Raw genomic sequence first — 144,179 nt, 5'->3', positions numbered from 1 at the left:
CTCCACCCTGGGATGTGGGCAGAGAACTACCTGCTTGGCCTCAGCCTGGGCTGTTTATATAGGCCAGGCCCTGCCCCCTTCCGGTCAGCTGACCAAACTGCGGTTGCCCCGGCAACCGGCACCTGTACCTTTTCCTAGAAGCAGGGCACTTTGACCAAGAGCATCCACCCGGGCCTCACCTGACGACCACAAAGCACCCGCCATTGTCCGAATAACCCCCCGGAAGCATTTTTTCAATTTTGAACTGTGACTCCTAGTGCTCACCTTACCTCTTGTGCTTGTCTGGAGGTACCTGGCAGGGGGGTAGAAGAGAGACAGAGGTGTAGGGAATTGAAACTGTGGTGGCTGGATGTGCTGGCGACTTGAACTTGGTCAGTACGTACGAAGTGCGGCCGCTGTGAGAGAGAACCTCGTATCCACTGAGCTTTCTAGTCAGGCTCACGTACAGTAAAGCATTCTTAGCAGTGTCTTCAGACTGCTTTATACAACATATTTTATTAGGCAAGAAATTCAAAAGGCCCTTATTTGAGAACTTCAAAGCAAAGCGTAATACAACTTAAATGATGGCTATCTGAAATTATTTAACAAAGAAGTGAATAATACCTAACGTACAATAAAGGCTTAATATACACCAGCGTAAGACAACATGTGATACCAAACATAACATTGTGAAATAGGATACAGGGAAGAGTATTAATAATAATTATATACAGTTGAGTTTGGTTATTTGAAAATCTGAGTTGTCTGTAGTAGGCTCAGCGTAACACAGCAGCTGTTGCAAAGATGAGACATTGCTGAACTAGAGACATTAATATTTTGGAGGTCATTGGATGCTGAGGACCCAAGGCAGTCAAATAAATAGGCTAGACAACTGTGCTATAAGCAAGGCATAGTATTCCAGGAAATGGCAAACAAGCTAACGACATATCTTGAGACTAAAACAAATAAGTTTTTAAAAAGTAAATTAATAGTTTTCAAACATCTGAAGAAAATATATAACCTACATACATGTTACTTGCAGGGCTTCTGTCTGCTGCTCTATTTTTTGATATATGTTTTGAAGAATACAAAAGTGTTGGAAAAATGTCAAACGATAGTGTAAGTTTTCATAGTCTGTGCATGCTGCTTACATGTCGTATTATACAGAAATAATTTATAGCTTGCATTCAGTGACAGACACCATTTGAAGGTCACTTATATTTTGGCTTCTATTAAAAAGCACAGGTCACTTAATTTATGTAGCTTAAAGTGAGGCATTTTGTTTTACAGGCTGCCACTTTGCAGAGAGAGTATTTGAAAGCAATTTGCAAATAGCTGATTTCATTCTTCTTTTAGTCAGGAGCAACTCCCCTGAAGTCAAAATATTTACACCACTGTGAAGCCTGTCTCAGTAAGAAGAGATTCAGACCCAGTGTTTCTATCCCTAAACCCAAGGATGCAATGCTTTGTCTACACCTTTCTTCTTGCAGGTAGTTCTTTGTCAGCCCGTTGCTACCCTTACACTGTCTGCCTTCACTTACTGTCCGGAGAAGCCAAGTTCAAAGTACAGACCAAACCTTAGCTCAAAGTGTGCTGTTTTAGCTCTTCTCTATGTTTTAAACAGTAACCTCTCACCAAAAGATGACTTGCTGTGATTTGCTTTATTAATAGAATCAAGAATTCATTGCTTAGCATAGCAAAATTACAGTGTTACCTTTAATGAGGTGGTACTCGGGTAGAATGTAAATGCCTGATTAGAATGACCCCCTTTCACCGATGAGCTTTCTAGTCCCCACTTCTGCTTAAACCATGGTAGGTCTCCTGGCTCTGTTAGATGACTGGTATTAAAGCAATATTTCAGTGTTTCAGGAATACTTTACTAGTTAAAGACTTTTTCCTAGGCTGCTTTAGGGGAAGCAGCATAAACATCAATATAATCCCTCTGAAAAGCAGAAGTGTGTGTAACAGTGACTGCAAGCCACTGTTGTTGTTTCTTTGATGTTGTGATTTCTCTTGGAAATGAACAGTTTTCAGTAGCATTTCTCAAGATGCCTCTTTCAGGTTATACTGATTTTTGGTTGGTGATGGCATAGAAATAAAACAATAGCAACAGGTAAAAGGGAAAGACTGTTACATAAGTCTTTGCAAGATAGCATTTATAGTACATTACTTAGCAAATTCATTTTCTGCAGAGAAGTTAGACTCGCTGAGCTGCTTGACAAAACGCTCTGGCTTTACTTCTGTTATCTCCTTGGAAAGTAGATCACTCTCTGTCTTTCTTTTCTGAGAGCCTAACTTTTAAAGACATCAAGTAAAACCTCTCCTCTCCTTTTGCTCTGTCTTTCCTTTAATCACTGGTTGCAATGTAGAGTTGCCAACTCCTACCCCCAACACACATGTATGTATATCTGCATCCAATATATTCATACCTTTTCTGTCCCCAGAAAAAAGCCAAATGATTACAGCATGCATCGTCCCACACTCATGCCATAACAGCAACATATTATTTCTTTGAATGTCTTTCTCATCTCCAGACTCCGGAAAGCGTAAATGAGGGGGTCAATTATGGAGTTGCACATAATCAGGACAAGATATGTGTTAAAGTGGGAAGTGTAGCATACACAGTATGGGTTTGTTGGGCAAGAAATAATGAGAATGAGATGAAGGAAGAAAGGTGCCCAGCAAACAATGAACACCCCAAGTAGGATGGTGATTGTCACAGCTCCCTTCATGCAAGTACGCTGGTGGGGCACCCCATCTACTGGGAGGGCTGCAATCCGTTTAACGTGCAGGCGTGCAAACAAGAACATGTGAACATAAAGGGAGGCCATGAGAAGAAGCATGGTGAAGAACATGGTGATGAGACAGACAATAACAGTTTTGCTTTCCGAGTAGACAATGAATACGATGCCACAGATGATGCAAGCAATCCAAATGACCACAATGAGGATTAAGGCTTTCCTCACAGTCATAATACTGTGGTAACGGAGAGCATAGAAAATAGTAATGTACCTGTCAATAGCTATAACCAACAAGTTGCAAATGGAGGCTACCAAGGAGATACAGATCATTGAGTCAAAAACATTGTCCATATGCTGGATAAAGCGGTCATCAATGACCAAGTAGCCATTGCTTAGGATTGCAATCATGATAGTTTCCAGGGCATTTGACATGCTCACTAGCATGTCTGCCACTGCCAAGCTGCAGAGGAAAAAGTACATGGGAGAATGTAGATTTCCATTCTTCAGCACTGCGAGGATGACAAGGATGTTTTCCAGCAGGCTGATGATCCCTAAAGTCAAGAAGACTTCTGCTTTAATGAAGACTTGCTCACAGAATCCGTTGCTGCTTCGGTTGTTGAGGAGGATTGAGTCATTGAAGTCCTCAGTGATATTAAGCAGCACAGGCTGAAATGTAAGCGTACAGTGTGTAGCATTCATTATCAACAAGGGGCTTGATTTCACAGGCAGCTCTAGAACTGGTAGAATTCAAGGTTTGAGCTTTTTGTTGGTTTTTGTTTTTTTGAAGTCCTTTAAAAATATATCTGTGCTTATTAGAATGAGACGAGACTTTGCCTTAGTTGCTTAAAAAAATAAATACTTATAAGTCTTCATTAAAAATGACTTTTGGGTCAGACAAGCAGCTTCTGCTTTTCTTTTTTCTTTCAAGTAAAAATGAGCTGCAAATTTTTCAGTCATCCTTCTGCACTTTACTCTGTTTCTAGTTCTCCTATAAATTAAAAGCAAATAGTTTTCTGATCTGTTACCAAGAGCTGGGACCATCGCAGGCTTCCTGGTCGGAAAGCATGTTGCAGCTCAGTGAAATCTCTCTTGCTAGTTCAACCGCACGAAGGGAAAAAAAAAAGAAGGAATTGAGAGATTTATACATTCATGACAGCAAAACAACTCCTACTTGTCTTCTGTGCAGTACAACGGCCATTAGAGAGCAAGCACCTTTTTGACTGACAGCTGCAAACATCAGGTGCAGCAGCCCTTGGTTGAGTGCCTTTTTGTCTCCTACAAAACTGTCTGGTGCCCTCTGCAGATCAGAGAGAGAATCTGTTTGCACTGAAAATTTGAACTGTCCAGAAAACAGATTTTCTGCCTTGTTGGGGAAAGGGGGGGGGGGGGATCACTATTTTAGGGAGGGAAGTTCTGGGGAAAAATAGTTCGATTTTGATCACTTTGACCTATTCTAAATATAAATATTGGGATATAATGTGTTTTGACTTTCCTTCTGGAACGGGAACCTGACCCATGGTCATTTTGCACGTTTCTATGCCATCAAAGGACTGGGCTGGGAGCTCTGCAATGAAGCACAGCATGCCTGTTCTGTGTTATTCCTTGAAAGTGTGCAAAGTAGCTACCCTTAGTGTGGCGTTAGGCATGTGCCAAATGAACATGCCTGAGAGGGTAAGGTCACTGGGGCATTCCCAGTGCTGGTCTCAGGGTATAGCATGTGTGCAAAGCAGGTGAGCTCTGCTTTATTACAGCTCACTCTAGTGCGGTTTTTATTTGACTGCTTAGGCATGCCCTTTGAGCTGAATTTTCCCCAAGTCAGTAAGTGAGAGTAGGGAATGAGAGGAAGGTTAGAGTAACAGCAGCATGACTAAAGATGCTTCTTTTGGGAAGGGGAAGCTCAGGCCAGAATGAAGATGCCACTCTGTGATTGTGGAATACTTTGCAGCAGTGGCAGGGCATCCAGATACCACCCCTGAAGGGACTCCTGACAACTTTAGGGGGGGTCAGGGGAATAGAGGGGTTGGGATAGTACTGCCAGTGCCTAATGCTCCTGGAGGAAGGGCAGCACTTCCTCCAGATCTATCAGACTGCGGCTGCTGGACCTACAGCACTCTGGTGGGACTTTGTAAGGGGCAGTAAGTCAAAGGTGAGATGGATATTTGGTAGTTGGTTGGTAGTGGTCTTCTGACAGCTCTCAGCCCACTGTGTTTTTCACCTTAATCTGCAGCTTCAAGCAAATGCATGGACACAGTCACGTTGGCAGGGGCAGACTACAAGATGCAGCAGATCATGCTGTGACTTCACGTGGCTCAGCTGAAGCAGTGTGTAGTACTGTAGCGATCCAAGGCGAGCAGGCATAGCACTACTCTGCACCCTGGTCAGCTATGGACCTTTTTATGTTTGAGTTGAATTACACTGGGGAATCTCTGAATGAACTGCAAAAGCCAAAACAAGAGGAAATGCTAGTGTCACCCTCCTCTTCCCCCCCCTCCCCAATTTGATTTTAGTACTGAGAGATTCTGAATTTTTTTACTCATCAAATTTTGGTAAATTGGCATGGCACCATGAAAGACTAATTGCCTTTCTAAAGTGTTTTGTAAGGTGTTCAAAACATCTATATGTATGTATGTACCTGTGCATGTGTACATGTGCACACACAAAATTATATATAATCTTTTAAAGGCATGTGACAATGTGGTGTGTAGTAAAAGCCTAATTGCCCTGAGTTTGGAGTGACATGCCTGCCTTAAAGGAGGGGGAAAAAAACGCTTTAAAAATGATGGGCAAGATTTAGAGAAACAGGCAAAAGGAGGCATAAATGACACCTTTCTGCATCAACATGGCAGTCAGCTGCTGTGGGATGCCCCCCAGGGAGTCAGGGCTATGCCTCAATAGATCTCCACTGTGTTGTGCTGAATTTTTGCTAGGACCGGGGCAGTTTTAATTTGCTGTTGCATCTGAGTCGGCATCCTTTTTGCAGAGGTGGCTGAGAAGATGTGTTTAACGAGTAAATCCTGTGTCCGTATTGATTTCCCAGTGATCATTGCACATCGTAGTTCCCTCTGTGGAGAAAAGATTCTGGACATTTTCAATGCTTCAATATCATCTCATGCCAAAAGCCTGTGCCTGAATGATCATTTAGGAGGGATAGCATTATTTTAAGCAAAGTTTTCTGGGTAAAACCACGAGACGACTCCCTACATCTAAAATTAACCTGGGCCTTTATTAAGAAAGTTATTTCCAGAGGTGCTTCACCTACAGGTAGCATTAAGACTTTGCAAATAGATCTCATGATGCCTTCTCTAAACATTCCCTGCTGCAACCTGTTCTTCTTTTCTTCAAGTTCTGTGCAGATTGTGCCATCCTTCTAGTGCAGGGGAGGGCAAAATAAGGCCTGCGGGCTGGATATGACCCATCAAGCACTTCCATTTGGCCAGCGGTGCCCACCAACAAATTGTGCCCTGCCTGGCTCTTCCACCCATGAGGGTGGGAGCAAAGCACCCACATCTACACACGTACCCAATTGCACCTTGCTCCCAACCTCATGGGCAGAAGGGCCTGGCCCAGCCACCATGGAGCTTCTGGGCGGCGCTGCTGCTGCTGCTGGAGCCCCTGGGGACCTGCTGCACTTCTCTGTCTCCTGCTGACTCTGGGCAGCAGGTAGGGAAGTGGCGAGGATGGAGCTGCAGCGGGCTGCAGCATGGAGCTGGGGTGGGCAGCATGTGGGTGTGAAGAAGGGTGGGGGATGAGGGGACCACCTTAGGACCCCCATGGTTTGGTGGTGCTCAGGCTGCTCGTGGCTGGCACAGGCTCCCGGTGGGGTGCAGCTCCAGCCAGTGCTGCACATTGTGGCAAGGGCCGCAGCCTCTGTTGAGCAGTCTGAATCGTTGGTACTCCCTGCCAGACATGCACAGCCCCTGCACTGGCCAGTTACGGGAGGGATGCCTTGCATGCTGGAGCTGGCTGCCTGCCTAGCTGGGGCTGCATGGCACAGGAGGGAAGCCCTAGGTGTCTTCCTCTGGTTGGGGGTGGGGGAAGCAGCTGGCTCCAGCACCTGGGGCTTCCCTCTCGTGCCTGGCAAGTGGCTGCATGTGAGTGGCAGGGAGCACCAGTGATACAGAATGCCCAGTGGAGGCTGTGCCCCTCGTTGTGATGTGCTGGTTGGAGGTGTGCCCCGTTGGGTGCCTGTGCCCTGAGTGCCCATCCTGCTGCTGCTGCACCATGGGAGGAGTACAGGAAGTCCTTAGACCCCCTGCCCCAACCCTCTCACACCCACAAACCCCCACACCCACACCCTGCCCCCACAACCCTCTATATATACACAACCCTCCAACATACCCTATGCCCCCAACCCAAACCTTGCTATACACACATACACCCACACCCCCTGACACCCTACCATACACCCCCTGACACACACAAGACTAGGAATTTATTTTTGAGTTATTATGCAATCATTTCTATATACACTACACAAACACAAATCATGAGAAAAATATTTTTCATAATAAAATTAAAATACGTTATAGTATGTACTTGATTTTTAGTGTATGATTTTTTTTTTTCTGGTTCTAATATGGCAACCCTCCCCATGCCCCATAATTATTTCTGGGGGCAAGGTGAGGGACTTCCAGTGGCAAAGGTCAGGGGTTGGGGTGGACCTTCCAGTCCCAAGTGGTTGCAAGGGGGTGGGACAACTGTTAAGGGGCGGGGCTATGCATGTGGCCCTCGACAGCTTACCAAAGCTTGTTAAGCAGCCTGTGGGCTGTATTTTGCCTGCCCCTGCTATAGCCTAATGAACTGTATCACCCACAAAAATCCTTGCTTCTCATACATATCCTCTCATTTAAAAAAAAAAGATCTTTGATTCTATCTTCTACTTCCTCGTGTCTCTGCTTACAAAGACTTCATTGAGTTTTAAAATGTCACCAGTCATGTTTCTATTCATTGGTGATCTCATATGGACATAAGCAATTAGGAAGGCAGTCCTTTCACATCGTTCTCACTAACTGTGTCTGAATGACTGATTTTGTGGACAGTATTCTAAAATCCCTGAGCACATAATTGTGTATTGTTTTGTAGTTGGTGATCTTGCATATAGGTTTTTCAGTTATTGTGGGACATCTGCTTAGCGTTCCATTTACAAAAACTATTCATCCAAAATGATAGAATTCCTACTCAGTTGGATGCCCAGTTTCACTCAGGACAACAGGTATTTACTTCCATAGGTCTGTAATTTTAGAAACCAAGGCAGTAAGTCCTGGATTTAACTTCCAGAAGGAGGAATTCTTCAGGGCCCAAGTCAGGTGGTTAGCAACTCTTAATCAGTCAATTAAGTTCTGGACTTTCAGCAGCTTTCTAGTTAATATGTTAGAGATTTTAAACCAGCTTCTCTCAGTTACTTCTCTAAACCAATACTGATTTATTTCAAAGTAGCTGGATTGCAAAACCAAACCAAACCAAACCTATTTTATTTTCCTTCTGTAAATTCACAGTTGGTACATGCCCATTTGTGCTTTAATGCACCTTAGCATATTTTAATGTGAATTAAAGCATCACAAAAAAGTATTCTTTAGCTAATGCACATTAAAATAGGCTAATATACCTTCTTCTAGCATCTCACAATGGAGATACTAAATTTAATGCACATTACCTAAAGTGCATTAGTGAACATGTAGTTGCACCCAGTGAGCTGTAAGAATGGGATTTGGGCCCTTTTTGGGAGGGACCACAGTTTTTGGCTGTGTGCCTAGAAACAAACAACCATTTTTCTTTTATGTACTTTTCTGTTTTCCATATTTTGTCTTAGTTCACAAGCACCCATGTCATGAGTTTTGCCTGTCAGCAGCCAGAGGTGCAGGGCCCCAGAGCCCCCCTGCACTGGTCTCCTCAACAGCTGGCATGCTTCGTGGCCGCAGCAGGGGCTACCATCCCTGCAGCTTTCACCCTGCTGCGCCTTAACACACACAGTGTCACCCATGTCACGAGTTTTTCTTGTCCATAGCTTGAGGTGCAGTTTCCCCCAAACCCCTGCATTTATCTCCTTGAAACTTGGCATGCTTTGTGGCCTCAGCAGGGGCCACTCCCCCTGTAGTTTTCAGCCCACTGCGCCTTAACACACACAGGGTAATCTGTCACGAGTTTTGCCTGTCAGCAGCTTGAGGTGCAGTTCCCCTTAAACCCTGCACCAATCTTCTTGAAACTTGGCAGATTTCATGCTCTCAGCAGAGGCTACCATCTCTGCAAATTTCATCCAAATCAGATTCAAAACAACACAGTTATTGATATTTCATTGATTCCCTATTATATCCTATGCAGGATCTCCGAAGCGGCTCTGAAGCTTTTCCGAAGCACTTCACAAGCTCTGAACCACTTCAGAAAGCCCAATGAAGCCAACGCTTTGATCCGGACATGCTGCTTCAGACGCCAAATCGTCTGAAGCTTCTCTGGATCTGAAGCACCGTCCGAAGCCTCGCACAGCCCTACTGAGCACAGCTTCCAAAGCTGAGCTTCCAAAACTGAGCAAGGAAACCAACTCCCAGCCTCCTCCCCTGTTTCCCAATGCCACACTACTTTAAGGGACAAAAGCTGCAGTTTTGACTAGCTGTGAGCTGTGACCTCAGTTTGAGAACATGGTGCCATTAAGTTAGTTCACATTAAGTTAATAGCTGAGTTAACTTCCTAATGTGTCAGACAGTAATAATCAAGCTGCCATTTTTTCAATGAGGGCAGTAAGTGCAAATTGAATTTGTTATACTCCAAAGTGGATTAATGGTGCTATTAACCATGCAATTTAAGCGCTAAAAGGGTACCCAGCTTCTCTGATGTCTCTAATACTTACAAGCCCTGTCTGAAGCAAAGGTGAATAGAAAAATGGATTTGGGGAGGAAAAAAGCTCTCCCTATGTAAAAGGCACTTAGGCTTCATTTTCTAAAGGTGTTTAGGTGTTGTGTCACCCCGTGTGGCAAGGCATGAGTGACTAAGATAGCTAAATTCCAATATTTTTATGGTGACTGAGGCATCTAGCAACTCAGTGGAAGTGAATGGTACTTGGCTTCTAATGATTTCTGGAAATAAGACTTAGGTCTGGTAAGGGCTGCCTACATAGGGAGTGATTCCTGACTTAGCTGTTACTGGCATGAGTGCCTTGTTTTGAACTAGGTAATCCATCAGGATGAAACCGAGGCATTCTTACTTTGGAGTAATAGCATCTGAGCAGAGAGCTGATCAGGAAGAGCTATTCCATGCTAAATCCATGCCCGGTCTTGATGCATATTACCTTTCCTGTTTAGCTGAGTCAGGTAGGTCTTGAAAGGCTAAGTGACACAGCATCTTAAAATCTTGACTTTAGGACTTTTCTCTGCTTCCTGTGGGCTCATCAGGACTGAGCTCAGGCCCTTGAGTTCATCCTAATATTGGTGCATCTTGTTTCTCTCTATACATGTTAAAAGTGGTCAGGGTTCAGGGTGAATCTCGCAGCAAAAGAGAGCATTGCAGCACTTCCAAATATTCTTGGAATGGAGTTGCATTGCTGAAAGGAGCTGAAAGGAGAAATGCTTTCTGTTGCTATGTGGACAAGGCCAGGAGCAGAGAAAATGTACAATACAGCACAGTGGGGACTTAACGGAGTGTGACTATTTCTCCCTAAAGGCATTAAAAGGTGTTAGGTCTATCGCACGGTGTGTAGAACCACCTTCATCCCTGAGAACAGCCTTGATACCCTAGATCTCACTGTGTTGACACGAGCTCGTAAAGTGCCACAAAACATGAGTTCTGCATCTGTGGATCCCAAAGAGCTCCCTTGTCATTTCCATGTTTCTGAATGGGAGTTGGAAACTGGCTTCATGATACGAGGCTTTTGAAGGCAGTTCACATATGGGGAACAACGGAGAAACTCCCATGCTGGAACATATACCACTTGCTTTTGAAATAACATGTCTTTTTGGAGAAGAGTCCATGGTAGTGGTTAAAAATCTAGGGCTAAGGAGACCTCCATCTGTACTGCACTTCTTCAAAGGGCTCTGGAGCCCTACCCTCCTAGACAGTACAGATGAATCTCTGAATCTTACTTTCTGTGTAGGAGTTGGTGGTGCCCGGCATGATACTTTCTCTGCCTTGTCATCGACAGTCACTTTAAATAATTTAGTGAGTAAAATCTTCCTTCTCTTGTCCCTGTCACTATGCCTTCCTCACGATGGTCCATGATTAACTTCAAGTCATAGTCTCCACACTCATCCTTAGAAGGAGCATGTGTGTTTGACATTCAAAGAGTAATGACAGCTCTCTTCTCCATTCTGGATGCCACCTGAGCTCACACACCAAACCCAACCATCTAGTTTAGCAGGGTTGTTTTTTAATCCCCTCGTGCATTGAATTGGGGCTGTTTTAGCATTGACCCTTTTAGTTGCTATGCAACTTCCTTTATTTCTTTTCAGATTCCCATACTACTTTTAACTGAGAGAGCAGTAGGATGCAGATTCTGCGATGTGGTCTGCTGGGACAGGAGCAAAGTGTTGCAATGTAAATGAAGCAGTTCATGAACCTTGCATGAAGCACATGAAAGCAGATCTTTTGTTTGAATGTTCCCACAGCTGTGCACCCTGCCTTATAAATGGGAATGGATTGCCTCCTTCCCCTGCATGGTATCTACATAAGCTCCGCATCTCAAAAGACTGAGTTTAACTGATTTGTCTCAAGTTTGTTTCAGGGTCATTGCAAAAGTTTCTTGGGTTTATACACAGCATGAATTGGCTGGATCCTTGGTTGGTTAAGTCTGTTCCACATGCTCAGGAGGGACAGCCAGCAGTGACTGAATATTGGGAATTCTTTGATTCCAGTTTTTTTCTAAAAGCACCCTCCTGCACACAGTCCTTTCCCAGTAGGATGTTTTTTACAGGATGTCTTCATGCTTGGCGACACCATGGTGCACACAGGTAAGGAAGCAGAGAGCATAATTTAGATTTGTTTTCCTTTGTATGTCATCTCTGAGACTTTAACCCTCTTTCCAAAAGTCAGCTTGAAGAAACAGGTGCATGGGGGTAGCTTTCAATGGGGCTTACCTTTCTTTGGTCTCCCGTCTTAGGTTCTGGACTCTCAGAACTGCTTAACTTTCCTTACTGACCGGGTGCCATCTACATATTCATTAATAGTTACCGTGCATTTAGTTTAGTACTTCCTTAATGAAGTACTAACTGGATGTGCAGTAACTACATTTACTGTGTAGTAGAACTGGCATGGTTTTTTGAGATGGTTACTGTGCAGCAGCCTAATAACATGGTGCAGTAACTTATTAGCACAGTTTTTGACCAGCACACTACTGTGCGTGTTATTAGGCTACTCAGTAGTATGCATCTGGTATAGATGAACCCACTGTGTAGTGTCCCTAGGTACCTAATCCTGTTTCTTTAAATAACCCTTCTGGGTACTTCCAGACAAGTCCTCACGTGCCTCTTGCCACGTCTCAAAGCAGTTTGAGTTGTGGCAAGAGGCACGCTGGGAATAAAAAAAGTTTCCTGCGCTGCATATTTGCAGCTTTGGCTCAACATTTGATGTCTGGATACATAGGAATCAATCCTCCCCCCTTCACCCCCCAGAAAAAAGTGAGTCAGTGTGTAACCAGAGGCTCGGGTCCTCCAAAGAGATTTTCTGGTAGCCGGCCAGAGTGTCTCTATGGCTGCCCCTTGCCTTGATGCTGCAGCATGCTGCCTGCCCATGCAGGGCAAAGAGCGATGCAGGCTGCAGCAACCAGACCTGGGCTCTGTTCTGGTAAGTAGGGAGTGGGCAGGAGGGGGGGAGGGCTGTGAGGGTGCAGAGGAGCATGAAGGGGGGCAGCTCAGGAGGGGTGGGTTCCCCTCCCCGTATGGCCCACATGCCCCCCTGGATAGCCCACAGCAGCAGCTGCTATTGGGGTGCCCAGGGCCCTCCTGACACAGCCCCCCCATGCGGAGCAGGGTAGCGGGGCTCTGCCTTGGTGACCTGGCACATGGCACTGCCTGTGCCAAATTGCACGGGTCCAGCTCAGCTTGGCATGGGGCTGTGTCCCTTTGGGCAGGTCCGGGCTGCTCAGGCTGTCACCCAGAGCTCCGCGGTCCATGTGCAGGGGCAGCATGTTGAACTGGGATGGGTCCTGCATGCATGGGCCCTGTGCGTGGTTGGGCCAGGCCAGGTACATGCATGCAGGACCTGGCCTAGCACAACAGGCGGTCTCCATGAGCAGTGTGGGGCCCCGGATGACAGCCTGAGTGGCCCTGAGGTGCCCGAAGGCATATGGCCCTGCGCCAAGCCAGGCCGGGCTGGTGTGATATGGCACACAGTGCCAGTCAGCTGGGGCTGAGCTGCTCTGCCCTGTGTTGTGTCAGGGGGCTATACCAGGAGGGCCCCAAGTACCCCAATGGTGGCTGCTGCTGCGGGTGAGCTGTGGGCCCTGTGGGGTGGGGGGGCATGAGGACCCTGTGGGAGAGAGCTGTGGGCCTGTGGGGGGCATTCCATGTGCTGCGGGGGACATACCCTGCCTGACCAGTTCCCCCACACCTACCTAAACTCCTCATGCTGCCCCTACATCCTTCCATACCCACCCACACACATCTCCCCACACCCATTCCCACCCCCTCCTGCAAACCCCACATCTTCCCATCATGCACCCAGCTTGCCCAGCTGCCAGACAGGATTTCATAGACATTAGGACTGGAAGGGACCTTGGAAGACCATCAAGTCCAGCCCCCTGTCCCAGGAGCAGGAAGTCAGCTGGGGTCATAGGTCCCAGCAAGATAAACATCCAAATTTCTCTTGAAGGTATTCAAAGTAGGTGCTTGAACCACCTCTGGCAGCAGTCTATTCCAGACTTTGGGGGCTCGGACAGTAAAGAAGTTCTTCTTTCTGTCCTGCCTGAAACGGTCCTGAAGGAGTTTGTGACTGTTTAACCTTGTCATCACTTGGGACACTCTGGTGAACAGATGAGATCCTGATGCACACCACTGATAAACTTATAGGTGACCACCAGATCACCCCTGAGCCTGTGCTTTTCCAGGCTGAAGAGTTCCATGGCTCTCAGCCTCTCATCATACGGTCTGTTCCCCTGACCTCTGATCATGCACGTGGCACTTTTCTGGACTCTCTCAAGCTTCTCCACATCCTTTTTGAATTGTGGGGCCCAAAACTGGACGCAGTACTCCAGCTGCAGCCTCACCAAGGCTGAGTACAATGGGAGAAGGACATCCTGGGATTTGCTTGAGAACCATCTATGGATGCAAGCCAGCGTTTTGGTCACTTTACTAGCTGCAGCATTGCATTGAAAGCTCATGTTCATCTTGTGGTCAATCATGACCCCCAAGTCTTTTTTGTTTGTAGTGCTACCCAGCATAGCACTGCTGAGCCTATAAGCATGCTGCAAGTATTTCTTCCCAAGGTGGAGAACCTTGCATTTTTCAGTGTTAAACACCATCAGGTTCTCATCCGCCCATTTGCTGAGCCTGTCAAGGTCAGCCTGCATCACCTTCCTATCCTCAGGTGTGGATGCTTTACCCCAGAGTTTGGTGTCATTGGTGAATTTGGCTAGTCCGCTTCTGATACCAACATCTACATCATTCATGAAGATGTTGAATAGTGTTGGCCCAAGGACAGAGTCTTGGGGGACTCCACTGGTTACAGGCCACCACGATGATTGACTTCCATCAACCACCACCCTCTGGGTCTGACCACGGAGCCAATTTCCCAGCCAGTGGATCATGGTGAAGTCAAGGCTGGAGTTAGCCAGTTTTGCCAAAAGATGATCATGGGATATGAGATCGAAGGCTTTTTTAAAGTCAAGATATATGACATCAATCTCTTCTCCCTTGTCCAGGTGATAGATCACCTAGTTGTAAAAGGAAATAAGATTGGTCAAGCAAGACCTACCCGCAACAAATCTGTGCTGGCTATCCCTCAGGATGCTGCCTTCGGCCAGTCTGTTAAGAATGGCCTCTTTGATAATCTTTTCTAAGACCTTGCCCAGGTTAGAGGTCAGGCTTACGGGCCTGTAGTTTGCCGGATCCACTTTCCTCCCTTTCTTGAAGACAGGCACCACATTGGCCTTCTTCCAATCTTTGGTCACTTCACCAGAGCACCAGGAGCTCTCGAATATCCGTGCCAGGGGGCTGGGCTATAAGGATGAGACCTGCTGGTAGGAGCTGTGACTGCAGGGGCAGCTGTCCCCATAGCTTGAGAAGTGAAGAGGTCAGGGGAACTCTAACTGTTCTATGATAAGAAAACCAAAAGCAAACATCAAAATATATAGATATTTAGAATTAATTTTATTATTAAGATAGAGACGCTGGTAGGCTTCCAAATTACTTTGAAGATGTAAATATATCAATAAAACATTGCCCAACTGATCTCTCTCTCTATATATATATCTATATCTATATCCAGTGGTCTTTTGTTTTCCTTGTTGAAGAACATGGATTTTGGGGTATTTTAAAGAGTGAATTTGGGCTTTTTTTTTGCAGTTTTTACATAGGGAACACCAAAATTCCTGCTAGTGAGGTAAGTGGCAGGACTCAGGCAGAGGAGCCTGCTCAGGGCTGGCACCCAGGATCCAGCTGGAGCTGGATGACCTCCTGGTCATCTGGGGCCAGGAGGACATGCTTTGATAATTCAAAGCAGGCCACCACACTGCAAACACCTTCCAGGTGATAGCTGCCCAAAGGGCAGGGCAGCGGCACACATGGCAGTAGTGCCGCACAAAGTCTGGCTGTGCAGCCACAGCCCACTGGCAGCTGGCCTAGAGGTGTAGATGCCTCTGCTGTGGCTGTGCAGTCCTCACCTGGGCCTAGCAGGTGCACAGCCTTGGGGCCACGTGCTGTCGCAGGTGGCAGCAGGTCCTAGCCAGGCATCAGCCCCCACTGCCAGACTGCTGCAGTGGGTAATGGGTGCAGGGAGCTCTCAGTTAGGGATGCATCAGCAGTTCAGCTGGCACAAGGGGTAATGTCCCCAGATACCAACTGGAAGTTCCTGAGAGCGAGTAGCCCTGAGCTGCTTCCCAGGGCAGGCTTTTATACTGCTGGGGCCTGCACAGATGGTGGCCCCAGCCTCTAGCTCCCCCTGGCTGCAGATCTGGGAGGAGCTGAGCAGGGTTGTTTTGCCCCACGTGGCACAATTTGCCCCACACTGAAGTGCATGTCCAAGCATGTGTGCTGAGGCAAAAATCCCTGGTTCAAATTTGTGCCACTCCTATTTGAGCTGCTGCAAGCACGTGTGCCTGCACATGTGGACATGACCTCTGGTGCTAAACACCTAAGTTTTGAGCACAACAAGCACCCAAAGGATCCCAAACTCTCTGCCTTTCAGGTTTAAAATAAATTGTGAACAAAATAAATATTGCTTCCAAACTCCCCTTGACTTCAGCGAAAACCAGATTTCATCTTATATACTTACCATGTAGCCACCTGTCTCTTACAAGCTAAAAGAGAGTTTTCTGCTTAGGTGTTTGTTGGCTTTATGAGGAAGAGCTTTTTTTTATCACTGGTGCATCTACACTATTTTTGCAGCTACAGAGTACTTGAAATCAAATTGTTTTCCGTGGCAATAACCTCAACCCATTTTTAAAAAAGCACTTCCCTATTTTTAAGGTTTCTATTTTGTATTTTATTGTTGTTATATTGTTTAGTTCAAAAAAGAGGAAAAGGTCTCATTTACTGCTAAGTGGATGTTATGGCATATTCTGAACATGTTTCCCTTGTGAGTATACTGAATGGAAAAACCTTTTATTAAACATTTGCCATGAGTTTTGCACCATCTATTAATGACTAATATGTGCTTTTATTTTCTCTCTTTTTCTTACTAATATTTCAGCAATAAGGTCGTTTATAGAAGATAGAATTGGAGAATTGAAAGGAGTTTAGGGGATATTAGAGAGATAATTACTTTTATGTAGCCTTGCTTCCTCCCAAACAATTAAAAAGATAGAGGGACCCTCAACTGAACTTTCCTTACCTCATGCTCCATAGAAAAGGTCATATCTTGTAAGAATAAATTTACTGCTAGCAAACCAAAGGAAAGTTATGTTAGACAGGCTTTAAATTCTTGTGATGACTACTGCAGCCATTGCTCTGAGCAAGGACCCTAAGCACATGTTCAGCTTCAACTTCCACTGACTTCATGATGACAATTTTGCTAAATTTGCAGATATCTTGAACATGTCTAGCCCTCCAGAGGAGGTATCCTTTTAGTGGCAGGTAACAGAATACTTCAGTGTTACTGGAAAATTCAGGCTGTGTTCATCAAAGGATTCATTCTGGTTCATGAACCTCAAATGTGTCCAGTCTGAAGCACAAATCATTTAGTGTTTTGCACTGAAATCCTACCAATGTCGTGGTTTGGTTATGAAACCATGGAAATTTGATTCGTACCAAATTTTGCTTTGGGAGTTTAAGACTAACTCATTAAAACTGGGAGCAGGAGTCCCAGAAGGGTCAAAACCAATGAAAATGTTCGGATGCAATCCTGTGAAGTACCATGAAAAACAGACTCTTGACCTACTCAGTCAATTGTCATTCTAGCAGAAATAGAAAGCCGGTTTTGCATGGTTCTAATAGAAATGGAGATTCCCCTACTTGAACAGTTTTAGAGTATTCTTCTCATTTACTGACATCTACCAGCATTATTATACCCATGGAATCCAGAAATCCTTACAATATTGGACATCAAATACTCATTATAAATATTGGAATGATTTCCCTTGTGCTTTTCCAGATAAACCTGGTTTATAACTTGTATAATCCATATCCAGAGCTACTAAAGTATTCCATATTTGGTAATAAATTCAATCAAAGGCAAAAGTGGGTTCAGCTTCCCTTGAAGTCAATGTGAGTTTGCTTTTGTCTGCACCAGGAATGTTTGGAAACTAGTTATACAATCTGGGTGCATCTACATGTACAATGAATGTGACTGAATATATTCTGGCTCAATTTGAGCTGGAGTAGACCAATCCTGATGTCATTGTCTACGCATGCATTTAAGCACAGTGCTGGATACCACTTGTATCTGACAGGACTATCTGGAAGCACAGTAAATTACTCTACTGTGCCCTAACTACCACACACATGTAGATAGCGACACTTTACTGCACAGCAAATTAGTCTGCTGTGCAGTAAAGTGTCTTGTGTAGACACACCCTCTGACTACTAGTTTTTCACCTAATACAGGGGTTGGCAACCCCTGGCATGCGTGCTGAGCAGGCGAGGCCATTTTGCTCAGCACGCCATGGCCAGCCCTAGCTCTGGGTAGCTGTAGCCAGCGATGGAGCCCGGGCTGCTCCCAGCAGGGCTTGCAGCATCCCAGCTGCCTACTGTGAGCAGCCCGGGCTCCCGGCTGGCAGCAGCTACCCAGAGCAGGAGGTAGCTGGAGGCAGCCACAGAGCCTGGACTGGGGGGCACGGGATTTGGGTGGGGGCAAGAGACAGCAGGGCTGGAGGCAGGGGCTTTGGGTGGGGGGCAAGGGGCAGTAGGGCTGGGGGGCACAAGCAGGTCATCCTGCCACGTACCCCCTGCCCTCATTTTGTTTTTCTGGCATGCCAGCACTCTGGCACCTTCTTAAGTAGGCACTGTGGTATTTTTCGGCAGTCCATCCAAAAAAGTTGCCTACCCTGACCTAATATAATCACTGACAGTCCTTTGAAGTACGGCTATACCAGTATATACTTGCTCTGGATTTGGTCTACTAGTTTTAGATGAAAAGAGGTAGTATTGGAAGTAGGAGAACTAGCTACATCTATAAATGCCCAGGACCTGCATAGTAGTTGTTAACAGGCCATGTTTTCCTATGAATGGTCCTGTGATTTTGGCTTATGAATACTTAAAAACAAAAAATACCCAACCTTTAAATATCCAAATGCAATTTCCCTCTCATCCACTTTCAAAAGGAGACAAAGCAGACATAATTGAAAAATACTTTTCCCAGCACCTGCAGGCTGTGTCACATTTAGTCAATTTTAAGACCTGCAGAGTAATAAATATAGATGAATATCAGTCAAGTCTCTTTTGGAGTGGGAGACAAAGCAGATATGATCGATGTAGCTGTATTCTCATGTTTGGTTTCACTGGTGACAAGAACTACCAGCAGACTCTGTCTCCACCTCTCAGTGAAAGATCTATGCAGCGGTATTCTCCTTGACCATTCCCGTCAGCCTATGGAACTGATGCTTTATATCGGTACCTTCTGAATTAAAAATACAATGGGCCAGATCCTGAGGGTTGTTTGACGCTATCTGGCATTTGGTGGTTTTTCTGTGTGGTCAGCTGTGTGACATAGGGAGCGTGCAACCTTCAAAGGCTCTTAGCAGATGACACAGTCCTTGGTTGAATCAGCTGGCCTTGTTGTTTGAAATAATTCACTTTTCCTCTCTTAATGACTTTTGTAAACAGTTTTATACAACTTTGACCTTCGACAGCTTTGAGATTAGTTGCCTATGGCCATTAGAACATGCTCCTTTCATGGCCAATGTTGCCACTAACCCTGGCTCAGTGTTGATGTTGGCTACAAAGGACCAACTCATGGGATCATAATAAATTCTAGTTCATTGGCCGGGATGTGACGTTACCCATAAAATCGTAAATGCAAACTTTGAGTTATGGGTGGTACTGGTCACCTTAGCACATACACGCACACATGCACTCACTCATTCAAACCCATGTAGTATAGTGAGTGGTGGCTGCTGTAGTAATTGTGAGCACTGGTGTCAGTATATCTACCTACCCGAGGCCCTGGAGTCGGTTGTCGATGGTCAGCTTCCTTAGAGGTGATGTCTTCTCCAGAAGGGGGTCACCTGCTTGTCCTTCTGTCTTGGTAGGTCAGGTGCTGGATGAGAGGGTGCCACTGAGGGTCACGCTTCACTGCCTTGTATCCCTTTCTAGCAGACTTGTGTAATCCCCCAGCATCATCTTGGCTACCCAGTCCGGAGGTCGCTGTCCCATGTGGGTCTTGAGTAGTACCTGACAGCTGTTAGTCACGGGGGTCTCTGCCTGCTGGTACCTGAAGTTCTGGGAGTCCACTCTTGACTTACTGCTTTAATGGCTCTATTGTCATGGGTTACAGTAGTCCATAGGGTGAGTACTCAGTTCCAGGAATCAGTTTTTTAGCTTGATTAGTTTAAAATGGGAGTTCCTTTGGCTAGGCTATTGTCTACTGATGATCCTCATTCACTTGCATTCACTCACCAGATTTTATCACTTTCCAATCACAGTTTCAATACTGTTTTAACAATGGTCCAGGGTTTAGCTTCATTCTACAGAGAGTACTTTCCTTAAGAGTTTAAAAGTATAAAATATAAAATACAAAATGCCGTGGTAAAGATGAGACAGATGAAACATGAAAATGCACTGTGAGAAATATATAGAAGTGCAATGTGAGGTAGTGAGGACCAAAGGCTACTGGGGACAGTAAGTGAGTTAGGTTAGTACAGGATATATTTACAGACTTTGCAGTGGATATTTTAGCTCTTTTGTTTTCTTTAGTGACACTGAGCTTAATTGATATGTAGATGTAGTTTCTAGGTTTCTCCTATAGAAAGCCACTTCAGCTTTCTGGCTTGCTCTGAGACTTGCCACACCCATGCAATGAGAGTGCTAGGTCTCTGCCAATACTGAGAAGGAAAAGAAATACATAAAATCAGGGTTTCAGGTAAGAAGGGGCTTCTGTTATATCCTTGTCCAGAAGGGAAAGTACAAAGGGAGCTTTCTGCTACATTGCTATCAAGACACAATACCGTTTCCTCATTCACGTTTCACTTTTCTGCATTCCTAATCTATGCCACTTATTTCTAGCGATATTAATTTATCAGACTGGAAGTCTTGTATTTACTTTAGAAATGAATATTTGCTTGTATGGATAGCAGAGGAGGACCAAAAAGATAGTAATCGGTCTGAGGAGGGGGGCAAAATACATCCAAGAAAGTAATTACTATCATGGAACTTTGTACCTGGTATCTGGATAGAAAACAGAAACAACAAGTACCAGCTTATCTTTGCAATTAAACTATTTCTCATTTGTTTACAGATTTCTCTTTTCAGTACAAGTCCATGAGGTCAGTTGTACAACTCTCTTCATATAGTCTAACTCTGTAATTCACAGCTTCAGTGGGCTACATTTTTTTTCTGTTCCATGCCTGGAAAATAGGCTGACCTTTAGGTTTCTGTTCAGAATGAATATTGTTTTGACAGGAGAAACCGCTGTCATGCAGAGCTTACATCATTCATTTTGCATGGCTTTTGATGGCAAGGACCATTAGATTTCTTTTGAATTCACCAAGGTTGCTTCTATTGACTACTTTCCATCTGAAGCTTTGAATATGTTATATAACCTTGGTATTTTAAACCAGGTTCTGGTACAAAGTGATGCAACTTCCTTGAAATAAATCAAGCTGTACTGTTTTACATAATTTGAAATCCTGGCTTTTCATTTGTTTTCATCCATTTCAGTTATGTTGTTGAATATTTAATAGAAATAATACAACTGTGCCTTAGAGGTTGTATCCCTACATCTTTCTCCAGGTTTTACTCTAAATATGGTGGGGTGAGTCTGAGCTTTACACTAGAACATTAGTTTTTGGATGCCTTTAGGAATAATGTGCAGGACAAAATCCTGCAGCATCAAAGTTGATGGATGTATGCCCATCTTCCCCCCCCTACCCCCCATATACCCAGCAGCCACAGTCACCCAGAGAATTTATAAGGCAGTAGCTTTAATGGGAGACCCTATAAGGCTTTCTCTCCATATCGGACTTCCGTCTCTATAAATAGATACATCTTTTCTCTTTTAGCCTGCACTGATGATTCTGATAGTGTCCACTTGTAACATTGCCAGGCATGTGTGTGCATGTGTATGAGAGAGAGAGATATCAAGGCCAAATTCTGCATCGACTTCTCCATACTAAATTGGATTAGGTAAACCTTGTGGAAGATCATACGGCAGGGCAGTAGCAGAACTGCTCAACTCCCACTACTGTGATCTACAGCATGCCCCTATAATCTGTAACAACTGCTGTTAATATATCTGTGTAGAGTCAGAGACAGTCTGGTGCCCTGAAGAGCTTTTACAGTCCAAGTACATAAAACAAAGGGACGAGAGAGAAAAAAATGATTGCCTGCTCCATTTTACATAAAAGGCATGATGAAATTAAGCAATGTGATCAAAATAACGAAGAATGAGTCTGGAGGGACTTAAAATTTAAGCAAAGATCTAGTAACTCTCGGTCTACTGCCTTAATCACAACTTCTTCTGAAATGTGATCCAGTCTTTACGGTCAGTCTTTGAGTCTGAGCTTCACATCTTCACTAGTGCATGAATCCATGTGAAGTTGGTGAGCGATGCCTATTCCTTTACAAACACTGCATGGTTTTCTCAGATATAGAGAGAAGTATGACTGATTTTGAATTCAGATGGTTTTCCCACCCTGTCCTTTCCCCCCCACCAATGAAATGATATAATGGACCACTGATGAGTACTTCCAGTGACATTTAAGGCTGGATTTTAAGAAAAAGCTTTTAGTGAAAACCAGCCATTGGACAAACAGTCGGTGGTTACACTTTTTAAAGAAAACCCATGACTGAAAATACATGTGAGAGGGTAGCTAAGTGCTTCCTGCATTGTAAAATATAGGATAATGATAAATGGTTCCTGGAGGGCAAATCAGCTACAATACAGCAGTGTGGTTGGTCTCATTCCAACTCTTGTTCTTGCAGACTGTCCTCCCATTTCAGTGCAGATCTGTTCTCAGTCATCTACAGCTGGCAAAAGGCTGGTTTCACATACGTCTCAGCAGAGGAATCCATCAAACAGTGACATTGGTATAGCTGATTTTAAAAAGTCAGGGCAAAGCGCATTTACCATTTTGTGCTTCCTTTCCATGCATGATTACTTTGGTTGCATGCATGAATAAGGTAAAATGGTAGAGTTGACCAGTCAAATCTAGAGAGCCCAATCTTTGGAAAAGTGATACTATTCTATACTTGCAAACTATATTTCCAAAAAAATGCATATATAACTGTGTGCTGAAGATGTAGTGGGATCCAGCTAGGTACACTTTTGGTCTTTTGCTGACACACCTACTTGCGTGTAGTCAACGGAAGCAATAATTTCACGTAAAACTGAGATGCACAATTGTAGGTCTAAACTTTTGAAAATTAAGTCAGAAGTGTCTGACTGAAGCTTACAAAAGGCATGGGAATCATCATGTTGAATTCCAGTGCTTGATGACCAACTTTTAAACAAAAGCTGTGACAGAACTAAAGCATTCTGAAAAATTGATTTTTTTTTAAATGGTTCACTGTGTTAATTAAAAAATAATAATTTTGCATCAATACAATAGATAGGCATACTGGAATATTTGGCAAACCAAAGCACTTTGTTTTGCTTCCAGGCTTTATTGATAAAAGCTAATTCTTTTTTCATAAAAAAGTTACAAAACAGGATGGGCAGGGCAGTGGTGGTGGTGCTCCTTCTTCCCTACACATCCATTAGAGCTTGTAGCTCAGCAATGAGAACGCTGACCTAGAGCGTGGTAGACTCCTGTTTCTAACTGATTCAGATGGCAGATTTTTGAATCTAAATTTCCCAACCCGTAGGGCTAGGTACAGAGAGTCAAAAAGCCTGAGGCTGAATCAATTCAGTCTTTGCAGGTTAGTCTAAACTCCACAGATTAAACTGAAACAGAAGTGAACAGACATTTACCTTTGATTCAGGAAACGCAACCACATGCCTGCAGTGGTTCAGGCCAGAAGCCAGGGGACACCAGAGCATGGCTCTGGCTGTGTGTTCAAATTCCTCTTCCAGCCGCCCCCAGGTCTCTGGGGTTCGCAGTCCAGAATTACAGCAGCAGGACTCTACAGGGTTGCTCATCACTTCCTCATCCTGATTCCAGGTGCCTCTGGGATTTGTAGTCCACAGTTGCAGCCAGCAGTAAGTTTGAGTGGGGGAAGGGTGTTTAACTCCCCTCCCTGGCCCCAGACAGGATTTGCCTGGTGGAGGCAGTCCTCCCCCTGCAGACTGGGCGGCATCCCCAGCCAGGCTGGCCTCCAACCCCCTTGTTCCTTCACTGCTCCAGTTAGGGAGCAGAGGGGCGGGGCCAGCCTTGCTCTCTGGAGCAGACAGCACAGCCCAGTCCAGGGCTGGAAAGCATGTTGGGATGCTGGGGGACTGTGACTTAACTTGAACCAGGAAGGGGTCTGGGACAGAAGTTTCATAAACCAGTTTGACCCAAGTCAGTTAAGTCTGGTACTACATTCAACCAGGTTTATCTTAAACCAGTTCCAACCATTTTGAAACTGCATTTCTGTTCTGTTAGAGGTTTAAACCAGTTTCTGATCACTTGAAGCGGTTTATGTGCAACTTCTATCCCTATCCTAGGGATTTTCCCTAAGCAGCAGGCAGTATTCTGGGGTGGGTTTCAGTTTCTTCTGCTGAATCTGTTTGTACAAAAGACTGACAAATTCATCTGCTCAGGATCTAGAGTGGATATCCCAGAAGAATGCTACTGTAGCCATCAGGACTTAGAGATGGTGTCATGATCAGGACATGATTGAAATCCAGAGGCCCTAAAAACTCTAGTTTGCACTGGGGCTGTCAGAGGCTTCCAGGTTCCAGGCAAGGAAGATGTGGTTAGGATCCATATATTTAGCTTTAATTAAGGTAAAGTAGTCTCTGGTGCCACCTTGTGACATGGGTGTGTATTTCCAGAGGAATCCTTAATGGATTTTTTTTTCTAGTATCTGTGTCCATCAGCAAAAAAGATTTTGTTTCAGGTGCCTGACTCTGGCATTGATTTTGGTTCTCAGCATTCAGCTTGGCCAGACCATCAATGACACATTTTCAAGCCACAAAAATGCAGGTTTATGACTAAAACATGCATTAGGCACCAGAAAAAAATAGTCTAGGTCAGATTTTTCAACTGGTGTCATTCAATGTAGCTTAATTACATTTAAAGATTAAAGTACAGTAAAACTGCGCAGATTCACACCAGCTGAAGATGTGGTCTGGATTTGTGTTTCTCTGGGTGATGCTGGCCCCTGTGTGCTGGGCTTTAGGCTCCAACAGATGAATTCTAGAGGTTAATTTCTAGTAGAAAACTCTTTTTATTTTTAAGAACTTAGTGGAAAAAATGTTTGTCTTTTTGGATCATTTCACAGGTCTTCAAACTTTATTTTGTAGTAAATGACGCTTTCCTCAGATTAGCACAGCAAATTCATTTGTGGTTGAAAATGAGCCTGTCTGCTCAAAGACCTAATTTTGTTTTTTTAATACTTCAATTTTCATATCGGCTATGAAATATAAAAGGCTCTATTTTAGAGGTGATAACTGAATATGGAGACCTTAAAAATCGAAACTTTTATTTGCATGATTTTTCACATGTCTAACTACCCTAAAATATACGTTCATGCATACATGTGTACCATATGCACACCCTATAGCTAAAGCTATATCTCTTGGGATAAAACCTGGGGATGAGTATGAGGAGAACTGCCTTCTATTTCTGACTTGGTCACTAAATTGCTAGATGGTGAGATGGGTCCTACATGCCTCATGCACTGACCTCAGGCTTGCAGAAGGGGTGAGTTTGGGCTCAGGTTTTGTGCATGGCCCATAGGTGTTCAAAAGTTTGTAAGTCTGTATTGCTTTCTCCAATTTTTGCTCAGCCCACACACTGGGAAGAGGCTGGCACCACCCCGGTGCCCTTCTACCTTTAGAAGGGGTTGGACCAGCTGTGACCCAGCTGCACAGGATTGAGACTTTCATCAACACTGTAAAATAGTGAGCTGTTTGAATGGCAATTACTTGAGAGGGCCAGATGATGATTATTATTATTAGGACCGTGTAGGTGGATTCCTTCCTCTACTTGGCAGAGACAATGAGCCATCAGCAAAGGCAGAAGACTGGGAAACGTTTTTTGTTTCTTAAACTTCAATGGCTAAATAGGCATTGCCAGTTCAAGCAAAGGATACCTGATACTATCGAGCTAATTGCTAATTTGCTTTATTTGTGCCAAACTGTCACTGCATTTAACAGAATGTAGAAATGTTCAGAAGAAATGGCAAGACGGATCAGAATATTTGACATTTACTTAAGAACCCCTCCGTACCAAAGCTTCAATACAGTACAGGGACCCAGTGGGAGAGCTTGTATGACGGGAACATACAACATCATGGATGGACACTGGCCTGGTTCCCTGGCAAGATGCTAGTGACCCTGGCTTCCAACAAAATCCAAGTTTCTCAGGTATCTTCTTTTTTTCCAGGTGGCCATCCCCAGGGTTGTGGATCTCAGGATTTCCAGGCTTTCTGCTGCATAGCTGGCATCCCTGGCTGGATCTTGGTCCCAGTTTTGCAGCAGGGAATCTGGAGGTCCTAAAAACTCCAGCTCATTTTGAGGGCTTCCAAGTTGCCCATAACAGAACCAGGAGGCTGGGACCCTCTGAGTCTGCCATGGGTCTGTCAAGGCTTTTGGGTTTTCTTCAGTGTTTTAATTTTCAGGACAAACATGTTATTTCAAGGAAGATTTTTTGTTTTTAATTTGAAAAAAATTCAAAATGTTTAATTTTTTTCCGGTTCTGAAATGGGATGAGAGAAATTTGAGTTTGCGGTTTTTCTGTGGAATGAGACTTGCAAATATCAGTCTGCTTTAGCTAACAGCCAGTGAGGTCCGCTTCCCTTATCCATAGCCTGTACCTAACGATGGGCTAGCCAGCTTGCATTAAAAGCTTCACAGCACTTTAAGGGTTTTGTTTTGTGGAAGGGATTGGAGTTGGGAGCAACATTCAAGTTATAGCATAGGAAGAAAAGCTTATAAAGTGCATTATTAGTGGAATGCTGTGCCGTATAATCATGTAACTGCAACCATCACACTTACCCTCTTTTTCCTTCTGGCGTATCTAAAATCCTAGCTATCATTGAAAAAAATCCACAGTGCCTGCATTTAAAGCCTACTAATGGAAGAGCTTGCATGGCTAGAGGTAGGAAACTGGTACCACTGAGGGGAAGTCTGAAGGTTTGCTTAGACTCCAAGAGATTTTGAAGTGATCTTTAAAGGAATTCTAATTGGACTAGTGGGGCATGAAACAATTATGGGTTTTTGTTATCTAAATGTAACATTTACTGTTTGAAAACAGAGGCGTAAGTACCAAACACTCTCTTTAATTATTTCTTTCTGTTACTTTGCTGTATATACTGTGGCATATACATTTTTATATGGAAAAGTACTGTATTGAATATAAGTGTCCACTAGATGCCACTGTTGACCTGTCATGGCTCCTGGTGGAAACAGTAGTATGGAGTTTGTGTTTTAAATGATTGATCTTACCAGTTTTTTTCCTCTTCCTTTTTTTTTTGCATGCAATGCACAAGGGATCCTTTAGTTTCGCAGAGTTTAATCCGTTGAGCATAAATATTTTTCTTGGCTTAAAACTAGGATCAGAATCAGGTTGTCTGAAATAACTGTATCTTTTTAGAGACATGACTTCCTGTGCCAGATTTGCACGGAAACAGAAATGAAACAGGTGTCAAGTTAAGCGGGTTCCTAGCTTGTAAATCTGATTTCATTTCTGTGTTTCAAATGCTAATGGACACTGTACCAATATGCAGGCAGAAGAGGGCAGAAATATGTATATTTGTGAAATAAAAGGGCAAAATGCCTTCTCCGAATGCATCGCTGCAAAGGTAGAGGATTTCTAAGTGTGTTTATGAGTGTCAGAGTTGTAACATAATAAAGAGCTTGATCTAATTGTGTTCCCCCTTCTGAATGCAGGGCGTTTCAGTAACGATAGCCTTTGACTTTGTGCTGAGCCAAATGTTTTGATCCAAACTGAAGTCTTTGGAGGAATTCAGAATCCTGCCTCGCTTTGTTTATTCGTGACTCAAATGTCTTGACTGCGTGCAGAGGTGCGTGAAGATAAGTAACAACAATAACCTCCCACTCCCGTGGAGACAGAGTTGACGGAGGACAGGCTGGAATTACCTTGTTTATAACGTTCCCGTTTAGTCGAGCCTGTCCTTTGCAAATGCAGGGTTTGAATTCACCTTTCAAAGTGGACCAGAGGCTGCTACCAGCTCATGCTCTAGTCCACTGAATGCTTTATTGGCTCAGAGACACATTTCGTAGGCTGGTGAATACCTCTGGGCACGCACTGCGTACCTCCATTCCCAGTCCAGTGAGATCTTACAAACAGGAGAGCTGCTTGTGTGGCTAAGATGAGAAGTTGCCATAAGTGAGGTCCAGGCGTGAGCCAGCGTATTTCGGTGCCTACAGGTTTGAGTGGGAGGGAGAAGCCCATGTGTTACCAGCTGGTTGTATTAAGGCAAGTGGAATCCAACATGGGTCCAGTGCGCTAGGTTTCACATTTTTTCCCCTTTTATTCCAATAAATGTTTCCCTACTTGCATTCCCATCTCACCCTGGAGACTGATAGCTGCACTAAACATATAATTTTTCTCTTTGTGCGTTGCGGTTCAGTGACAGATCTATACTTTGGTACCTATTGGTCCTTCATTGTCGTACTGCTCTCTCTAACCCATAATATGGTGCTTCTTATCTGCTCTCAGTTAGTTCCTTGATGTACCTATTAGCCAAGGTTGAGGCATGATATTTTCAACACCAATTTATTTCCGTTGTAATGTATCTGCTACCTCTTCCAAGCCTTTTGATCTTCTGCCTACTTTTTCTCTTTGCCCCAGAAAAGTGACCTCTCCACCCTCTTATTATCCGTCTGTTCCTTTCCAGCTCTTCTTTCTTGGTTCACCATCATATTATCTCCCAAAGTCTTTTTCTGCTCATTGATATTCTTGGTACTGTTTCCATCTTACTAGGTTAAAAAAATGCCAATAGTATTGTTAGGAGTTTTGGCTTCTGCTCTCTTCAGGTGCTGCTCTAAAGAGAAAGCAAATATGGGGGGAGAAAGGCACCTTGTTGTAAACAATAAAGTGAGAAATATTTTCAGGAAAAGGTTTTTTTTTTAAAGGCAGGTTTGGCCAAAACGGTTGTATTTGGAAAAAGTGTTTTTTAAGTTTCAATTTTTTTCACTTTGAAACATTATTTCAACTTTTTCAAAACATTTTTTTCCCATGTGAAATGACTTGTCTTTCAAAGTTCCCTTCACTTTTATTATGTAAAAAAAGTTGATGATCCAGTATTACAGTGAAGCTTTTTTTGCTTGCCAAGAATTTCACAATGAAATGATTTCAGGTGGACCGGAAGCAAGTTTTGTTTCCAAATTTTGGGGACTGCCAGTGGAGGGTTGGGGGAAAATCAGTTATTTTCTGGTGACTTCTGTTGGTGAGGAACCGGGGCAGCGTGCAGTTATTAAAGAGCTGATGGGGGCTGAAATTTAAATCCAAGGAAACCTGTGTTTGAAAGCAAATACAGAATGGGAAAAGAAAGTGAAGATTCACAGTCAGTAACTGCTTCTGTCACATAACCCCATGGTAACTGGGGATGGATACAAACCCCTTAAGTGTTAGGAGAGTTTTTCTCCAGAGAATACCCATCCCTCCAGTGCCTTTGTTTTCCTTTTCCAATAAAACCCGCTATGTTGTGGTCTATAAAGCGCTACTGGCACTTAGCTGTTGTATGTATTAACTGAAGCCCTGCGAATAAGGTGCTTATAAAACCTGTAAGGAGGTCAGTCCTGACTTTGCAGACCTTGTATCTAAATGCATATAGAGAAAGGGAACAACAGGCCATTTATATGCAAGCTTGGGTTATTATGAGCAAAATGGCAGAGGTCAGTTCTGAAAGGGGCTTATTTAGGGTCTTGCAGCTAAGGTGAGCATAGGAGGCTTTTCCTCAGTCATTAAAGAACCATCTACAAATTTGGGGGGGAGAGGAAAATAACGTGGTATATTTTGGGTGAAAGGCACCCCTGTACAAACTGACAGTCTAAGTTGTAAGCATAATTTCAGTCCAAATTGAACTGCTTGCATGGTGTTTAAAAAGGACCAAAAGGGTACCCAACTTTTGGATTGGCTCTCTAAAGGTCACTCCTGGTGAACCCTGGAGAAGTATGGCCAGCTTTACAATTGATTGATCCTGTCCAGCTCCATTCCTTCAGTCAGCCAATTCATTCCCAACTCCAATAATGCTTTCACCCTCCAGGGTAGGTTCAGCTTTCACCTCTGTGTGATTCTTTTGCGCTTGGAAGGGCAGAGTATAGGGATGCGCATGTCCCCATGCGTTTGCTATGTAACCCTGGATTCTGGTATGTGTTTGCATCAGTCAATACAGGGGCCGGGAAAAGGTAGCACACAAGCAGTTATTAAAGGAAAGTGTAATTAGCAACTTCACAATAGTTGAAAATGTTTGCTCTAAAAGTAGTAATTGAGCTCTGTTCTGATTAACTGCTTTCTCACATATTTTGCCACCTTACAAAGTGTGTTGTTCTGCAGAAAGTAGAGGGAGAGCATCCAATATGTCTTCAAAACCTTCATAAAATAAACCTGTCGTTTCTCTATTCTGAAATGTTTTGCAATGCTATAATGATGATCGAGAAAAAGATCCATAGGATTCTTTGATTTAATGAGAAAACCCTAGAAGTTCTTCAGGGCCTGGGGAATCCAAAGACATATTGCCCAGTTTAGGGATTTAATTAATGGATAAAAGAGATTTTGTTTTAAATGAAAGGTTTTTTTCAGAACAATTTAAGGGATCCCATAAAAATGGTTAAAAGTATGTCATCCCTGTTTATCACTTTTCAGTATAATGGGCAGCATCCACACTATCACCCTGGGCATAACAGAAGCAGGAGTGAAAAATGTTTGCAGGAATAAATAAACTTTTAATAAATATTTTCTTTGAAAGATCTGTCTGTTAAGGTAGCAGACCCTATTCCATGGAGCAGGCCTATGAAGGGAAGGTCCTATTCATTTATAGGTTCTAATAATCAGAATATTGCTTTAGTAGCACGTATTAGCACTTTTGTAATACCTTTAATTCAGGTATCTCAAAGCACAGGCTTTAAGTCATGGAGAGCTGAGCTAAGTGGCATTATACATGTTTTACGGTTGGGAAGAAGGATGCTTTAGGAGTTGGGACATCTAGATTAAACTCCCCACCCTCCTACAGAGTTCCCATGTGTTTCTAAGTCATTTAAGGCCAGAACCTAATCAACCTTTAAGATGCTTCCATTTGGGCTTCATAGCCCAAAATTTAAGTGTCTCATTAAGAAGAGTGATCCAAACCTACAAGTTAGGTGTTGAGGCATCCTATATAGCAAGCAGGGACACCTCGGTGCCTCCCAAGTTTGATCCAAATCAGTCAGACTCAGAAGAAAGGTGCATACAGGGGCGCCAGGCCCAGCGGTGTGTCTGAATTCCCACTTCCCTTAGAGCTTAGTCTTCTGCCTCTGGTTGCAAGGGAAGCACTTCCACCATGCTGGAATCCAGATCTCTCAGAAGGGCGATGCACACCCGAACTGGACCAACTAAGTGGCAGCAGCAGAGATGAGCCCAGCATAAAGTGCAGCACCCCAACCTCCCACTCATTCTGAACACAGGGGCTGAGGTAGTGGTACCCAACTTTTGTCTAATAGCCTCGTGGTCAGACCGCTTGACCAGGAGTCAGAAGACCTGCATTTTACACCAGCCTCGCCCTGAGTGGTCTCTCCCCGCCTCACTTCCCAAGTGGTATCTTGTCCACCAGACTCTGGGCTTGGCCTCATGCCTCTGAAGTTGGCCCATGGGGCAGCCAAGGAGACACCATTCTCCAGGCTAGAAGGGCAGTGACCAAAAGGGAGTGTGGTTCTGAAGCCAAATGGTTAGAGCTCTTCCTAGGAGGTTGGGGGGAGACCTGGGTTTTGGACCCTGCTGCTGAGTTATTTCAGCTTCTTACACCATGGCAGTCCAATCTAACATGAACAAATAATCCAGGAGACAACAGAGAGAGCAGGGCTCTGCTTTGGGAGGGTAAGCCCTGCTCTGGGAGGGTGAGCCCTGGGCTCCACCCCTGTTGCTAGTACTTTATGCATCTTACATTAGACAAACCTTGATGTGAGATAGGGAGACTGAGGCAGGGAGGATAAATGTCCATGCTTGAATTAGAGAGTAGGCATCCTTGACTCTTAAAACATTTTTTTTTTTTTTACAAACATGAGACTGCTCTTCTGCTAGACAAAGAGCCTAGGTCTATTTTAAAACCTGCTGGCCTATTCAGAGATCTCCTTCAATGCTATCCTCAGGGGACATGAAGGTGCGTTTGCACTTGTCTCCTATCAATGTGCTCACAGCAGAGTTTGAACACACACGTTAGAGGTATGTAAGCGTGCACAGAAACATATAGCCATGAAAATCTAGCCTGGGTGGGAAGAATCATTGTAATTTCCCCGAGAGACTGTAATGCTTGGTGGTGGATATTATTTTAGCAGCTGGACTGCTTTGCATTCAGATAGAATCATTTTTTAGTAATAGATCATAATTTAGCATTCGTGACTCATTGATTTCAGGAAGTAACTAAGAGATACATAGTTCAAGAGAAAGCAAATAAAAAACTTCTACTTCTGCTTTTTTCACAGAGCTGGTGTGGCATAAAGCAGCACAGCACTGTTGTTTCTTTGAGTTCTCAGTGTACAAGGAAATAACACTTAACAAAAGCCAAAGCGAGTGGCTGCAAGATTTCAAGAGAAGGAGAATAGTGCGCAGGTGTGATTTGTGAATAAACTATAGGGTGTAACCTTAGGGGATACTGAGGAAACAAGCAGAAGTTTCACAGCCATGGACAAGAAGAGGACACAAGACACTTTTCCCCAGGTAAAGACAGAAATGGATATTGCTGCTGTTAAAGCTGCATGTGTTGTGCCTAAGTGAAGAGACAGCATTTCAGAAACTGAAAACAGCTTTGTGTTTTCCTAGTAGGGAATTGGCAGTAGGGATGATTAGCCATGTTTGTTGTTATGTGATACCAGCCCTCACTGCTTAATATGATAAAGTTAGGTCTGAAACAGGCTAAAGGGACTCTGCTTCTTTAACCTTAAGAGCCACAATATGTGACTCTACAGATATAAACATAGTTCTTCTATAGGGTAATAATGAAGCTTGAAAATCTTGCCTCTAGAGGATTCTTTGGATTACCATGTGACACGGAAGAGCTTTATTAATACAGAGCCTCTTTGTTATTTGCACAAAAGCAGTTGAGTCCTTTCACTAAAGGGAACAGGATTATGCTAGGTTACAGTGGATCAGAATAAGTCCCACAGCCTTTGCTAGGTATATATTCCCTTTAGCATTATACTTGTGTCAGAAGGTGATTTATAGTTATGAACACTTGCGTGCATGGGTGAATCTAGAGCTGGGCCCAATGGGTGCTGCTGGTCTTCATTGGTGGAGGTGCCCAGAGCCATTCTTCTTTGATTATGAAGGAGGAAAGAGTTGCTGTGCCAGGAGAAAGGGTGGGGTGGGCGACATTTGAAAGGTGTTAGAAGTTGTCGTAATTACTAATGCTTGAACTTGACTTAAATTGCACGTTACATGTGGCGCTATTCAGCACAACAAGCCGGCACTCCAGGCTTCCTTTGGAAAAGCGTTTGATGACAACGGTAGTGAGAAGGCATAAGTCAATTTTAAGAAAGTTTCTATTTCCAGTGTCTGCTGCTTGGATGGGGTCTCTCCATACTGTCTTGGAGGCCAGTTGCAGCTTTTGAATCATTGCTACTATTTCTTGCAGCATGTAATGGAGGAGTCTCAGGAGTATGCAAATACTCTGGTGTTTTATACAAGTCAGGGCTTGCATGTGCACACAGTTCAGCATGTGCACAAAACCCAATTTGTGCATGCTCTGGGGATTTCCACACCTGGGACAAGCTTGAAAAAAGCCTGCATGCCTTTTTGTATGTACTTGGTTGAAAATCTGGCCCTCAGTCTTCCTGAGCCCTGTCTTCTAACTATTTGCTCCTCCTGATCCTAGTGTGAGCTGATAGCATTTCAGTACTGCACAGAATCGCTGTGGGCCTCTTCTGCCTTTCCACTCTACTTTGCATTAATCAGCCACTTTAAAGTACTGTATCCCCAAGGCTTCCCTGTACACTTTTTGTTAGACTTTTAGTTAAAGGCCACCTCTCTTAAATGATTGATCTTTTTATTTTTTGCTGGTCTTTTCTAAGGTTGCTTAAGGAAGGTTTTCATTGTGTATTTATCAAGGGATCACGTCCTTTTAAATAAGGACAAATGAATCCATATCTTCTGATTTGCACATTCATGTGCTTGTAGCTGGCCTCTGGAATAGTCCTTGCCACCAGAAAGAGGCATGTTTTTCCATGTTGATGTCCTCTTGTCCTCTTGAGATTGCTAATGATCCACTCTGTGGTCAGAGAGGGGGCATGCAAAACATCTAACCCCTTTTTGTTCATGGTTACTAATTGTCATGCAGAACAGAGGGGTTCAGGGTATAACAGATTATCTGCTCCCACTGGTACTGTAAGTGTTTTTAGGGCGCTTTGAAACTGTTGGATGAAAGCTGCTGTGCAAGTGTGAAGTACTTGAGGTTCAGGCAGGATAACGAATCTACATGGGAATGGGAAGCACTGTGGCTACGCTTGACCTTCCCTGTTTCTTGTCCAACAAACAGAGAATGTCGACTTTCTTGTGCAGGACAGAATCAATCATAGGAGGGCCGATTTTGTTGCATTTCTGTGCCCCTGCTATGTGAACTGAAGCAGCTCATCAGGTACTGAAAAAGCCACAGGGTGTCCAGAGGGTTAATGGCAGACTTCTTCAGTGAAGCCTCCTAGAATTGAGCCAAGTGGAGACTTTTCAAGAGACTGATAGCATTGAGGAACTGAGCTTTGTCCACAGATTAGGACAATGTCTTGAAATAAGGAACCCAGCAAATACAGCCAAGCTTCTCTTCAAAGGGAAAGGCAACACTGACTGAGTTAGTCTAGGCTTCATCCAATCACCTGAACATATGTTAAAGCCCGCATTGCCTGATTTCCACTCCATTTTTGGCACTTGTTAGTCAGTACATGTCACTTAATGCGTTCTGATAACTCATCCTGAAATCCCAGTTAGACCAGCCCATGGAGCTGACCGGCGTTTAAGAGGTCTGGTCCTTGGCGACCGCGTTCTTTCCCGTTCTGCATCTTTCCTTTTAACAAGATCTGATGAAACAAGTTGAGATTTGTAAACAAACCTCTGAACGGAAATCCTCATAAATTTCTCCAAAATAATGAGATGTCACTTTTTAATAGCCTGGTAATCACTGTTTCATCACAGGACTAATTTGACTATCATGTTAATAAGCAAATATGATAATCCTCTACAGTTCTTACCACTGTGGATTATTTTAATTACTGTAATTAAAAGGCACAGGGCATTATTACTTTAGTAATGAACTGATGCAGCAATGTATCAACCAGTTTCCCTATTATTTTATTTTCAGTCCATTAAGTAGTAAAAATGTAAAGTTACACCTGGGAGCTTGGCAGCTACACGCAGATATTAAACAGTAGGTTTGTTCATACTTCTTAGGCACTGCCTTGAAACTATACAGCAGCCACTAAAGTACACAGGACACTTCTTGTTTCTGCTGTGGTAATTCTTAAGAACTGCAAATGGATACTAGAGGCCCACTGAACAAGGTAACACAGAGATAGAAATGAAGGGTATGTATCATTTCCTTTCAAAAGTGTTTGGCCTTGATTTTAACACTGTTCCCATCAATTTCAATGGGAGTTTTATTTTTGAATTCAGTGCGAGTCGAGTAGCCTTAACTACTCAGCACTTCTGAAAAATCTCACATCAGTATCTGATTTAAAGGCAAACTGAATCCACTTGTTAATCCAGATTGGGCTCAATTAGTCCACTTTTATAAACTCAGCCATACGGAAGAAAGATATTCACTGAACTATGTATATTCTTTCAAGACTTTGTGTTTCTGGGTCTACAGAGGAGGCCGTCACGAAGAAAAGAAAAATGAATCGTGAGGATGTGTGCAGTATGCAAAACTGTAAATCGGTTTCTCATCTGCTTTAATAATAGCTCAAAAGTAAACTGCAAAGCAAAAGTGAAAACTGAGTGAGCTCAGATTTTTCTGCTGGTTGTTCTAGGCATTCATCATAGAAAATGTTGGTAAAGTTGGCTGGGAAGTGGTTTACTCTGAGACACTACCCTGACATCCATGCCTTCCATTTTAGCAAAATGTTGATTTCCAGCACTCAGCTCAGCAGCTGCCACTTGCCCAAGTGCGAGTGACCTTCTGTCATCCCCCAGACTATCAGCCTGAGTTAGGGGCTTGGAGGTATTTTTTAAATCACCAAGATTTGGTGGCTGAGCCTTCTACAAGGTATCATCATTGGTGTTTGAGTGCACCAATTTGTTTCTCTCTCCTAGGGTCTGTTCCTTAACAGGGGGTGACTGCTTGAGGTTTAGGATGGTGGAAATGGCTGAAGAGAGGAGTTATGACAATGCCATTCAAAGAAGAGAGTACATTTTCATTTGAGGAAATAAAAGCATGAACATTTCTCTTCAGTGCTCTGCTGAATATGCTTGTTAACCTAAATTTTCCACATCCAATCACCTGTCTAGATAACTGGCAGTAAATGGATGTGGTTGTCAAACTAGAATGACCATTAATGTGGTGATAATATTTGCTCTCTAGGGGTTAGTTCCCTCAACCTCTTCCCTACCCTTTCTCTTCCTCATCCTCAGACATGGTGGGATGAAACATTTGACTGGGCAGTAGACATAGAGGGCTATAGGTTGTTTAGAAGAGATAGGAAGGGGAAAAAAGGTGTGGGGGTTGCGCTCTATGTTAGGGAACAGTATACCAGTTCTACCTTCCAAATGGGATCAAGAGAAGGCTTAAGTGAGACCCTGTGGGTCAAACTTCAAGGAGGGCAGGGGGAGAGGGATCTGGTGGTAGGGGTTTACTACAGCCCACCACATCAGGAAGAAGAGCTGGATCAGGAGTTTTCCAGGCAGCTTGGGGACGCTGTGCGTGCAAAGGATGTTGTGGTTATGGGTGATATGAAGTACCCTGACATCAACTGGGAGGAGCAGTTGGCCAAGTTTAGCCACTCACGAAGGTTCCTGACGTGCGTACAGGACCTACACCTCGTGCAGGAGGTACTCGTCCCCACTAAGGGAAATGACATATTGGATCTGGTGTTAGCCTCTGGGGACGACCTGGTGGGGGAGGTGCTAGTACAAGGGAGGCTAGGGGACAGTGATCATGAAATGATCCAGTTTACCATTCAGAGAAAGGTGGGGAGGGTAACTAGCACAGCGCAAATGCTTGACTTTAGGAAAGGCAACTTCTATGTGCTCAGGGCAGTAGTCAGGGAGGCACTTGGAGCCCAGGGGGTAGCTAGTATCGGGGTCCAGGAAAGGTGGTCCTTCCTCAAGGAGGCTATCCTTGGGGCGCAGCAGGATGCAATTCCTCTGCATAGGAAGGCGGGAAAAGGGTCCAAGAAAACTTCATGGCTGAGCACAGATATCCAGACTGGCCTGAGGGCAAAGCGTACTGGCGGTGGAAGCAGGGGGCAGGAACCAAAGAGGAGTACACCTCCCTGATCCGAGCTTGTAGGGATTTGGTAAGGGAGACTAAAGCAGCACTGGAGCTTAGATTAGCTTCTGGGATTAAGGATAACAAAAAAGTCCTTCTTCAAGTATATAGGTAGCAAGACGAAGTCTTGGGGTAACATTGGACCCCTACGAGGCAGGGCAGGGCAAGGCAGCTGGTGATGGACGTGCGAGAGAAGGCAGAACTCTTCAACAAGGTCTTTGCCTCCCTGTTCCTGTCCGCTGACAATGGGGTGCTCTCGGGTGACAGTGTAGAGAGGCCCAGGAAGGATGCGAGTCCCTCGACTGTTAGTTCAGACCTAGTTCAGGATTACCTGGAAGGCTTAGATGTGTACAAGTCAGTGGGCCCGGATGACCTTCATTCGCGGGTGCTGAGGGAATTGGCTGGTGTCATTGTGGAGCCATTGGCACGGCTGTTCAAGGACTCCTGGTGCTCGGGCCAGGTCCCTGAGGATTGGAAAAAGGCCAATGTGGTCTTTATTTTCAAGAAGGGGAGGAAGGAAGAGCCTGGCAACTACAGGGCAGTCAGCCTCACTTCTATCCTGGGGAAGGTCTTTGAAAAAATTATCAAGGGCCACATGTGTGAGAGCCCTGCAGGGGAAGTGATGTTGAGGGATAACCAACATGAGTTTGTGCAAGGCCGATCCTGCCTGACTAACCTGGTTTCTTTCTGTGACCAGGTAACAAAAAGCTTAGATGTGAAGGAGGAAGTCAATGTCATCTTCTTGGATTTCCAGAAGGCCTTTGACACAGCGTCCCACCCAATTCTGGTGGGCAAGCTGAGGGACTGCGGCATTGACAAATGCACAGTCACATGGGTGGCAAACTGGCTCCAGGGGTGCACCCAGAGGGTGGTGGTGGAAGGTTTGATGTCAACCTGGGAGGGTATGGGCAGTGGAGTCCCCCAGGGCTTGGTCCTTGGGCCGGCGCTGTTCAACATCTTCATTAGCGACCTGGACGAGGGTGTGGAGAGCACCCTGTTCAAGTTCGCTGATGACACCAAGCTGTGGGGTAAAGTGAATACACCGGCAGGCAGGGACCGCGTCCAGGCAGACCTGCATAGGTTGGAGAAGTGGGCGGATCTGAACAGGATGCGGTTCAACAAGGACAAGTGCAGGGTGCTACACCTGGGGAGAGGGAACCAGCATTATGGCTGCACAGAGGCAGAGAGGGACCTTGGAGTCAGGACTGACCCCAGGATGAATATGGGTTGCCAATGCGACGAAGCAACAGGCAGAGCCGACTGCACCCTGTCATGCATCAACAGGGGCATCACTAACAGGTCCAGAGAGGTCTTGCTCCCCCCCTACGCAGCTGGAGTCCTGTGTCCAGTTCTGGGCGCTGCACTTCCAGAGGGACGTGGGGAACCTGGAGAGGGTCCAGAGGAGGCCGCTCGTACGGTTGAGGACCTCCGTGGCCAGCCCTATGAGGAGAGGCTGAGGGACCTGAATCTCGTCAGTCTCCGCAAGAGGAGACTGAGGGGGGATCTTGTGGCTGCCTACAACCTTATCAGGGGCCAGCAGCAGGGACTCGGGGAAAGTCTGTTCCCCAGGGCCCCCCTTGGAGTCACCAGGAGCAATGGCCACAAGCTGAGGGAGGAGAGGTTTAGGTTAGATATTAGGAAGAACTACTTCACTGTAAGGGTGGCCAGAGCCTGGATTAGGCTTCCCAGAGAGGTGGTGCTCTCACCTTCCCTGGAAATCTTCAAGAGGAGACTGGATAGGCACCTGGCTGGGGTCTTATGACCCCTGCCACCCCCAGTGCTCCCTCCTGCCCATGGCAGGGGGTCGGACTCGATGATCTGTCTAGGTCCCTTCCGACTCACTGATTCTACAATTCTATGATCCTCCCCACTCTCTAAGGTGGGCAGATTTTAAAAGGGTGCAGGTTTAATTGCAGAGGGCAGAGCTGCATGGTTTTGGGGCTCTGTGCATCAAGATACGATTTTTCAAAAGCTTTGGGAGCATCCCCCGCCTTGCCTCATATTGTCCATGCCATTTTTCATGCCATCTTCAGATGGGATCTGGAGCACATGGTGTCTAGGTCAGGAAAATCCTCATCAGATTTCTTATGATGAGCACCTTTTACTACAGAGGGTTTCTTCATGGGTTTTTCACTTTGGTATTTCATCGTAACAGTAATGCTGAGGCTTCACAATAACCAGCCCAGCACGGCGATGAAATAGCAGGTGCTCTCTTGGAGCTGGGAATTTTCAGATAACATCTTTCTTTTCTGGCACCAAAATATTCTTCACTCTGGGCTCTGTTTGTTTAATATCTGGCTATATTATTGGTATTTGTTTAGTATCTGCCAGTCACTTTCTCTTAAAATCTGTACTTGCAAAAAATAGTAATGAAGCCATCCATGCATTGCATTCAGATCTTGGACTTCGTTAAAATGCAAAACAAATATGGAAAGACTCTAATGAGACAAAGAGAAGTCCCCTTCTCCCCCCAGTGCAAATAACAGTGCAAGCAAATATAAAACTAAGTACAAGCACAGACCTACATCAGTAGAGATCTACATATTATAACAACACTGTTGAGCTTCCACAGGGAGTTTGCAGCACAGGTCTGAGGCAGTGTTTATATAGCCAACGACTGAGTCATTGATGTCAAAAAGAATAAAAGTGTTTCATGTCCTGCACCCTGAGGATTCATCCCTTCAGCATGTTTCTGCAATGGGAGGCAGACATGGGCTTGCCCTGTCTGTGTAGGTAGCCAAATCATAATCCACTCCAGCTGATGTCAGGGTAAAGGTGTTTTCCTAGTGCAGGGACCAGTTAAGGGCTGATCTAACAAATGCCTGAGCAATAACTTTGCACATGCAGACTGTCAGTTTCTCAGAGCAGATGGGCCAGATTTGCACGTAGACATTTAAAAAAAAATGCCTGTGCTGATTTGGTGCTGACTATCATGGGACTTAGAGGGTCAAACTGTGTTAGGTAGCTATAAATCCCGCTAAGCATCTTTAGGTACCAAAATACCTTTGCAAATCTTGCCCTGTCTCTTTTGTGAATGTGTTAAGGACCCTGCACCTTTCTATCTCTAATGGAATGAATAACAATAACTTATCCTTGGCCCACCTCTAGCTTCTATTGAAGCCAATGGCAAAGCTTCAGGGACTTCAATGGAAACAGAATATATTTTGATGACTATCAGCCTTCTATGAATAAATGTTGACAGATATTATTCAACCAGTTTTAGAGCTGGACAAATAATGCAAAATATTATTACAGACAAGTAATTTATTTGACGAATAGCAGCATTATTTGACAAATAATATTTGACCGTGTCTATAAATGGCTACAGAAGACAGTATTGCTAGCTAGGAATATCACATCACTCATCTGTACTGATATTTCATGTAAATTAACGTAGCTCAGAAATGAATGTATTTCAAATATCCCTTAGCCATGAAAGTAAAAAATTAATCTCTGGGAGCATCTGCTGCAAAGGGATACGTATGTCAGGCCAGGTTTAGACATAACGTCAAAGAGTGCAACTTAGCTGATAACAGTGGGTTTGAACCCCTGTACAGCAGCTTCTGAATTTAGTGCTATAAATGGTTTCAAAGCAAAGCAAAACAAAGAAACAGCCCCCCAGTTCTCTTGTTCAAGGCATGGCTTGAAACATACAGGTAACGATGTGCATTTCATCCCCAATCACTAACTGCATTGCATCCTGGCATTTCTTTTAAGTTTGCCCTATGTACTTGTTTCGTAGATGGCCCTATGAGCTGTTGCTGGAAGGTGTTAAGTCAAAAGATAACCCTCCTAAGGCTTTACTTCAAAGCCACTTCGGCCTTCTTTGCCAGAAAAAAACAGACCCTTTTATTGTTCCCTTAAGATTCATTTGAAAAAAAAATCACATTTTGAAGTGGATGAAATTGTGACTAGCTGTTGGATATAAAGAATCAGGCTGATATGCTGCAGTGCGTACTTCTTGCCCGTGTTTCTCTTGTAAGGTTGGGATACTTGTATATATACATCTCGTTTCACTTGTAACGGAGAGATGTGATAATGCAGGATACGCTCTAGCTCTGAGGTTGGGTTTTCAGTTGTCATTAGTAGATCTAGACTTGTTATGCATTTTGCCCTTCTGTTTCCCTTTCCCTTTGGCAGAACGATGGCATCATCCCCTGCAGTGAAGGAAGTCGGGCATCGGTATTAATGCTGCCTCAGGCAGTACTAATACCTGCTCAGACTTCCCACATCCGTAGGACGGTATAGAAAACAGCTGTTACCTGCCTCTTTCCTATTTCATTCTGGCCAATGCCCCTCGTCCCTTGAAACACTGATTCCCCGAACATCAGGAAGAAGAACATTCTGCTAGATGCTAGGAGTAGAAAGCAATCTGAAAATAAGCACTTCCCTCTTCTAGAGTCCTACAGCAAATAGAAACATTTGTCCCTTTTTTAGTGTCTCTTCTGGGCGTGTGGAGACGAAACGGGGGCCCTAAATTGAAGTGAAGGGGAGGGTGAGCTGCCAGTGGGCAGAGCGGTCCCTGGACTGCAAGGGGAGCTGGTGTTCCCTTCTGCGACAGTGGTCGCCTCGCTGCCCCAGGTGGCACCCGCCCGCAGACACCTGCGCGTGCGGTCCCGGGGCGCTGCAGCCACCGGGCCCCCGTGCAGCTCATGCATGTGGGCAGGCTCCAAGGGAAAAAAAAAAGATCAGACTCACTGTTTTTCTTGGGCAGAGCTGCTTTCCCGGGCTGTTACCAGACTGCCTGAAGAGCCCCTGAGCTGCCTGGAGCCCGGTGCTTCACTCCACAGCTGTAGGGCAGCAAACTGAAACTTGAAGGAGTTTTAGTTTGCTGCGCCCCAAGTCATTTAAGGCACAGTACGCTGCTGAATTTCCTACAATGGCTGGAATCAATGCACAATATGCTGCCGCTGTGTGTAAACCCTGGTGCAAAAGCATTTATCCCACTTTAAAGTGTTGTGCACACATACCCCGTGTCTACACGTGGCTTACTTTATGTTTGTGTCAAGGGGAAAATGCTCCTCTCAGTCAATGATTGGATAAAATTTCCCGCTGATAAAAATTAACATGCTTGGGATTTAAAATAGGCTGTTTGCATGTGCAGTGGGATTTCTGCAAGATTGGTCCACTGTCACTGAAATTCTCACTCAGGACACTGAAGGATAATGTTTTCAGCTCTGTAAACGTGACAAAATCCTTCACTGGGTATCTTCCTTTTTGAAGTACCTAGTACCAAACCCCACCGCCATAGACTCATAGAAAATGAGGGTTGGAAGGGAGGACCTCGGGAAGTCATCTAGTCCAACTCCCTGCTCCAGGCAGAACCATCCCCAGTTAGATCATCCCAGGCAAAGCTTTGTCTAGCTGGGTCTTAAAAACCTCCAAATTCTACTACTGCTCTGGGTACCCTGTTTCAGTGTTTTACTACCCTCCTAGTGAGAAAATTCTTCCTAACATCTAACCTAAACCTCCCTTGCTGCATCGTGAGACCGTCACTCCTTGTTCTGTCATCTGCCACCACTGAGAACAGTCAGGCTCCACCGTCTTTCAAATCCCCCTTCAGGTAGTTGAAGGCTGCAATTAAATTTCCTCAATATCCTCTTCCCTAGACTAAATAAGCTCAGCTCCCTCAGTCTTTCTTTGTAAGTCATGTTCCTCAGCCACCTAACCATTTTTGTTGCCCTCTGCTGGACTATCTCCAATTTGTCCACATCTTTTCTGTAGTGGGGGGCCCAAAACTGAACATAGCACTACAGATGTGGCCCCACCAGTGCTGAATAGAGGGGAATAATCACTTCCCTTGATCTGCTGGCAACACACCTACCAGTGCAGCCCAGTATGCTTTAGCCTTCTTGGCAACAAGGGCACATTGCAGGCTCATTTTCAGCTTATTGTTCACTGTGAGCCCCAGGTCCTTTTCTGCAGAGCTGCTGCCCAGGCAGGCAGCCCCCAGCCTGTCCTGGTGCATGGGATTGCTCTGTCCTAAGTGCAGGACTCTGCATTTGTCCTTGTTGAACCTCAAGAGATTTCTTGTGGCCCAATCCTCCAATTTGTCTAGGTCATTCTAAATTCTAGCCCTGCCCAGTGTATCTATTACTCTCCCCGGCTTGGTGTCATCTGCAAACTTGCCATCTTCCAGGTTATTGATGAAGACAGTGAACAAAACCGGCCCCAGGACCACCCCCTGGGGCACTCCACTTGATACCGGCTGCCAACTAGACATGGGGCCACTGATTACTACCCCCTGAGCCTGATGCTCCAGCCAGTTTCTTATCCACCTTACAGTCCATTCATCCAACCTTTACTTCTTTAGCTTGCCTGTGAGATGTTGTGGGAGACTATATCAACAGCCTTGATAAAATCAAGGTACACCACATCCACTGGTCTCCCCACATCCACAGATCCAGTCATCTCATCATAGAAAGCAATCAGGTTGGTTAGGCATGACATGCCCCTGGTGAATCCATGCTGACTGCTCCTAATCACCTTGTTTCCCCCCCAAGTGCTTCAAGCTGGATTTCTTGAGGATCTGCTCCAGGGAATGAGGTGAGGCTGACTGGTCTGTAGTTCCCTTGTTCCTCCTTTTCCCTTCCTTAAATTTGGGCACTATATTCTCCACTTATCCGGGACCTCTCCTGAGTGTCCTGAGTTTTCAGTGATGATGGCCAGTGGCTCTGCAATCTCATCAGCCAACTCCCTCAGTGCCCTTGGGTGCATCCCACCCATCCCCATGGACTTGCACACATCCAGTTTTTCTAAATAGTCCCTAACCTATTCTTTTGCCACCATTGGCTGCTCACCACCTTCCCAAGCTGTGCTGCCTGGTGCAGTAGTCTGGGAGCTGACCTTGCCTGTGAAGACTGAGGCAAAAAAGGCATTGAGTACTTCAGCCTTTTCTGCATCCTCTGTCACAAGGTTGCCTCCCCCATTCAGTAAGGGACCCACACTTCCCCTGATCCTCCTTTTGCTACCAACATACTTGTAGAAACCCTTCTTGTTACCATTCATGTCCCTTGCTAGCTGCAACTCCAGTTGCACTTTGGCCTTCCTGACTTCATCCCTGCATGTCCCAGCAATGCTGTTATACTCCTTCCAATTTATTTGTCCAAATTTCCATGTCTTATAAGCTTCCTTTTTGTGAGTTAGTTTATTGAAGATCTCGCTGCTAAACCAAGCTGGTCTTCTGCCATACTTGCTAGTCTTCCGCACGTTGGGATGCACTCTCAGTAAGGCTTTCTTAAAGTATAGCCACCTGTCCTTGGCTCTTCTCTTCCTCTGCCCATGACACACACCCTAGCCATAGACCATCATAGTGTAGTCTGTTTCTGTTGTGTCAAATTACCTGCAATTCTGGATGCTCTTTGAATCGCTGTCCCAATTTTGTTATGATCCAAATACTGGGCAGAGAAGATAGGATTGCACATAGAATGCATAGACAGGTCTTGCACATCCACATGTTTTCATTGCTTTCCTCAATTGAGAGAATAGGGGTTTATTTTCAAATCAGATTTGTACCCATCTAAATCCAAAGCTTTAGTGGATGACATGAATTTCATGTTTATAGGAAATAAGCAGCTTTAACTTGGTGGCAAATGGCATATGTTATTAATGGAATTGTTACACATTTCCATAATGTGTATCTTCTACTATAGAGACACTTTAATTTTTCTTTTCAAAGCAGTTTTGAACCTCATATTAGAATGTTACGTCTGATTGCACTGGTCACATCCCGTTAGAGAACGTATCATGGCCTGACAGTGACATTTCAGCAGATAATTTGACAAAGCTGTTTTGCTTTTAGGAAAACCAAAGCCAAACAAACAAAAACTGAGCATTACAGACACCGTGATGTGCTGAGAGAAAAGCCCCACAGATACAGAACTATAAAGGTCAGGATATGCTACTCGAATCTTGTTTGCAAGTGAAATACCATGCTAACGTGACTGTCAAAAACAGCAACCAGCCAGACAGACTGGTGACAAATAATTTTAATACCTCTCATCAGCTGAAAACCTCTTTTTTTCCTCCTGTGTGTGTTTAAAGCATTTTATATATGTGTAATGAGAAGCAAAGCAGTGGCATTCAAAGCACAATCATGCTATTAAAAATAACAGGATCAAGCATTGGGGTTTTGTGCTCTCTCTGGGGAATGCATTAAGTGGAAGCAGCTTAATTTAGTAACTAATCTCCTGAAATTTATGTCTTGCTAAATTGCTTGCTTCTCCATTGCAAACATTTGTCTTCATACATTATTAAGAAAATTAAGAGAAGTTTCATGTTGTTCTAATGTCTTTGGCAAAGTCGGCACCCGGCTTTAACAAAGACTTCTACTAGTCCATAATGTAGCAGGTGAGAAAAAATATGGAGGAGTTTTGGCTGCACAAAAGATCATGCACTTTTCTGCCCATGTAACTGAAGTGAGAAAATATCAGAACTTTAAAAAATGTTTCCAATTCTCACATGAAGAAATTTTTTTTTGACCAAGTCCTCCCCAAAAATCCCAAACTGCAAAATACTCCAAACTTTCCCTAATATTACATCTCTTCCCAGATTTCATGCAAATGTAACTGGTTTTAATGAAAATCCTTTTGGGAATTTTTTTTAGTCCAGGATAGATTAGTTAGGACCCTTTAGCTAGGTATAGGCATTCAAAAGCCCGAGGCGGAATCAACCCACAGTATGCAGTTTTCTGTAAGCGGCATAGTTGAGATTGGTAGCGAACAGAAGTGCCCTTTAGTGGGGGGCACAAATCTTAGACTGGGTTCTGCCATTTTTAAACCAGCTTATGCATGCCAGACTTCTGTTTTGCTATGGGTATAGGCTGGTGTTGTGTCCCAAACTTCTGTTCTGTTACGGGTGTAGACCGATTTCCAGTCATGTATACTGGTAAAAGTGTAGTGTCTGTACCTGGCCATCCTGATTCAGGAATCTGCCCCCTTCACAGCCAGAACTTGAACCCAAGTGCTTTACATCATGGGAAACAAATTTAAAAGTGTCTGTTCCCCCCACTCAAATGGAATTATTGTGTTCTTTTCAACTCCAGAAAATGCTACATAGTTTGGGTAGAAATTGGGATTTATGTACACCTATTGTGCAGGCATGTAATGTAGTAATATGAACAAAACCAGGTATCTGTAAATATATCCAGATACTTGTGTGCTTACATTAGGATTTGACCAATTGAGGTGAAATCTTTGTCCTACTGTGTTGAATGAGCATAGTGCCCCTGGGACCAGGATTTTACCTTTGGACTATATATCCATGCAAAATTTTTTGCCTCAACAGTTTTGATAACATTAACCAACTCCCTACAGGGAAAGACTTTCCTGTGCCAATGTGATATTGCATTTAAGTGACAGAATTTAGCCTTAAGGAAACTATATATATATATTTAATGTACATATACCTAAAGTCCTGTTTGTTTACATAGAAACTGTTCAGTGGGGAATTATCTTGGTAAGATATAATTGCATACAGTATCTGTGTGTTATAAATATATAACCATTTAAAATTCAAATATAGGATGTGGCGCTCACAGTAAGAAATGTATGTGCCTCAGCAAATATGAATGAATTATCTGACTGCTTTTATTCTTTCCTCAGAGCTCTCTTTATAATTTGGAGGTGGGAGCTATACCATTGTACAACTTTGTATTAGCATGGAAAGCTCTAATTCTTAGAAGCAAAATACTGTTTATTTGTTTTTTGTCCCTGTGTTTTTGCTGGAGATGAGAAATGCAGTGTTTATGCGGATGCAGTAGCTGATGTACAAGTTCTGATATAGTCATGTTAAGTGTGGTTAGTACAGTGCGGCTATGAGTAACACGTAGTCACTAGTCAGTAGATGCTGACCTCTGCATTGACATATTATAACCCAGGCCTGTCGCAGCGGACTGGCATTAGGAAATAAAAATTAGAATGCATCGTACCTAGGAACCAGAGGGAGGGATTTGTATTGCCTGCTACATGCTGCTGAAAGGGTTTACAGGAAAACTGGTGGATGTTGACCTGGCTCTCACAAGCCCAAGAGTGTAACTGCCATTGTGGCTTTTGCTGTTGGCTGTAGGTAGCCCTGGAGAAATGCACATGGGTTCAAATAGCCCCTGACTGGATGCTGCTCTGGTTCCTGGAGCCATGCCAATTTGGGAGGGTGGAAACACGCTCCCCTCAGTGGCTCTGGCTTCTGTGCAGGACTTGCTCATGTAACGAATCTCAAGGGCTAGGTACAGACGTTCAGAAAGCCCAAGGTGGAATCGATCTGAGTTGCATGGTTTTCTGTGAGCTTTTCTGTGAGTTTAGATCGGTAGTGAACAGAACACACGTTTGCCTTTTGGTGGGGGAGCAAATCTTAAACCAGGTTCCACAATTTTTAAACCAGTCTGTGTGCTGAACTTCTGTTCTGGTACAGGTATAGCCCCATTTCCATTCACTTATACCAGTAAAAGTGTAATGTCTGTATCTGGCCAAGCCAACTGTGCTGAAAACTGGAACAAACAAAACCGCTGGAATCCTTGAAGGGACCTTGGCGGGGAACAGAAGGATTTTTCTGGGGCCAATTTTTTGCCTTAAGGACACTGAGAAGTAATCATTCCAAAACAAAATCCTTATCTGAACTATTCAGAAGAGTTTAAGTTCTAAATATCATGTTTATTTGCAATTGCTATGCTCTTTATTTTTCACATTTTGCTCTATGTTGACAATGAGACTTGACCTGATCTTTTTAGGAACTGGACTCTTGGGGTACCTACCTTAGTGCAATACTGATGTGTGGGAGGTGTCAAAGACAACTGGAAAATATTTAAGAAAGAAAAAAAATCATGGTGGATGTTTCCATCTGCATTGGTTTGTGTATTTAAAAAATGCAGCACAGACTACTTGACAGATACCCTTTAAAGCAAAAGGATTTCTGCTGGGAATTCTTTTGTATGGCTTAGTTTGGACCTTAGATGGAGTAGTCAAGGCTAGCTACACAAAAGGCCATGGGTGTCCTACTGTTGAGCATTGTGGTAGCTGGGCCTCATAATAGAACCCAAGGCCTTCAGAGTTAAATGCTTCAGCATGTGATTCCCAAAAGCCACTGCTCTGCACAGGAAGCCACCATAGGTAGACAAAAATGCTAAAGATAGTGTCTTATTTTGTTTCTCTCTGAGGCTTAGGTGGCTTATTCTGGACTTCTGAACCTTCTGCTGGAAGATGCCTTAGCTTAATGGTGGCCAAGCTGCAGCACAGGTACCCTAATTGGTATGGGCAGCCTCTAGACGTGGCATATTGGGAAGGGTACGGGCAGCACAGTGGTAGATAGGGCACAGAACAAAGCAGAACAGCAGAGTACTAGGGGTGGGAGAAGCAGGCCCTATTTGATTTTGATTCAGAGTCGACCCAAATCAGAGACAGCGATTCGAGTCATTGATTCAGATCACTGTCCCTGATTCGATATGGCTGAATCTGAAGATTCGATGCTGATTCAGAGAATCAGTGATTTGGACGTAGACACAGCTTTAAATGTTTTTTCTACATACCTCAAGGTACCACCACGGCTCGTGAATGCTGCGATACTGGGGCTTATGGAGCATCCCACAGGAGTGTGGGGGGCCCTCCACGTGCTCGGTGGCGAACCTGGAAATGGAGCCGAAGTACTTCCAGTTCACTTCCAGGTCTGCTGGGGAGTGCGCTCTCCCCCCGCACACCTCCCTGGCTCAGCGATTGGCCACAGGGCCCCCCCCCCCCAACCCAAGAGGCACCCGTCACTGAACTGGGGAGGCATGGGGGGGGCAGTGCACTTGCCAGCAGACCCACCAGTGGACAGGAAGCGCTCCTGGTCCACTTCTGGGGCTGCTGCTGAGCCCACTGGGGACCTCCCCCGTGCTTCTGTGGGACACTCTATGAGCCCCAGCATCACAGTGTTCACGAGCTGCCTGCTACCTAGAGGTATATAGAAAAAACATTTAAAGATGTCTCTATGTCCAAATCACCGAATGTTTCCGAATCAATTTGGAGGGTTCTGATTTGATTCCGAGAGATTAAAGGGTCCTCTGATTTGATCTGGATTCAGAGATTCGGCCACCGAATCAGGCCGAATCGAATCAGGGACTGAAGCTTTGGGCAGCCCTACAGAACAGGCAAGGAGCACAAGGCAGGGAGCAGACAGCTGAGCAGCAGATCAGGTAAAGGAAAAAGATTGGATTGGCACGTAGGGAGTGTGTGGGACTATGTGCCTGCCACACAGTAGTCCCCACTGCCTCAGCCCTTTCAAAAAGTGCATAAGGGTTCAGGGGTTCCTTTCAAAAGGAGCCCATAATATAAGCAGAGCAAGAGGACTTAGGCACTGAGCACTACGAAGAATGAGGAGCCTCTGGACAGGCCCACCCAATGCACTGTGGACACTTTCTTCCTCAGCATTTGGGACTGGGCACTGTTTAGGATATTAGACTCTATTAACCACTGATCTGCTCTGAAATGACAATTGTCTATTCCTTCTACAAACAGAAGTAAACGCCTGTGAAAATGTTTCAGTAACAATGTAAGCCATTGCAGTTCCAGGCAATTTCCTTTTTTGCCTTCTTTGAGTCTTATCTGACATTAAAACCCCCACAAGATGCATTGAAAAGGAAGGAATTATTTATGTGGAAGCAAACAGAGAGTGTCTTCTTGTTTGTGCAAAACTGAAATCAGTGTATAAGTGCTGTATTGTTAATGTATTTCAACATATTGCTGGGACAGTCGTATCTGGATTGTATTTCTTTTTCCATTCACCCTGCACATTGCTGATTTGCTTTTGCATTGTTTGTATGCGATACTTCATGCCATAGGTAAGACACAGTCAGGCATAAAAATTGATATTCTCACTTCTTGCTGAATTTTCCAAGTTTAAAAAAAAAAAAGATTTCCTCCCAGCAATTTTAGTTCCAAGTACTACCACCCTGTATTCTGAAATTGTACAAATGCCAGTATATTTGATATCTTGTAGGTTCTCACTGGGCTTCAAAGGAAGATTATATTTGCTGGGCAGGTTGTCGATAAAACATAAAATATGAATGAAATTGTAATTTTATGGCAGCTGTTGTAACTGTAACTGTCACAAGCACTGTTCCATGCTCAATAGCTCGGTGAGAAAACACTCCTTAAAAATTCTTTGTTGATTTGTGCTGTAGCTAAGCCAGGAAAAAATCCTGAAAATTATGAACATGGTGAAAAATAAAGAACTGAGCATTGAAGGAGCTTTGGATTTGGCCCAGAAAGAGATGTGTACAGAAATGGAAGGTGCCAAATCATCACTCCAGATGGTAAGATGTCTCCTTTTATTTCTTGTGCTATGATTTCAGATTGAAATACTCTGTCCTGTAAAATTGATGTGATTGGCAGGAGGGTGTGTCTACACTGTAGTCAAGGCTGTGATTGCTACTCCTATAGACATTTACAACTTAGCTTTAACTATCTGCTCTGGGTATCGATAGCAGTATGACTGTGGAGGCAAAGAGCTTAGCTTAGGCTCTCCACCTGAATATCTAACCCATTCCCAGATGGGTTTTGCAACCCAGAATGAACCCCATGTTGCTGGAGCTCTCTTGCCATTAGTACTGGAGCTGGCTAGTCTAAAGCTAACTCATGTGTCTGCAGGAGCTGCAGGTTATACTAGGTCCCTGGTGGTGTGGCATAACAGGAGACATCATGGTGCTGTGGACTCTCAGCATTGAAAGAATCCTCAGAAATGAGATCCATTGATTTCTGCTGCAGCTTTGTAATGTCAGTGATGCACAAAGCAGCCAGGGATCTCTCCTTGCATAGACAGTAGTGTTAGCATGTGTGGGTACACTGTAGTCGAGCTGTAAGAGGCATATCTGGGAGAAAAGTTATCAGGGCTTTCCCCTGGAAGTGGCCCCAAGGAATTGAGGATAGTCTGGTATAAACTGGAGCTGTTAAACACTCCCTTTGGGTCTGATTTGGTTCCTGATCAGCCAGGGATAATCTGAATCTCAAAGTGATTCCCAAAGCACAGAATCTTGTGTTGGGCCTGAGGCTCTAGGCTTGCGTTGGATTTATTTTTGCTTAGATCAGGTGGGTCGGCCCCACCCCGGCAGGTTCCTTGTGAAGCACAAAGTTTATCTGCCATGAAAGCCTTTGTGGTTCACTGTAAAGAAATGAACTCATCAACAGTTTCCTCTTTTGCTCATGTGCAAATGAAATAAGCTGATACCATGTGGCTGAGACAGGGGTGGGAGCTGATGAAGGTGGGTCAGAATGAACCTAAAGCAAAAGCTGCATGCTACCTTCCTGAAAGGACCGGTCTTTGACACACACTCCTTATCCTTCAGTTGATCTGGCTTCCTCCCAGTTGTCATGTTCTTTCAGTGAGCAGGTCCTTACTTCTCCTCTCCTCAGTCTCGCCTTCTCCCTTTCCAGGTCCTTCATTTCTTCCTGGTATCTTCTGTCACCACCTGCCTAATCTCAAGTCCTTATCTGCCACAATTGGTCACCTTCACTGAACTGAGCAGTTTCCAATATTATTTCCTCATCTGCTAGCCCTCTAGGAGGGGAGTCTTAAAACCAGCACCCTGTGCAAACATCTATGGGAACTATTAAAACCTCTTCCAATGTTAATGACACAATCAGAAAATGTTTCATGCCAGAGAAGCTGATAGTGACTTTAAAATATGGGTGTATGTCCTGAGAACTCTTCTAAATGCCTTTTGGGTTTGCTTTTTAATAAGTTTCTACAGTACTTTTTAAGTTCTCTGTTTGCATAAGACTCATCTAGAAGAATTAAAAAAAATCTGCAAAGAGAGTTGAGCTCTGCTTGGCAGAACAGCTTGAAGCAGCTGGGGGTTAAGCTGGGTCACGTGGGACAATATGGATACTATTTTATCAAAGTAAGGAAAAAAAGGAGCTACATTTTCTTTATCAAGTAATGAAACGGAATGAAGTTAGAACTAGCAGTTGGGAGCCTAGCTTTTGATGATCCTTACTTTTTTATTTTATTTTACTATGTTCTTATTCAGGCAAAAGAAATAATTATCTTTAAACTGGGTGCTTGTAGCTATGACATTTATCAGTTTATTTCCTACTTACTGCAGCTTAACATTTCCAGACTATTTTCTGCAGAGGCATCTGCCATTTTGTAAGTCCTTTTGCATAACTCTAAAAAGTAATTTATATTACAAATATATGATTGTGTATACCTGGAAAAAGTGTATGGAAAAAACACACTGAGGGCAGGAGTTTATAGAAGAGATGTAAGGATGACTGAATCAAACATTACAGGCTAAATGAATGACTCTCTTTAATTTTATGACTCTAAAGAGGCTCTGTCAATATGAATTAAAACAAAAGCTAAGTCTGTGTTGCAAAGAAAGTCCCCTAAAGTGAATTATTGTTAATAGAATGGGACACACAGAGATTATCTGTTCTAGAAATAGTGCTTTATCAAGGGTTCCTCCTCTGTGGCCCACTCTATTGTTGTCTGTGCAATAATTATGGGAACTAAATCAAATTTTGACCTATGTGCGTGTGAAAATGCAGCAGCCAGTTTCACAGGCCAGATATTAAATTGTGCTTTGGCATATCAACATCAACTGCAATATCATCTTTTCTCTGTAGTTCTACTGCATCTTGTACCATGGCTTGATGAAACTGTTTTTCTCCCAAGACTGATGCCCTCTTTGTTTGCTACTTAGTCTGGTTAGCAGACTGCCTACACATTTGTATTATTTTAAATGCCGTTAGTACAGTTGCATGGTCTTGGTTCTTACCTTATTGCATGCTCTTTGAATTCTGTCTCTTTCTACTTCTATCTTCCACTTACTCATCTCCTCTCTCATAACATTATTGTTAGCTCCTGTTATTTCAATAGGATTTACAGAGAGGTGGTTAGCCATGTTAGTCTGAAGTTAGGCAGAAGGTAGGACAGTTGGCACCTAAGAAACTAAGTGGTTCATAGGGGCACGAGTTTTGTCGACAAAAACCTACTTTGTCAGATGTAGTGAATGCATTGACAGAAAGAAGGGTTTTATATAGGGGAGAGGGACAAGGACAACAGAATGCCTCTGGTAATCGCTTACAGTCTGAAGACCTTAGACACCTCAATACTGACCTCCAAAACTTTCTGGAAAAATGACAACTGTCTTCAGGTAGCCTTGGGGAGCAAGTGTGTCCTGGCTTACAGACAGCCCCCCAATGTCAAATGATGTCTCTAGCAATAGATTACTTAACTCCAGTTCTCATCAAGTTTCCAGGCCATGCTACAGAGCAAGTTGCTAGCTAGGCCCCCACATCACTGGCCATATCATCATTGGCCCAACAAGATAAAATCATGGAAAAGGGATGGTAAGGACCTCAGGAAGTCATCTAGTTCAACTCTCTGCTCAAAGCAGGACCATCCCCAACTTGATCATTTTAGCCAGGGCTTTTGTCGAGTCAGGCCTTAAAAACCTCCAAGGATGGAGATTCTACCACCACCTTTGTAGGTAATCTGTTCCAATGCTTCACCACCCTCTTAGTAAGAAAGTTATCACCTAATATCAACCTAAAATTCCCTTGCTGCAACTTGAGGTTGCATGAATTATAATATCGAGGTCCTTTCGCATGTTCCTCCACCAACATCATATATGCCATCACCTGCTTACAGTGCCCTTCTGCTGCCTACATTGGCCAGATGGAGGCAATCCCTATGTCAAAGAATAACTAGGCACCAATTCAACATCAATTCCAGAAACACAGAAAAGCCCATGGCAGAGTATTTTAACCTTTCTAGATGTTCCATCACTGACCTCAGAGTAACTGTCCTTAAATAAGAAAACCTTTAGGGCTCAGACAGAAGTGCAGCTCTCAGCTATAATTCAGAATGATCCCCACAGTGCTCTGAGTTACAGCGTTACCCCGGACCAAACAGAAGTTCACTGTTGGTTCCAGGAGGGAGGAAAATCTAGCTGTGGGCTGGGAGCCTGCAGCCAGGTTCCCGTAGCAATGGCCAGTACTTGCTATTTTCAGAATGGGAGCGGGGAAAGGCAGCAGAGGGAGCTAGTTCTTGGTGCTGAAGGGTAGGGGGCGGTGAAATGGAGCCCCTCCCAACCGTATGGGGGGGAGCTGCAATACATCCATCCCACTCTCTGGGGGGGCTGAAAACCCCCCAGACTGAACTCCCTCTGCTCTCTTTCCCCCCTCCCATTCTGAAAACAGTGACAGGCTGGGAGCTCTGTAGACACAAGTTACAGAAGACACTACATTTTGTAACACCTTGATCTGATACCTCATACAATACATGGCCAAGTTTTCATCCAGCTGGCCATTTTTGAAGCTGTTTGCAGCTGTGCACTTGTGTTTGGTCACAGCTATAAACTGCTTTCTGTGGCTAGATCAGGCGAAAATTGTCACTTCCATTTGCACCCTTAAAAGCCAGTTTGAACACAAGATTGGGGAACAACAAATCATTCACAGACCGGAGGGTATTAACTGTGGTTTTAACAGGAACTGTAGGTTATTAACCCATTTCCAGACCAGCTGTTAACTCCAGTATCCCCAAGGTGTTAACTGCCTTGTTCATCTCCTTTGATCTAATCAATGCTGTTACTTTCCCTTGTATACATCCCTTTTATCTGTCAGTCTATTTGTAGTAAGGTGAGGAAGTAGGCTGTTTCCTATGAAAGCTCATGCCTGTCTGAATCCATTAGTCTAAGATGCAACCATGCTCTACCTTTTTGCTTTCAATAAGATTTGTGGATTTTAGTGCTTCTGAAAATGAGGCCACTGCGGTACTGTGCAAAGCCTCAATTATTCTTTCAACACCTTTTGTCGAGGGACTTCACCTATGAATCTCAGTAACTTTCACATGAACAGGAATGAATGTAAGGAAGAGAATGAAAGGATTTGGCTGATACCAGTTATGTTTTCCAGGATTTGCAGGATTCGGTGCCTGGTCTGCAGTTCAACTTTAGTATCTACAAATATAGAAGATACAGGTGGCAGAAACGAATTCTGCAGGTAACTTTTTGAATATAAACTCTTGCCTTTGCAGGGTTATACAAAAATACAGAATGTACAGTAAAGGCATAGGGGGGCTGTAATGCATTCTGCAGTCCAAAATACTGTCTGAATTAAAATTCACTGGAGAGAAATAAAATATAATACCAACTCTCTTTCTTTTCGGCAAAAAGGACTATGGGATTAAAATCTTAGACACCCTCTATTGAGGAATTATAACCTTACAACTATGTAGAATGAACATGAAGATATCAGAAGCCTCTCTCACCTCCAAACTACTGTGACAAAAATATTTGATTTCAGTAGATACTGTTAGGGAACTGTTCTTAGTTGTTAAGTGTTAGCTAAGATTCATACATCATAACTATAATGATGTACTGTCAAAGGAAATTCTAAAAAAGTCATCATCTTATAATTGCCAGGTTGTAAAGCAAGGGAGAGATTTTCAAAATGCCATTTAAGGTCAATAGAACTAGTAGCTCCTAAATCCCTCATGCTTTGTTAAAAATCTTTTCAAATTAATGACTTGAAAAGCATGAGGTAAAGCGTTAGGAATTAGGTTTCTAAAATATGTAATTATTTGCAAATTAAAAATTAGATTTTTTGCTCTCAAAGTCTTTGATGATTTATGAACCGTGTACTATAGTAACATATCATGCCACCCTTTTACATCTCTTCCAAGAACATTGTTGTTTTTCTTCCCTAATTATTGTTCACTTTCTAGCTCATGCCCTCATCTGGTTTAAATTGACATACATCCATTGATTCTAATGCAGTTTGTTCAATTAACATCAGCTGAGAATCTGGCACATTTTGTCTGAAGTTTTAATTTGAAAAAGAGAATGGGCTGGCTGTTCTCAAATCATCCTGCTATGATCCCACTCAGACTTAGTGGCTTATTACATCCAAAGAGAGAAATACCTCTCCGAAGAGGAGGGGGTCAGGCAGGGCCTCCTGCAGCCACTGCCTTGGCCTCTGTTGGCAGGTACATAGTTCTCCTGGGTCCTTGGAGGGGGGTGCCTGCTGGGACCAGTAGGACTGGCACCATGGCCAGTAAGAATGTGGGGTGCTGGTCATTGCTGGCAGAGGCTGGGCTGGAGTAGTAGGGTGCTGGGCATTGCTAGCAGGGGCAGGAGCAGCCCTGGTTGAGGGAGGTGGAGTGGGAAAGGAGGGAGCTGGCATTGGGCATGCAGCTTCTGGGCAGGAAAGGGGCTGACCAGGGATCAGAGTTTCCAAGGTGGCTGCCAGGTGCTGGCAGGTGGCCCTGGCTTCAACATGGCTGCCAATTGCTGGCAGCCATGTGGCTGGAGGGTGGCGCTCCCCTCAGTGGCCACAGGGACACATGACAGGGCTGAAGGGATTTGGAACTAACTTCAGTGCTAAGTGCATTAACTTTAGTCCCAAGTCCCTGCACAGGTAAACACCTGCCAAAAATTGCTTAATGCGCATTACATTTAGTTACACTTATTTGCACATGTAGATGCTGCATGTGTAGATGCGTCTGGTGTAACAAAACTTCCTTGGTCATTTTTTTTTGTTTTGTATAATGAAAGCCAAAATTGCAGCCAGGGAAGGTTTGGGCCTAAGACTCATTTGGGCATGTCTCTTCTCTAGTCCAAATTCACCAAGTCCTGAGCAGTCAAATGTTGTTCCCACATCATCATGCCACAAAGTACTATGTGCTCAGAAGGGATTCACCCGTGGCACAGACATTGGGATGAATCTCTCCTTTAAAGGAATGAGAATATGCTGATACTAGTATAAGTGCCTTTAAATTCTTGGAAGTATGGGTCTTTGCCAGAATATCTATATTTGTGTAAAAAATATCACATTCTTAATTGAAGCAATTGCTTACCAGCTCCACGCCCACATACCCTGCATTTGTATCTAAAACAGCAAACAACACGTTTCTCAAGCAGAAATTGTTAATTTTTTTCAAAATAATATAATTTTAGAATATTTTTTCTAACAGAAATTACTGGCATGGAAGTTACCAGCCTCTCCTTATTTTAACATTAGAACATGGTTGATCTAATCAGTAATTAAAGCTTTAGTAACATGGTCATGCCATTAGCTGCTGTAAAGGAAGTTCTTGCTCTGGTGACAACATGTAGATAGCATGTGGAAAATTTCAAAGGAAATAATGCTTCAAAATGATAAATTGATGCATATTTATCAAAAAGAGATAAGGAAAAAGCAGATATAATGAATATATATTTGTTTGGTAACTAAAATAAATACAATACAGTGGCTAGATGATGGAAATGCTGTTCTTCTTGATTCTAATCATCAGCAAAAGATACATTTTCTCAATTGTTCCTTTATCCAAGAACCAAATGGTCTTGCATGTTAATAGTGGGAAGAAGTCTCTACTCCTTTCAAAGGGAAAAGATGGTATCAAGTGATGAAAATCTTTCTCTTCCAGATTGATTTTAACACAAATACCATTTTTAACATTGAGAAAGGAACACTCAAGAAAAAATTCCCATTTTCACAAGTGAAATCATGTGAAGATGGTGAGGGGAAACACTTCAACATTGCATTTCATGGGCGTCCGGATTATGTACTGGAAACAGTGTCTTTTGAAGATAAAAGAAAAGTAAGTTGTTATATGTTATAACCATTAATATTTATTATCACCTTTTCAGTATTAAGGTAGTGCCAAAAATCCCTCTGCAACCCAGGAATTTGTTATACTCCTGTGTTCTGCAAGTAGAGAAGTAGGCATATATATTAGCACGTATCCCAAACATTACCGTAAGCTTGTGCTGTGGTTTAAACCTTGACTGCTTAGTGCATGGCAGTGCAAGTGAAAGGCAGAATTTTGCTTCAGTTTAGGTATACAGATGTAACCCTTCTCCTGGGCACCAGTTGGCAGCAAGGAGAGCTGGGTTCACATTTCAGGGTACCCCATTCATTATACCAGTGGTTCAAGGCCCCACCCAAGAATCTGGGAACACTAAATTTGCTGGGGCATCCCATATAAACAAAGCCCCCTGCTCACAAGCAGTGTAAACACAAAAACCTAAATTTATAACAGAAAATAAAAAAACTCAAAAGAAAATGCTTAATATAATTGTTAAAATACTATTAACTACAAAGCAAAGTCTGTAGGTGATACCTTCTTGGGGGAAGCTTCACCCATATCCAGGAAGTCTTGGACTTGGGGCCCCCCAATGGGTAGTTCCAGGGGCCTGCATCCCTATATCTGCCCTTCAGCAATGGGCTGGAGTGGGGGGCCCCCACTGGAGAGTCCTCTTGAGCTGTTCCTTCGGTTTGCTGCGTCGCAGGGAGCTGCTTAAGTGTGTGGGTCCTTCTGCATTGCAAGGCGCTCTGTTGCTCCTGGAGAAGTGGTAGAGCACCGACCCCCCCCTTTCTGCATGGTGGTTTTGAGGGGTGAACTCTGGCTTTCATCAACATGCCGCACCCCAAAATTCCTAGTCCCAATCCCAGCTCTGCTGGGCAGAAAACTGAAAAAACTTGAAGGAAAGGTCAGGCCTATTTTGGCTTGGGCCTGAACTACAACTAGCGCCTGGCCACACTGCTCGGTTGGGACATAAACTACAAAAGGGACAAGAGGCGGCCCAGGCCTATCACGCTGGGCCTGGACTGGGCAGCAAAATCCAGCCAGGCCTATGGCAGCAGCCTGGACATGCACCACTCTCAGCTGTACCGCTATGATGAAAAACTATACGCAACAACCGAAAGCACGTACTTTACTGTTACGCAGATATTTAAGGAGGCTCATTTAAAAGAGTAATGCTTCGACTCTGATGAGATTCCCAGATTTCCATGAATAAATTAGTGAACAAACCATTCCCCTTAATTCCACCTGTGTTTCTAATCACACCTCTTCAATCTCCTTTGACTTTGTGGGGTTGTTGTAACTCATATCAAACATTTGTTTTCTGTTTGTTGCATCTTTTAGTCTGTGAAGGAGCCAGCCTTCTCCAGGAGCGGCCATTTTGGTTACAAAGAAGTCACATCATGTTCTTTCAGGGAGAGGTCCCTTTACTAAAATCTTTCACTTGATTAAAAACTAAAGTAAAGTAACCAAGTAAACTAAGTACATCAGTTTTCAACATTTTAAGGCAGGTTTCATTTCAAACTCTCCTCAAGTTTTGAGAGGTTTTTGGATAAAAGATTTTGACTTAAGCCCTTAGCGTAGTGGTTCCCAATCTCTTTTTTTTGCTGCGACCCTAAACTGGCCACCAGCAGGACCTCCCAACCCGGCATTTCAGGTTCTGCTGAGAGTGGAGTGTGGCGGTGGCGGTGGCCCAGGTCTGGGGGAGCTACCATCGTCCCCTTTGTGTGCAGCGGGCCCACCCCACCTGCCCGCTGCTCCTGGGTCGCACACATGAGTGTGTGTGTGTGTGTGTGAGTGTGCGGGCCCTTCATGACCCTACTGAGGACCCCCCACAACCCTGATTTGGGTTGTGCCCCGAGGTAGAGAGCCAATGCCTTAGCGATTAGGCCCAACTGCACAGGGCACATTTCTATTTATGTACCCTCACTAGAAGTAGTAGAGGGCCTTGTTGCTGTTTATCTTAAACCTGCTTTCACAGTGAATTAAGCTAGATGGGAAAAGCACCCTTGTTCTAGAATAAGAGCACCTACATATATTCCTGAATAACAGCTACTGCACTTTAAATTCACACTCTGCTCCAATCTGCATTTACTTTCAAGGATACATAAGCCCTTAGTTTTCTCATATTTCTATTCAGGTGTGTCTGATTGCATTCAGCTGAATAGACCAGAAGCATGGTGTTTGGAATGAAACCAAAGCTAATAGCATTTTACCTGGTTTTTGAATGGAGTTCTAGAAGATTTACAGAAAGCCTGACTATTACTTTCTATAATAGTTTTCATAGCTAATGTACAAAGAGAGCTATGTTTTATAATATGCCTTTTAGGAAGAGATTATCCTGTGCTTATGTCTACATGTTTAGGATGGAGGTGTCAAACATATAGCCCATGAGCCAGATCTGGCCTATGGAGCCTTATGATCTGTCTTGTGGACCATTTGTGTATGCTGGACCCAGTACCTAAGGCTGGTGCAGTGGGGCATGGCAGCAGGGTGCTCATCTGGCCCATGGAGATGGATGAGTTTGACACCCGTGGTTCAGGGATAGAGGCATAAAAGGGAATCTCAACTGAGTGGTATTCATACTTATTTTTCAGCAGTTGATTTCTCTTTGTATGATGTTCTCTCATTTTATATATGGGTGAGTAGAAATGCCCCCTCAGCCACCTGGCCTTTTTTGGAACTGACCTGATGTATAAAAAACACATGATTTGTGGTCACTTACTTTACAGATATTGCAACTTATGGGCAAAATTGTTCAGAGCGGTTCATATGGGAGACCTGAAGAGTCGTGCTTCGGCAGACCCACAGTACTGGATGTGATACATGAAGGACTTCTGGATTTGCAGGAAGATGGTTTGGCATCTGCGAAATGGGTGACGTACGGCATAGCATTTTTCTTCATAGTAGTACCTTGTCTCTCTCAGTTGTGGACTTTTTGTGGGTTCTGATATTTACTTAAAGCAAAGTTCTAGCGTGTAGATCAAATACTGTTTTGGTTCACATTTACATTCAATTTGAGGGGATCGATTTATCCTTAATGGGAGAGCAGATAAAAAAAGTTTTGTTATCAGCATCAAAATAACCCCTGATATAATGGGGCCCTGGCACATGGCTAGAACTCCCGGGTACTCCTACAATATAAATTAATAATAATAATAATTAGAACCAAAATGATTTTTAATGGGTGAGACTGGAGAGTTTCCTCCTTCTTCATCCTATACCATTTTTCCTCTCTCTACCTTCTCAATCACCCTGTTTTTCAACCACTAATGCAATGAGATAAGACTGCTGTCAGAGTTGCTGGAGAAGGCAAGAGTACATCGTAAGTTCACTGTTAGAGGACACTGTTTTCTCAAAGAGGGAAAAAATGGCTGTGCTGCAGCCCTTAATTATTCTTTCTCATTCTAAGATGCTGCTTAGATGACCAACCAGGACCTGAATTGGTCTATTACTTTAGAATTAGGAATAATTAATCTCTTGAACCTAGATTGGCACGACCACATTATTTCACACAAGTTAATAAACAGCCTGTTGCCCGTAATAACGATGGTTATTCCCTGCGGTGGTTATTCCCTGAGTTGTTTTTGAACTAGGGACCTCGCAGTGGAGGGGTTTTTTAGTTTGTCACCAGTTCTCTTATCCACCTAGTGTGTTGTGGAGCTGTGTATTGCTCATATTGTCAAATGATCAGGAGAGGAAAAAAACCCACATATCAAAAGCTAATGAAAATATTTAACATTATAAATAGCTGCACATGGCAGTTAGCTCAAAAGAGCACACAAACTACAGGAAATTATTGTAATTGTTTTTATAATGCTACTACTTTGTTTTGTAAATGGTATCCTCGGGAGTGTCTCTGGATTTGTTATCTTTCTGCATTTAACACGTTTGCTAACAAACAAAAATTGATTTTTATTTATCTTGCAAAGCAAAGTCCTGGTTGTTTTCCACTTGATATTAATCCTCTTTTTTTGGCAAAGTAAATAATGGCAGAGACACCCTGAGATCCGATTAAGCCATAAGTTCCCAGTTCAAAAGAAGGAGAGATCAATATAATTGCCAGCTCCATTAAACAATTCTTATCACTTTGACTGTGCATGTGGGCATAAAGGTAATTTATATTTTATGTTTAATTCTTCCAGAGCAGCTAAGCTTGTTTAAATTCCTCATATAACATTTTAATCAACCAGCCACACCTTGAAGACAGAGGAGAGGAAAAAAAAAGCTCTGATGAAACCAAAGTGTTGAAGTGGGGGGGAGGATGGGATACAGATCAATAACCCTGAAAAGAAATGAAAGCACAGCTAGCTATAAAGACAAAACACCCTGATACATGTAAATGTATAGTGAACCCACAAGGTTGTTATTAAGTTTAGGACCCTCGTTTTGTACAGAATAGCAATATCCTTGAAGGCACAATCAGGTGTGGAGGCCAGGGACAGAAGTTACACATAAACAGGTTTAAGTGATTAGAAACTGTAACACAACAGAAGTTCAGTGCACTTAAACTGCTTTCAACATGACCCAAACTGGTTTAAGATATACCTGGTTGGATGTAGTATCAGACTGAACTGATCTGGGTCAAACTGGTTTATAGAACCTCTGTCCTAGATCCCTTCCCAGTTCAAGTTAACTCTCAGTCCCCCAGCATCCCAGGATGCTTTGCCAGCCCTGGGTTGTGTTGTTTGCTCCAGTGGAACAGGGTTGGCCCTGCCCCCCTGCTCCCTAGGCAGAGCCCTATCATTGCTCCAGCTGGCTGAGAGGGAAGGTGGGGAATCTGACTCTGGACCTCAGCTGGGGCGTGCCTGGCGGGGGCGGAGAAGTTCCTGACAGGCTTTTTCCTGCTCTCCACTTGAGTGGGGGGAATGGCCAGACCCTGGGCCAGGCTGGCACACTAAAATGGAGAGAAGTGATGGAGGTTTAAACTTTCCCCCCACCCCATACTTGAGCAGGAAGCAGGGGAAAAGCTTGTCAGAAGCTGCTCCACCCGTTTCAGGCAGGGGTCCCATGTAGGTAGGAGAGGGGTTTTAAACATTGCCTAAAGCAGTGGTCTCCAAACTTTTTTGATTGCGCACCTCTATCAGTAAAAATGTTTTGAGCACGCACCCCCAATATATGTATATTTATTTATTTATAAATTATATACATGTACTACTCGCGTACCGTATGTGACATGTGACTGTCTGACATACGGACCGAGTGAGGGCGCCAGTGTCAATCCGTATATTAAATATTAATAAAGCTTAATTTCTTTCATATTTTTTTGATTGTCTTGCACAGCCCCTGGGGTGCACGCACCCCACTGGCTTAAAGGAGCTGGCTGTCTACAGGTAAGAGAAAGGGTAGGAGACACAGAAGGGTGAAGACACTTGCACAGAGCCACAATTCAGGTGCTCAGCAGAGTTCTGATTTACAATTCATGTCACCTGATTCCCTTTCCACAAGATATACAGCTTTTAGTTTTAATTACCTGTCTGTCCTCCTCCTGCGTAAAAACTACTTGCCTTCATTCACTCCTGTAGTTTCTCTTGTCCACACCAATGAGGAGATGGTTCCAAGCTTGAGAAAGGGGAAGTGAGGCATGCAATCTAAATGTAGAGCAGGGGAATTTGAATCTCCTATTGCGGTAAAGTCTACAGGTCAAGCATGGAGCCTTATTGTGACAGGTACTCTGTTCACACGCAGTAACTGACTGTCCCTGCCACAAAGAGCTTCCAGTTTAAACCATAAAATATAGCAGGTAGACAGGAAAAATAAGGAAGTTAAAATAGTAATGGGGAAAACATGGGGAGTGGTGGGAGTAACACAGGCAGGTGGATGCATACAATTCTTAGCCACTCGGGCAGATCACTTGGGACTGAATTCTGGTTTTGTTGGTGTCCCGCTGTAACAGGAGGCACAGCGGTCCCTTTCTGTGCTTCAGTTTAGTTATGCACCAGATAGAAATGAAAGGCATCCTGGCTACTTCAGTGTTAAACATAATTCTTGAAAGTTGGTAAGGTATTTTGTGAACCTTGGGCAAAAAGTATCAAAGTGGTGTGAAGACTTATTAGTAAGGGAAAATTTCTTTGGCTGCTGAAAGCAAAATTCTACTCCTAATAACTAGAAGGTGAAGAATGCTCTTATCTCTCCATTCCTTGTCCTTTAGATACCTGGTACAGCTACGTGAAGGAGAATTGAGTTTGTCCTGCATTGGCCACAGTGGAGAAGACAAGAATGTGGCCACTGTAGCAAATACGATTCATTTGTCAGGTGGCAATGTCAGAGTCTATAAAGGGAATGAATGCAGTACCTTTACAGTCCAGACCAAAGAACACAATTATTTGTAAGTATAGCTAACAAATAACAATTTCTGAAAGCAGAGCAATTAAAGTTAAGGTTGAACACCAATGTGTCCAGTTGTCCCAGGAGAAGCAGAATCCAGCAACTGAAAACCCAGGAGATTTTAAACCATTTATATAGCCAGAACTGGTGTGAAATGATTGGGTACATGAACCATATAAACAATTTTCAGAGTTTTGTGAAATAAATTCAATGCCTACATTAAAATACTGCTAGGAAACACTGGCAAGTCATCACTTCAGGGGCCTGGAAAGATGAATCATTCACCGGCTAAGTTAGACATTACGAGGAGTTTCTGACTAGCTCATGCACTGAACCTGAAGGTAATACTTCAGGGACCATTCACTTCCCTCTGGAGGAAAGGAGGAATCATGATAAAATTGCAGCTCAGAGTCAATATATGGCAAAGCTTCAACTGTTTAGACACCTAGCCAATTAACTGTCTGAAAAGGTCAGATGCAGCAGGGCTAGTTTCCTTTGACAAAACTGTCCAACATCATTCTTCTTAACAAAGAGATAGTTGTAGTTACATTAGTTGGCAAGTTAGTTACACCAGTGGTTCCCAACCTTTTCTATACTGCAGACCGGCAAACTCACTCAAAGAATTTTGGTGGAGCACGTATAGAAACAGTGTAATTTGCATATTTATGTTTGATTTGCATATTTAAATTTAGTTTTTATGTGGGGTGGGGTTGTGAGGATCGGATTGGGTTGTGGCACCACAGCCGAGGGGGACCGCAGGATCCTGTAGGGGACGGGGCTGCACAGGCGGTGGCCTGGGGACACCCGCTGGGGCTGCCCAGGAAGAAGGGGCTCTGCTGCCTTCCCTAGGAGCAAGCAGCAGAGCTGCCTCCCTGCCCTTCACCCCAGATTTTTTCCAGCCCACATCCACGCAATCCCAGCCATGGGTGGGTCTGGGGGGTCCTGTCCGGCCTGGTGCAGGCCCCAGTACCTGCTGCATGGGCAGTGCCTCACTGGGTGTGGCCATGGCGGTGGGAGCAGGATGGGGCACAGGGAGCTGGCTGCCTCCCTCCCAGGGCTGCCTTGCCACCCAGGTTTAACCCCACACGTGACTGCCTGCGATGGAAGCCACTCAACGGATGGGAGTCCAACATGGGGCAGGGAGGCAGGAGCCTGCAGCTGAGGGTGGGCAGGGAGCTCAAGAGCCACTATCCAGCAGCCAACCCTTCATGGCCTGGTACTGGGCTGTGGTTGGGAACCTCTCATTTACACTACCTTGTGTTTATATATGTTCTTAAATTTTAGGTTTCGAATACCATTCACTGTCCAAAATAACATGGCAGAGGATGTTAGCAAACTCCAGAATGAATGGGTATCACTCATTGGAAGGTATTGCCAGTTGTGCAAGAATTGTTCACAAGCTGAGGAGGGCTTTGACGAAGGTGGCTTAGAAGATGAATATGAGGAACTTGTGTCTCTGAATGAGCGGACAGAAGAAGCCCTCAGTCTCACTGTGGGTTCTTTAGCAGCTGTGGAGAATAAGTCTTCAGCTCCTCAATCAACTCCCTCAACATCATCATCATCTACTCAACCTCCCACAGTCGGGGCAGGGATCCCACTTCCACCTGCCTTCCCTCTGCCCTTCAGCCACTCCCCGGCACTGAAAAGAACAAAAGCTTTTCATTGGGATGTTGTTCCTCAGGACAAGGTGAGGAATAGCTACTAGCTGGGTCAGGACGGACAGACTTAAAACATGTAATGGGGTGTAGTTAGGCAACTACATTGCATGCACAGTTATCAGAGTAGAACCTGAAAATGAAGTGAGTTGGCACAAAAGGAACAGCGACTCCTCCAGCTGTGGAAGGGGTTGGACTAGGTGGCACTTGAGGCCTTTTTCAACCTTGTAGTTATGAGAAAAGAGCCTGATCGTCCATCTGCACCCACCCAGTTCAAGGCGCCCAGTTTGCAAGCAGATTTGTAGCAAATATTCATGTGTATTTGTTGTGCAGTTGTACGCACAAGTTGTTGGATGCCAAGTTTGGTGGCATGTCTGGCAATAAACATACTTGGACGGGGGTAAACCCGAGAATTGTTATAGGAGAGGATTTGAGGGAATAAGTACCGGTTACAGTGCATGCCAGGAACCTGTACATCTTGCAGCCCACCTGGTCTGCTGTCTCTGTCACATCTGACAGAGAACATGATTTTTTTTCCACTGTCACAAATGGTGGTTGCCCTTGTTTCCCTAAATATAGCGCAGACTTTTTTTGCTGTAGCACCCAAAGTACTTCAGAGGAAATTCTGCTGTAATAGTTTGCTTCTTGGGCACATTCAGGATATAAAAGATTTATACAGAAATTAAAGACCAAGAAAAAGACCTGTTAAGCTACCTATTTCAGAAATGGAGTGGAGAGTCATAAAGGGAATCTAGTTTCATAACAGGAGAAGAACACTTTAACATTAGGCTGCTAGAGGTTGAAAACAGCAGCACTATACTCTTCACTCCCTTAGATGTGGTACTAAGGCAGCCTCTGACAATGAACTAATGTAAGAAAACTCTTTTACCTTGCTAGTTTTTTCCCCCTATTTTAGAAAAACTAAGCATATATATATGCTTTTTATATAAATATATATATTTATTTTTTTTTAGATTCAGAGATCGATCTGGGCATCATGTGATTACCACAAGAGAAAATTAGATGCGTCTAGACTCTATGACCAGTTTCAGATGCAGGATGTGCTGGTATCATTAGGCAACGAAACTTCAGTGAATCGGGACATTATGTTAAATAAAAAAATTGCGCACAACTTCAGTAAGTGTAATAACAACAGCTGCATATTCATATTCTGAAAACAAGAGATGACAACTCTGTGCATGTATTTAAACAATCTCATGGCTAAATAAGAACATTTTGTTTGGAAGTGTCTGTATAGCAAATTTAATATTCTTCTGGTTCATTTGTAAAAGTGGACCTCAAGGTCAAGTTTCTCTATATTTCTTTACATTTGGGCCACACAAATAACAATTCAAAGAACTACTTACCTTGCTGAGGTATACTTAGAAGAAATGGGGTAAAATGAAAAAAGGAGGAATGTGGGCTGAATATCAGGAAAATCTTCCTGACTGTTTGATCCTTTAGGGTGTGAAATAGTTTCCCCAGAAAAGTGGCTTTAAGCCCAATGTTGTGGATGCTTGAAAATAAACTAGACAAAATGGGTGAACACAAGCTGCAAAGGGCATCTGTACACTGAAAAAGGGGTTGAGTGGATAACCCCTTTTTGATCCTTGCTTTCCACAGTCTAGTGTCATGCTCGCTGGTATGCTGTTCTGCTTTAAGAAGCATTTTCTGTGGCTCAGAAATTAGCTTTAAAAGTCCCAAGATTGAACTTGTTTGCTGTTGCTTAGCATTCAGTTTCAGAATCTAGCTTTCTGCGAAAGGTGGTGGTATATGTATTTATGGCAGATTTTCACCCTCTTTTGTGCGATCAGCAGTTATATGTCAACTAGTAGAGTCTCTTACTATCATAAAAGAGGGACATATGGGGTCAGACCTAGAGTCCAAGGCTCTCATTGACTTTAAATAGAACAATTTAATAAGACAATTTATAGTGTTCATAGTGTTTTGAAAAGGGAAGATTACAACCTATGGCTAATATTACCCACATGCCAGTCTCCAATCCTAGCTACAATGTACTTGTACTGTCCCAAAGTGCCAGTGCATGATACATACTGTTTCCTTCTCATGCTGAGTTTAAAATATCTTCACAGGGAAAGCTGGGCTGATATAATTTAATGGCTGTTGGGTTATTGATAAATCTCTGCCAGCTCCTGGGATGCTGTCACCTTTTTTAATATGTAGGCCCAGATATGTTAAAGCTACTGATGTGAATTATTATCCTGACTGGTCATCAGCTGGTGCTGTCTGCCTTGCATCTGGGGTACCATTTATTGGTTCTGCAGGAGGGTTAACATGGAATCAGTTCACAGATCTAATGAAACAGTTCAGTGGATAATTTTGACCTGACTCATAAAATGATGAGAAACTCTTTCAATTAGTCTAATGAGGAGTGATAGTATAGGAGTATCAAGAGTAATTGTTCTTCAAAGACTATTTTGATTTCTCTAATAAGCTGAGATAGTTTGCCAAAAAAATTATACAACCTAGCACTGTTTAAAGAAATGTTACCTGCGTAAAGGATCTGGGGCAATTGCATTTTTGAAGATGTAATGATTTCACCTTTATGAATACTGATAAGAAAGAGCACATTGTGAAATGCTCGTAAAGTTTTAATTGGGACATGTGGATTGAAATAACCTGTTGGAATTACGGCATCCACTGACTAATAGTTGGAAGTATTTAAATGAGTGATAGGAAAGTACTGCTATGAAAAAAAGACATCATCTAACAGTTTCTTTAATCTTCTAAATTATTCCAGTTTCTCTTAGGAAATCACCCACTTCTAGTGTGCAAAGAGAGCCATTTTCCTCTTGCACCTGCTTTTTGTTGTAACTATTTTCACTGATCCAATGTCCTTTTCTTAAGGACTGTGTTATAGCAAATATGTTTTATAAGGGACTTTACATGGATTGAAAGTTAAATTGATACTAAAAGGGAAGTTTGATTGTTCCTATATGTGCTAGAAACCATGGTTCTTAAATAATCTGGTGATTCACTAAGTTAAAAAAAGCTGAATTTAAAAACTGAGTAGTTTTCAACAACAACAAAAAAGGTAAAGATGGAAGAAGGGAGTGACTTGGAAGAAAAAGAACTAAAATCAAACCCAAACCAAGGCTAGTATAACCAAAAATCAATAAAATAAAGCCATTAGCTGCTTCACTTTTCTTGTAGAAGAAACACATTACCCTGCCTACATGTCTCAGTAATATAGTGACAGGAGAAGTAATTTTAAGACAGTCAAAGAAATGTCTGGGAGTCAATGAAAATCTGTGGTAATGAAAGAATGTGTGATCTAAAAGGTAAGTGACTGGCTTAGGAGTCAGAGAAACAGACTTTGCTACATGGCCTTTGGTATGTCTCACACAATACGGTTTCCCTCGGCATTATCATTAAGAAGCTGAGGAAATGCATAGCGGTACTGTATGGTACTATACTGTAAGGTGGATCTATAACTGGTTGGATCATTGTGCTTAATGAGTAGTCATCCCTGTCTATTTGGAGGAGGTATCAAGAAGGATTCCTAGGGACCTGTCCTGAGTCTGGTATTGTTTAATATCATCATTAAGGCTAGGGACAGAAGCCTGAGCCTGAATTCATTCAATCTTTGCAGGTTAGTCTAACCTGGCTAGGCTAAACTGGTTTGTAAGTGTGAAGACATCCCCCCTGGATGAGGAAATTCAGGCACTTGCTTGCAGTGGTTCTCTCTTTTCTTCCACGGAGCTGAGCGGAGGGGGGCATGGCCAGGCACCGGCAGGACACTCTGCTTTAAGTGGACTCTGTTCTGTCTGTCTTTGTCCTGTCTACCTTACACAGACACTTCTCAGCATTAGGTAGGATACCACATGAAGGCTATAGTCTGTGCTTTGGGAGAGAGGGAGGGGGGATCCCTGTTTGAGCAGTGAGAAGTGGAGATGGAGGGGCACGATAAAGCCAAGTAAATGCTACTGTGCCTGCAAGTCTCTGCCGGAGCTCCAGTGTGGGAGCAGAGAGGAGGGACCAGCTTAGCTCTCTGGAGCAGAGCCCTCCCAGAGAGCATGTTGGGATGCTGGGGGACTCTGATTTAACTTAAACCAGGAAGGGGTCTGGGACAGACATTACAGAAACTGGTTTGACCCAAATCAGTTAAGTCTGATACTACATTCAACCAGGTTCATCTCAGACCAGTTTCAGCCATTTTCAAACTTGTTTATCTGCACTGAATGTCTTGTCCTGTTACAGGTTTAAACCAGTTTCTGATCATTTAAACTGGTTTACGTGTAATGTCTGTCCCTAGCCTAATTTTTTGGATAATGGGATTAGGTGCTTAGTAAAATTTGTGTATGACACACAATTTGGTAGAGTTGCAAACACTCTGGATAGCTAGGATCCAGAATGACCTGGATAGACTGGAAAAAATGGTCTGCAATTAATCAGAGGAGGTTCAGCAGAGATAAATGCAAAGTCCTGCTCTTGGGACAGAATAATTGCATGCACAAATACAGACTGGGGAATGACTGGCTAGGCTGCAGTACTGTGGGACCTGGTGGTTATAGTAGACAGTAAGCTGAATATGAGCCAACAAGGTGCTCTTGCTGGAAAAAGGCCAACAGGATACTTGGTTGTATTAACAGGAATGTCATTTGCAAATCAAAGGAAGCAATTCTTCTGTTGTATTCAGCATTGGTGACCCCACACCTGGAGTACTGTGGCCACTTTTTGGGCCTCACACTTCAAAGAGGATGTGAACAAATTAGAAAGAGTCCAGTGGAGAGCAACAAAAATGATTAGAGGTCTGGGAAGTACGACTTATAAAGAAAGACTGAAAGATCTAGGGTTATTTAGTCTGGAAAAGAGAAGGCTGAAAGGGGATTTGATAACAGACTTCAAGTACCTGAAAGGTAATTATAAAGAAGATGCAGATGGGCTTTTCTCTATGTCCACAGGGGACAGGCCTAGGAACAACGGCCTCAAACTGTGTCAGAGGAAATTTAGGTTGGAGGTTAGGAGGAACTTTCTAACTATGAGTTGAGGACTGGACCAAGCTGCCTAGAGAAATTGCAGGGGTTGGACAGACACTTGGCTGGGTTGGTTTATTCAGAAATAATCCTTCCTTCAGCAAGGGACTGGACTAGATGATATTTTGAGAACCCTTCCATCCCTACTTTCTTTTGATCCTATGTCAGTTTACCTTTTTGACTTCAGTTTTCCCATAAATGAAATAGGGATATTCTTCCTCTATTTAGATTCTAGGATGCAGTTCATTTCAACATTTAGAAGTCTCCTTCATCTTCCTCCCTTTTCCTTCTATTTCTATCTTTTTTCCCCCTCCTTGGCTCTGTGGCAGTTGTGACCGCCCAGTCTGATACTTATTTTGGAGGCAACTAGCTCAAAATGATAGAACTTGACCTGTGCTGGGAAGCAAATTGATAATTGGCGTTCCTCTTCTGTAGTTTCATATGAGGTCCATCTGTGCATGTAATTTTTCTTCATATTGCTGAAAGTATAGCAAGTAGTGTCATCCTAAATTGAATTTCAAGAAATTTTTGCACACTGGGGGGAGTCCTTCCAGGAGCATTATATAGCATAGTGCAGGGAAAGCTATATTGCTTGCATTTCATCTGCCCTTACAGATAAACTTTAGTTTCTGGGAATGTCATCCAGCACTTTGTTGCAAGCTCAAAAAAATACCAACCAACCAACCAACCAACCAACCAAGTTTAGTATCTTTGATCTTCAAAGCATTGTAAGAAATTAAAGATAAATATGTAAGTACATGCCACTTTTATTCCAAACTACTAGTCTGAGTTCAACAAGAATATCGAATAGTAAGATTTTGACGGTCTTTAGATAACAGTATCTTGATGTTCTGTCTCATGCGTTAAGTTTATTTTAACAAAACAAAATATATTTTTGATGTGCTACAACTACTTGTACTTAGAGAACAAAAGGCTGGGTTTCACTTGAGCTTTTAGTGTCCATTAAGTGGAAACTAATTTTATCTGGGAGGTAAATATGAAATGTTCTGGTCTTTCCCTTGTGTGTTTCTCTGTGAGTAATTGAAGAATAATTTTTCCATAGACATTTTTCTTAAAAGTTTCCATATAAAACCAAGCCAGCTGAAAGAAAAACTGTACATCCTACATGAAGAGAATGGTGGACTTACAGATGAGCAGCTTGCAACACTAAGAAGGTAATCTTTTGTTTGGATTTAATTGTTTGTTTGATATATATTAACTTTGGAAATAGCATCATTTGCGGCAAGTGAAATGAAATTCAGATAAAGTGTTTATGGAAGTGCCTGAAGCATCATGGTTCTTACATTGAAAATTAGGTTGCACATAGAGACTTCACTCTCTGCTGTCCTCTGACGTGTTGTAATTATAGTGCATTGGAGAAGACTCAATTAATCAAGTCTGCTGGAGCATGGTAATCACTGTGCTCCAGCCAGCCTCTGTGTCTCCTGTATCAGTGTCCCTGTGCTCCAAAGTGGTGGTGGGAGTACTTGAACTAAGGCCCATCAAATGAGCTTTAGTTCAAGCACCCCTGCTGCCATTTTGAAGTGCGGAGATACCCAAGACGCTGTGGCACTTTAATTAGAGTGGCTTTTGGAGCTGCTCTAACAGTAGCATCTCCTGCTCCCTACCCCTGGAGCAGATGTAAAAGTGCCCCATCAGGGCTCCACAAGGAAATCAGCAACCGCTATACTCTTGCTGATGCAAGCTTCAGGAAACCAGGAGTTTGGGGAAGTGACATCAAGTCAGTCATAATTTGAGGTCAATCAGTTATGTAAAATGGGTAAAACAATGCTAGTATCTATGTAAAATTGGCAAAACAATATTGTTTTGGACCAGTAGGATTACCCATCTCCAGAGAGAAGAATCCATACCATGGCTGAACCTATTGATTAGTTGTTTGCGAAAGCAAGAAAGTAAACAAATGTTGTTTGTCATTTGATTTGGAGAGGGCAAGCTGCACTTGTCTTACAAGAGGGTTTGTGGACACCTGAATCTTAAATCCAATCTCTATTGCTACTAAGTATTAACACAGAATATTTAATGTCTTAAAATGTCACTTATATTTAGAGGGAGCGCAAGCAAGGTATAGGTCTGTAGCATGTAGATATTGAGTTGTGTCATTTTAAGTAGCCTGCAAGCATGGTGTGGGGCTGCCAACTTTTTGAAAATCTTTCTCATAAAACATACACACCAATGTGTACTCAGAATGGCACTCAGCTCATTCTGTCTTAAACTTAATATGTATTTATGTTAACTAATGGTGGGCAGCTTATATAATAGGGGGGCATGAGAAAAACGTGGTTGGAGGTAAGCTTTGAAGCATTTTAACTGTACTCTTCAGGGTTAGAGAATGGGTTTAAATCTGGCCTTTGTAGTCCATATCCTAACATCCCATAGGATACTTGTCTGCATTAAACACTAGTGATAACATTTATGGAATGAGATCTTGTGTCCAGAACTAGGTGTGTAAAAGTGTTGCACGTGTGAATAAGAACATTGTGCAGGTGAAGCTTGAACGAAAGCTGGCCTACAGTGTAAATGGATTTAGACAATCAACAATTCTCCCTTATCGTTGACACCTTTTCCAAGGTGTTTTATATTCTGGTGCAAACTTCCAATGACTTTCTTATGCAGTCTATGAGCCCATTGTTTGCACCATTGAAGTTAATGGAAGGATACTAATTGCACCACAATTTGGTTTTAAAGACCTTATTCAAAAAAGAATAGAAGGTATTACTCATCCATTGTTCATTATCGTGATCATGGTACACACTGGCCAGATATTTGTCCTAATGAAATACTTTCTGCCTGTTGTGGCATTCTCTCACTATGCGATTGGTGATCTATAAGGTCCCTGGCACATATTATATTTAAGGTGAGATTAAGATGTTAATCATGCCATAAATAGTAATAGTACTACATGTTCAAATATGTGGAACATCTTTGTGGCTGTCTTATATATCACCATACATTGAATGTGTAGCACTCCTCCCAATGCTGACAAACAGCTGGTTGCAGAGATGGAGTGGGAGAAAGTCACTTTCTGATGCCAGGGTCCTGGTGCCCCAGGTCCCTTAGTGTGCAGCTGGGTAGTTCTGGTGCTGTTCTAGTGCCAGGGTTGAGAGCCCTGGGTCTCAAACTAGCCTCATGACTCATCTTGATTGTGAGCCCTGGCCCCCAAGTCTTGAACCAGCTTGTGGCTGGGGTCAGTCCTGGGTCTACAACAGGGCCACCGCCTTTCTGATCCTCATTATTGGGCTGGGACAGCTCCATAGTTGCACAAAGGAAATTGGAGAAGTATTATGCCTCATCCCATACATTATGCCTCCTGCCACTCATGTCTGGCATGGTAGGAACCACAAAGTTTGGGAAGGGCCATATAAAGTCCCCTGATCTTAATCATGTCATTTATTTAACACCAGCCAGGGGCCTAAGACTACACATGATAAGCTGGCAAAAATGAACCAATGTTACTGACTTGCATAGTCTGAAAAAGAACTCGGGGCAACTTCAAACCTGGTTGCAGATTTAATCTATTGGTAACTTTCCTCTTGGAAAGATATTAACTCCTGCTGGAATCAATAAGAAGGAACTGAAGGAGTGTTTCTTGGCAGAAGTGGCTGATATTAAACAATCTCTTAATGTCCTTGGCTATTAAACAATACCTTCACCCTAAAATGATGCTGAATGTGTGTAGACACCTGCTCCTCTGCAGATACTCAGAAGTCAGGCCCACTGCAGAATTACACCAATGTCTTCTGCTAGCTTAAATTGGTGCAACACCTTAAAGTCCATTATTTACGCCAGCTGGGCTTTATCTCATTAAGTAGTAATGCTAATAATAATGAAGTGCAATAGGAACTTTTTTAGCTTTCAAAATCTTGTTTTTGTGGTGGTGAGAGTGAAGAGAATTATTCTAACAGCCACGGCCGAGTGAGGTGTTGGATGCTATATTAGGTCCGGGATTGTGTTCTGTGCTTATGTATTGTCAGAGCCTAGGAATACGCTTACAAAATTCTTGAGGAAAAGAAGGCATTTGAGTGCTTATTTTTCCCCATACGAAATAGTTTTGAAAATGTTATTGAACTAGATAACATGCATTTCAGAATTCAAGGGCCAGATTTCCCTCACAGCTCCACATCCTACATCTCCCATTCAGACACCTAAATGAAGTGGGCAGATTTTTGAAAGTGTTCAGCACTCAGCAGTTTCTTTTCAGAACAATGGATCGTGAACAATGGGAGCTGCAGGACAGTGAGCACTTTTGAAAATCTGCCCACTTCATTCTAGGTGCCTAAATGGGAAATGCACCCTTTTGAAAACAGGGCTCTGAATATTTTGGAAATATGGTGTGTATCACAAGATCCTAGCTAGCAATGACTCAGAAGTTTTTCTTTGAAGAATTCTGTGCTGTGGAAAGAAAACCTGTTGCAGTGTGTAAGCCTCAATGGGAAATCCAAATGCAAGAAAATGTCAAGTGGCATATTATATATTTTAATTGCACTAGTAAAGCCAGTTGAATATTACCTGAAAAATATAGGTCTTCTTTTTGATCCAGACACAGTTTCTGATTTATCTCCGTCAATTCTTCATCCAGAATTCTGGAAGTCAATAGCATAACTTCAGGGTTTTGTCCCCTCCCTAAATTATATATGTATTCAATTGGAACAGCTTTGTGTCTTCACCCCTGAAAAGTTAAATCTTTACTTTCTTACTTATGGCTTCCATTGTTTGAAACTTTAAACTTGGAAATTTCTAGATATGTGGCTGTGTATCCGGGCATGGGTAAAAAAGATTTGACAAAATACTTTGTTTTTGACTAAATAAAAATATTTGCAGTGTGTTTTATTCTCTATATAAAAATTATATACATTATATACAGATATATATTTATATTTCTTATATATAAAATCAATTATATATATATATATCTCACAAAAATTATTCTTTTTCACTAAAACCTGAAAATACTCCAGTTGTAGCTGAACATTTTCAATTTTCATAATGAAAATTCAAAATCTTTGATAGGAAGATATTTTATGACTAGCCCTAATATTTGTTTTGTAATCCAAACCCAGCAGTTATTCCACTGAAATATGCTAAATAGTTTGACAACTGTGATTTTTTTTATCTTTTTCATTGTTTGTCCTGAATTTAAACTGCTAAAGTATCTGCTTTACCTTTTTAGTAAAATTAGCTCTGAGTTAAATTTTGTGATGTTTTATTACCTTTCAAGCAATCATCATGTATCTAATAAAAAGTATACCAATCTCCATGAATGTTTAATCACACTGGCTCCAACTTGAATGAGCTGTTTGCAGAGAAAAAAGAAAATATATTTGATACTAGTTTAGGATTCTTAACATTTCTTCCCACACATGCTAGTTAAAAACATGGGTATTATTTTTTCCTTTATGAGAGAGGCTATTATTTCAGACTGTTGTCAGGCACAACAAAAGACTTAAGATATCACTCAAGTAGTTTGGTGCTGTGAACGTATTTATTTTTTGGATGTAGATGTGGCTAAACTTATTAAACTTTAAAGATAGTCTTGGTCTGGGATATTCTTGGTTTTTAATCTCTGGTGATACTAGTATTTTAATTGCTGACAAATGTTTCATGTTCAGCCCTAACTCATACAGCTTAATGACTTTTTTGCGTCTCTCAGGTAAGTCACCCTTGTTTCAGTGCCATGGGGTATCATTGAATATCATGTGAGTATCATAGGCCACTCATTTAGGAACCTGGGAACTTGACCTCAATCCCCTGTTTTGTTATCGACATTGTTTTACCTTGGGCAGGTCATTTATGTCTGTACTAATTTGGAGTGCTCAACCTTGAGATATCCAAAGTCTAATTTTCATAGGTGCTGATTTCAAAGGTTTCTATAAGTTCTTGGCAACTATGAAAATAAGGTCATGGCTTCAAACTGGGCCTGCAATGGAGATAGTCAAGATTAATAGATGCCTTTGAAAATGGTGCCCTTAGTCTCGCTGTGCCTCAGCTTTATTATTTGTAAAATGGAGATAATAGCATGAACCCATCTTTGTAAATAGATTTAAAGCTACTGATGAAAACATGTTATTAATCTCTTGGTGGTCATTTTCCAGGCTACACGAATGCAGTTCTCTGATACCCAGAATCTCTGGATATGTGTATGGCCATAGATTCTTTTAAGTTTCTCATTCCACCGTTAGAACGCTCTACGTAGAATAAAATACATTGTGTAGAATGGACAACCAGTCTGATGAAAGAGGACTTCTACTAGTTTCCAGTCTTTGTTTTGCAGATATCTGCCTACTCCAAAAGACATGGAGATGTATCAGTCCTTCAGAGGTTCTCCTTCAGAACTTCATGTGGTTGATCAGTTTATGTTAGAGGTAAAGAAAAGTGAGGTTTCTGGAATTCTCTCTTTCAGGATGGGGTAAAATGCTAGAACTGCTTTTCTTTTATAGTAATTTAACACTGAATTTCAGCCTGACTCTGGGTAAGAGAAGGCACTTGGGAGGGAGAAGAGATGGGATAAATAGAAATAGAGCAAATATTATGAAACTCTATTGTGATTTTCGCCCTCCCTCCACCTCTACTCTCCAAAAATAGTGGTGGTGGGGGCGGGATTTACTTGCTTTGGCTCTTTTGTTTCTAAAAAAACAGTTTCATTGGCTTTAATTTTATTGTTGCCAAACATGTGATTCTTTTCCTAATTTGTGCAGATTGCACATTCATCTGGCACATGCATTTTATACATGCAATAACATACCTTAAATTTTAAGGCCTTAAATTAATTGAGAACAGCATTTTTAAAGTCTATGTCTCTAGGTAGATTGGTGTTACTTTTGAATACGATCTATGCTGGCCTGTTATTTCCTCATTGATTCTGTTTCCGTTCTACCCTGTACAGATGTGTAGAATTCCACATTTAGGCCAAAGGTTGGACCTCTTGCTTACAATCCGAGAACTGCCAGTGTGTATGGGCGATCTGGACCCTGTAAGTGATAGACCTTGCTTCCTTGTCTGTGACTAAAAATCACCATTTAGATTTTAAAATATGGAGCATCGGGTGTCCTCAATGCAAATACGGAGTCTGTGTTTAGGAGGTGAGATTGTTTTCCATGGGAGAGCAGATCTCCAGCTGTAATGTTGACAGTTCATATTGCAATAATGCCGGGAGCCTGATGTAAAAGATGTAATTTGGCTGCATTATTCAAAAAGGTTTTTGATCTATATGGCTGATGGCTTTTAGAGCCAAGGGAGTTGTAACTGATGTGAAACTGAATTAGAGGCGGGGTAGATTTGATGTGCAATATGAACCACCTGCTAGTATGTACAACATACTCTTGGGTGAGCCAAAATTTGTTGTGATTTATTAACACCAAATGCTACCTGGAGAGAGCAGGACCTCAGGATCACATGAGACAAAGCTCAAACCAAGCATCCTATCTGATCTTTGGTTTGCATTGTCTGGAATACTGCAGTGGTGCCCAACCTTTTGGCCCTGTGGCATGGATAAATGGTATGGGACCAGTTCATAGGCTGGATCCCATGCAGGGTCAGGCCCCACATGCCATGATCTAGCTGTGTGTGCAGGGCTATGTTATCCAGCCCATGGGGCTCCCCTCAGGTCTGGAAATTTCACAGGAGGAAAGGGGTCATTGATGCTGCCACTGCTCCCCTCTCACCAAATTTTTGTGCCCCGCAGGCCAGATCTGGCCCACAAGCCAGGGGTTGAGCACCCCTGTTCTGCAGCAATGGTCTAAAATAGAACAGCTCATAAGAGTAACTTTGCAGTGTTTTGGGGGATATTATAACGAACTTCGATAGTGTGTTTTAAAATTGCCCTCTTTGTCTTACCAGTAGGGAGGGAAGGGCATTCAGGTGGACATGCCAGAAGGGAGGGAGAAGGGGAATTCAGATTCTGAGGTTGGAGTCTTCCTTTGTCTCAGGGTCTTTTCCTCCCATTGCCCAGCTGGAGCAAAAGTAATTAAGCTAACTGGCTTTCTGCCTGCGCACCTCCCTATTAGATGACTTATCTTTTTTTTTGTGCATTTTGGGTGCCTTAGCTTCAGGAATAATCTTGCATCTAGAACTGATTGGAACACTTTTATGTAGACCAACACATTTCATTTAGATGTATTGATTTCAGCACATGGGCAGAGAGCCTTCTACTTTTAGGGTTAGGACTCTGGCCTGGGTGGAGGGAAACCAAAACTCTGAATGACCTGGAATGAAAAGCTTTGCTCTTAGGCTGAGTAGAGGTTTGAGTCTAGATGTTGCAAATTCATAGCCAGTGACCCAAGTACCAGGCTGCTCTCATGTTTTGATCCCAAAGCAGATATTTTTTATATAATCCTGCTGTTGTGAGAATGATCAAAAGGTTGCATTTTCATTCGGCTGGAAGAAAAAACACATTTTGAGAGTTGCAGTGACCCATTGTCATTGTTTCCTGGTCAGCTCTAATTGAAGCCATCTGAACAGTGAACAGAGGGCAAAAGAGGAACAGACAGAGGGCAGTGAACACATTTCGGACCCTGTATATCTGACTGTTAACATGCTTTCTATTCCACACTGACACCACATAATTGTGCCTATGGGAGGACAAAGAAATAATGATTGCTTTGCTTTACAATAAAATCAAGGGTCGTTGTTATTCACTGTGTAGAACATTATCTCCCAAGATATCTTAGTACTTGGGCCAAATAACATCTATGTATATTGTATAGAATTTCACTTCATGTACAAGTGTACCATTCACATATTTTCTTCCAGGAGCCTGTGGACATCTCTGACGTGCTGCCAGTACTTTTTAAAGGGCTTTCCTATTTCCCACATGTTTCACTTTCCCAATGTTAAGCCCTTTCCCTATGTTAAGCCATGCTGGTGGCATTTGCAAGAAAGGCCCTGAGCTAGTTTATTTGCTTACTTGTTTTCCTGATTTAAGCAGATCTCACTTGTAACTTGAATCCTACAAGGGAGGTAGTTTCACTAGGCTCACACTGACTGTCAAGTCAGCTGTTTGAAAGTATTACTTTTCTGTTATTTTCCTGGGAAGAAAACGTATGTAGAGTGTGTTGATAGGAAAGTGTAAGGCTCAGTTGGTATAGTTAAAAAGGGGCCAGAGTGGATGAAGGACGTAGACCTTTACTGGGCCCAGGCTGTCTATTTTCTGTAATGCCTATGCAGTCTGGTTAATTCCAACTGCAAAATATTTGCTCTTCAAAAACATTTGAGAGACAAGATGCAAGTCCCTTTGGCAGGGATGACTTGGAAGCATGAGGCCAATGCTCCCTCTGTCTTGGTGGAAGAATTTTAATGGGGTCTTGATGAAAAGCTCAGACCTATCCTCTAAGAGAGATTTAATGCAAAGTTGGTTTACAACAAGTAAAGCAATAATCCATTTTCTGCAGTATGGTTAGAGCTGACAAGGAGGGTAAAGACATCAGTGTACCCATTCCAGCTGAGCAAGACTTCTGTATTTCAGCTAATAAGCCAGAAGATCCGAGCATGCAAACAGCTGCAAGTCAGCCAGAGCTTTGTTGCTGTGTTAGAGTACATCTTAGCCATTGGGAACTACTTAAATGAAAAGGCTGGAAGAGAGAAGGCCAAGGGATTTCGATTGTCATCTTTGACCAAAGTGAGTCGATCCTTTTTCCTTGCATTGAAAACATTGTGTTGCAATGCACACTAGCTGATATCATGGGATACAGAAGGTTGCCCATAGCCCGGACAATGACAGTCATTTTTAAAAAGGTCTTAGCTAGTGGCTATGACCATCTGCCCTTGGTTGCAGCAGTGGCAGAAGTATATTTATTATCCTGTTAGTTAATGTGTTTTAACCCAAGGCGTTCCTCAGAGTACATGACAGTGCTTAAGCCGTGTGCTACAGGAACAGGAGATGCCATCCTTCAGAGGAGATGTAGAACTGAAGTACAGACCCCCATGATAGAAAAGAGTCTATGGCTAGGAGGAGGGGACTGTCAGCAGTCATCTCATGGCTAGGTTCCAGCTTGTTTAAGCTGCCTTCTGCAGTTTCATTCCCATAAAGTACTGCAGAGCTTGTCCTGTGCCATGGGCTGTGCCCTGTGAAACAGCTGTAGTATTCCAATGGCTGCATTTCAGCAGTAGGTGAAGCAGCTTCTCTGTACAGTTTTAATATTCTTCAAGCACTTTTAAGGTCCTTTGGAAGCAAATGGCGCTATATAATTTTAAGGCACTGTTTTACAAGTAATAGATCAAAAATAAAAGGAATAGTGAGCCTTGGCAACTGCACTGAACGTGTTATGTCCTTCCAGTTGGTTAAAGCTGTGCTGGGTGGGTGATGCACTTTGTGAGCAATGGTGCCTGGTAGTCTCAGAAGTGCACTTACTAGGGGTACCTACTGCACAATAAGCAATCTGCTCCCCAGCCTGGCTCCTCAGGAGACCCAAGGTCATGGGTAACAGGATTATGCCATGCTGATTCATCCAGAAAGGGCCATTCGAACCTGCCAACCATTCTGGAGTGCAACCAGTTCCTGCAGCCATATTTATGCTATAAGGAAAAGGCATCTTTCCTCTCTTTGTCTTATGCTTGCTCTGGAACAATATCAGCCCTTGGCTCTTAAAGAGTTGTACTTAACATTTACATGGCAACCAGACTGGATTTTCCATCATTTGCAAAGCAACATCCTTTGTCTCCTCAGGATTTGCCATCAGAATATGTCGGCACTAAGCACAATTTTTTCCCCTCCTCCACTCAGCAGTAACAGAGCATGATATCCTGATCCCAGAATTAAGAAATGAATACAGATTCTCTACGCTGCCTTGAACCTCCAAGAATATTATCAAATTATGGCTGGTCTGTAAATAGAAGAGGTGTTTGGGGTTTTTCTTGTATTTTTAAAGATTTCTTTTCCCCCTGGAGACTTTAATATATGAGTGAGTGATTTATAATGCTAGTGACAATTCTGAGACACAGTTTGAATTTTTTTTATAGCTGCTGTAATACCACATCTATCATAATGAAAAATGTCTACAAAATCATTTTCTGCCACAGAGCATCTTCCCAGATTCGATTAAGGGACCGTACTATCTACGTGAACACCACATAGTCCTTTTTAAATGGCGCTGGAAGCAACAGCATATTTGGAGGTGCAAAATCAATTGCAATCAATTAAGATGCTTTAAGTTTTTTTAAAACAAGAAATGCCTGCAAAGAAGATGCTACAAAGGATCAGGGAAGGTTTGGGGATACTAGAAAATGAAAAGTTCAGTTTAACAGCAATTGTATGTGGAATGGCAGATTGAGAAGACGGTTAATTCGACTGTGTTTTCTATTCTTGTCAAGTTTAGCTAGGAGCTTTCAACATCTCTGCTGTTTCAAATTTTTAAAAAGGTATAATAGCCTAGGCTGTCAATTATTGCTGTATTCTATTTGTAGTTATCTCTGTTGCGGGGGAAGGAGAGGACAATCACCTTGCTTCATGCCCTTGTGGAGCAGATCTTCTTACATGAGCCTGATTTGGCTAAATTTCCTCAGGAGTTGACAGAATTTGAAGCTGTGCCTGGTGGTAAGAAGATAAAAAAAACCAACCCAACCCTTTTGCTGAAACCCCCGCCCTCTCATAGTGTGAATGATATTTCTTAATGTCTTTCTCTCCCCATCCCTGCTTCTCTTCCTTTCCAGCTTCTATCAAAGGTCTCAGTGCTGAAGTTGATGGTATGTAAATATGGTTTCTAAATTCACAGAAGACTTTCATGCGTTGTGCAGTCATTTGGAACAGGTTTTCATTGCGCTCATTTTGTAGTTTGTAAAGAGAGGGAAAGGTTCAAAAATATTGAGGTAAGGTGTTGCTATGGTGATATTTAACCTGTCACATCACTCTGAGGAATTTAAAAAAAATATATATAAGCGTGTCCAGGTGGTTTAGAAATAAACGATCAAAAAAAATACCGGCCATGATAGAGAAATCCATTAAGTTTGCTTTAAACTGAAGATGTTAAGTGATACAGGTGTGTTATCAAAATTACTGCCATAACTGAGTCAAGGAGCCATTCAGTGAGGCAAGGGAAAACCTAGTATGGTTAAGTAATGAAGTTCAAGAAGTTGTTTGAGTTACGCTGCCATCCTTCAGTAAATGGGACTGTACCCCTATGAAACCATGGTAAGGAGCAAACTGCGGTAGGCCAAATGCAGTATAGATTGGGGAGGGTCTAGAGCAGTGCTCTCAGCCAGAGCGCCATGAGATGCTTTTGCGGGTGCCACTCAGGGTTAACATTGTTAGGTGTGCAAACACCTGTGTAATATGTATGACTGACAAGGCCAACCCAAGGATTTCAAATAGGAATCCATAACTTCCAAACCATTTTGACTTCTTGTGATCTTTCTGAGTTCTTTGCAACAGAAGAAATGCTCTATTATTTTTCCAGACTCAAAAAGTGCATGAAAGCTAAGAAAGAACTGGCATTTTTTCAGGGGTGCCTTCAGTGTAGCAAGGGGTACCTTGAAACTAATGAAGTTAAGAACCACTGGGCTAGAGGGAAGATAAGACCTGAAAAAGGGTGGGAGAAAGAGGGCTGGACTAGCCAGCCCCTCAGTCCAATACTTCATTTAATTTCTGAGCTAATAGCTTTCCTGCTTCCATCTAATGGAGTTGTGCTTGTAGCTCACGTGGTAGCCATTGGTACTGTTGGTACTGGAGGCTCAGGCCTGTGTGGTGCAGGAGGAGGCTGTAACTGGTACACATGATAGAATTTGGGTTTGCCTTTTTCTTTTAAAATAACATAGCTAAAGAGAACATTATTCAGGTTACAAAGCAAGATACTCAAATGCCAGGAAACACCAAATGGATGGTGGCTTGTGCAATGTTACTTCTGCTCCTTTTGTTATGATATGGTCACTACCTATTTGCAGCCTTTTTTTTTTTTTAACATAGGAGCCATGCCTATTTCAGGATACAGGATGGGCCCATGATTTTAATTAAAAGTATAATGATGCAGCATGTATATAAACCTGATACAGATCTATGAATACCTAATTTTCCATGAGGCATGGCTGTCTTTTAAACTTAAGAAATGTCTCATTTCCTTCCTATTTTGTGGTTAGTTTTAAAAAAGGAATTGGAAAATGTTATTCAGTGCAGAAGGCTTATCAAACCTAAGACAATCAAGGCAACAACCTGCGACTCCCAGTTCTGCAAAGAACTAAAGGTAATGTATTATCAAAAACTCACTTTGGACTGGAAATAAATGAGGAGTAAGAGATGTAAGACGTTTTTGATCTGGGCTGAGTCAGATCCTGGTGGGAAGCCCAAGGGCATCTGGGGGTTCAAAGTGAGTTTAACTTCTCTCTGATGACTACCCCATGTCATAAGCAGCTGCATGTCTCTTCTTTCCCCTCCTGTGTAGGCAGACTGGGAGGGATGGGGAATGGGCAAACCCTCTCAACTCCACTAGTCACATGCTGGCTCTGCTAAAGCAGTACATTAAGGAAAAGCTGGTATAAACCTGACATCACTTTCTCTGGCCCCAAACAGCAGGAAGGTTGGCAGAGAGACTGCTGACTGTCCAAGTCACTAATATCCACCTGCCTTCCCCAGGGGCAACCCAACAGTAGTGCTCTCCCTTAGACAGGGCAGATGTAGTCTCCTGATGAAGCCCCTACTTTCCTTGATCAATATTAAATGATTCTAATCATGTTTCATCATTCTAATAAAACTGATTAGAAGAGAACAGCTGTTGGGAAACTTCCCCCACTTCAAAATGTAGCTTTTTAAAGACTTATTTGCAAACTCTGCCTCCCCATTGGTGACTTGCAGCAGAGGGCACGTCCATTTATGATGCACTAACATCTGCATTTACATGTGTTAGAGCGTGTCACCTCTGTACAAGTGGGTGATTAAGCACAAGATGACAAATCCTCTAAAATTGTGGTTCTGTCATTCTTAATTTCCTTTTTTAATTCTGTAAATTTTTAATGGACTTGCATAACATCATTGAGCCAAATCCAGAGGCCTCCCATTATGAGATTCTCTCATTCAGCATTAGGTCACAGAGCTCACATACAGGAGTTTGACGGGATGCCTATATTTTGTACATCTTGTATTCCTTATGGCATTTGGGAAATTTGACCTGTTTTCTTTCCTTTTTATCAATGAATTACCTCACTGCTCTTGAGTATTTCTTCAAGTTTATATTCCTGTGTCAGCTCGAGATTGTGGTTTTGTGTTTTTTTTTTTACTGCAGGATCTAATTCAGAAGTATGAAGGAAACCTTTCCCAGCTGTCAAAAAAATGTGATGAAATGAAGAAGCTTTACAGTGACACATTGGTACATGCTAAGTTAAAATATAATTGAATGAAATCTACATTTTAAAAAAAAAACAACTTCTTTTAAAAAATACCGTCTTCTGTAAATGCAACCCACGCATCTTATATATAAGTTTTCTTATATATAAGTTTTCCCTGTATGTAGAGGAATTTATGTGTAACTGTGATAAGAAATTCCACATCTGACATTTGCATAGATCAGTAGCAGAATGGCTTGAATTAATATTTGGCTGGTTTCTCTGACAGTTTCGAGTCTGATTTTTCAAAGGTTCTGTGTGCCTCGAGCTCCTGTTGATGTCAAATAGAAATAAAAGTGCTCAGTACTTTTAAAAGTACAGTACAGCCTCATTATAACAAATCCCCATGAGACTGGAAGAAAAGTTCATTAAAAGAGGAACTTGCTATAATAGGGTCAGTCAATTTTGCTGCTTCAGAGTAATGAAAAAATCAGTTGCTGCTGTTGGGATTGTTAACCCTGGAAGTTGTGCACAACTGAGGTTGTGTTATCTGCTATAACAGTTGGATTTAAAAGGTCATAATGAGTAAATATTTAGCATGTATAAAGAATTTTTTCATCTTCAGAGTTTTGCAAAAATTAGTGAAGATTCATAGGACCTATGCTAAGTATACCAAGTTATTATCCGAGCAGTACAGGGGTGGGTGTAGTGGCAGGGAAGGGAGCAGAAATAAAGGAGAAAGTTTAAGGCTGTGCTTGTACTGGCATTTAAAAGACCTGCTATTGTGCTGTCTCCAGTTCAGCTCCATTTTTATAGCTTCATTCCCAGCATTTGGTGCAGCAAGCATGTCTGTTGATCCATAGCCGAGCCTTGTTGAAGCTGCCCAGTGTGACAGGCATCTTCCAGTTAGGCTAAAGGAGAGGGCAATTAAATGACCTTTCTTTAGTGATAGCTGAAAAAACGGAAGCTGCCATCCAAGGTCTGAGATCATATCCAAGGCCAGGGCAGAGGCTGGGCCATGTGGACTGAACACAGGGTAGAGGATTGATTTGTTTATAGCTGTTTGTCTCAGAACCAGAAAAACTAGGAGACAAGCTGGTAGGTTGCCCCTGAAAAATGAGCGAGGGAAGAGCAATTTGGGCATAAAAATAATCAGAAAGCAGACTTGCATTTCTCAGCAAGGACAACGGGTTGTGTTGTTTCCTCCTGTGTTTGGGGAAACAGAACATTAGAAATTATTTTTTGTAAACAATGAAGACTGAATAACAATGAATGACACTGCCTTCAGTTCTTCCTCCTAGCAGAAACAACTCTGCTGGGTCCCAAATACTGGGAGGACGCTGGGATTAATAGCAACACCAAGAAGACTGGTGTCACACACTGATATTTTTACCACGGAGGTTACTGGCTCGTCCCAAATTCAGTTAGAGGATAACAGCGGTAAAGATACCAGTGACTGTCCTACGGCAGCACTTCAACCATTCAGTAAGACATGTGGAATAGTCCAATCAACACTGGGAGATTTTAAGAAAAGAGCTAGGTTTGGTGAATCACCTGTGGCCAAAGGCATGTTTAGCATTAGTTTTGGATTTATGCATCCTGGTCCTGTGCTCAGGGCGCTTGGTCCCACCCCTAAATCTTTTTGGGTTTTTAATTAGGTGCATAGAAATGCTTAACACTGAGAGTCTGTATCATCCTGCAGTAGAGCAAAATGTTGCAGAATGTTATGAAGCTTGTGAGAGACCTCCAGGGACCTGATCTGAGTAGGAATAGGAGATGAAAGTGATGTTTGACCAGGGACATATTAATTAAAATGTTTTACTAATGCAACATTATAGCAACATACAAAGGTCTCCCAGTGTCTCTTGTAGCCTTTTAGAAGCAGGAGAGCATGCTCATCATTGTGCAGCAAGGCAAATCTGAATTATAGTGCATGCCCAAGGAGTCAGTCCAGCATCTGCAGCAAAATAGAAAAAGTAGGGAAGAATTGTCACCCTCTACATATAATTTAGGCTTGAGTTACTCCTGAATAGACCTGGTCAGAATCTCTTCAGCAAAATGTTTGGAGGTACCAGAATCTCAAGATTCAGGTCTCTCCTGTGTCTGGCCCAGAGTGATCTGGGATTCAAGTCTCTTTGAATCAAGCAGAGAAGGGGGTTTGAACCTGCCTCTCCCATGTGCCTCAGCCAGAATCAGAAATCTTAGGCTACAGCCCCAAAAGAGATCTGTCAAATAATTCCATTTTTCTGAACTGTTCAAGATGATGCTTTCATTCCACTGGCTGTGGTGGAGGGGGACCAAGCCTTAAGCCTCAGAAGTTGCCTGATTGTCATCCTTTGGCAAGCTATAGTGTAGAAGCAGTGACAGGTTCAAGGACTGTTGTATATAACTTGCTTCTCCTACCCCCAATTTGGATCTGACCTGTATACACTCCAGTCAGCCACCTCTTTGTCCCCCTCCATCCCCCATGTAAGACACCCACAGACTTAAAGCTGGCTCAGGCCCTTCCATGGGGGCTGAAAGTGGCTCCAGGTTAACTTGTTGGTTGTTGGTTTGAGGTTTTATAATTTTTTTGTTTTAAAAAATGCGCGTTTATTCTTTTCCTTCTGTTTGGGAAAGTAAAACGTTCTTTCTAGAGCATCTTAATCCAGGATGTACATTTATAGGACACAAAGAAGTAAATGCACAGTAGTATCTGCCCAAATGCCAGACTATCAAGTGAACAGCAGTAGTGAGCAATATGCCTGACTAATTTACAGGGAATACATGACTTGAAAGTACCTTACAGGTACCAGTAGACACTATTATCCATAAAATAAAAATCTATAGGCTTATTTTTATTATGTTCTGCTTATGAAAGCAATGATGTCCTCAATGTGTGGCATTTCTGTTGGATAAATGAGAAACTAGGGGTCGCTCCCTGTAGCATAGCTCTTCCCAAAGCAGGTCTTAAGCTCTAGGAATTTCCTTGCTCATTGAGTGAGTAACCGTCAACCCCAGGTGAGTTGTGAGATAGTCCAAAGACCGCGGGCTCTTAGCCTCTAGGAGGTACAAGTAGGAACACAGTGTCAGAACTTTTGATTAGCTACTAAGGGATAATATTACATTTATTTGTATATGGATTATATTTAAGTGGCTGTTTTTCCATTTCTGTAGGTGCTAGACATGGTGGTATGTAGGAAGTGGTCCAGGTGATTATGATTTGAGGGAGATGATAAAATAGAGGGAGAAAGAAAGAGAGGAAATTGTTAATCACTTGGACAAGTAATTCAAATAATCCATTCTGTCTGTCTGTAATACGGTAGTATTCAGCCCTGGGAAAGCTGTAGCCTTCAATTACTTTGTAGCTTTCAATTACAGACAAGATAAGGACATGTAAGATCACAAAATGCCTTTTTAAAGTTCTTATTAAAGCTTTTTAAGTGTGTTCTCTGGATTTTTCCTGGTCAATTAGGAAGCTGATTCTAACACCATATATTCTTTAGCTTATTGGTCACATTAAGGTGCTGCCCTTGAAAATGATGAAAAACCTCTTTAATTAAATCCCAGTAACTGATTTAGAAACTTCTTATGCCTTGAGGCTTGAGGACTTGTATGAAAGTGGTTGTAGAAGATCTGTGCCTTGAATCCCTTTCTGAGCACTGGACTTTATAATCTGTCTGCTTTAGTAGGTGTTCTCTTGTAGAGTGAACCTGATGTGGATTATCTTTAGGCCTGGTTAAAAAAAAAAAAGAAGAGAGATTTCCATCAAAACTGCTTTTGAATGAAAACACTGGTTTTTGTATACAGGAAATCTCTCTCCTTCAAGCATCTACTTTCCACAGACAATTTTGCAACTTGATTGAAAACCTGAATACCTGAAAGCTGAAATATTGAGGCCAATGACTGGAAGATTCTCATTTGGGTACACTGCTGAAGTCCCTTAGGGGATGTGGCTCATTTGCCTCACCCACTCGTTGTTTTGTACGGGTTGGTCTTCCTGATCAGACTGTCTCCCCATTGTGACTTATGCAGACAGAGAGATAGAGGGAGAGAGACTGGTGCCTACTCGCCGACAGCAGATGGCTGCAGTTGCACTGGAGCCATTTTCCTATTGTTAGTGTAGTATAAGTGGTAATAGTGAATGCATATTTAATTTCTCTCACTCCTTCTCCACCTCCTCCCTCTTCTCCTCCCTCCCACACCCTTTGTGGGTTATCTTACTTTTGGATATTGCTAACAATTCAGTGTATTTTCTTTCAAATTTGCAGGTAAAATTTGCTGAGCCACAAGAACAAGACTCTCAAGAACTATTTGGCTGGATATCTTTCTTTATTGGTGAATTTAAGAAGGCCTCTGCACACTTTATGTCATAAAGTCTGCACAACAATTTTAAGGAAAAAACAATTTTTCTTAAATTTTGTGCCATGGAACCTTATGGCCTTATAGACCTTAGTGATGCTTAAATACCACCCAGGCATGCGCCGGCCTTCTGCACTGGGATAACATTTTCCTGTGTGGATTTGGTTAAAGCCGATTCTCTGCATTTTCACTTCTAATGTTTTAAAATTTGACCCTTACGATCCTGTATCCCTTATGTGCATATTCCAGATTTTGTTTCTACATTTCATATCAATAGATGTTTTTGCAGAAATACATGTTTTTGTATACTAAGGTGCTTGGGAAAGCATCTTAACTTTTCTATAAATTCTCTTTTGATTACATTTCTTTGCTATCCTGTGTTCTGAATTAATTTTAAGTATCCCTCCCAAGGAATAAATTTCTATGTGATGGTTTAATTTGTTGCTCTTTTTTTTACTGTAATTTTATTAAATAATGCATGATCTGGTTTGTAATGAAATGTGGACTATTTACTCACTGAGAAAAATGCTTAGCAACAATTTGTGCTCATCTGCATTTATTAAAGTGTTGCAACTAATAATGATTAATGGAAAAAGAATAAGGCTGCCTAGTTTGTTTTTTTTTATTATTTTTCTCTGTAGTAGTACAATAAAGAGTGCTTTTTCATGGCTAATGTTGTAGATTCAGGTAATATGCTACTGAAGTCCATCATGATCTGAGATTTGAATTGCACTGACAAGAAGGACATAGCATTACAAAAGCACAGTGAAAACTTGTCAGGAAGTGTCTAAGTGATGGCTCCTTAAGATGACCGCCTATGATTTCAAAAGGAAAGATACTTTGGTTGCATTTGTGGCTTTCCTATGGGTTTTATTCTGAATAATTAGAAGAAGCTCAACAAAATAAAGAGAGTGAAAGCCTATAGGGGTAAAAAAACCCGTTGTCTTTCATACTCTAACCTTGAAAACAGAAAATGGTACTACAAGGCCAGAATAGATTAACTGTTTTCTCTGTTGGTGCCAAACGTGATGTTGAGTAACAAGGATTGTGCTACCTATCTTATTTTAGGTTGAAAAGTCCAATCCTGTAGGTGCTACATGCCCTCAGTGAAATGTTTAGTGCTTCCCTCACCTTTAGCATCTAAGGCACTGAGGGCTAGATCTGCAAAAGGGCACAGATACATAAATGTAGCCAAACTGTTATTGGAGCTGCCTGTGTCAAACTCAGCTTCCCAGACCCTGTGCTCAGCCATGTTTTAAAGTCCATAGGCATTTATTTCTCTACCACTGGTGGCTAAATGTTTGTCCCTTATGGAAAAGTTTCCAAGTTTTGACAATGCTGAACAGCTAAGCACCTAACCCATGCCTAAATCCTGTTGAGATCTTTAGGATAGTCATTCATCTACCTTAACCAGCATCCATTCTCAGAGCATCTTTACAGAATCAGCCCCCACAGAGAACCCACCACAAGGACGAGGTAGGGCTGCCCCCTTTCCCCCATAGCCTCATGGTTGGCACACCCATCTGAGATCTGGCTTTAAGCCCTCTTCTGCCTGAAGGGGATTTGAACCTGCATTTTCCACCCCCCTGGGTTTTCAGACCCCAAAGTTTAGAGGCATGGAATATTTGGGCCCTTCCTGTTGAAACTCTACTACTGTGCTTAGAATAAAAGACTTCATCAGGCAAGAAAGGTAGTGAGTGAGTGCAACTTTATTGCCTAGTTATGATGTTGCTCACTCGGGAGAGGGAAATTTGTGAGTCCAAAATACATTTAGGGGCACGTAATAAGGCCCAGACCTCTGCCCAAATCACTCAGCCATAAAATCATTTTTCATCCCAATGCATATTCAATTACTTTGTGGAGAGTGGCACAGCTTGATAGGAGGGTTGAATACTGAGCTATTGGACAAAAGTCGGGGTACAGTGCCTCCCATGTTTGATGAGAAGTGGCTGGCTTGGATCTCTGACTCTAGTAGAGGATTCACAGTTATGAATCCCAAGTGGACTTAAGTGCCTGGTAGGGCTGTGCAAAGCTTTGGTTGCTGATTTGATTCAGTGAAGATTTGGCCTGATTTGGTGGCCAAATCTCTAAATCTGAATCGAATCAGAGGACCCTTTAATCTCTCCGAATCGAATTGGAACCCTCTGAATCGATTCAGAAAGATTCGGCAATTCAGCTATAGACACAGCTTTAAATGTTTTTTCTACATGCCTCTGGGTACCAGGTGGCTCATGAATGCGGCAATGCTGGGGCTCATGGAGCGTCCCACTTCTGGACCACTTCTGGGTCTACCAGAGAGCATGCTGGGGGCCCCCCCCCCACCCTCCTGGATTGGCAACTGGTGCCTCCTGGGTTTGGGGGGCCACCCGGGGTCCTCCCGCAGCCGATTGCTGAGCCAGAGGGGAATGGGTGGCGGCCCCCGGCATGCTCCCTGGTGGACCCTGAAGTGGACTGGAAGTACTTCTGGTCCACTTCTGGGTTCGCCGCTGAGCATGGAGGGGGGCGGGGTTTGCCCGCACTCCTGTGGGATGCTCCATCCACCCCAGCATCGCAGAGTTCACAAGCCACGCTAGTACCTTGAGTTATGTAGAAAAAACATTTAAAGCTGTGTCTGTGGCTGAATTGCTGATTCTCTGAATCAGCATCGGCTCTTCAGATTCCGATTCGGCCAAATCAAATTGGGGACAGTGATCCAAATCAACAAATCAAATAGCTGTCCCCAATTCCAGCTAAATCCAAATCCGAATTGAAATGAGCCCACTTTGCACACCTCTAGTGCCTAGCTCGCTGAGAGGCAGTGCTTTAAGTTTAAGCAGTACCTCTCTCCTTGGCATTGCTAATGACCTAGCTCAGGGCACTCATTCTGAGGATCACGTCACCCACTGCTTTGCAGAGGTAGCTGAGGTGCCTAAATCCGGACTGTGAATTCCACTAGGCAGAGAACCCAGAAGTTAGGTGCTGCAGTGCTGAGCAATGGCACCAAAAGCCCTTTTGTGGATCTAGTACTTATAACCTGCAAGTACTTAGACACCTGCTCAGCTTTGGGCACATCACTTTTTCCCTTTGACATCCTGTTGCCTGGGACTACTCATACTTAAAGTTAAGAACACACATTAGTGTTTGCAGGACTGGGGGCCTAAGAGAGGGAAGGGGAAAAATAAAATAACATCCTAAAATGAGATTTAAAATCAAGTAACAAGAAACGGAAGAGGGAAAATAGCCCCAGGGGGAAAATCTACAAGAAACCTTTGATCTTCATTTTCCTAGGGAAATTGTTTATGTTGAAGTGGGTAGGAACTAAGCACACGTTTAAGTGTTTTGGTCAACTGGGGCTAAGTCATTGTTTTCTAGACGTAAGAAAAAGGCCTTAATTTTTTTCTAACTCTCTATTGCCTACCTATATCATAAACAGCAATATGCAGTGTTTAACAGGCATATGATTTGCTGTGGATCATTACATTCCCCAAATCTGAATCACCTTCATTTATATGTGAATCATGCAAAATAGGCCTGAATACAACTGCTATTTCTGTGGCATTGAGATCCCTGTGTCCCTGAACAGCATCCGTGATGGTCATGATAATGTTCATGTTTTTCTACCTTTACATTAGTTCCAGAGCCCTGGGAGGTCTCTTTTAACTAAATAGTTTTCTTTTTGGGGCTTTTTTCCCCTCTCTAGCCTTTTTCTTTATTATTGTTTTTATTATTTCGAACAGATTTTACTAGTTTTGTGCCTCAGTTGGCATAGTCCCCTCCAATTAAAAATATTCACACATTGTAGTCAATATCTATGTCTTTGTGTGAATATCCTAGAGCATTAATTAAAAAATATTAATATCTGAGCACCTCCTTGGCAAGGCAGTCTAACCCCTTTAGAGGGAATGAAGCTTTCCTGTTGAGTGGAGCTTACCATGAAAGACATGTTTCAATTTTCTCAAACAAGCTATTTCATCAGAGCCCACGAGTTTCAGAGACGTCCCTTGTTTAACCTCAGAAACCCCTTTTTTCCCCCACTTTTCTTAGTTGACCTTGTATCTGAGAATGGTTTTTTTAAAAGCCCGTTAGAGTCAAGGTAATGCAATGCTTTAATATGATTAATTTGCAAAAAAAAATAATGACTACTTCCAAACCTTTGTCATGTCATCTCTGGTGTCATATTGTTCATGAATCAACATTCCTGGCCATTTTGACCACTTCCATGTCTTCCTGCGGACTGGAATTTAGTATCGTAGTCAAAGAGACTGATTCTGCAACCCCCTGTTCATGAAAGTAAAGACCCCAGGTGAATGTACCATTGGTGGGGACTTATCTAATCAGTAGGTATGTTAGTCTATATGTCACTTTTGGTATCTTTTATGTTTGGGCTATGTGTTGACTTATAAGAAATGGAGGTTAAACTTGACAGATTTTGAAATATGAAATCTTGAAAGTGCTGCTCACTGTCTCAGTGGGCTACTGCCGTCAGTAGCAAAATTCTCACTGACTTCCGTGGTTCAGGATTAAGGCCTCTGTGTTGGCTTCTGTCCCTCGTAACCCCATTCAAAAGGTGTTTGCTGCAGAGCAAACATTAAACCTTTTGCCCACAATGTGAGTGCCACTGTTGTTAACTGAAATACTTTAATCGGAACAGGAGAGCCTAGCTTTCACTTCAGTTTTGGTTGATCATCCAGAAGCCTCAGCAAAATAGACTGGCAGAGAGAAACTCTCCCCGCTCCCTTCCCCACACTCCTTATGAATAGCAAGCCAATGTACAAACCCTAACTCTACATCACCTGCCAATGTAGTTGTAGCAGCCCTGAAAAATATTTAAAGAAATGCAGTGCATGCAGCTATAGGTCATTGAGTTGACTGAAAGTCCCCAAGGGACCTACATTGTCTGTATACCAGCACTCAGCAAGGGCTTCCCAGCAATTTATAGTTTGACATACAACTGTTTCTTCCTCTAGGAAGCAGAAAAGGGCTAACAGGAAACTTTCCAGAGTTCCCCCGCAACTAAATGTAGATGCAGAAAGCAGAGTATGTGTAACCTCAGAGGACAGCTTAAAACTTTTCAATGGCTGAACACCTCATCCTTTGGACAGAGGAGGAGCATTTAGTATTTACATCACTGCTTTCACACTTCTTATGCAAACCTATTAACAACAGGAATGTAGGCTGTGTTTTGGCTAATAAACTAGAATTTTTTGCCCTGCTAATATTGAGTAAACAAAAATATATTCTGTGCATACAACTGTAAGTCACAAATGTGCACTAGTTTTTTAGCTTTATTTACTACTGTTCAAATGTAAATGCAACCTGTGGCAAAAGAGAAATGGTATTAGGCAAAGAGAATTAAAAAACAAAGGATACGTTAACGATAACCTACCAGGCATTTGCAGTAGAACAACAAAAGCTAGAAAATGCTCACTCCTGTACTCAAGAAGTCACTGCTCTTGATGCCTCTGAAGAACCACAAGCAAACTGAACACCTAAAAGAGGAATACATACAACAGATTCATACCATACCCGATCCCATGGGGACTGGGCTGGGCTCACTGGGAGTTTGGCTCCTTCCGAAACCACTCAAGGGCCAGGCCAGGAATTTGGTGCCTGATCCGTGAGCCACTGCCAAAGAAGCAGTGCACGGGCAGCACAGCCAGGGCTCTGCGACTCCGCCTGCAGCGGCTACTTGTTGTGTGTGTGCGCTCATGCGTGTGCGGCGCCCCCTGCTCTAGGTTTCCTTACCCCCATCTTGGATTTTTTTTTTTTACGTCCCCTTTCTATAAATTTCAATGGAAATATTTTTTTCTTTCAGTCTGTGACTGTCAGGTGAAATCGATGTTTATCGAATCCTACCAAACCAAGTTACACATCACATAATTTATGTGGCTTTATACAGTTGGAAGGGAATATAGGACCTCACACATGGTGGCTTCATGGGCACATAGTTGGTAAAAGAGAATGCTTTTTAGTATATGCTGTTAGACATGCAGCCTATGTTAGCCCAGGCCATAGCGGGGTTAAAAAGTTCCACTGTTGTGGTATGATAGGGACAGAGGTAAGGGCATGATAACCACAGAGCTGTAAAGTCACAAGCCATTCTGAGATAATGGTTTTAGCTTGATTAGTGTAGGGACTAGTCAAAGGTATCAAAAGCCTTTGTCAGTTAAAGGCATGGGGTGGTGGTTTAGTCCACCCCCTCGATTTTGCTACTGACTGGTGGTCTTGGGCAGCCATCTTTACATTGGCAGTGGCCCGTGGTCTGCTTGATGTAGATATCTCTTGACCAGCAGATGGTATTAGACTCTAGCCACAATCATATAAAACTGAACTGCCCATTTTTTTCCAGGAACCTCTAGGCAACAATAGGGAACTTCTTCCTGGAAGCCCTTCACAAATTCATGCAATTAGCTTTTGCTTACCTGAATATGGACTGCTTGTGGGAGTAAGGTTTTGTAGCACTAAACCCAAGTGTTGTAGTTTAAAAGCGACAATATTAGTGTATCTGGCACAAGTAAATATCCTGTTGTAACCTCAGTGTAATTCTTTTTGATGCAAAATACAATTTAAAAAAAGAATGAAATGTTTGGAATGACATTGCAAATAGTTATATTCTGTCCTCGGATACTTCCACTGCCATTGCAGGATGAATACCTATTTCTGCAGAGAGTTTAAGTGATGAGTCAGCTTTGGGCTGACTTGCTGCCTGCCTAAGGGTAAATTTCACCCATAAAGTATGTTTCAGTCAAGGGCAATCAGCAACAATTAAGCTTCAGGAAACTCCTGTGAGGTACGGAAACGTTGCCTTATGTTCTTTTTACAAATGGGCCAGTTGAAATCCTGAGATTAATGTGCATAATTCTAAGTCTGTAGTAGGGGTGTGTGAAGCAGGCCCTATTTGATTTGGATTCAGATTGGGCCCACATCAGTGGCAGTGATTCAATTCATTGATTCAGATCACTGTCCAGATTTGATTTGGCTGAATCCGAATCTGAAGATTCAATGCTGATTCAGACATAGACACAGCTTTAAATGTTTTTTCTACATACCTTGAGGTACCAGCACAGCTTGTGATCGCTGCAGTGCTGGGGTGCATAGAACATCCGACAGGAGTGCGGGGGTGGGGGGGGGGGCTCCGTGTGTTGGCAGCGAACCTGGAATTGGATCAGAAGTTCTTCCAGTCCACTTCTGGGTCCACCAGCGAGCACCCTGGGAGCCCCCCCCCCATGCCCTCTCTGGCTCAGCAATTGGTCACGGGGGGACCCTGGGTGTCCACTGCAGATCAAGGAGGCACCAGTCACCGAGCAGGGGAGGCACAGGGGGCCACAGCACACTCCCCGATGGACCCAGAAATGGACTGGAAGTACTTCTGGTCCTCCTCCAGGTCTGCTGCTGAGTTCATTGGAGACTCCCCATGCTTTCATGGGATGCTCCATGCATCCCAGCATCCCAGCATTCACGAGCCACCCGCTACCTAGACATGTGTAGAAAAAATGTTTAAAGCTGTGTCTATGTCCAAATTGCTGAATCTTTCTGAATCTCTCCGAATCGATTTGGAGGGTTCTGATTCGATTCAGAGAGATTAAAGGGTCCTCTGATTCGATTCAGATTTGGAGATTCAGCCACCGAATTGGGCTGAATCTCCACCAAATCTAATTGGGGACCAAAGCTTCACATAGCCCTAGTCTGTATGTGCCTCTTGGGAATGGTGCCTATGTGCAGATTCATGAAGATATGAGACAAAGTGACGCACACTAGGATACATAGCTAGCAGGTAGGCATGCCAGGACTAGAAGCCAGTAGTCTAGATTTCCAGACCTGATTAGATAATACCTCCTTGATGCTTGTTTTTGCTGATCATGTTTGCAGTAATGGTGTTGCATGCTGGGAGCATTCACTAAATATAAAATTAAACCAAACAAAACTTTAACACCGAATATTGTAGTACTAATTCTGGCAAAACTTTCTCTGTAGCCAATAGAGATTCAGACCATGGTTCAGAGGAAACAAAGTAGGGATAAATGATTTAAAATAAAAATATCTTTTGACTATTTCAAAATAAGAACTTCTCTCAGCCAGTAAATAATTCCCAGATAATGTCCCGAGTCTCTGTCGTGAATGTTTAAACTGAACTTTGTAATTTGGAGCCCTGCCATGCAAAACAATCTGATGTCTCACTTTATCGTAAGGCATTAAGCTGATTAAGAAAATTAAAAGGACACAAAATCCTTTTGATTATATATTTACTGAACTTGCCCAACCAAAGGACAAAAACGACTGTGATGACTGTGTCTTCAATGGTGGAGTACAGCTTTTATTGTCTTTGATGAAACAGCCGCATGGAGTCTTCAGTGTGCCAAGCTAATTGACACTTTTTCTGGCACCTCAAAACATTGCAAAAAGGACCTAATTGAGGCCCACATAGTACATGTATGGAAAGAGAATTGGACCCCTTTAAAAGGGAGTTGTGATGTGTCTGAGCAATCTCTGCCTCTCTGGCTGGGCAGCATGGGATTCTCCAGTACAAGCATATTCTCCAGTACAAGGATTGGGGATTTATGCCCCAAGGGCTCATTCTGGTTCAGAGCAATGGCTTCAGAGGCATTTAACAGCTTTGCCCGGGATACACTGAAATTGGGCACCAGGGGCTTTGGTGGAGTGGGTCCCTGGGCTACATGCAACTGGGCAGCTGGAAGAAGCATTGGGGCAGCTTTCCTCAGTCCTGAGCTGGGTCATTCTGGTCCCCTGTTTGGGAAATGTTGCTAACCCCTGCTAATGGTTAGGAGATATGTGGGAGGGAAGAGATACAGGTTCTGGTCTCTGTTTCCTTATTTTATTATTAAATATTCATTGGATGAAATATGGAAAAAGTCCTTGGAGCACAGAGCAGCATCCAGGTCTCTTCCCCCACTGCTCAAGTACCTGAATCATTAGGTTGCAGGGTCAAGCTCCTTCTTGTACACTCTCTTGAGGGCCCAATAATTGTTTTTGCATTTTAGTGCATAGTGATACAGCTTCAAGAGAAAGGAGTGAGTCCCCTTCCCCACTCCCAGGAACACATATATCCCATTGGTTAGGCCACTCACTTGGAACATGGAAAGATGTGGGTTTGCATCCCCTCAAGTAGAAGGCTTAATGAGATCAGGGTCTCCCTCATCCTGGGTGAGTGCTCTGATCATTATGATATTATATAAGGCAGTGATTCTCAACCAGGGTGTTGCAGCACTCTAGGGTGCCTTGAGTTTCTTTTTAGGGTAGAGCGGGGTGCCAGGCAATACTATTATCCAGGATTCAAGATACCCTTGTTCCTGCTCTCTCCCTATTAACTAGCTCTAGGCAGCTGTCCACTGAGCACCCTGGCTTCCAATACCCATTCAATGAAGTCCTTGACCAGTTGAAGTCGAAGGGAGTTTTCCATTTACTTCGATAGACCTGGGGTGTGAGTCTGAGATCTCTGTGGGATTGGGAAACATACCTATAGAAAGGTTAGCTTCCTGTACACACAATGTCTGTGGGGAAGGCCACCTCAAAAGCATGGGTTGAGTTAAGCAGAGACAGACTGAATAAAGAAGATCTCTCTCAAGTACCTTGGGTCTGCTTATTTATCACAACAGTATCACAATATCCTTAGAAATGCTCACAATTTTGAACTGCTCCTTCAGTTCCTGTCTGTCTTGAGTGGTCTTTCTTTACTTACTTAGCCCCCTAGCAGTAACTACAGTATCAGCTGTGTTTCAATCAATCTTGGGGCAGGCATTTTAAGAAAACAAAAATGACAAGGGTATGTCTGTAGACAAAGATGTCTGTCCCCTGAGAGGCAGAAATGAGTGGTTTTGATGGGCGGTATTGGAATGAATGGAAGCATACTCCTTAATTGCCAGATGCATTTGTTGGGTTTTTTTCTCTTTGTACTTTTTCATAGCATCTATTATCACAAAGATACATAACAGATATTTATTATACTTGACAGCTTTTCTTTCACTGAACTAGAAGGGTCTGCATGAAAATTACTGAACGGTAAATTTGATAAAATTATCTAAACGTAATGGAAAATTGCTGTCAAAGAGCTTCTCTTTTTCATCCCAGAGGTGATGAAAGTTCCCCTCTTTAGTTTGGGAACAGGGGAAGTGTCCTACACTATGTGCAGTCAGCTATATAGACCTTTCAGGGCCTATGGTATGCATCTGTCTTTGAAATTCCTCCTTCAAATCTACTTCTAAATTTTGCATCAGTGATTTTTGTTGCAGCGCTGCATGCATCTCCATTATAAAAGTGGATCATCCTCTGTTGTATTGGCTTGGTCTGAATTAGACTGTAAATTCAAGGACATTTTCTGCTGGCATGTTTGTAAAGTGTCAGCTATGCTTACAAAGCTCTATAAATAATAAGGAAAAATCAGTAATAATGAAAAATGATTGGAGTTTATTTATTGAGTTTATAGACAAGGATGGCAAGACATTTTAGGAACATGTTTTATCTTATGGCCTGCTGATGCCCTATGCATATTTAAAAGATAGAAAAATAAAGTTTATAGTTCTTCTTTATAAAGGCAATGATGCATGCAGTGTAGAGGGAAAGTGGCACAGGTGTGTTGGCTTTCCTTATTTAGTGTCCTAAAGTAGCATGAAGCTGGTAAATAATATGGGCTTATCTATCTTGATCTTCTTAATATTTAATTCAAAACCTCAGGATTTTTTAAAATCTAAATCCACACCATACACTTCAGCAAGGATAAATCAAAGGTCTCTTTTGTATTATCTTTATACTGCTTGCTGTCTGTAGAAAAAATGAAAAAGATCCCCACTGCTGTTCTTCCAAAGTATTGGTATCACTAGAGGAGTTTTGAAAGTCTATGGAGGAACATATGGATAAAATACTTAAGTATGCATATTACTTGTTTCCACACTAAATACCTCAACTAAGAAAAGTTATGCCTTTCTATTTGTATTCTGTCCCAGTATATGCAGGGCTGTTGGTGTTTAGGTCTGCCAGAGGCTAGTAAAGCTTGGGGAAAAAAAATCTCTTGCTGCTTTGCTTTGATAAAAAAGTCATCACAACATTTGGCCGGATGAATCATTTTTGCCTTATATTTTATGTTAGTCTCCAAAACCGTTGCTAATATATTAGCTAAGAATTATTGCTGAAGATATTAAGATGTAAAAAGGAGAAGGATCAAGCATAAATATTAAAGGCGTGTGATGTGTAATATACCAATAGCTAAAGCAAATTCACATTATTTTTATAAAATTGTCATCATATAGAGTCCATTCCTGTTCTCATTACTGCTACATTACCTCAAGTACTATAGTAGTATCCAAAGGCCCTAGTGATAACAAGGACCCTACTATATAAGTGTGTATAAATAGAGGAGGATACACAGTCCCTTGGTCAAAAGATGAGTGGGTACCACGTCTCAGACCAGCTTACTTTTGTTGCTCTTTGCTCCATTAAACTTTCCTCAGATTCCTGGAATTAAATTTGATTCATCCACATACATGACCCGTTTAGATTTACTTCCCCTATTGCTTCAGTTGACAGTACAAATATCTCAGAAAGTAAATTTTTGCCTTGGCTACTCAGATGTTCCCCAGTGTGAATTTTGACTTGTACGCCATTTCGTACAGCTGTGAAATTCACCACTTGTGCCGTGTTGAATACAGTCACATACTATAATTTTCTTTCCCCTGATAGAAAGACTTACTTAACCACCCCAGTGCCAACTGTGAATTGCAAATATTGTAGTGCACATATACAAATATACAATTCACGTGTTCTATTGCATAAATTTAAGTTACTTGAGTTATGTAAATAGCATAAGTTAGCTTCATAATTTGTAGTGGAAAATAGGTATTCAGGAGTAATATTTGCCATCCAAATCACCTACAGACCAAGAATTATTCAGTGAAGAAATTATTTAAACTCTGCACACATTTGAGAAAGCAAGTTAGCTGAGGTCTTCAGAGAAACACAACAGGAACAGAGTATGGGAGTCTATGCTATGCCTGTAGGAGAGAGAGTACCAAACTTACATTCCCGAGGATGGAGGCTAAGGTGACCCAAATCACTATTACATCCTTTGAATTGTGGCCTGTTCCTGAGAAATGCTTCCTGGTAAAGTTGGTCAAATCTTTTTGGTCTCTGGTTGATTCTCCAAGAACTGCAGTGAGTGGCATTAACTGCAGTCAGAGGAAAAGCATTAATTTTTTGCACCAAAGAAAACCAGATCTGAAGCATTTTGTTTTGCCATTAAAAAAAAAAAAAGAAACATTTTGATTTTGAGAACTGCTCTGGTGGGAAAAAGAAATCTGTCCAGATCAGGAAAATGGACACAATGAAAACCAGGAAGTTAAAATAAAAGCAAATGAATTAGAAGTGATATATTACATTTCTTTTTTGAGTTGCTCTATTGGTATATCTCAATAGGGAACATTGAAAACATAATGGGAACTAATCCCCTTTTGAGTATGATCAGAAAGAGAGGCCAAAGTTTTCTGCTGAAGTGGAAGGTTTGTCCAGTGTCTTTCCTCTTACATTATCAGTCAAACAGGATCAATATATCCTCTGCTAATTCAATATCCTCACTTCTTTTAGCACAGGGTGAGGATGACACTTATAGTGATGTTACCATAGCAATAGTACCTTTACATTTTATTAGGTCTGAAGAGGTCTATGCAAAACTAGAATTCCAGCAGTATCTTGGCCAGATCCTCCCCTGATGCAATCTGATACCTTCAACTGATGTCAGAGGCACAGTGCTGAATGACATCAGATCAGGTTTTGGCCTTCCTATAGGAAGAGTTTTTCTTTCAACCAAATGAGTGCATAGAAACCTCCAGGGTGTTCAAGAACTGAAACTAAATTGGCTGCCAGCTGAATGCTGAGTAGAGGAGCTGCTCGGATTATATTGCATACACATTGTTCAACAAACTGTAGCCTCTAAAATGTCCTTAAGCACTCAGCAAGTGGCAATCTGAACCCCTTGCTCCTGCTTACACTGTACTGAAGGAAAAGAAAGTTTTCCTACTTGGCAGTTCTTGTGTTTGCCCTTGTTTTTCTTTTTCTTTTTTTGGCTATCGAATCATAGCTGCCCTGTTAGTTCCAGTTGGGTGAATCTTCCACAATTTGCTTCATTAAAACATAATTAAAAACTTGTTGTAGCCATTGCTCTATTTTTTCTGGCAAACTGGATGGGACTTTACACAAATTAATTATTTTATAAAGCTTTGTGAATTTGTTTGGGTAAACACAAAGGAAATAGGGCTTGAATAAAAGTTAACTGTGAATTAAAGTGACAAAAGGAATTATCTTCCACCCCATAACAAGATTAATTACAATTTATACCATCATTTAATGTGTACGTTGAATTTCCATTGTTAGCCCACTAAGGCCCTGATTTCCTGAATAATTAAACTTGTACATTTTGTGAGTAATTTAGTTGATATATTTTGAATCATGACTAGTTGCAAACTCTGTATACACACTCCACAATCAGAAAAATGATAAAACCCAGTGACCATGTTTATTTGTGGAAAGTTATTCACTTTGGTCTTAAGACCCATGAAGAAGTACAATGAACCTGGAGGATTAAATTTTCCTCTTACTTATATGGATGTAACTCTTGGTGATAGGGTTTCAACAGAAGTCAGTGCACTTCCTCTAGGGACAAAAAACAAGGTAGAGTAGAGAAGAATATAGAAATGTATTGGGAAAAATGCCGATAAAAACACAGTGATAAAGCAAGAATAAGTGCATAAGAAATAGAATAAGTTTTTGAATAGGTCTAAGTCTATATTAATTGAAGACAGTGGCAAAACTCCCACTGATTTCAGGGATACAAGATCAGGCCACATGTGTATGTATTGTTTTGTTTGTGCTTGTGGGATGGAGTTACTTTTAACTCAGACTAAATGTACTGAAATTTACTTTACAGAATATTAATGAAATCTTCTAATGAGCCATTACGCTCATTAGCCAAATGAATTAGTTTTGGATCTTGCCAACAAACTATTTAACTAGCTAAGAGCCACAGGCCAGCTGTCTAAAAGATAAGTTAGTTTGTCCAAGAGCCAACTGACAGATTGGGAGGGAGCAAAGTTAGCAGCTATATTACTTAGCTTGACAGACCGTCAAGAAATGGCAAAGACACCTAACCAAAAGCCATCAAGATCAGCATTGAACGCACTGTAATTTGGAGCTACATCATCTGCTTTTTTGCCCCCTGTTCTCTCTTTTCTCTCTCTCTGCTTGCTTTCTCTCATTTTTCTTTTTTTCGTTTCCATCATTTCATGTTTCATGGTTCCTCATTATCTGGAGATCAACAAAGAATAAAAGAGAACTGGTCCAGAAAGCCAGGCCTTTCTGCCTATGAATCAGTGGAGGAAACAATCAACCAGCTCCATAAAAAAAGAAAAAAAAAATTCAGTAACTCCAGAAAGCTGCAACATGATAGATGAGAAATGCGATAAAGAAAATGTAGTTAAAAGAAGGCAAAAGGAAATAGGGCTCTAGTTTTCCAGAGGTAAGCAGGATTCATAAGGCCTTTGGGAACAAATTAGGAACTCAGAATAATGAGAAGAAATTTGGGGTGAATTCCCTCTCCCAAAGAGAGCTGTTATTTGAAGCACTGCGCATTTCCCAAGCACTGTGGAGTATACGGTGTGTTATTGACACAAAATCATGTTTTACACCAGGTTAGCAGCCAATCTGAGAGAGCGAATTTAAAGGTAAGTGTGGCATTTTATGCTTTACACTTTCCTTTGTGTCTGTGCATTGAAAAACAACCTATCTAGCATATAAAAAAAACAGTGAAAGGCCACTTATGCAAAAAGATTCAATTAAAAATAGTTGCTGGCTTGTAATAAATTTATGTTTATAAAATGTATATAGAGATGACTTGGTCCGACTGATTTCCTCCTCTCATTACTTTGTTACTATTTATTCCCTTACTTATCACTGACAGATAAAGTAAGAATGACCACTTGCTCCGCTGTTTGGGAACCAAGCGTAAAACTCTCTTCCTCATTTTAGCTTTGCCATGGTACCCCAACCAGAAATATCACAATTTTTACAACTCTTTGAAAATCAACCAAACTAACCTACTGCAATTACCAATAACCTTTAAGCTGGCTCCCTGCTGGCAGTAGCAGAAGAAAGAGTTGTTTGCTTCTTGTAGGAGTGATTCAGGCACCTTGTTGATGAGAGCTCATCTAAGCACTTAGATTGATAGGTGTAGGAGGATGAATTATGTAAATTGGTTATTTACTACGTAGCTCACTGTGGGAATGCATTTACTGTGCATCAACTCACAGGGGCCTTATTCCAGCCACCAGCTCTGCACAAACAGATCCCTTCTGTCCCACTGCAGTCACTAGAACTTGGTTGGCAGGAGTCTGCCTGCATGCAGCTGCTTCTAACATACATTATCAGGGTCCAAAAGGGCAAAGACTGAGTTTTTAAACATGTGACTCTATGGAGTGTGTTCGCTTCCATTCTAAACCAAATATCTACTTTGAGTACCAGCATTGAACACCCAATTAGTGGGTTCTGGCATATATTACACCAATTACTAAACCAGAAGAGTTTTGTTGGGGGCAGTATTTCAACTTCCAGCCTGCCATGTGTGCTAAATAAGATGGGTACATTTCCTTTACTGGGTTAGCCTTTTTTTTTTGCCCAAGATGCATCAAATTAAAGAAAAATGAAATATTACAAATGATCATGGTGTTCTTTGATTTTTATTTTGCATGTGTCTGAAACAGACTTTCTTGGAGGACCTCTCCTTTGCTTTTTTCTTTTCCCAGGGCAAGAGATATTTATTAGGCATACCATTTCTTCTTCCATTTTTGAACTTTGCAGTTAAATGGTACCTGCCATGTGGGAATCTTTCTTATCCTCTATTCCACTCTTTTTCTCCCGGCCTTCAAGAAGGATATTAATAAAAAGGATTTTCATTCTGCTAAGTTTGATTTCAACTCATTTAATAAAGTTATGTGGGACATCAGTATTTATTTCCTTTTCTTATTGAAGCCTTATTGGCATGTTTAGCAGGCTGCATACTTCGGGGGTTGCAGCCCAACTGGAAACAGGTAGATGGTGAATGTAAGCTGGCCTCGACAGAGTGGGCTAGCTGAGAATGATAATTGGCTGGCCCATGCAAGTTAAAAAGCTCCCAGGAAGAGAGAGGCAAATAAGGACAGAAGAGAGAAGGCTATGAAGCTAAAAGCAGCAGTGAGCCAGAGAGCCTTCTTGGTGTCTGGGAGAAGAGTCCAGCAGAGCTGAGACATAGGGAGCGAGAAAGGAAACTCTGAGATGAGAGGCTGCAGTTCAGAGCCAGACTGGCCCTCTTGAGGAACGTCCCAACAAATGTGCACATATAGGGGTGTGTGTTTTCCATGGTACAAATAGCAGCAACAAATTTGTGCTGCTGCTATTTGTCCCTAGGTGTCCCCCTGCATGTGCACTTTGGCATGCAGCAAAGTGACGTGGGTGGGGTAGGGCTACCTGTGCTGGCCCCAGTAGCCTTACCTGAGGTCCTGGGGGTCTCCTGGGGCAGCAGCAGTGCCAAACCAGCCACTTAGAGCCTGTCCAACAGCCAAAACATGGCTCTGGCCAGTCCAGGTCCCTTTCTGGTGACGTACACTCCTACTGCATGCACTATGCTGCTTCCTTCCGTGGTGTTTTTTTTGACACGGTGATTTTCCAGTGTCAAAATACCTGCTGTGCTGCAAATTAGCAATGCAGTGAATGGGTGCACATGTGCCGTGTATGGCTTGTGGCACCTCAAAATGCATGTACGTGTTTGACGGGACACGCCCTCAGAGTCTTGTGAAAAGATCCTAGGTGAGTTAGGGAACTTATTATGGAGAAGGAGAAGACTGTGGGGCTGAGGAAGCAGCATGAAACCAGAGTCACCTTCTCAGGGTCTGGGAAAAGGCATCAGGATTGTGAGTTAATCCTTAATGGACTGTGTTTACATTTGCTTGTTGAGTGTTTATGTTGATTCCTGGGGGAAAGGAGTTTGTACCCAGGGAAAGAAAGACTGTGATTGAGCAATCCCCATCTAGCAACAGAGACTTTATGGCATATTTGTGTCTTTTGAGACAAGTTTGTCAAGGGCCAATAAAAACTGTGTTTGAGAAACCTGATATCCCACTACAGTATGTTCCAAGTCTTAAAGGGAAGGAAAATATTACAGAATTGGAGACTGATGGAACACCTAAGTGTTGGAGAAAGGAGTGGTGGTGGTTGGAGGGTGGCACTTTTCTGTTGATTCTATCAATTGCAAAAAATACTTCTCATAATACTGCTAATCTATTGTGGAATGTGACCCACAGCTCATTGGAGTTAGTTACATCGGCTCCTATACACATGCAAGGAGTCTACTCCAATATGCTGTAAATCCAGAGCATTGGAGCAGGCTCAATTGATCGAGTCTTTTAGAGTGTGAAAATGAATGCACTCCAGCAGCCTCCAGCATCATGTGTATCAGTATCCCTGTGCTGAAATATAGCAGCAGGGCACTTTGAACTAGGGCTCATCGATTAAGCTTTAGTTTAAAATGCCATGCTGCCACTTTTTCAGCATGGGGACGCTGATGCGCATGGCGCTCGGGCTATTCTAATTAGTGTGGCTTACTAATTAGAAGTCCACCCCTGCCTCCTGGAGCATGTCTATAAACACCCATATAACAATGTATTTTGTACATGGAACTCAAAACACCTCAGAAAAGAAGGGTAGGTATCATGAGTATTATTTTGCAGATGAGGAAACTGAGTCTTTATGTCCATGGTCACTCAACAGGCACCAGAGCCGAGACTAGAATTCCAGCTCTTCTGTATTTCAGTCTATTAATCTTCCTACAGGGTCAACCCAATTCCACAGCTTGCAACTACCTTGATGATGCTAGAGGCTCCTTCGTTCTGGTGAAATAGGAATGAGGTTATAGAAACCTGAGGTTAGATAGGTTGCTCTATTGTTCTTCTTTGTACAATTGCTAAGGTTTTAATGGTAAATGTTAGTATGCTTCTTAATAGGGATGCATCAGAGATTTTGGGGGCTGATACCGATAGCTGATTTTCATGGAGGAATATCTGCTGATACCAATTTCCAATATGCAGCCCTACAGCTTGAAGAGCAGTGTCCAGCTGGTAAGTCTGCTGTGGTGGAAGGCGGGGGGGGGAGGGAAGCGGCGTGAGAGGGCAGATCTCCGCAGTGAAGGAGAAGTGGGGCAGGGACTGGGGCTGGGCCAGGCGCTGCCCAGCTGGGTGGGGCAGGGCATGGGACAGAGCTGGGACTCATCTGCAGGGCATGTGGGGGTGGCTCCTGCTGCTGCGTGCATCCCAAGTGGGCACAGGGGTGAGGAGCTTGTACCCCCCAGATCTGTGCAGGGTGCAGGCAGGGTGGGCTGCAGCTCCAGGCTGGGGCCAGGGTGGTGCTGGGTTCTTCCCAGCAGGGGGCTGGGCCGGGCTGTGCTTCAGGCTGGCAGCGGTGATGCTGGGAGCGGGACTATGCGGGGGCTGCAGCCACCCCAAAATTCAATCTAGCTTGCCCTTCCTCCCAGTGCTGCTGCTGCCCCCCACCCTGAGTGCAGCCCTGGCCCAACCCTCCCACCCCCCACATGCTGGGAAGAGCCCAGTGCTGCCTCAGGCCCAGCCCACAGCTGCAGCCCATGCCACACAGGGATCTAGGGGTGCATGCCCCCCCATGCCCTCCTGGGGTGCATGCAGGGCAGGAGTTGCCTCCCCACCACCCTGTGCCCCAGCTGGACAGTGTCTGCCCCAGCCCCTGCTCCACTTCTTCCCTTCACTTCGCTGATCTGTCCCGTCACGTCCCTTCCCTCTCCCCTTCCACCACAACAGACTTATCAGCTGCACACAGCTCTCCAAGCTGCCTGGCTGTGCTTCTCGCTGCTTATGTGCTGCGCTGCTGCTACGTGCATGCAGGGGCCATTTATTGGCCAAATTATCAGCCGCATCAGGCTGATTTCCGATACATTTAATTTTATTTATATCGGTGCCGATCCAATATTGGACTGATGTATCGGTACACCTCTAGTTCTTAATTTGGATTAACTATACACATTATGAAACAGTTTGTCTAATTTCGTTATGTTTTTTTCTGATTAGCCTTCCAGTATAGATTATCTGAGAGGAACGCTCATAATTTCACATGCAAAAATCGCGTGCAATTTTGTTCCTAGCATGCATTCATATTTGCTATAATTTAGTATCAGAGTTAAATAATTGCATGCACACATGGACAAAATGAATCACCTGTATGATCAGCTACTGATTTGCATGTGTAGTCAAGGTAACCTGTATGCACAAAATGCATGAATAACCTTTGAAAAAAATTCAGAACACTAACACCCGCTTTTCAACAGACTTAATCCAGTCTACCTTTTTGTACCTAATCTATCCAAATTAGGTATTTAAATATTCAAGTGAGATCAATCTGAAAATTGTTAATGAAAAATTTTTCCTGCCTCCAATTTGGCAGTGTAGAAAGGGAAAATAAAGCTCACTTTTAAAATCTAGTGCATATTATTAGCTTTTCAATAACCTTCCAACAGCAAGCAGTGTATATATATAATGTATAACTGAGGTTCAGACACATGATATGTGCTTCTGTTGACCTCTTCTATGTACTCAATTAACTTCTGTCTTCCTTTCCTCCTGTTACTTACCTTTTCATTGAAGCAGGTAAAAACTGAAATTGAGATTTTCATTTTTTTTCCACTGGCAAATACCGCTGACAGAAAAAGAAACGAACAAGCTTAGAAAAAAATCATTACTTGAAAAAAATATTGGTTTTCAAGTATTTCAGAAATTTTAAATTTCAATTTAAAACTATAAACTTTTTTTTCTGTTTTAGACCAACTCTGTAAGTCACTTTACTACATCTTATCATCAGCATGAGATAGGTAACTTTTTTTTTTTTTTTTGCAAGGTGGAAGATAATGAACTGGCCCAGAATGAAATTCTAACTTTTCTCTGCGGGATACATTTTCCTGTTTTTCCCACAGCCCTGCATTTTCCGCAAAACAGTCCTTTGAATAGGTGTCCCAAATGTGCGTTAATGTTTTATTTGCAGGCTCCCTTTCTACAAAAGGATCCGTGTCTTGTGAATATTTTCATCCTCTCACTTTCTTTCTCCTCCTTTACGGATCTTCTCAACCTGACTTCCCTATCCATGTGTGTCAGTGTCGCTACAATGAAAGGCTCTATGCGCTCTCTGAAAACACTAGTGCTTCTTATGTCTGAGTCCAATCTGAGTCTCACTTTCTGTATTTTATAGAGAAAAGTACTTGTCCCTAGGTGGCTATTAAGATTCGGGTCTTTAGAATCAATAGTATTTCAAATGCTCATGGTTTCTCAAAACTACAAAAGTCATTGACTTAATGGCAATTGACCAGGATTTCACCCAATCTGTTCCTGAAAACCCTATCTCAACTTATATTTGTCCTGAGAAATCCTTAAGTTTCAGTAGTTTTCAGACTTGTTTGATTTCCCAGCAAAAAAAGGGAAAAGATTCTTGTCAGTGGTGGCCTTAGGGTCATTGTGGTCCTGGGCGAGAGAGTCATTTGGGGCCCCTGAACCCACCACAGTCGTATCGTGGATCTTTTTAATGTTCTTTGGGGGAATTAGATAACTTGCCTTGTGTTAAAATGCAAATAGAGCCACTTCCTTGCAAAAACTTCACCCCCCAAAACATTTGTCGCAAAATTTTGGGGGCCCCTACAGTGTGGGGCCCCAGGCAGTCACCCAGTTTGCCCTCCCCTAAGGCTGCTACTATTCTTATAAACCAGCCAGAGGCTCTGCTTTTTGAACCCTTGGGGGGTTCTTTTGGTCCCAAAGCGTATAACCAGCATCTGCCCCACATAATGCATCCACCAAGGGGATTCAAAGTCTAACGTGGTTGTGGTCTTTAAGAGGAAGAAAACATGGAGCCAGACACCATATTATAATTGGACAAGAAGGGAACGAACATGTGGATGTGTTGTTATAGCCCGAGGATCCCTGTGCTGCAGCAGTGTTAAGTGCCTAAAAATGCTCCGTGCTTAGATTCATCTCTTAACAACATGCAGCGCTTCCATAAGCGACGTCTACCCCTGGCCTTTGTGGTGGGAGACGATCTGTTTGAACAAGATGAAGGTCTGGAGAGCTTTTTACCAGTGCCCTGGAGGCATGCTGGCATTAGCATAGCTAAACGGACCGCTGATGCTCTTGGCTGCAGGACCCCGGCAGGAAAGATCTGCTTTCGAGGGCATCAAACAGAACAACCCCCCCGGCAGGCTTGACATGCCCCGGGGGCCTAGACCGCAGGCGCGCTCACAGGAAGGCAGGGCTAGCCAAGGAGTAGCGCCTGGAAGCTGGGGCAGGCTCGCCCCCCGGCACCACAGGGGGCCACCTGGCAGCGCCAGCAAGCGGAGCGCGGTGCCCGCCTCCTCGGCGGCGGGGAGCGGGAGCGACGTCTGCGCGCGGCCGCGGCTGCCTCCCCGGGGGGCGAGCCCTGCAGGCCCGGGCGTGCGTGTGTGCGTGTGTGTGAGTGAGTGAGTGAGTGTGCGCGGGGTGTGTGTGTGGGGGGGGGGGGGGGTGTAAAGCCGACCTCAGTGTACTACCGCTCCTCAGAGCACTCACTGCGCCCCGGCAGCGGCAGCGCCTGGCCCCGCTGGACGTCCCCGTCGGACGAGCGGTGTAAAAAGACTGGAGTTTCCCCCCTGAAAACCGACTGCGGAAGGCCGGGGGGGGGGGGGTGCTCTCCCCTCGGGCTGGGAGGGGATTGAAAAAGTTGTCTGGGAAGATGTGGAGAGAGCAGTGGAAGGGGTGTCGGGGGGGTAGTGCAAGGGGTCTGTCTGGGGGTGGGGGGTACTGGGAGTAGTGGAAGGGGTCTGTGGGGCTGGGGGCAGTGGAAGGGGTCTGGGTGGGGGTGGGGGCAAGTGGAAGGGGTCTGTGGGGGGCAGTGGAAGGGGTGTGTGGGGGTGGGGGCAGTGGACGGGGTGTGGGGGTGGGGGCAGTGGAAGGGGTGTCGGGGGGGTAGTGCAAGGGGTCTGTCTGGGGGTGGGGGGTACTGGGAGTAGTGGAAGGGGTCTGGGTGGGGGCAGTGGAAGGGGGTGGGGGCAGTGGAAGGGGTCTGTGGGGGTGGGGGCAGTGGAAGGGGGTGGGGGCAGTGGAAGGGGTCTGTGGGGGGGAGTGGAAGGGGTGTGTGGGGGTGGGGGCAGTGGAAGGGGTCTGTGGGGGCACTGGGGGTAGTGGAAGGGGTGTGTGGGGGTGGGGGCAGTGGAAGGGGTCTGTGGGGGCACTGGGGGTAGTGGAAGGGGTGTGTGGGGGTGGGGGCAGTGGACAGGGTGTGGGGGGGCAGTGGAAGGGGTCTGGGTGGGGGTGGGGGCGAGTGGAAGGGGTCTGTGGGGGGCAGTGGAAGGGGTGTGTGGGGGTGGGGGCAGTGGACGGGGTGTGGGGGTGGGGGCAGTGGAAGGGGTGTCGGGGGGTAGTGCAAGGGGTCTGTCTGGGGGTGGGGGGTACTGGGGGTAGTGGAAGGGGTCTGTGGGGGCACTGGGGGCAGTGGAAGGGGTGTGTGGGGGTGGGGGCAGTGGACGGGGTGTGGGGGGGCAGTGGAAGGGGTGTGTGGGGGCAGTGGACGGGGTGTGGGGGTGGGGGCAGTGGACAGGGTGTGGGGGGCAGTGGACGGGGTGTGGGGGGGCAGTGGAAGGGGTGTGTGGGGGTGGGGGCAGTGGACAGGGTGTGGGGGGGCAGTGGAAGGGGGCTGGGTGGGGGTGGGGGCGAGTGGAAGGGGTGTGTGGGGGCAGTGGAAGGGGTGTGTGGGGGTGGGGGCAGTGGAAGGGGTGTGTGGGGGGCAGTGGACGGGGTGTGTGGGGGTGGGGGCAGTGGACGGGGTGGTGCGTGTGCGCGCGCGCACCCCCGCGGCCGGCCGCCCGGCTCCCCGGGCCAGGCAGGTGCCGGCTGGGCGGCTTCCTCCTGACATACGTCTTGGGGGAGCTGAGGGCGGGCGAGGAGCGGCAGGCAGCACAGCTGGGCAGGCTCGGGCTGAGCCGCATCCCGCAGGGCCGGGAAGCATGGCAACGTGAAGGGGCCGGGGTCCTTCCTCCGCCTCCCCCCCGCCCCTCGCCTGTGCGGCGCTGTGCGGGGCGGCGCGAGCTGAGCTGCGGGGCGGGCGCACGTCGGGGCTCGGCTGCCCGCGCCCCGGATGCGGCGGCGGGCGGGCGGCGCGGGCGCGGGGCGCGCGGCGCGGGGCGGCGGGATGGGCGCGGGCGCGGGCGCGGGGCGCGGGGCGCTGGCCGTGCTGCCCGCCGTGCTGCTGGCGCTGGCGCTGCCCGGCCGGGCGCAGAACGACACGGAGCCCATCGTGCTGGAGGGGAAATGCCTGGTGGTTTGCGACTCCAACCCGGCCACGGACGGCAAGGGCTCGTCGTCCTCCCCGCTGGGCATCTCGGTGCGGGCGGCCAACTCCAAGGTGGCCTTCTCGGCCGTGCGCAGCACCAACCACGAGCCCTCGGAGATGAGCAACAAGACCAGGATCATCTACTTCGACCAGGTAAGGAGCCCCGGCGCCCGTGGGCCGGGCAGGACGGCGGCTGAGCAACAGGTGCGAGCGGTGGGTTGAGCCCCGGGGGCGGCCTGGGGCAGGCGGCGCCGGTCCCAGCCCCGTGGCTGCCCTCCCCTCCAGCCAGGAGCCCCGAGCAGCTGCAGGGGCGACCCTGCTCTTGCCACACAGCTGCTTTTTTCCTGCCTTTGCGAGCCCCGCCGGCTGCGAGAGTCCGGTGCTGAACCTCCGTGCGTGAACAGGGAGGAGAGCCTGTCTTCCAAAAACACAAGCACCCCCCCAAACTTGTTAACTTCTGAGGATTGTTTTTTTTTTTTAAACTAAAGGGCTTTCCCCTGTGATCCTGCTCCTCTGTGCCCTTTAGAAAGGTCTACATCAGAAATGAGGTCCCCTGCGGAGGGGGGCTACGCTATTTAAGTGAGTGTCTTGGGCACTGGACCGATGTGGACACTGTGCCAAGCAGGAATTGCCCCTTCTTTCTGTTCTAGCTAGCATGAGATTGACTTTTTTTCTCAGGCCTTGTCTATTATGCAAAATAGCTAAGAAGAGCCAAGTCTTTGGGGTGATCCCGCTAGCTGGGGAATTGATCCAAATAAATTCCTGAGGTTCAGAGAATCGTCTACTCAGCCCAGAGATAGGTAACCACTGGAGGGGGCCTGTCTTTCACCACAAGATAAAGACAGCTGCTGCTTGGAATATTTTACTTTTATTCACTCTGTTGTCATTAACCTTTCTGGTAGATAGGGAAACATATGGAGTTGCAGAGGAGACAAGAGAATGTGCAAAATATACGAGTGTGAACCATCACTAAGTGTAAAGGAAGATATAGGGAGGGGAGGGAAATGCGTGTCCTCGAGTTCATCTGGGATGTCTAGAATTTAAGTGTTGTGTGCAGAGATAGCTTGAATTAAATTTCAAATAATTTTTTTTTCACTTCTAAATCTCACAGCTTTGTAATATTGCTGTTTTTATCTTGGCCATACATATTAAATATGCACACCCTGGCACTCATATTTCATATACAAGCTCTTGTAGTAGAACAGGTCCAAAGTAATTGAGATAGATAGTTTGCTTCCTATATCACATAGGAATGGAATAAATTGTCATGACAACCGGAGTACTTTACATCACTCGGGGTAATTTAGAATGTCATAATTAAGGAAACTTCCTGATTTTGCTTATTGTCCTTTTGTGAAACATATTTTCCTTACAAAACCCAGAAAATACAAATGAAAAACAAAGCATAAATAATTTTGCAAGAAAGAAGACTTTGGTCCTTGATGATGGCATTTTAGCATATAGAAGATGTACTTTTTTGATGTCTTTCCCTTTGTTACTTGTCAACTATTGAATCAAGCCTTAATTGCTACTGAAGTGTTAAAAAAGTGATATAGCCAGTTCTTGTAAATCCATGGTCCTATAAGTCAGTCAGATATTTTGCCAGCTCAGTTGACCTTCAAACCATTATATTAATTATTTTATTCACAGATTTATTACTACGTAGCTTGATCCATGGATAACCATTACTAATTGGCCAATTCTAAGAGTCAATCATGGAATTTCTGGTGTTTTGATGAGGTGTTTTGGGACTACAAGACAATTTTGTCGCGCCCCCCCCGCCCGCAATATGTGATATACGCACAGGTAGATTTAGCATTTGGAGGCATCTACAGGCAGCAAGGAGAGGCAGGTCCATTTGTATTCCAGGTGATTTTTTTCTGAAGTTATATAGGAAATCACAAATTGGAAATGAAATCTAATAACTTTTCATGCAATATTTTAAGTGAGCATAGTAAACCATAAAAAACTGTACAGTTAGATGGGGAAAATGGTATAGGATGCCTTGCTTCTACTGCTAATTCTTTATACATTTATGTAGCATGCAGTTCTCATATTAATTCCCATGCTGTATTCTTTATTTGTAGATCCTAGTAAATGTGGGCAATTTTTTCACGTTGGAGTCTGTCTTTGTAGCACCAAGAAAAGGAATTTACAGTTTCAGTTTTCATGTAATTAAAGTCTATCAAAGTCAAACAATCCAGGTATGTTGATTTAAATATGAAAAAAAAAGTGTTTTCTCAATGTAAATTATTTGCAGCCTAGAGCAAGAAAAAAGTGGTGTCTGAACCAAATGCTGTTTGACACCATTCAGCTAAAACCAGCCGTGTTAGGGGACAGTGAGCACCGCTGTGACTTTATGCTATGTTACATTCTGTAATTGAGCAATATAGTGAAGACATTTGAAATGAACAGCTATAAAACATATAAGGCTAGACCCTCAAGCTGATCTGACTTTTCATTGCTTCATTATTATGTCAGTTCACACCAGCTGAAGATCTGGCGAAAATAATAGATTGAAGGGTCACTTACCAAGAAAATGCGCTTTTAAATCAATTGTAAGGATATTGATAAATGTCTTGTACTATAGAAACAAAACTCAGAAAATGCATTGTGACACCACAGATCTGTTGAAGAAATGGATTTGCTGAAGGTCATGGCTATTTAAGGTAGCTTCACTGCCCTGTAAGTGTAATGCTGTGATAACTACACTATAGTAATATAATTATACTATGATAAAATGAAGACAGTGATGGTTACCATGATGTTGGAAAATGCACAAAGCCATGCTGCTTTTTGTAATGTGACAGCAGCACTGAGCTTGCAGTTCATAGTTATATACAGACCAGCTACCGCCTCCAGGGTCTCCAGTATCCTCCTACTAGCTAACATGCACCTCACCGTCAGAATAGGAGGTGCCACATGTGCTATTCTAGGGCTGGAATAGTAGCTGCAGCTTCTCCGTGTTTCCATCCATGAAGACCATTGGATCCATGGAAATATGATTTGTGGCTTTTCCCTTGATTTGCGTCTTTATTAGTTTTGGTCTTCTGAAAGTGGCTACAAAGACCTTTCTTGCAGCATGCATCCTTTAGTGGCAGCTCAGCCTTTGGGCTGCAAGTACAGCTCCCATGGAGAGTTTATATAATACAAGTGATTGGTTTGATAAAACATCCATGAGGAGTAAATTTTACCCTAAACATATGCTGTGAAATCTTTGCCACGTTAAAGTCAATGCACTTTTATGGAGGTAGAATTTCATCCCTACACTCTGATCAAACTCCTTCCCTCCCCCTTTTTACATTTGATGAAGCATGAAACATCTACAATCACTCTCAAGTCATTCATTGTCTAATTGTTAAACATACATATTGTCAGAGAGAGTGAAAGTGTACATTTTAGTATAGGATGAAGTAGGGCCAATTACATTATGGGAGCAATCTATTTCTCATATAATTGCAACTATAATTCCATGTGTTTCATGTACGGGGGCTCAAAAACTCAGAGAGTTTCAGAATAGTAACAAAAATGCAACTAAATTACATGATTAGGAGTAGTTTCATAGGGCAGCATTTTCCAAAGTGACTAATGATTGTGGGTGAATAACTTAAGGCTCCTGAAAGGGGTCTGGCTTTCAGAGATTGTGGAGCTTTCTGAGACACTTCACGAGGAGTGATCCAACTCATCTCAAAACTTAGTCAAAAGCTAAGACTCTCCAAATGACCAGTAATTTTGAAAAATCTCTTGTCTCATCACTTTAAAACAGCATAATGATGGTTAGCCACAGGACCTTTCTACTCTCCCATACTGGGGTAAAGCCGGAATAAATGCATTAAAGATAGTTGATATACACCATGGCAAAACCAGTGTAAAACAGAAGAACAGGTCCAAAGCCTTTATTTTGCACAGATTAATTTGTGCAACCCATTCAGGTGGTGCTAGCAGATGGCCATTCATTTGGATTAAATAAAAAATGCAAGACTACATCCCGTGGAGCTGTTGAACTGCAGCAAGCCCTTGCTTTACTGGATAGATTCAAATATTTGAGAGGGGGACAGGAACTAAGCCTGTTATTTGTTCAGCACTGTATCAAGGCCAGCTCCCATATGCTCAGCAGAGCAGCCCGAAGTTGCAGCTGCTGCAGTAAGAGTCACATAGTGGCAAGGGAACAGGCAAAGAGCAAACCTGTAGTGCACTTTTTGCATGTATCACAGCTAAGGAAGGACTGACAGCACTATCAGCCTGAGCCTCAGCAAATACAGACTTAAATGGCACTAAATTACCTGAGGGCTTCCCACATAAGTGATATTACCATGCCCCTGAAACATCTGTTAGTGCCATTAAGTATCATTAGACTGAAATTGGTTCCCTGGAGACATCTGATTAAATGGGTTTCCCAGATAAGCAGATCCCAAATTAGGGCCAGATTCAGCAGCTCTGACTCATGTTGAACAACAATTTACTTCAGTAGTACTCCCACTAAAATTAATGACAGTACACATGGGGTCAGAATACTTGGTATGAGTAAGCATTTCCTAATTTACCCCTCTGTGATTGCATTATAGAAAAAGAGATTACAACAAAGCCTCCATCCCATCCCTATTTATAATGTATCCCACTGCATATCAGGGAGTTGAAAGTCTAGACATTTCTGTGCTACAGAGATACTTTACTGAAAAATAAATTGACATTTTGGAATAGTGTATAAAGATGATGCTTTGTGCAAAACTGAAACAAACCTGTCTAAAAAATGGAAGGGACCTACATCTTACCTGCAGTGAAAGTTAAATGTACCTTCAGTTTTCACTGCTGAAAATCCCATGAGGCACTTCTTTGCATTTTGGGTGCCTAAAGCCTTTGAAAGTCTGGCTGAAAGTACCTCATATACAGATATGCAATCAGGAAGTTGTACATTTCCATACTACATGCCAATGAAGCCTGAAAAAGCTTGGGTTAAATTGAAATAAGCTGGTTGGTTGCAGCTTGCTAGGTCAGTTTACTCATGTTTAAAGCCCATGTCCTCTCATGAAAGGAAATTCAGTATCATTCGAAGAAACTAGCTAATCCCATTGAAGTCAATGAACAGTATCCCATGGATTGCAGTGATCTTTGGTTCAGGTTTATAAAACATTAATATGTCTGACTATAAGGCAAACAAGCAAATTTGCCTTAAATATTAAGTTTGAAAGGGAATGGTATACAGATGCTGGATAACTGGCTTCTAACCAGGTCACATCACTCCCTAGATACTATTTGGTGATATATTCCAATGCTTCTCTCGTAACTAGAGCTTTCCAGTTTCTTTTTTCCTTTTTAGGTTAATTTGATGCTGAATGGAAAACCCGTCATTTCTGCTTTTGCTGGGGACAAAGATGTTACTCGTGAAGCTGCTACAAATGGAGTCCTGCTCTATCTAGACAAGGAGGATAAGGTTTACCTGAAACTAGAGAAAGGTAATCTGGTCGGTGGATGGCAGTATTCTACATTTTCTGGCTTTCTGGTCTTCCCCCTGTAAAATCAATTTTCCCTGTGACACCCATCCAGGTGTGGACCAATCATTGCCTTTGTTACATGAAGATCATTTTATCATCATTGGATTGATGTTTCTTTATTGGTTTCTCATGGGTGAATATGGATTCTATTTATGGATTTTGGCCCTATCTGAACTACTCCAAAGTTTCAAAGAATTTTGTGTGTTGAAATACAGTATATTTGGATTGAGACTTAAAGCAGACAATAAGTATCTATGCTTAATGTTACAGTCTAAAGCTGCCTGCAAGATTTATTCAGTTTTCGTTTACTGGACTTATTGGATTCATGGGAGAAGTGGATTTTCCTTTGTTTTAAAAAGACTGGCAACCAGGTCTATAATTTAGGAGATTTTGAGTTCAGACTTCAATCAAGAGTTAGTGTGTTGCTGCCAAAGAACTGTATATTGATATATTGGTTATACATGTTTTTGTTCATTTGGACTTAATTGACATAATTTATTCCATTGTCTTGAGAAAGGTAATCATTATTGATAAGTGAGTGACTTTATTTCTCCTCTGTGTGTAGTGTGCTTGATGGTTCACCCATATAGTTACTCTCCGTCAATGATCACGATGGAGATTAGCCAACTGAAAGCTAAAATGTCATGGTTATGTTTTAATTGGACCTGTAAGGCATTCATATTTTCCATATGGTATTTTCTAATAACAAGAGCATTATAACACTAAAAAAAATCTTATCAGGGTTAAAAGTGATCAGTCTGGCACAACTCTGCAAAACAGCTTTGCCCTGCAGGAAATCTCACACTTGTTCTTCAACTTTAATTAACATGATTGATAATAACCACTTTATTAAAAACCTGTGGGATTCCTTCTGTAGACATAACCACTTTATTAGCTGGAGATGAGTCCCCATGTTTGTAATTATGTCTATTTTTCAAACCTTCTGTTGTGTTAAAGGTATCATCTGGTTTTGCCTTAACTTCACAAATGTATATAATTATAGATCATCTGTTTAGCAAATAGTAAGTCCAAATAGCTGGTCCCTAACTTGGTGCAATATTTTTTTTTGGCTTTTTGTACAGGTCATATGAATTCATACATTTATTTAACATGTCACTGTTACATAATAAATGTTACTATATATTAGCTGGGTTTTTTTGGACCTCTGGATTTTGGAAATACATCTCATGATATTTTTTTATTGGATAAAATTATTATATGCAAAGTTTCATCTTTTTAAATTCATAGAAACTGTGCCAGGAGGCAGGCAACTTATGTTATAGTCTACTTGGGCAGAACCCTATAGCAGTTGTGATTAGCTAGAAATGGCTTATGCCTTTTACTTCTGAAACACTTAGTGAAATCCTCATCCGATTAAAGTGAATGGCAAAATTCCCAGTGACTTCACTATAGGGTTTACTTCAAAGCCCATTGAAGCCAAGCCATAACTGCTGGAATGGTTTCCACTGACTTCAATGGTTTTGGGGCCAGACCTTTGTAGTGGGATTTAACCATTCAGAATTAAAAGCCAATGCAGTCAAGCTGACGGTTTATGGTTATCCTAATGGGTGTGCTAGCAAAATTATCCTGTACATCCAAAATGAAGCATTTGCACTAATGGAAATGTAGGTGTTGCATGGACTGCTGAGTCTGACTACAATTTAGAGATAATATTGATACTCTGTGAAAATGAAAGTAGTTGGGACTACCTGGCAGACTGGTCTTTTAGATAATGTCTGTGGAAATCAAGAAAAGGGTCCTATTGACTTAAACAGTTTTGATGATTACCCTTGTGGTAATCTTTTGCCACCTTCTCTTTTCAGCTTTGTATAGTAGGTCATGTTTTTCCTACTCCTGATAACTGGCATTTCAGAAGGTCAATCAGTTGGTGGCCTGAGCCAAGTTCACTGATGCTCTTAAATACAAGTGGCATTGAATTCAGTGGCATAAAATTGGGTGTACATGCAAACGGTTGTTAAAGAATGGAACTTAATATTTTGGTAATTATAGATCTTGGAGATGGGGGAAGGGGTGAAGAAGTCTGTAGGGGCCATGGGGAGAAAGAGATGGAAGAAGGCCATGTTGGTGGCAATGTTCCCAAATCGAACTTTTCAGGCTGTAGTTTGGTAGGTAATTGGAGGATATGGCCAGGTGGCAGATGTTTTACATCTTGTAAAATATGAACATATTTGTCATGACAATTAATCAAAATATATCACCAAGTGAAAACAAGTACATATATTAATTAAAAAGTAGTACCGTGGTGCATAATTTGCATGAAATATGGGAATGATAATTGGTTTCTTTGCCCAAGGAGTTGATTTCCAGAAAGATATATACATAAGATCTACAAAACCTCATCATTATATAAAAATACGATGGACTACACTGGAAGCAGATTTGTGGAAGAAATAAGGGATAAAAAGTAGCAGTATGTATTTAATATATTGTAAAGTGAGTTTGGTATTTAGGTTCTATCTCATCTGTGAACAGCCTGGTAAATGTAAGTGCTTTAACTTGTGAACATATCATTTCTTCGGGGGTATCTTTAGCATTCAGCCATGACACCAGTACATATTAATGTGCTGTTGACTCCCTTTGGCAAAACATTTCTGACTGCTTCAGAGTCATTAAAATTTAGCAAGGCAGCCTGGAAGTTTATGAAAATATGGAGATATGTGTTGATGCAACTTCCCTGAACTTTCCTTTTCAATACTGAATATCTAAATGATGTTGCTTGAATTGACCAAAAAAGTATACACAAAAAAGTCAGGAAAACTACTTTAACTGCTAACTTCCTATTTTCTATTTGTCCACTGAAGGTTCCTATATCTTTATATGATCTGTAATCTCAACAACTGACTTACCTCAAAACAATGTCTGTAATGGTGGGAGATGTGGGCATCCAGGCATATTTCATCTTTAAAACATAGCAGTGAAGTCTCTAGCAGCATGTTCAAAGTGACAGTGAATACGGCCAGCTCTGAGAAGCCTTTTGGGTACAGTACTCAATACATCTTCATCATTTGGAAAGACCAAAGTTCTTTGAACTAAAATCTGTGATGTGATCAAGTTTTGCAGCTTAGTGTTATCAAATATTGTTCTTGATAACCTTACTGAGCTCTTTCCAGTAAGGTCTATAATATAATAATAAATTAATATTAATTAATGAGTAAAAGACTTACAAATATACAAACTATGACAACTAGAGACCTTTAGAATCTTTTATTATGCTTTTCCCTCTGCCCCATGGCAATGCTACATGTGTCTTTTTGTTTTGATACAACATAAAGAAAGACACTAAAACGTTAACTAATACTGAAGGTTAGTGAGTGTTTTTAAAAACCTTTGAAAATATTGTGTCTCATTAAAGATATAATATAAGATTAAAGACAGCCCTGATGCACTACCAGGTAAAGTTTAGGGGCAATTTGGACTCAGCTAAAAATGGACTCAGTAAGGCTGATATTTCACCTTTCATATGTCTCCAAGCTGCAAAATGTGTATGTACACACACCACACACACACACACACACACACACACACACACTTTGCTATTTGTCTCCCTACAAACTTTATGAATGACTTAAGAGAAGAGGTAGGCATTGGAGGGTACAAACCTGCGTTACATTTAAATCGACCTAACCACGCTTAGGTCAATATAAATGCCCTATTGTGCAGGTGTTCAGAGAGTTTAATTTGGCCAAAAATGGCACGCCTGATGTAAATTAGTGTACCTCAGGACTGTGCTAATTTAGACTGAGGAAAGGTTAACTGATCTAGGAAGAGTTTACTCAAAGGGCTGCATTCAAAGCACAGTCCTGGGGCTGGGCTTACCCCAGTCCCAGTCTCCACTGTTCTCACCCGAACTAAGCTATTTTTAGCCCCCTGACCTTCCCCCTGGCAGACCTGCCAGACTCTCCTCCCACCCCAAGTTGCTTGCATCAGGCTCCCCACATTGCTTCTGGCAGCATGGAGTGGCTGTGCACACCCATCCCAGTCAGGGTTTAAGTGGCTTGAAGTAAACCACCTAAGCCTAGACTGGGCGTGGTGAAAGCTTGTTCACACCTGCAGTGTCCAAGCAATCTTTCTGGAATAAAGACTGAGTTACTAATTGTGTGTGAGGTCTCAGAATAATAATACCTAGCTCCTATGTTTTACTTTTCATTACTGGGTCTCAGAGTGCTTTACAAAGGATGAGTATCACTGTCCCCATTTCACAGATTGGAAACTTGAGGCACTGATTAGGAACATGTGTAGTTCAGGTCATCCAGATGAATGTTGGTTTTCTATGCTTTTACACCAGGCTTTTCCTTAAAGAATCTCATGGAATCTGCCAGGAGGATCCAGGGTCATGTTTTTACACATGCCTAAGTTATTTAGAAGCCTAAAAATAAAATTTTCAAAAGTGTCCAAGTAACTTGAAGTCTTGGACCATGAAGTCACTTAAGAGTATCTGAAAAAGACTATGGACAAAATTGTCACATAGACACCACATTGGCTGTCAAGTATAAAAATGAAAATGAAAACCCTCTGAAATGCAATTCTTTATCTGTTGCTATTAAGAAACATATTATCTGTTGCATTATATTCTAGCACTTTTCATCTTCAGAGCATTTTACAAGTGCTAAGTAATTTTTACCAGATCACTAAGAGGTAGATAGGTAAGTATTACTACCTCTGTTTTATAACTGGGGAAACAGAGGCAGAAAGATTCACAGATTTGTCCAAGAGTCAAAGTTGGAAACAGAACACGGTAGCTGCTGTCACTTAGTCCTGTACTGAGTTTTCAGGACCACACCTCTCTCTGTATTAATTTAATGAAATGAAAGGCTAATCTGATATTGCACCTCACATTGACGTATTTCCTCTTTACATTATTTAGTCTATCATTTTTTAGAAAGTTGCATAAGATGCAGCAGAACAATTGCAAATATACAACAAGGCTAGCAAGTAGCTAACGCTTTTTTTTTTTTTTTGCAAGTACAATAAAAAGGACGCATATGCAGTAAATATAGGACTTGTTATGTCCAGAATTTAGGATAGGAGAGATGAATGCAAGAGGCAGGATGGCATGGAAGCTCGAGCCATTAACATGAAATACAGTTTGAAGGAAGGAAACAAGATACTATTTATCTTTACTATGTTTATAAGTGTCTCTGCATTAGTAACGTTTACCTTGGCAGTTCGTTATAGCTGACCTCCGTATGGTTGAACCTCTTCATAATATTCAAATGCTTTGTCTTTAAAGGACCAGTTTGAATGGAAAGTGAAGTACAAATAAATGAACGTCCCCAGTGACAGAATTTATGGTTTGTCACAGGGCACAGTATCATATTTTTTGTGCTATTGTGCAGTTGAAAAGAGTTCCATTGAGAAAACACATTTTCTTAGACACTGAGCTGAGAAGTTATTTATCTGTTGCTGGTTAGCTGAGAAGTTATTTATCTGTTGTTGGTTAGCACTGAGAAGAAAAAAATCCTTCCTACCCTAAAGCACTAAGGGAAATGCATACAAAGAAGGATGATAAAATCAGCTGCTATTATATAAGTGATGATGAGAATAATGGAAATCTGGTCTGAATAGTCTGTTTAGTGAAAGCTGTGATCTAAGGCATTTCATAGTTTGGGGGAGGGAAAAAGCTGGTTTCTTTTCTCTCTTTTTTTTTTTCAAGTACGTTTTTTTTTTTCTCCTTTGCCTTGTGGTTCAGCTTAGCAGTAAAAGCTTGTGTTCAAAATGAGCTAAATCTTCAGAAAACATTCAGTTCTGGAGGAAAATGGAGTGAATCTTTTTACTTGTATTTGATATGGGAAAGAAGTAGGGGTGAGGGTGGGGAGGGAAAAACCAGCAAAAAATCAAAAGTTTATACCCTGCAACTTGAGTTAACCTAAACACATTCTTGACCTATCCTCAGATATGGTAGGTTGCCTAGATCTACATAAATATGTATGCTGAATATTTTTCTACAGTGAATGATGTAATGATGTGTCCCTTTAAGTCCACTGTATTGTAATGTGAGAACTCCAGAATTACTTGAAGGAAGTACCTGTAAAAGAGTGGAGTAAAAGAAGTGCTGGAGATCTGCAAATAAAAGAGCTTTAACCCTGTACCTGTTTGTGTGTGTGCCTGGATTTACTCACACAAGACATTGCAAGCAACAGGTTGGTGGGGGCACTTTGGCATAGAGGACAAGTGGGTATCAGAACGCTTTAGTGTATGGATTGTTGTATTGGAACAGGCACATGATGCATTGCAGTGTAATTTGTTTGCAAAGGACAGTTAAATGTAATATAAGGCCCTGATTCAGAAATATGGCATCAGTGAGAGTAGGTTTGGGCCGTTCAGGACTTGACTTAAATGGACTGATTTTAAAATGAGGGTTTATATATATTTCCTCAAATGATCCACTTTTAAAATCTCTTTCTATGTTTTAAATTAGCCTTGTGACTGTCATAAGTGCTATTAATGTTGCTTGGATGTAGACATTTGCATGCTAATATTTCAGTACTATCTATCTATCTATCTATCTTTGCGCATGTGTATCTATATATAGATACATATTTATTTATTTAAAAGTAATGATTATGGCTTCATTTTAGACCATTCTTTGCTAATGGCCATCTATTCCTAATGAACATATGGGATGTTAAAAGTAATCTTTTTATGTAACAATACCTTAAATTTATGTAGAAAACTTGACTTGGTAAAAGGCAAGGCTAAATGTCTTTAAATTTAAAGGCATTCAATTAAACAGCAAAGCTAATTAAAATAAAAATGGATCTGTACTTTACAATATAACTAAACATAAAGGAGTAAAATTGATTCTGGCTTTCTCCCATATTCTTGCGAGCCTCAGTAGAAAAATATAACTGCAGCTCCTTGTTAGAGAATGTTAGTGGCTCTTACGGCATAATAGTAGTTACAACATTGGTCATTCTCTCCTTGAAGTAAAGGCAGTGTTTATTCTAATGAAGTGAGGCTTAATGAAAGAAAGAATGATGGCTGTATTAAAAGCATTCTTCTGGCATAATAATTCTTCTGCAGCTCTTACAGAGCTTCTCAGTATCCCTGCAGACCTGATCAGTTGGGTAGTTAAGCTATGAAATATATTCCTTCTTTTGGGGTTCAGCAAGTTGTCCTCACAGTATTCCCCTTGAGAGCTGGTCAGGAAATTATCACAGAAATATTTTCTTTCAGAGAGTGTCATTGCAACCAAACTCTTCCCTTTTTCTTTTCTTTTTTTGCAAAGTTGTATATATTCTGATCAAATTGTGTTGGCCTACTGGGGAAAATGTTGTTGTAGAATGTTTTATTCTGACCTTTTCTGGAAAGGTAACTTTCATTTTTAATTTCAAAATTACTTTTCATTTTAGCATTGCTATTTATATAAAATAAAAATAGGAAAAGGACTTATAATGAAATAAAATCATTTGAATTTGTCAAAAACATAGATCGATTTAAAATGATTTTTTCTAGAGCTTCATTTTGCACAAAAATCATAACAGTTCACTTTTCTAGTTTTGATTTTGGATTTTTTTTCTTTAAATTTCAACATCTTTTGCAGGGAAGAAGATCTATTTTACTCCCTTCTCCTGTCATGCAGAGGAAAGAGGGCGAAACTTAATATAGATTACAATGGATGGAAATTCAAAGCTCACGTTCATTTTTCCCATCTCATCAGTTAACACAGTTACCAACACAGTGTATTTAACTTCAGGCATGGAAATTCCTGTTTCATATCAGATGATCACTGAATTGCTATAGAAGATGCCAATGAGCTTTGGAATTGCCTAGAAAGCTCTTCTGCTGCAAATATGGTCCTCCCAAAACATTACATCGTCAGGGACAGAGGACTGTAGATAGGAAGTAGTCTTCAAAGTCAAAGAGGGGAGCTTAGTTGTTTTACTAAAGAATATGAGATCAGTAGATTACTGCTTACTGTGGGGCAAGGCAGCAAATATTCTAGAAAGTGTCTTCACTGGATCAATCAGAAAATATGCATTTTGGCACTCATTCTGTGTCACTAACAGCAATGGGAATTTTGTCTTAAAAGAGCATAAAAATAAACACGCTGAAGTTTTAAGTCTAAAAGCTTTTCACCGTGGAAAGCACACTTTTTGGATGGTTTCATTATTAGTTCAATATTACATTCAAGTTCAATGGAAAATTTCCTAAAGCTTTGTGATACTTGTCATTCCCTTTGACATAAGGATGGTTCCATATTTAGCACGTGATATCAACAATGATTTCTCTTCCTGTCTTCACCTTGGCTCCATATCGCCACACAGAGTTCACCCAGTCCTGAACAACTGATTCAACATAGTTTAGAGTCATGCTATCAAGTCAAACTCAGTTAAACACTCCTACACTCCAGTGTATCTGCCCCTTCATAACAGGTGCCAATCACTTCAAGCACTGGATGTTTATAGTTGAACTGTGTCTTGGGCACTGTGACAAACTGTGACTGACACTCGGGATAATGTATCCAAAATGGCTTAATTTCTAGTGAACCTTGCCTGATCTATGGTTCTGCATTAAAATCAAGCACAATTCAGGAGTTTCAAATGTTTCACTCTCAGGGTATGGAGTCATGTAGATGCAACCAGAGAAAATGGCAACCAGAACTTTAAAATCTGACCTGGTTCTTGGAGCAAATATAATCTGGAATTTTAGAAAAGTGATACATATAGAAATGTAGTAGAAAAATACGGTCTAGTAGATTCTAGAGAAACACATTTCTGGTAGAGAATTCATTCTGTGCGCACATACATGATCATGGGAAATGAGGTTCTTATATACTTTAAGTAAGACAAAGTGTGTCTGGCCACCTGATTGGGTACATACAATTTTTTTTGGATACAATCAAGTATACTTGTGTGCATGTACTCTTTCTCAGCTTCTCCATGGATCCACAACTACATTCATCCCCTCATGTTATTATGTATAATCTATACTATTATCAATACTCTATATTTGTGTGCATGCTCTCTTTCTCAACTTCTCCATGAATCCACATCTATCTATACATTCATCCCCTCATACTATTATGCACACAAATATAGAGTATTGATTCTCAGTGGGATTTTGGAATTAAAATGGAATCCAAAGAACAAACATTTAATGGATTTTTTTGTTTGCCTACAAATTAAGAAAATGATGATATATAATTTATTTTGTTCCCAAAACATTTTGCTACATAGCACCAGGAATATAGTAAAAACATTTACATATTAGTTCATAATTCAGACCTTGTATATTTATTACACATTTATGATTCAATACTTTGCCTTGATTTATTTGGCACTTTTCCTACAATGTTGACCTCGTCTAAACACATGGTAACTTTGTAGAGTAAAGGAATAGGAATTATTGGAATTAGAGAATAAGAAAGAGAGTAGAGTAGCACTTTTAGCACAATACCCATTCCTCTCTTTTGGGACTTGAATTTGATTCTTATGTTGTTGATGGATTCAATTTAATTTGCCCATATTTTACAACACTTGTCTCTCTGAGTTTCTTGGTCACAGAACTACAAAAGCACTTTGCAGATGGTCACAATATTCACTCTCTGTTTATGGAGCAAAGTACAAAGACATGCATGATTGTGTCTGGTTAGGTAAAAAGCCAAGGTTCTCTTTCATTTCATTTGTAATTTATTGCCTAATATTGTGTTGTTAAATAGGGAGTTTGCTTTATGTATTTGCCCAGGCCCCCACAATAGATTCAGATGGTATCAAATGTAAGCTTTCAGTCAGGAAATAATTGCCCATCTCTTCCAGTTATAAACATAAATCACCATGGGTGTTGGAACTGCAATGCGTGGGAACATTAGGGTTGTGTCCTGCAAGCCCTTACTCTCACAAATGTCCCATATACATATGATTAGTTCTGTGTTAGAAAGGACTAGGTAGGAGAATGAGGTTGCTGGATCTGAGTTCCTTATTTCTTTTGGTGTCCCAAGGCCTCTCCAGAACACCTGTTGGTTGAATATAAGAATTGATGCGGTAGAAAAGTCTTGTTCTTCCACTTAGATTTATATGGGCTTTCTATCCAATACATTTATTTCCTTGCATTTTAGGTTCTTTGTAGCAAAATACACCTGTTGTTGAAATAGCATACAGGATATATGGAAAATGAAATGTAGGGTAAACTAAATATATTGTAATATCCAATAATTAGGGGTGTGCGAGGTGGGCCCTTTTTGATTTGATTTGGATTCGGATTCAGCCTGAATCGGGGACAGTGACTCGATTTGTTGATTCAGATCACTGCCCCGATTCGATTTGGCTGAATCTGAAGCTGAAGATTTGAAGCTGATTCAGACATAGACACAGATTTAAAGTTTTTTCTACATACCTCGAGGTTCCAGTGTGGTTCGGTGATCAGCCACAGGGAGACCCCAGGTGTCCGCCCAGACTCAGGAGGCACCAGTTGCTGAGCTGGGGGGGCACGGGCAATCCCGGTCCACTGAGGAGTGCACTGGGGAGCCCCCCGTGCTCCTGTGGGATGCTCCATGTGGCCCAGCATCGCAGCATTCACGAGCCACTTGCTACCTCAAGGTATGTAGAGAAAACATTTAAAGCTGTGTCTATGTCCAAATCGCTGAATCTTCCCGGACCTCTCCAAATCGATTCAGAGGGTTCTGATTCAATTCAGAGAGATTAAAAGGTCCTCTGATTCGATTCAGATGTGGAGATTTGGCCACAGAATCGGGCCGAATCTCCACCTACTCAAATCGGGGACTGAAGTTTCATGCAGCCCTAGCAATGATGGAAATGACTTCACCCCTCTGTACCTGTTTAATCTCCCACCCTTCACCCCTTAAACACTCAGCAGCACTTCAGGGAGGGAAGACCTGGGTTCCAGGGGTACCGATGAGGGAGTGTCCCTGAATAGCCTGGAGGGTGGGGGACTCTTTTGGAAGATGAGAAATGTGTTTAAAAAAAAGGGCATACTTATCTTCTCTTGAGCGATGGCAATGGAGAAATGTGTCTCCTGGTAGCATGGAATAAGGTGTTTTAACTCTGAAGAGGGACAAGAGTTAAGATACCCCACGTCAATGTTTCCTTATTGGCTAACTTAGGTTGCTCCCAGCTCAGCTTGTTAATTTTTTGCATCCCATTCTGAAACACCTCAAATTCCTCAACCACTGCATATGAAGCATCGGTGCTTAACTCAGGACTATGGATTCCCCTATGAGTGTCAGGAGCTTTGTGGAGCCAAGCCTTTTTGTGGAGATTTTTGTAAGAGATTTTCCCTCTTTTACACTCTGCTGTCCTATGGCGTATCTTCTGGTTTAATAAGAAACATGGTCTTAAATTATTATAATATGCCTACTTGTGGATCAACAAATTAGATGGTGGAAGGAAGGCAGGTCCCTTACTTTTTCGTTGTATGTGTTACATTAGTGCCTGCTCCTATAGCCAGTCAAAATCTTGTGCCAATTTCTGAAAACCCTTAACTCCCATTAGTTCAGCATTTTCTCAGCTATCTGGGAAGGAGGTAGGCAGGGGATTGAAGCTGGGGCAAAATACTGACAAACAAGTTGAGTTTAGTGCAGGAATTGCTGCCATGCACTTTCCTTTTATTATACGGACAGTTTGATTAACTAAAACACTGTGTGATTTAGGTTATTCTACAAATGTTGGTTTTCAAGATTGTAAATCAGCCAGAATCTCTATGGGTGCTGAATGTTTTCTAAGTAAATGGACTTTGAATGCATTCAGCACCATGCAGATTAGATCCCTGTAGGGCAATAGATGAAATTTAACAATACAGAGTAGGTATTCTCGTCATTGTTGTGCAGCTGGAAAGGTTGTGAGCTATTGAATGTGACAGAGATTTATAGCCAATGAGACAAAGGAATAACACCTTTGAAACCTTATTCCACAGTTTCAAGAACACCCTATAATAAGTAGTATATTTCTTTGGGAGAAAGAAGCTTTAGTTCATTTCTAGAAAGCAAAACTGTGACCAAAATAACTAAAAGACTTAAAGAATGATTACTTAAAGTACAGGAAGAGCAGGACAGCCACCTCTGTATAAGAAAAGTGAACTCTATAATGGTATCATGCTTTTTGTTTTTGTGGACTGACTGTTTAAATGGATTTTTACAAAAAATAATAAAGGCTTCTGAAGAAGATAACTCCAAGATCATCTGTCTTAGTTGCCTCAAATCCAATACAGCTTAAGCAAGATAGTCTTGGCTTAGTTTGTTGTAAACAGTGATTCATTGGGCATGATTCAGTTGTCATGTATCTTTTGTACTAGAAATTATTTAACAGAATGAGTGTGGAAGATGTTTTTCTTTAAGTCACTGGGAGATAGTTGAAGCCATAAAACTTTGCTCCTGTGACAATGCTGGAAATAGAGAATGCATTCAGATTTTAAAAAGTCTGACTTGGAGGCTATCTACAATCTAGCCCTTGATTTTCCTGGCTGATGCCAAACACCACACATGAACACCACACACCACATTGCATGTAGCCTTACTAAAGGAGCCCCCGTCATAAGGCCATGTGCGTTTTGTCATGATGTCACTGCCTGCGTCGACTGTACGAAATGGTGCATGTGCTGACACTCAAGATAGCAACCAGAACCTTTTCAAGGGTCAGAGGGGATGGCAAAAACAGTCTGATAGAAGAATTTTGATCATATACATATGATGAGCAGAGCCCGCTTAGTAGAGCTTTCCAGAAATTAATTCCATTTTTTTTTGTGAAGGAAAGAAGGAGTCTGACACTTTGCTTTCATTCAGATGTGGAATGAAGAAGGAGGGCTTTGAAGAAAGGTTTGCAGATAAAGCACAGATGTGAGAGAGAGAAACAGGCAGGTGGTCAGGGTGTTCACCTAAGACTGAGAACCTCTGCCTTTAGCTTTGGTCTCCCATTTTCCACATGTGCGGCCTAGCCACTGGCACTGATGAAAAACTTCAGAAAGCTGCACCCATTCAGATCAGCAGAGATTGGGTCTGTATGTTTAGAAAAGAAAATTGCAGGCTTTGGTGCTCCTGAAGGACACTGAAGTAGTACATTTTAATTGGAGGTTTTCAGTGGAACAAGAAAAGCTGGCTGCTTCCCAGTATTGTGGGTGATTGTCAGTAGAAAAGCCCTTAACTAATACATTGTTAGCGGCAATGAAAACATGATGCTTAAAAAAAAATCACTAACCATTTAGGCATTGGTTATGTAAGTTCTGGGTCAGACTTGTATAAGCTCTGTCTTTTTCTCCGTACAGTAAATCTGGGTTTAAGATGTTCAACTGCCATTGTTGTATTTTTCCCCCGGTTTTCCTTTGGAAAGCTCAGCTAAGGAATTTGCTTTTCATGATGCCCCTCAGGGCCCACACAAAGTAATAAGTCAGCATCATTTTCTAGCTGCAGTTGATAACATTTATTGCTAATTCTTTAAACCCTTCTTAAAAAGAAAACAAGTCTGCAACCTGCACAGCACCCCCAGGAATAATCTTTCTTTTCCTCAGTTTGGTAATTCAATTGTGACTTGTAAACTTGTGCAGTTGTAGCAAAAAAAGTATACAGTCAACTCTAATCTGTCTTGAGGAAAGTAAAAAGTGCTTACCACTACTGCTGTAGTAAATCCAGGCTGCTTTATTAAATAAATGTAGTATTCCACTCAGAGGTCTTAAGGAAGAGGAGTTTTAGAATATCTGAACAATTTAGCACATTTTAAAGCTGAATAAAGATTGATTCAATTTAGGAGTGAGATTTAAACTGATGGTATATGAAATCCAACTTAAATTAACTTGAAAAGAAAAAACATTATTTATGTCTTTTGGGTTCTGAAAGGCAAACAAGTCTACTGGAGGAATTCCTATGTGGATCGTAATCTCTTTAGTATTGGCGGAAGGAAATAAAGAATTTTTCTTAAACAAGTCATGACTAGTTATAGGTATCAATCAAGTCTTGCAGGATCTTATCTGAGCAATCTTTGCATACATGAGTAGGTCCAGACTTAGCAACAGACTTTGTATAACTTAAAGCATGGCAATAATTCCCTTGATTGTACCAGGGCTACTTCTATGCTTAAAGTTATGCATGTTTTTAACTCTTGCTGGCTTGGGACTGACTGTTATTGACACTTTGTAGGACCTGGTTATAACTTTAGAAGTGAATCTGACATTTTAATTTCCATCCAATTCATATCGCCTTCTGGGCATTCATCAAAAATGGCATGATCCTTATAGTGTTCAGGAGCTTCTGTCATTCAGGGAGACTCCTGGACGGCTCTCTGTGCTTGCATACAGAAGAGAACTGGAAGAAGAAATGCAAAAAGATCTGTACATGTTGAATGACTTCCCCTGCAGTCAGATACGTAGTGGTTTCTGTCCAAATGACCTATGTGGGGCCACTATTAAAGGAGCTGTGGTGTTGCTGAGAGTGCAGCTATACCGTTCTCCTGATCTTCAGCTTTTTAGCTAATTCGATCTCTTCCCTAAATCAACCACATGAATGAGCAGGTGTAAGCAACCAGCACACTTTATACTTCCTCTCTGCCAAAGAGCCACCCCAATAGGATAAGTGTGATTATTGCTGTGATCTCCACATCTCTGCGCTATAGAATAGCAGTTCCCAAAATCTGACAAATTGCACACCACCGATGTAAAACGATACAACCTCAAGTACCACCAGCAATTTTTTGCCATATAAAGTAGGTATAATAAATCTATTAATGTACCACTGTAACGTTGTCTGCATACCACTGGTGGTGTCCTTACCACAGACTGGGAACCACTGGGCTATAGATGGAAAGTAGGTGTTCAACCATGCCTTCCTCATGGGCTGCAGAGCTATGTTAAAATGGTTTTAACCAAATTTATAGGCACATTAAAGTTGCTTTAGCTGCATACAGTTGAATCTATTTTCACTGGTAAAATTGACTCCCGTTGTAAAACAGACCTTGTGCCTCTTGGCATACTCCTCTACTGTATCCTGTACATCAGAAGCCCACAACATGCATTCATGGGAACTGTCACTTGGGAGTATTTCACTTTGACCACTCTTTTTCTCGCCCCTGTTTAAACCCCTCCAGTAGGAGGTGCAAAACGGGGAGTTGTTCGAGGACTTGGAGACTTGCAAGAGGTGTTTGGTTTTGTTTGCATCATCTGAGTGGCACAAAGAAGGGAATGAGGTGAAAACCTTAATCCACAGCACTGTGGAAAGAAGAGGTTTTTCTAACTTGTGCTCAACTTTCCTCTCTCTTTCTCAAGACAGTTATTCCCACTTCATCTATCAAGAGGAAATTTACTGACTTTCAACGGGTGATTTTTAAATCAGTCAGATATGTCTGAAACACCTCACTCCAACACTACCCAGGACCTGGCCCTTAGGACACTCTCACCAGGTTTCAGTTGTTTTTCACTCTTTGTAGTGTGTTTAGCTCCTCTGTAGACCCCTGCATTCCCCTTTTTACACAAATAAAGTCTGTACCTATGGTTAGCTCTTCCAGATTTCCCAAATGCAAAGCACCTACTTCTTGCTACAACAATGGGAGTCTTACCTTGGCTGAAGTAAGTTAAGTACTATCTTGCCATAGGATAACAGTGCTGATGTGGCTTTTGTGTCCCTTAGAGGGGTGGTAATGGTGAGATTTGTATCAATTTTCTGGCATGTAGACTGCAGGAGTTAATTATCCCTGAACAATCGAGGTTGTTGTGACCACAGGAAGGTTGGCAGGGAGTGGGTTACAAAGCACATTGTAGTTGAATAAGCTATGGATGTTTTCTTCTAATTCATGCCGTCTTTGGGAAAATACAACGTCCCTCCAGTATTCCATCTGATGATGGCTGTACAAAGTGAGGTTAGTGGCTGGTGTTCATCTTTTGAAATAGTTAAGAACTGCTTTATTTATGCATCATGGTTAGTAGTTGCTTATTCTTTCCCAACAGATAAGGAGAACCAGTTAGCCCTCTAACTGTAACTCTAGATGAAATTATAGAATTGCAGATTGCATTGATACTGCTAAGAATGGGTTTAAAAAAAAGGACATTTTATGTGGTAATGGTACTAGAGCATTAGCTTGAACTGTCAGCCTGGCTAAAATGTGGCTAAAATGTACATAAAAGCCAGGTGCAGGCACTCCACTTGTACTGGGGTAAGCGATCGGAAACCAGTCTCTACCTGTAACAAAATAGAAGTTCAGCATACATAGACTGGCTTAAAAATGGCAGAACCCAGTCGAAGATTTGCCCCCACACCAATGGCTGAATGTGTGTTCTGTTCACAACCGATCTAAACTACGCTCTTTACAGAAAACTGCGTAACTTTGATCAATCCCACCTCGGGCTGTTTGAACAGTTGTACCTAGACCACGAGACAACCAATGATTGGCTTTTCACATAGGTGTGGTTAGACTACTCCATTTAACGAAACAAATCTTAACAGACATTACTGCCCTGAATGTGTACTTCGTATGACCAGTAAAAGGGCCAGATTCCCCTTATGCTGTTATACACCAAGGATAATTCCAATAAAGTCAATGGCCTTGATCAAAAGTCATGCTCATTATCCACTGCATGTGAGGGAGGAGCTATATCAGAGCCCTTGGCGGTATGATATGGGAGATTGGGTCATTTGCCTGACTTTAGATTTTCTAAACATTAGTATCTTCCAATGATTTTATTAGGTGAAACATTGGGGACCACAGTGACACACCTTGAATGATTTTATTTTATGGCTTTAAACCAGAATGTGAATGAATTCAAATCTTTACTAATTTAACAGCAGTAATACTAACAATAATAATAATAATAATCATTCTTATAGTGCTCCATATGTGTTAAAAGCAATATAAATTAAGCTTCAAATCAGCACTGTTGAAGCCTTTATTTTTTTTGCTTTTAAGAGTTGGAGAAATTGAGGAAAAGAAGCTAATCCAAGTCAGAATGAATTGGTAACAAAGCCAGGAACAGGAGCAGGAAATCTTGGCTTTAATGCATGTTCTCTATTCACTACTTTGTGGAAATAGCCACAGTGCAGCGTATCGTATTTTTTTTAGTCTTACTATCATTGCTGTGGTTCTATCAGCTACAAAAATGCCCATAAATAAAATAAGCACAGTTAGTTAAATATATTTTAAATGCACTATGTGTAAGATGTGGTCCTGAGATCTTACAATTTAGAACCAAGAAGCAAGCTAGTACATTGTTGAACAACTGAGTTTCACAGCATGGCTCAGATTGAAGGCTCAACCGTTGCTTAGTTGGGGTTCTCGGTATAGCCTGGTTACTTCATTTGCAAAGCTCATGTTTTTGCTTAGGAAAGGAGCAGAGCTGACTGCTAAAGCTGAGTTACAGGACTGGGGGATGAAATAAAGACAGCTAAAAAAAAGTCTGAATAAGGTGACGTGCCTTTGCTAATGTTTTTTTCCACAGTGTGTCCTAGAGTGCAATAACAGGAAACCTCAAGCTTTATTATAATAGTCTAGCCAGAATTGATCCACTCAAAAGATGATCTATATGTCATGAGAAGTCTTATAATACAATATTCTGTCTTGAAATAGAAAAACATCCTCTAGAAAGTATTCTCTATTGCAGTGAGGAGAGGGAGAAAGAGAGAGGTCCCAGCCACAATTTTGCATTTCAGATTTTAGGTGATAGGGGAGATGGATTCAGCTCACAGAATCCAAATTTATCCCTCTGATTTTAATACAAGCCATATCCAAAACCAGAATGGGATTATTCAGAAACCGGGGAAGCAATCGTGAATATTTCATGATTACTGGGGCTGTAGTTTGATTCATTCTTCTTCAAACCCATTAATATTTTCAGTGTTTCAAAACCCCTGAGGATGGGCTGGATGATTTTTTTTGTCAGATATGTGTATTTGTCTGCAAATATATACCTATGCCTACAGATATATAAGTAGATAGCTATATAGGTATTTGAGCCATTGAATGGAGGCCCAGTTTGTAGATTCTGGATCTTTCCCACATCACGGTGTGAGAATAGACTTAGGCTCTGTCTTCATGACAACACCCAAGAAAGTGGAAGGCAAATCAATGATGTGTGAAGTTAATATGTACATGTTTAAAGTGTGTATAATGTCCATGCAACCAATTTCAGTCAGGCATAATGTAAGCATGAAAATAGCCTCAGATTACTGTATCTTAATCTGAGAAGAAGCTCAAAGGAGGATTAGACTATAACAATTGAAGGCCACTTTACATGTGAATAAAGGATACATGGGTTTTTAACATGATTTAGTTATATACATTAACTTTATACCTTTAGCTGATTCATCTCATCTTTCCCCAGTACCCCTTATAGGCAACCAGCAAGGGACTCACTGAGACAACTTAGTGTATATTGCAAAATCTAGCCTTCACTGAATTCTTGTATCAGAGAAAGGAAAGAAAACCAGATGGTTTACATGACCAGTTTCAAAAAGGGCATGCTGTGCTCCAAAGCCTGTCTAACATCTGTCCCAAACCTTGCTTCCTGCAATTAAAAAACAAAAGGAGATCATATTTTGCCACTGCTTTTTACACTAGATATGATTTGTTCATGATCACTGCCCAAGACTCTCAAAGCCAAATATATTTGCAAACAATTCATAAAATATTAACTTACTGATTTTTGTCCCAAGCCAAATCTCATAAGCTCTGAGGCCATAATCTTCTACCAATTAGGCTTCCAATTTTACAAGGAAAGAATCTGAGAATGGAACCTGAACCTGAACACATTTCTGACCTCGGCATATACCTGTTATAGATAGCTTTCCCTGGCATTTCAACTGTTTGTAAAAGGATTATTTTCTCAAGTGACCCAACAGTAGAGTCTGTGATCCTGAATGCTTTTACCAATGTCAATGAAGTCCTATAAAAAGGGAGAAAAAGTCTGGTTTAGGCAACCTGGTTTTTTGTCATATGGGAAAGATATGATGTCCACGGGGGATGATGACAAAACCGTTTGTTGTTCTCACAGTCTTGTTCTCTCTATTCCTTTCCAGGAAAAGAGAGATGTAATGTATTCAGGAAATTTATGTTTCAGGAATGTGAAATGCATTGGAAATTCACATTTCAGGAAACTCTCATAAACAATCCCCCATTTTCCAGTGATATTAAAAGGGTACAAAAGAGAGTTGGACAACCTCAACAGATGTGTCAGGTTGTGGTGAAAAAAGTCAAAATAAAAGAAGAAATGGAGTTGGTTAAGGCTGTGTATTCTTAGCACCTCAGATTTTTTTCCATAATTTGTATTTATAAAGTTGTAATTGCCCCCACCTGCCAACATGGTTGTGAGTACTGCATGAAAACATAGCCAAGAACACAGGACTGGAAGGGACTATCTGTGCCACTGAGTCCAAGCTTCTACAAATTGTAGATAACTACATAATGGATGTTAAATCCACAAGAATATGCATTACCCCTCCCTACATCAACACATTGTGAGTCACAGAGCACCTCCTAGTATCTTATCATAAACCTAGGATCTTTATGTACAGAAATGACAACACGCCACAGAAAGACAGCTGGAGAGACCAGTGCTTTGAGTCAACAAATTATTGTGAGAAATATTAAGCTCTAGTGTATGTGGAACACATACCAATGGTTCCCACATGCAGATTCCCAGGTTGAGGAATAGAAGTAGTGCAACCAGGCACTTGAGAAATCAAATCATTTGGGGTTTCAAACAGGAAGAAGTGAGATAGTGATGTTATATACTCCATGCAAAAGTCAAGCTTGGTCCTCCATAGGCCCTGATTCAGCAAAGAATTTAGGGCCTTGTTACCGGTTGCACTTTGAGCTGCTCAAATGTCGATCAGTGTTAGTGCTAGCTCGAGTTTGGAGCAGTCACACCTTCTCTGTCTCCCACCTGCACAGCTGTGACTTGGCACTCGAGGGCTGGTGAGCAGTGGCCTGGCTAGGAGCTACGGCTGTGAGTTACCCCTAGGAGGCTGGTGATCACGGACAGGCTTCTACCCCTGCTCTAGGTTGGGGTGTGTGTGGGTGAGAGATGGGCTTGGGGGCATGTGGTAGGAACATGAAACTGGGAGGTGGAGAGTTAATGGGATAGGAGTGAATAATGAACTGGGAGGTGGAAAGGAAATGGGGGGTGGGGGAAATGTAGTGAAATGAAGGAAGGCTAAAATAAAAAGAAACAAAAAAAGAAAAGACTTGAAAAAGAAATAAAGAGGAAGTAAATTAAGGAAGGTCTCATGTTTTAATAAATTGAGATTTGGAATTGGGATGTGAGGGGTGCTGGTTGTGCTTCCTGGGCTGGGCTGACTGGGAGGTGGGAGTGGTGAGAGTAGGCACTTTTGGTGGAGTTACTGCCCTTGCACTGGGAAGGAAGCCTTAGCTTATAGGGGCCCAATTTGGTACCTACCTTATCCCCGCCCCCCTCACCCCAATCCAGGACTCATCCATACCCTGTGAACTGGTGAGCTAGCATATGCTGTGCAGGCTATGGGATAGGAAGGTCACATCTGTGGGAGTGGGAAGTGGCATCGGCTTTGTGCCAGAACCTCCCCCTGGGCAGTAGAGTTCAGGGATGGAAGGGTTATCTGTACAGAGCAGGTGGGTGAGGAAGGGGACAATGCTTCCTGAGATGCTGGAGGACTGCAATTTGGAGAGTTCACCCTGTGAGGAGTGGCCACATATTAATTGAATAAAGCTAAGTAACATGAATTAGAGAGAAACCTGTCCTGGAGTGGTATAACTTTAAACTCCCTAAAGTCTTTTTAAAACTAGTTTCAGGTGTTAATATGGAAACAATCCAGGGATTAAGGGACCCAGGAGTCACCTAAAATTAATGTGCAACTGTAAGCTGCACAAATGTTAATCGTCTTAGTGTTGTTTGACTTAGTGGAGCAATCACCTAATAAGGTGAAGAAACTTCTCTGATTGCCTTCACCTGAACAGCTGTGACTTGGCATGAGAGGCTTGGTGCAGGGGCTGTGCATGGCCTCAGGCAGTTTTCTCAGAATGTTCCTTGTGTTTTTTCTGTGATTAAAAACCCATCGTGTCCCCCAAATCTGTGCCCCTTTCAATTGGGGAAGGGGTAAAATGTAGTTAAAACATCCCTGGCAACCTCAGGATGGATGCTAGGACCTGGTGTGTGCAGGGGCTGGGGCACGTGTGGCTGAAGGCAGGTTGCTGACCGTGGGGGGCGGACCACATGGGAGGTACCACAGATGCTGGGTGCGCCAGGGCTGGCTCTGCCTGATGGGCCTGGGGGATTGCTGCCTGGATTGGCTCACTGCTCCCACTGGGCAGAGCCAGCACTGCAGCACTGGAGCGTCTTGGGATACTGGAAGACTTCAACTTTGGCAGAATAGCTGTGGGGAGTGGCCAGACCTTAAAGGAATCAGAACAAGGTTATGAGGATTAGAGCTAATCTTGCCATGTGTAACATGGCCCTAACAGTGCTCTCATATGATGCTATTTCACACTCTCTCTAAGATCTTTAAAGGAACAGCTCATTAACGAGTAAGGTCTCACATGACAATTTGACAAAGCTTATTTTTGTTCTTTGAAATGTTTTTGTGCACAGTGTTGTAAACTAGGCCTGTGCGAATAGACAGCTATTCGATTTGGCTTTGGATCCAGGCAAATGGGATGCCAGCAATCCGATTTGGAGCTCTGGATCAGTTTTCTGCTTTGATTCGGCCAAGTTGGCTCTGAAGCTTCGGAGCTGATTTGGAGATCCAGCTATAGGGTATAATGTGGAATCAATGAAATATCTATAACTTTTTTGTTTTTTGTCTGATTTGGATGAAACTTGTAGAGATGATAGCTCCTGGTAAGGCCACAATGTCTTCCAAATTTCAAGAAGATAGGTGCAGGGGTTTGGGGGGAACTGCTCCCAAAATTATTGAAGGCAAAACTCATGTGAATGTGTTACACCACGGGCGGGGTCAAAACTGAAGGAGTGGTGGCCCCTGCTGAGGCCATGAAGTCTGCCAAGTTTCAAGGAGATAGGTTCAGGGGTTCTGGGGCCCGGCACCCCTGGATGCTGACAAGCAAAACTTGTGACATGGGTACTTGTGCAACTGACTGTCTGTCTTGGGGTAGTTGATTGTCTCTATTGATTCTTTCCTCTCCTTAGTCTGTGGTATCATAGGTGTTAATCCTTGCTAATTAACTCATTACATTAGCTAGCTACTGTGTATTGAGCTGGTCCCTGAGTGAATCATGACTGATTGGTAACTGGTAACACAGCAGCTTAGCAGCCAGGCCTGCAGTAGTCCTGTGTCTGCCCCCCATGTCCCAAGACAGACACAGTTGCACAAGCACCCATGTCATGAGTTTTGCCTGTCAGCAGCCAGAGGTGCAGGGCCCCAGAACCCAGAAGCCCTGCACCGATCTCCTCCACAGCTGGCAGGCTGTGTCACCTCCACAGGGGCTACCATCCCTGCAGCTTTCACTCTGCTGCGCCTTAACCACACAGTGTCACCATGTCATGAATTTTGCTTGTCCACAGCGTGAGGTACATTTTTCCCCAAACCCCTGCACCTATCTCCTTGAAACTTGGCAGGCTTTGTGGCTACCATCCAGGCAGTTTTGACCCCACTGTGGCATAACACATACATGTGACATGAGTTTTGCTTTCAAGATTTTGTGGTACAGTTTCCCGCAAACCCCTGCACCTATCTCCTTGAAGCTTGGCAGGCTTTGTGGCCTCTGCAGGGGCTACCATCCCTGCAGTTTTCACCAAAATGTGGCTTAACACACACACGTGACATGCGTTTTGCTTTTAGGAATTGAGGTGCAGTTTCACAGAAACTCTCACACCTATCACCTTGAAGCTTGGCACAAGTCATGCACTCAGCAGTGGCTACCATCCCTGCAAGTTTTATCCAAATCAGCCGAAAAACAACCAAGTTATAGATATTTCATTGATTCCCTATTATATACTCTATGGCCGAACCGGCTCTGAATCTTTTCTGAAGTGATTCGGAAAGCCTAAAGCTTCCAGCGATTCAATTCAGATTTGTAGTTTCGGCTTCTGAATCATCTCCAAATCCAAATCATGATCTGAAGCTTTGCACAGCCCTACTGTAAACTAGGCCCAAATTAATGCTGGCTGTGCTGCTACCTAATTTCCTTTACTTGGTTAAGTCAGGAGTAAGGTAACTTGATTTGACTACCTAATGAAAGCAGGCTTCTCTGTTTTCTCTTTCCAAAGTGCAAAACACTGGCATTTTTCTCTGTTTCTTTTCTTTTTAAGTTTTGGCTAGCCTGCTCTTCTGGCAAATACAACAGAAACATATTTGCAATATTCTCCCTGAGCTCTACAGTAGTTTAATCATAATGTATCATGATTTGTTTTCAAGTCTTAGCTTGTGTCAAATAACTTTACCCTAAACCAGATTTAATGAAAAATTTAATTATGATATTAATGAAAATACCCTCTGTATTTAATTTTAACATAAACCACATGGATGTCAAATGTAACAAGAACAAGGCCTGAATATTCTGCCTAGGCTCCCTGCCCCCCACCTGTTTTAAAGTACATAATTAATTCCTGTACATCCCAAAGAGTTTATTACTAAGTGGATAAACATTAAGAGTACACTCTATATCATGATTTCCAGAAGGAAAAGAAGTATATTAAAATAAATAAAAGTAAACTGCCTTTGACAAGACAGTAAGATACTTAAAAAAAAAATCTAAGCCTAGTACTTTAAAAAAAGGCAATCTCCAGAACCAAATCTACACGACAGAAACTATGGTGGGCATAGTATTTTTTATGCTGATCTAGGGGATAATTTACTTTAGCCTGTGCTTTTAAATATCCCATTGTACATTTACACTGGTGATCTGGATGCCAGTTTAATTATCTGATGTCAGGCTCCGTAAGACTGATAAAACTATTAAAACTGAAATTCAATGCCTGACTAGAATGAAGCTACTAAAATTGAAAAATAGCCCCTTCATTTTGTCAGCCTTACTGGCACTACTAAATTTGTGTCCAGGGGAAAGGATGTTATGTTGAAGCAGAGCTGAATGGAGGGCTGTGTTTCTGAGAATCCTTGTAGGGTGGCTATTTTAATGCGTTGAGCGTTTTGACACTAATTTGATTGACTGCTGTATACATCCTTCAGAAGAAGGGAAAGAGAATCCATTAAAATGTTACAGTTAAATAAAAGCACCCCTCTCCCCCCAGCAAATCGCTTGTTGGGAAGACCTGTTTGCATGAAAAAGAAGCAAGGACATAAGAAGCTCTTTCAAACCGGTAGCATCTGTTTTCTTATTAAAAAGCATAATTCTCTGCTACTCATTGTGCATTGTATGTCTCGTGTTTAGCCATAAGAAACTCACACTGATTTTTATCAGTTTGATTTAAAAACAATGCTTTTACAACCTCCAGATTTAGTAATAGTTTCTGATGGAACAGCTTTTATTTTGTTTAATCAATGGTATTGATTTCCCTTTAAATATAAAGATTGCACAGTTCCAGTCTGGTTGCAACAACAGTATTTCAGAGGCAAAGATACTGCCTGGTTTGTTAAGGTCTTTTCTTTAATAAAGCATCCTTGCTTTAACAATAGTGTACTGCTTAGAAAGTATTGTCCTAAATTAGTGGCTTTTTTTTTTTGCTTTTAGTAGTGAAAGGTCTATTATATGTTAAAAGAAGGAGTTAATCAGTTCTCTGTAATCCTCCTGGATTATTTTGCTATTGATCTTTCTCTTAAAGCATAATTCTCTATATATCTAATATTGTGTGCAGATATTTACGGTCTGATTCTCTCACCATTGTGCTTCCCAGGCTGTGCAGGTCTCATACCAAGTTCAGAAGCACTGTTTGATGTATATAAGAGTGGCAAAGTTGAGTTCATTATTTAATGTATAATTAATAAATATTTGATGGAAAATGTGTGGCTAAGTACTCAAGGCATAACACTAGAGGCCAGAGTCCTAATCATCATACTAAGAGTTGGTACCTCCTGGAATTTATTTTGTGGAGCACTGTGCAAATTTTGATTCTTATCTCCAGCTGGCTGAGTAGCAGGTAGATAACCCCATTGTAGAGATGGAGAAATGGAGTCACAGGGTGGTTTTACATGAGACGTTATGTCACTGTAGCAACATGCTAGGGCGATGTAGCACTGGCGGGCGCAAACTGTGATGCTGCAGGTATGTCGCCATAGCAACATACTTCCTTGCTATATAGTGTGTTGCTACGGCGACATAGCGGCTAAAAATAACCGTGTGTCACCGGCATGGCGCCATATGGGCTGTTACTGCCCCATCATATAGTACTTCCAACAAATGATGGTGCAGTAAGAACGGCACCCTAGTGGGATGTGTAAACACGCCCACAGGTGAAATTTTTTTAACAAGGCAGTATCAGAGCGGGAGTTAGCATTCCTGGCCTCACGATGCTATATTCAGTTCTTTTATTAGCACATGATGGGATGGATTTAGCTACTAGACTAGCATGCAGCAACATTTTCCCAGGAAGAAATTGTGAAGCAGATTACTCCCCTATTCTGTTCGGACTGCTAGAGGAGGAGGAGATGGTCATGAATTGTAACCATGGCTAAACTTTTTTGGACAAGGCATCCTTTTGTCTTTTTTTGCAAGAAAAGTCACTGCTGAGGATATTTCCCCTGCATTCCAAGGGCAAACTTGTAATTAGGTAAAATTACAGTTGTTTTACTTAGACTTACACTTTTTTCTTGTGTTACGTTTTTGAAAGAAACATCTGATTTAAATTTTTGAGTCTGCCGTTTGTGTTCCTTTCCCTTCCTAGCCTTTTATTTCCTTAATTAATTTTTTTTTACATTATCTCCTCCCCTCCTGCCACCCACCTTTTTTGCTGTGCACGGTGTTATAAACCAGGGCAGAATTAATTCTAGCTTTGCTGCTGTGTATCAGGAGCAAGCTGTTTTGATTTGATTGAACGCAGGCTCCTCTGTTCCTTTTTCACAAAACACAACGCACGGGCACTGTTTGTTTTCAAGTGAAACAGAAAACCGAAATGCTTCTCC

At 42.5% G+C, this 144,179-nt stretch overlaps 3 protein-coding genes across 3 annotated transcripts; 2 read left to right on the top strand and 1 right to left on the bottom strand.

Moving 5' to 3' along the window:
* Positions 1-2,438: 2,438 nt before the first annotated feature.
* Positions 2,439-3,419, bottom strand: MC3R (melanocortin 3 receptor). The gene has a single exon (XM_090064759.1). It carries the CDS (start codon positions 3,417-3,419, stop codon positions 2,439-2,441), a length of 981 nt encoding a protein of 326 aa, XP_089920885.1.
* A 28,957-nt stretch (positions 3,420-32,376) lies between these two features.
* LOC149856713 (disheveled-associated activator of morphogenesis 2-like) lies at positions 32,377-89,841 on the top strand. Its single transcript, XM_090064866.1, has 17 exons — positions 32,377-32,472; positions 50,373-50,504; positions 55,108-55,194; positions 57,620-57,793; positions 60,511-60,659; positions 63,930-64,106; positions 65,390-65,792; positions 66,735-66,897; positions 71,821-71,932; positions 77,047-77,137; positions 77,659-77,745; positions 80,236-80,388; positions 82,173-82,302; positions 82,419-82,451; positions 83,838-83,941; positions 84,977-85,060; positions 89,267-89,841. The coding sequence occupies exons 1-17, from the start codon at positions 32,437-32,439 to the stop codon at positions 89,369-89,371; spliced, it is 2,220 nt and encodes a 739-aa protein (XP_089920992.1). The 5' UTR covers positions 32,377-32,436; the 3' UTR covers positions 89,372-89,841.
* Positions 89,842-112,227: 22,386 nt separating this feature from the next.
* CBLN4 (cerebellin 4 precursor) lies at positions 112,228-124,334 on the top strand. Its single transcript, XM_090020427.1, is given in 5 exon segments — positions 112,228-112,886; positions 114,821-114,937; positions 118,051-118,186; positions 118,278-118,456; positions 118,458-124,334. Coding segments are annotated over 5 exon segments (810 nt in total). The 5' UTR covers positions 112,228-112,538; the 3' UTR covers positions 118,488-124,334.
* The last annotated feature ends 19,845 nt before the right edge of the window (positions 124,335-144,179 follow it).

The sequence above is a fragment of the Crocodylus siamensis genome, chromosome 10 (genome assembly GCF_052110815.1).
Source record: "Crocodylus siamensis isolate JL-2025a chromosome 10, ASM5211081v1, whole genome shotgun sequence".
Lineage (NCBI taxonomy): Eukaryota > Metazoa > Chordata > Crocodylia > Crocodylidae > Crocodylus > Crocodylus siamensis.
The sequence above is the reverse complement of the archived record's forward strand: the minus strand, read 5'-3'. Positions and strand labels throughout refer to the sequence as shown.

What these genes read in the sequence shown, in the direction of transcription:
- MC3R (XM_090064759.1), bottom strand. Translation starts at nt 3,419, where the DNA reads ATGAATGCTACACACTGTACGCTTACATTTCAGCCTGTGCTGCTTAAT.
- LOC149856713 (XM_090064866.1), top strand. Translation starts at nt 32,437, where the DNA reads ATGGACAAGAAGAGGACACAAGACACTTTTCCCCAG. An exon ending in GTATGGGCGATCTGGACCCT is followed by an intron (nt 77,746 to 80,235) that starts GTAAGTGATAGA and finishes TCTGTATTTCAG; the next exon opens with CTAATAAGCCAGAAGATCCG. An exon ending in ATTTGAAGCTGTGCCTGGTG is followed by an intron (nt 82,303 to 82,418) that starts GTAAGAAGATAA and finishes CTTCCTTTCCAG; the next exon opens with CTTCTATCAAAGGTCTCAGT.